The sequence below is a fragment of the Bombyx mandarina genome, chromosome 01 (assembly GCF_030267445.1).
Source record: "Bombyx mandarina strain Sakado chromosome 01, ASM3026744v2".
NCBI lineage: Eukaryota > Metazoa > Arthropoda > Insecta > Lepidoptera > Bombycidae > Bombyx > Bombyx mandarina.
Window position 1 is genome coordinate 2,632,583 of NC_143208.1, and position 144,179 is coordinate 2,776,761.

At 38.3% G+C, this 144,179-nt stretch overlaps 1 protein-coding gene across 3 annotated transcripts; it reads right to left on the minus strand.

The window, feature by feature from the left end:
• Positions 1-211: 211 nt before the first annotated feature.
• acj6 (abnormal chemosensory protein 6) lies at positions 212-97,277 on the minus strand. 3 transcript variants are annotated; one of them, XM_028179309.2, is made up of 4 exons: positions 96,863-97,277; positions 49,036-49,092; positions 22,978-23,160; positions 212-4,744 (listed from the first exon to the last, which is right to left on the minus strand). In XM_028179309.2, the coding sequence occupies exons 1-4, from the start codon at positions 96,983-96,985 to the stop codon at positions 4,019-4,021; spliced, it is 1,089 nt and encodes a 362-aa protein (XP_028035110.1). In that variant the 5' UTR covers positions 96,986-97,277; the 3' UTR covers positions 212-4,018. The 3 variants fall into 3 exon arrangements, with proteins under 3 accessions (XP_028035110.1, XP_028035129.1, XP_028035121.1); XM_028179328.2 differs by having other exon boundaries at positions 212-4,726; positions 96,863-97,272; XM_028179320.2 differs by having other exon boundaries at positions 213-4,741; positions 96,863-97,272.
• Between the last annotated feature and the right edge of the window lie 46,902 nt (positions 97,278-144,179).

A 144,179-nucleotide genomic window follows, 5' to 3' on the forward strand; every position in this document is an offset into this window, starting at 1 on the left:
CTGTTGTATGTTTTTTTATTGCCCTTGTAGGCAGACAAGTATACGGCCCACCTGATGGTGAGTGGTTACCGTCGCCCATGGACTTCAGCAATGCCAGGGGCAGAGCCAAGCCGCCGCCTACCGCTAAAATATATGTACAATAAAATACCGCGAGATCTAACCGTAAAATTAATCCTAATTAAACTCATCGAATAATAAGGGGATGATGGAATAAAACAATTATTCATTTTTACTAATATTTCTATTTTCAATTTCTTGTTTATTCATCTTCGAAATAAGATTCTTTCATTTTCTTTATTACGATAATACAATTAATGAATATAAGTTGCCCGTAACTAAAGGCTACTGTAGAATTATCAACGTCTTAATACATTCGTACCAACGTAATGACTAGATCAGATTTTATTTTTCAATAAACATTGTTCTCGCTAGGAAAATTGCTTTGAATTGAAAATGTGTTCATAACAAATTCTTAAACATTTAAAAATCGTAATCATTTTTTGTAATTATTTTTAATTTAATATAACAAGGTATTAATGAAATTCAAACAAATGATTCAATGATTTCGTGTTGAAGAGCAATCTCCCGCAATGCAGCATCTATTTTAATACTACATTTTGGTACAATACACAAAAGTATAAACGAGATTCCAATTGAAGATGTATCATGATCAATTTATTCATTGTTTACTTCTTTTACAATACATATAAATATCCGATCTTGCTATATTGTATGTATCTTAATGTATATTAAACATATGCGTAATTACGCAATCGGAGAAAAAAGTTATGTAATTAACCTATTTACCTGTGTAAATAAATGCAAAAAATTGGAATGCTTTAAATTCTCTGTGTGCTATCATTTCATGAGATTAGATAAATTAATCAAATTCTTATTCTATTTAAGCTGTATTTAAATAAATAAAATGTTCATTTACTAACAGAACAGAGAAAATATTCTAAATTATTCGAATATTATGAAACAGTTATCGATAGAAAATAATTAAATCTCATAACGTTCTGATGATGATTCTAAACTCTAATTATTGCTTCATTCTTATTCTCTTATTATCATCTCAGAAGTTACGAAACCCGAAAAGATCATAACACATCTTTTAACGTAAAATAAATGTAAAACATTTAAATAATACTAGAGATGACTAGATTTCATTAGTGTTGACCATCCTGCCTAACTTCTATATGCAGTGTCTATTAGATTGCTCTGGTCGTAAAAATAATGCGAAACGTTGCAGACACGCAATGATGCGCTCCCGACATCATCTACATACTTATCACGGATTTGTTGAAATATAGATAAATGACCTTTAGTGTGCATGGTGCTGAAAATGTCAGTCCAATTAATGGATGTCCAGAGTGGAACTTTGGAGGGTGAGGAGCACAATCTTACATGCAGGGCCGGATTTAAACTTAATGCCGCTTCTGGGCACCGGGAAAAAAATCCGCCCCAATACTGGAATTTTACCTAAACTTATATTTTATAAATTTTATTTTTCAAAATTATATTAACTAATTTATTGCGGAAACTTTATCATATGTCATATATTCCAAAAACAATTTTTTTTTATTTATTACAATTAATTAATTAATTTTATTCGCAATCTTGATAAGACTAACAAAAAACATTTTTACTTTCAGAATTTTGCCGCCTTAAAAAATTTGCCGCCCTGGGCATTTGTCCCGACTGCCCCAAGTGTAAATCCACCACTGCTTACATGGGGGATAAAATTGAAAACCTGTTCAGCTGTTAGCATCAAATTACAATTAAAAAACCTATCAAAAGAACGCTAACGTAGCAATGATATGAATATAGCAGTTGTAAGCGGGGTGTGGTGTTACTTACTTGAGACCTTGGAACTTATATCTCAAGGTGGGTGTCGCATTTACGTTGTGGATGTCTATGAACTCCAGTACCACTTAACACCAGGTGGGCTGTGAGCTCGTCCAACCACATAAGAAATAAAAAAAAAATTGAAGAAAAAATATATAATGACTTTTGGAGTTTTTTTTTTGACGCCATTTGCTACGGTCTTGTCACCTAATAGGTCATTTTTCTCTTTCTCTAACCTCTCTAAGCTGGAATTCTTTACAATGTTAATTGTAGACAAAGTGCTTAAAACGGAACATATAACTACACGGACTTTATGTTTCTAAACCACCTAAATTCAGATAGGAATCATTAGTACAAGAACACCGTTTAGAAATCATTTTTAATATTAACAAAAACTAAGCAACAAGTTCTAAGTAGATACAGGCTTTACGCTTACGATAGGCTTTATATTTTTTTTCATACAAGAACAGATACAGTCATATTTTTATCTATTATCACTCTTGGGTTTGTTTGGTAACGCTATTGAGTGTCTGCTGATAGTTTTAAATTGTCAAATCAATATTGTAATCGATTTTACAGTTAGACAAAATGGCCGCCGTTTCAATTTCGTTTGACAGTTACTTAACGTTAGTAAAATATTTAATACTAAAATTATCGATGTCTAGATTGCACTTGTTTTTAAACTAATTTTTTTTCCGTTAAATTTATATTTACAAAATATCTTTTAAAAATATTATTTATAAAATTCGCAAAGTTCTTGTTTTTCGTTTTTTTTTTTTTAATTTTCGTTATCTCTTAAGCTGTGGCGTGCACCACATTCATGGATTCATGCAATAAACAGCCAAGTTAATAAAATACTTATTTATTTCCTTTAAATTTCAAAACAACTTTAAACTTGGCAATGATCTTCTAGAAACTTTTTGGCATCAATGAATCTACGAAATTAAAAGCTACAAGCACTTTATGTCTTAATAAAGAATACGTGCTTGTTATCAATACGGTAAAAAGAGCATGAATCCTTCGGCGTTGTACTAATTCCTTTCGATTTAGTAACTATACGTATTTTTAAACCTAGATCCTAAATTTAAAACGAAATGTGTTATATTTACAAATGAGTTTTAAAATACTATTTTAGCTAAACGTCACTAATGACCTTCTTAGACTAAAGTTGTGCCATTTGTAGGTTATGTTAAAATTTTCAAATAAACAGTGTGTAGATTCAACGGTCTTAAAAAAAAAACATTTAATTTTATATACATACATAACAAACAAAAAAGATACACTTACGATTATTTTGTACAGTTTCAATTGAATAATATCAGAACATAACGTCTAACAATAATGTCATCAAACACAATGTAAACATTGCGCAATCGGGACGAGTGTCATGCGTACAGAAACGTTTTTATTTTTATTAGAATTTAGCGAAACACGAAGAGAAATAAGAGCGTGGCTCTGTTCCGCATGACACTATTGCGGGCACGCACAGTGCAACCAGTGTGCTTAGTGCGAGTTTTTTAACGTTCTCGATAGCGTAAAAGTTAACTCATATTTGTATGGAATGGGATCGTTTGTGTACGTTTGCCGCTAGGGGCGCTGTTCCAACTGCATACATAATTGAGTTAACTATTACACTATCGAGAACGTTAAGAAACTCGCACTAAGCACGCTGTAGTCGGAAATATGTGAGGTGTCGAACAGAACCGGGGGCACACCTAATCCGTCCGGTCCGGCTCTTGCGACTCGCAGCGACCGAGTTTCTAACATTAAACACAGAATATTGATTATTTGCAAGGCACATTCTCTTAAAAATCCTGAATTTCAATTTTCATGTACACATACCTATAGTTTAAATGCTCCGAAACGTGAAACACGGCGAGTACGAACTAAACGATGTATGAGAGAGCGACGTCTATCAATCTGTAATGATATGTATATAATCGATATTACGTACCCTGTGTCTCGAAAAACATATGAGAAGTTATAGAACGAGTACAAACAAACATATGCGTCGTCGTATGGGTCGCGGTGAACAGTTTCTACACTAAGGACTAGTTGCGCTTCGACTCGCAGTCGGGAGGATCGAGCGTCGAGGAGAGCAGTCGCAGCCGGCGTCTCAGTACCCGTACCCGGCGCCGGGGTACAGCAGCGCCGCGCTGCCGCCCGCCGGTCAGTGTTGCGCCGCGAACTTCATCCGCTTCTGTTTCTGTCGTTGGTTACAGAACCAAACCCTCACGACGTTCTTTTTGAGGTCCAGCTTCTCTGCGATTGCGGTTATCTTCTCACCGGAAGGCCTCGGCTGGACTGCGAAGTACGCTTCTAGACTTCGTTTCTCCGGTGCCGCTATGGATGTCCTCTTGCGTTTCTTTTCGCCAGCCGGCAGGACGCTGGGCGCGTCCGGGTCCCGTCTCTTGTTCTTGGCCTGTGCTTCCGCTTCCTCGAGCCACGCCTGCAGTATGGGTTTGAGAGCAATCATATTATTATGACTGAGCGTTAGACTTTCGAAGCGACAGATCGTGCTCTGCGAGAGCGCCCCCACTCCCGGCAGTTTCAAATTCGCAAGTGCTTTGCCGACGTCCGCTTGTGTGACGCCGAGTTTGATCCGTCTCTGTTTGAATCGTTCAGCGAAGGCTTCGAGTTCTCGAGGGTCTGTGTCGGTATCGGGATGTAGAGCAGCAGCGGGGTGTCCTAAATGCGCGGGAGGTGCGTGTCCGAGCCCACCAGGATGATGGTGATGGTTCATAACGTGGTTCATTGCGCCATAGCCGTGGAGCTGGTGATGTGGTGGTGCGCCTTCGCCCATCGGCGCCAGTGTGGTCATAGAGGACGATGTCAGCGGATCCAGCATGTCGATCCCTTCCATTCCGTGGTGACCCATCTGAGGAAAGAAAGGCTTCTTGTAATTCGTTTTAATCTTACTGTCAATACTTCAATCATTGAGGATTACGATAGGGTGTCGCCCCGCTCATTATAACCGTGCGCCGAATTAACTCGTGCATTGATGTTAAATCGCTCGTTTCGCGAATAGGGGCGCGACAATAGCGCCGACGATACGAAAACATAAACAATGATCTTTTTACAGATTTGCAGGCATTCTTTATGAGAGCAAACACTTGTGTGCTTCAATAGCGGGGGGAGAGTTTTTGTTGCGCCGTTGATTGGGAGCGAGTGTTCTACCAATATGCTTAACATGTTGACCGGCTTTGTAACGAAAATGAATATTTGAAGTGGCCGACCCGCGCCCATATGGGTGCATTACAAATATTTTGATATATTCCGTCGAGAATTACTTTTGTTACGATTTAACAATGAAAAAATGACGCTCACGCAAATTTATTTCTGTAATAATATTGATAATTTATATTAATAAGCGCCTTACATTGTTTAGCGCCTTTTATTTCTTTCGAATTTATTCTGTATGTTAATGGACTTTGGATATAATATCAGGTGTCCGTCAGCTGACCTGCTTACATAGCAGCAATAAATATATAATGTAAGTGTAAAATTAAATTGAATAGTCGATCTTCATATTTTATGAATATTGTTTTGAATTCGTCGTGGCCCAAAGGATAAGACGTCCGGTGCATTCGTATCTAGCGATGCACCGGTGTTCGAATCCCGCAGGCGGATACCAATTTTTCTAATGAAATACGTGCTTAGCAAATGTTCACGATTGACTTCCACGGTGAAGGAATAACATCGTGTAATAAAAATCAAACCCGCAAAATTATAATTTGCGTAATTACTGGTGGTAGGACCTCTTGTGAGTCCGCACGGGTAGGTACCACCACCCTGCCTATTTCTACCGTGAAGCAGCAATGCGTTTCGCTTTGAAGGACGGGGCAGCCGTTGTAACTATACTGAGACCTTAGAACTATATCTCAAGGTGAGTGACGCATTTACCTTGTAGATGTCTATGGGCTCCAGTGGCCACTTAACACTTAACACCAGGTGGGCTGTGAGCTCGTCCACACATCTAGGCAATAAAAAAAAAACTTTTTTTTTTTTAAATAGTTAAATAGTTAGATCCGTTATTTTTTAAACTAGACTCTCGCTGATCGATGAACAGAGAATTATTTGCCTGAAGTTTCAACAGCGTTTGTAAATTTAAAGGCAATCGAATGAACAACGTGCGATCGCATAAAATACAAACCAACAAACAAAGCCACAAGCATTCAGTTTCAGATACCTTTGTTTTAACTATTTATTTTGTCCGACGATAAAACGGATAAGCTCGTGTCGTGTGGCGCTCGGAACGCTGCGTGACGTCAGCTAATTGTGATATACAACTCTCAAGGGAAGTCAGGCATATGGCCACCGCGACAGTCCTGTTTTCTTGCAAAACTTAATATGTCTTATAGAATAAATGCAATTTCAAATGAACCAATGAAGAGTATCTCACTACGCTGTGGGTATTTGAAACGTCGAATAGGTACCTTTCATAAATAAAACATAAATGCTTAACCGATATCTTCTCTTCCTAAAAAAACTTTCTTGTCTTTTGGTTTCTTGATTATCTATATACTAATATATAAATCTACGGTGGGTTTTACGGATGTTCCGTTATAACTACTGAACCATGCATCCGATTGACTTGAAACTTGGTATCCACGTAGAAAATACATGTACTTAATGGATAGGCTAATATTTATATGAATGTTGGACTCCCTAATAATAATGATAATAAATAATAATGTTAATTTTAAATGCCCAGCGAAGCGGGCGAGTACGGCTAGTCTCTAATAAGCTTAATCGATCCGCGCAGATTTATTCCGAGAAGAATACCTTATAGAAGAAGCGAAAAATAAGTTACGTATTCTATAATAAAAATTGCTGAAAGTACCTAATATTTATAATGTTGTAAAAATAGCGAATCAATAAAACAAACAAGGGATGGGTTAGTAAATAAACGTTTGAAGCATTTTTATATTATTAAAAATAAATTTAAACAATTTGGAATATAAGTTATTTTTTTTTATGTTTAAAAATATATTTTTTACATTATCAATGTATAATTTTAATCTGTATTATGAATGGTTTCGTTCTTATATAATTAACAATTAATATTAGCGAATAAATAAACTAACAAAGGTTCAAATTACAAATTTAACTACCTACGATTTTAATGTCGCAAATTATGTAAGCGTGGACTTTACCGCTTAAAAAAATCTAGTCTTTTTAATTTTTTTATATATTTTCTTTCAAATGATATTTATTTTTATTACAGACTTGTGATCAGAATTCATAATCGCTGAATATTTAATTACGGTTTTCTTCGTGACTTCAAAATTTACAAACAATAAAAGAAATATTGATTTTTAATGATAAAAATAATACATGATTTCAATCTATTATATAGCCTTACATGTGTTAATGAGCTCTTAATATTTATAAACAGATATCAATTAATTATATTGTCTGGCGATTGGATGACGATTTCCAAAATAATTCACTATAATTTTGTGGCACACGCACTAGATCTGCTCTGTTAGCAAATCGCACCCCTCCTGTCCGAGCCTTTGCTCGCCCACCTGTGCTGGTGAAACTGGAATGGCCACTAAGACACCAGCAATACCTCATTCATAAAAAAAACTAGATCTACCCTGAATCGGGACTGGAAGCTCTTTTATTTTATTGTTTAGATGGGTGGACGATTTCACAGCCCACCTGGTGTTAAGTGGTTACTGGAGCCCATAGACATCTACAACGTAAATGCGCCACCCACCTTGAGATATAAATTCTAAGGTCTCAAGTATATCTTATATCTACAACGGCTGCCCTACCTTTTAAACCGAAATGCATTACTGCTTCACGGCATAAATAGGCAGGGTGGCGGTACCTACCCGCGCGGCCCCCAAGAGGTCCTACAACCAGTAATTACGCAAATTATAATTTTGCGTGTTTGATTTTTATTACACGATGTTATTCTTTCACCATGGAGGTCAATCGTGAGCATTTGTTGAGTACTTCATTAGAAAAATTGGTACCCCTCTGAGATTCGAACATCGGTGTATCGCTCAACACGAATGCACCGGACGTCTTATCCTTTAGGCCACGACAACTTAAAAGCTCGTTCAGAAATCTCCAGCTGTCCGAACTGAATATTACCTAAACTCGTCGGAACTAACAATTCTATAAATACATAATTACAGGTACGGAACTGCCGACCGCAGTGGCCCCGCAGGTGCGCCAACAATTTGTTCAGCCGCGTTGCTCCCGCCTGTGGGGTGCGTGCGATGTAGGGCCACTACTACCCTTCGCCGCGTTGTTCTAAGAATAGTTACGTAAGAATATCGATGTCGATTATGCATCTTTTAATAAATTATGACATATATGCAGTTTAAAAAAAAACACGCACACGTACACTCGCCCAAACAGCCAATCGAAATAACAATAATTAATTTCATCGTTTGTTTTTTTTTGTGTCACGTTGATACTGGTTAGGATATTGGCACGAATTTATAAAACTACTAGCTGTACCCGTCCGCTTTGCTGGGCATTTAAAATCAACATTATTATTTATTGTCATTATTATTAGGGAGTCCAACACTCATATTTAGCCTATCCATTAAGTACATGTATTTTCTACATGGATACCAAGTTTCAAGTCAATCGGAATCGGATCGCATAGTTCAGTAGTTATAACGGAAAATCCGTGAAAACTACTATAGTTTTATACATTAGTATAGATTGAATAGTCAAAAGTGTACAAGTTTCCAGTCAATCGGACGTCTCAAAGTTGGTAATAATGACCAAGAAATATCATAAATTTGGTGACACACAAAAAAATAATACATACACATCAAGCTAATGAAGCCATGTTAAAAATATTTGTATATACATATCGACGCTTGTAAGGCAAACGTGACTAAGCGACAATAACTGATTTGTACATAAATGATAGGCAGTAACCATATTCGATGCGCAAAAATATATATATTTCTAGGTCTATTAAAATCATTTCAATCCTACAGCTAGATTCGTTAAAATATAATTTTTTTCAGGTATTTCTCATGTATATTTTAAATTAATTTCAACCTTAAATTAGTCTACTGTAAAGTTCACGCACTGTCGCTTAGTCACTTTTGCCTTTCAAGCGTCGATATGTACATGTGGATGCGGTGATAACTCTACCTAGTGTAATGCTATCATAACAGAGGACTATGTCTGCTGTTTTATCATTAAAACTTGAGACCTTAAATATAGAAATCGACACGAATTACATATCTTGTGTGTTGACAATTAATTAAGAACGGTTAGCTATAACTTTTCGCAATTATTGTATTGTATAAACTGTGTGTACAATAAAAGATAAAGAAGAAGAATAAGTAAATTTCATCACCAGTTTAATTCATTGACGCAATTTGAATTCCGTAACTTGAAAGAAGTTGAACTTGGTTCTTCTTAAGTGACTGCGAATAAATCGTGTTATGTCTATATCCGGTGTGATAGGATTAAATTCGTTAACGATCTACATATAAAAGAGAATGCATATGTGTGTGTGTGTGTATAATGTTTACGAAAAATCATTAGCTTTCTGAATCGTCTTGTGGATTTTATGTTTTAATATAGAATTGCATTTTGTTGCGGGCGAACCTGCAGATGCAGCCAGTATAGCAAGTTCACTCGTTAATCATGGAGCTAAGTACAATTTTCTTTATGTTGGACATCTGATTTTCTTTTTTTGTTTGGTACCCATTCGCTTGTCTTGATTGATTTCAGGGTATAAAATGCTCTCCGAGTAGCTGATGACAGGTTGGGATGGTCCAACAATCGTGAGGAAGAAATTAATGGATGGATTTGATCCCGACCCTCAGAAATTCTTTCTGAGTTCAGTTCTTTTTTTAAATATTTTTTTTTATTCTTTTTCAATACCAAAATTTTTTAAAAGAAAATTTATCACACAAAGCTCTCTCCAGACAATATTTCCGTTTTAGAAACGTCACCTAACGCCAGTAGCTACAAGAAATCAACGTTTCTCATACAATTAATTAGCTTTAGTAACAGCGGAACGAATAGATCTTACTCGTAGTTAATAAAAATCAATTTATTGATCCACCACAGTCCAGTTAGATTGCAAATGTAAAAATATGAATATTACATTTTATTTAATACGATTGTTTAGTAAGTAATATTACTTACTAAATATAACTTACTAAATAATGTATATACATTAGAATTTATTTAGTAAAAACATTATAGTTCTAAATAGTTAGGTTTTTTTTTATCGATAATTTTAATTGCATCACATCACTGCGTGCACCGACAATGCGATTGCAAGTGAATGTTAAACAAATTATATTCTTTTAATAGTGATTTGTATCACAACGTTATGATTTGGACAAGTGGCTGAATTTATTCGGGGCTCGAGTACAATGAAACGTGGGCCATAGGAAGTGCGAGATACTTGCGTAATTGCGGTCGACGACAGCCATTAATTAGATATATTTTGTTTTGTTATTTATATATATTATATTATAATTTATATATTACGTAATGTAGAAAAGTATTAATGAAACAAATTTCCGAAGTTTAGGCATTTGCTTTCTGTATTCGACACATTTGCGACGAATCGAATTGTTAATAAATTAAAGCCAATGGAAGTTTAAAGCTTAATTATTAAAAAATAAAGCGCAGATATATTGATGAATTGTCAAACATTCGCAACTGAAAGATATAATATATAATTATAAATATATACATTAATTTTATGCCGGTACGAGTAACGCCATCTGTCATTAAATAGAAGAAACAGATATCAAAACAACTAGTACTATCGGGAACGTTTATTAATCTATTATTGAATAGCGAATACGAACAATACAATAATTTTGTAACTTCACTCTAATATTCCAACCCGTATCAACAGGATAAAAAAATTTTACTTAATTGTTAATTTAAGGTACCCATTATTTTAAAAACGTTCTCCGAGTGAGGTCTTTAATTAGATTTAGTAATAATGTAGGCATGTAGTACTAACATAGGCATCAGTATACACCGAGACAACGGTTTAATGACACACCCAGTCAATAAACAATTTGAAAGTCTATACCTCTTATCTCGTAGCCACACACCTATTTCGCCCTCGAATGTGTATATGACATATGAATATCGGGTTATACTATACGCTTGTGAGTGCAATTTGATGGGTCGGCTGCTAGCTCCATCAACAAACGATTTTGCCCTCTAAGCACAAAAGCTAAAGCGTATATTCGTATGGCATTTGGCGTGGAATGAATTACGAGTACTGTATTGCAGTATGATCGGTCCACCGTGAGCTTTCGAGCTATTTCGTGTAAGGCTTTGTTGCCGAATCTATTTTAGGTATAGTAGCAATGCTTGTTTTTACGTCGGCGGCGCCAATTAACCTTAACAATTACAATTAAGTTATCACCTCACTATGTATGTTGGTACAATTGTACTGTAATAAACATCTCTTACATTACAAAATTACAGAGCGAGAAAAAAGCAAAAGTTACGGAATGTAACGTCATAGCGTGTGTCGCTTTAAGGGAATCAAATAAATGATAAGCTTACATAGATATCAATCAATGGAGATTAACCACATATGACATCATACGCGGTGATTGATGTTTGGCTTGACGTTAATAGTGTTGTAATTATTAGATTTTTCTTTATTAAATTCTTATCTTAATGTTTCTCGTGTACAGTGTATGAACGGTTGGATCATTTGTGATTTCTTAGAACCACTTTTTATGTTTAATTTCCTGTTAAATCCATATCACGTACATTTGACATCTGAGTGCGCGTATAGGAAATTCACTATTACAAAATAGGTGATGTTTAAATTAGCTTGAGTGTTAATAGCACTTGTTATTAATTACAATTATTGTATCTCATATTCTATTTTAGGACCAGACTGGTGTTTATACTCGCAAACTTATAATTAATAGAACTTTTTTGGCAATGATGAGATGTAGCTTACATTGCTAAATCACATTGCCAAAGATGTAGCTTTTGTAGGACGTCTTGTGAGTCCGCACGGGTAGGTACAACCAAACTACCTATTTCTGCCTTGAAGCAGTAATGCGTTTCGATTTGAAGGGCGAGGCACCTGTTAGTGAAAAATACTTGACTTAGAACTCAGGTCTCAAGATCGGTGACGCCATTTACGTTGTAGATGTCCACGGGCTTCTGTAACCAATTAACACCGTGTGAGCCTCGAGCCACCTACTAGATGGACCGACGACCTAGTAAAAAGCGCTGGGTCTCGTTGGATGCAGGTGGCAATGGACCGGTCGCACTGGAAATCTATTGGAGAGGCCTATGTTCAGCAGTGGACGGCGATAGGCTGAAATGATGATGATGATGATGAGCCTCGAGCTCGTCCACCCATTTTAGCAGTAAAAATAAGAACAAATGTTGTAGCTTATAGAAAATTCAAAGTCGCCATGGCCTATTTGAATACCGCCGACTGTGCCGATATTCAAAGCCTGCAGACCGGTACGTTTTACTAACGAAATGCGTATTTGGGTAACATTGGCGAGTCATGATGAAATAATAACGTCGGGTAGTAAAAATCTAATCCGCAAACTTGCGTAATTACAATACAGCTGAAACGTAGCTCTCAAGCAAGATCTCATAAGCATCCAACACTGGATGGGTCATCGGCCCGTTTGCCGGTATAAGCATTAAAAAAATCGTAGGTTGTGGCGTGTATGTGTGTTTGTTTGTGAATAGTTTGCGAATGTTTAAGTCGTCGTGGCCTAAAGGATAAGACGTCCGGTGCATTCGGATCTAGCGATGCACCGATGTTCGAATCCCGCAGGCGGGTACCAATTTTTCTAATGAAATACGTACTTAGCAATTGTTCACGATTGACTTCCACGGTGAAAGAATAAAATCGTGTAATAAAAATCAAACCCGCAAAATTATAATTTGCGTAATTATTGGTGGTAGAACCTCTTGTGAGTCCGCACGGGTAGGCACCACCGCCCCGCCTTTTTCTGCCGTGAAGCAGTAATGCGTTTCGGTTTGAAGGGTGGGGCAGCCGTTGTAACTATACTGAGACCTTAGAACTTATATCTCGAGGTGGGTGGCGCATTTACGTTGTAGATGTCTATGGGCTCCAATAACCACTTAATATCAGGTGGGCTGTGAGCTCGTCCAACCAACTAAGCAATAAAAAAAAACCACACGCACAGATTTTTTACGGTTCTGTAAAACGATCAAAATCAACATCAACATCCAGGTCTTTAAGCAGCGTTATAAGTTGAACTACATTATCAATAACGGCTCATAGAGATGATGCTACAAATTTAAGAAAATATATATCCGAAAACCTCGACACTAAAAAACACTTTAAAGAAGATGATGCTACAAATTGAAAAAAAAAAATATCCGAAAAACCTAAAACACTTTAAAGAGTACTTGTGTTGCGAGCTACAACAGCGATTGCCATGTTCGAATTTAGCTTTTATTTTTCCGAAAGCTTCACGCACTTATAGTTACGAATACACAAACTGTAAACTAGGAAAAGGGGCAAACAAAAACTCCTACCCCTGGGAATGGAAACGTTTCTGCCCCTGCAATTGTCGCCGTGGTCGCAGGGGATGGTCATACGATTTTATGGCACGAGCCTTTTGTATAATTCAATTTTCTTTTTTTTTTTTTTTTCTTTTTTGTAACTTCGTCATTTGTTTTTACTCGAACTCTTTTTATGTAAGTTCGAAGACATCGGAACAAATGTAATTGTATAAGTAAGAGTTTAATGTACCTGCGGGAGCGTTCCTTAATTGATATGTCAGAAATAACTTTAAATATCTTTATATACTAGTGGTCCCCCGGCAGTCGAAATTCGACTATAATTTATTGAAATTATATGTTTGAACATTAATATGGTTTTATTGTCAGATACTATTGTACTTCTATAATCACAGATTTCGCCAAGACTACACTTTAGACAAATATTAATAGAGACAAATAATAAATAAATAGTATGCATGTGTGTGTGTGTGTGTGTCAAACACATGGTAGTGTGTGTAATGTTTTTATTTATTGATTTAATGAACTTCTAAACAATAATTTAAAAAAAAAATTGCATTGTGCACTGCTTCTCTATATTCTCTATAAGTTTGGAAAATTTCATACTCCTTCGTCCGCGCAATTTTCGTAAAAAGGGGTACAAAGTTTTTGCTTCACGTATTAATATATAGATATAAGTATATTTTTTCTGTGCGTGTGTTTGTCACTGAACACCTCCTAAACGGCTGGACCGATTTTAATGAAATTTTCTGTGTACTTTCAGGTAGATTCGAGAATCGTTCAGATTTACAAATCAGCCCGCAGATGGCGCTGCAGTTGGTATCAAGGCTATTTATCTTTTCTAGAAATATAATAATATGGCAAAACAACGTTTTCCGGGCCTGCTAGTATAATAGTATACTAATATAAATAAAATAAATAAATAAATTGTATAAAATAAACCAGTGTAAAAGTTGACATGAAATTTCTTCCCGCTGTGAGCTCACATTACTACTAATTTATAGCTTTATAAGTTTGAGTGGCAAAATTTAATAATATTAAAATAAGCTAAGTTATTAGGGTAGATCGAATTTCAGTTGTTTTATTTTTTCTTTGTCTACATGCAAAAATGTTTAAGTTAGAACTTAGAGAGCTTCCTAGCTATTATCCTTTTTAAATTTTGAGCACAAATCTATTGAATTATTATAAAGTTTAACATTGTAATGAATCTTCAAACCTACATTACACAAGAATTGAATTCAATGAAAAATTACACGATTTATATTAAAGGTTTTTAAGTGTTGCCACCCCCGATATGCTGACCGTAAGGGTGCACAACTATATTTACAGATTAGAGAACAGGCAACCCCAAATGAGGTATCCCGGTTCGTGGGCCATAAAGTAGGCATTAAGGAACCTAGCCGAACCCTCTGTGTTAGGGGACTAACATTTTTTGAAGAAAAAATAAATAATCCAAGTAAATTAGATTTGACGTATCTCTCGTCTATGATAGTCTTATACTCTATAGTGATATAATGAAATACTTTTTATAGGATTTTATATCGACGCTTGAAAGGCAAACGTGACTAAGCGACAATGCGTGAACTTTACAGTAGACTAGTTTAAAGTTGAAATACCTGAAAAAAATAAAATAATGAATCTAGCTGTAGTAGAATGTATCTAGTAGCTGTAGGATTGAAATGATTTGAATAGACCTAGAAATATATTTTTTTTTGCGCATCGAATATGGTTATTGCCTATCATTTATGTACAAAGCAGTTATTGTCGCTTAGTCACGTTTGCCTTTCAAGCGTCGATATATTGAACATACAGAGCTATAATGTCACTTATGCGATTCTTGTTAAAACTGAACTGAGTTTGAGAAAATCCATTTTTTAATAGTTATTAGTGAGATGTTTTGCTTTTACTGATTCTCTTCCCCCTAAAGCTCTTCCCTCAACCTATACAATAAAAATAAAAATTCTTTAGTCGAGAAAAACGATATACATAGTTGTATTAAGATGTTGATTTTTCAAATTCTTCACCTGATAAATTAAATAATTTGCATAGTGACGTTATAACACTGCAGGTGCGATATTTTGAAACGATAACGACTTCAGTTTGCATTTTGTTGATATTGCTGGTAGCGTATTTGAAAAAAAAAATTGAACCATCATCTGAAAATTACCGAATTGTTGTTTTAAATAAAAGCTGATTTATCGTGACAATTTCATAATTCAATTTCAGAATACAGACATTTCCAAACGAAAGCAACATTAAAATGTATTGACATAAATAGAAAAAAAAAAAAAAATCTATGATATTAAACATGCAAATGCGACATTTTCAAATCGATTCTAATACGAACGAAATTATAGTGTTGTCCACTTAAATAAATAAATACTTTAACATTCGATGTAAAAGACTAAGATGTGAATTGAATATGCGGGCAACGTTTAACCGTACGCAAAGCCCATTTATATTTAAAAACTATTTTTGAACGAGCCGACTGTGTTATAAATTATTTATGAATTAAGATCTCACTGTTACATTTTTTTTTTTCGTTTGCCCGTCCTTGTGTAAATACGACAAGGAAACTTTAAAAGGTGTGGGTTGCCAGCTACGAAGGTTCCCTTTGCTATTTTGTTTTAAAGATATTTTTTTTTATCTGTTTGAAAAATGTCCGCGTTCTATTTTCGATTTTTTGTGTAAAAAACTTTTGATTTCGTTGTCAATATTGAAGGATTACGTACGTAGGCAACGTGATTTTCAATTGAATGTCTTATGTATAAAGAGTTCTGATTTTTTTCCAAACGAGACACTAAGGGTAGTGATAGTTCTATAAAATACATATATTTTTATTTTTATTTAACTTCGTCTTTTTTCGTCTAAATTAGAGAACAATTAAAACCAGTTAACACCACTTCAGGAGTAAGAGAAAACGTACACCAGCTATTGTGAGTTTATATTGAGGATTCATTGCTTAGATTTAGTTTTTAGTTATTTTAGTTAAATACTTTACTTAGATTTAGTACTTTTATTGCTTAGATTACAAGCCACGTTTCATATACTGTAATGTAATTACTGGGGCCCAAAAACATCTCAGCCTGAACGCCGTCACTGATGCCAGAGCTTTGAAATCGAATCTGCTATTGTGCAAAGGCTGACCCACCCTTCAACCCGAAACGGATTACTGTTTCGCGGCAGAAATAGGCAGGGTGGTGGTACTTCTCTCCGAACAGGCCTACCGTCGAGTTCGGGCATTTCCTGGGCGAGATCGGGGCGATTGCTCGCCGCCTCGCTCCTCGTCCAGTGATTCTCGCGGGGGACCTCAATGCGAAGTCTATCGCATGGGGCTCCCCCCGCTCGGACGCTCGTGGTAGGCTACTGGAGAGGTGGGCGAACGCGGCCGGCCTCTGTTTGTTGAATAGAGGGTCGGTTGCGACGTGCGTGCGGTGGCAGGGCGAGTCTATTGTGGACGTTACGTTCGCGAGCCCGGCCATCGCGCGCCGTATCCGCGACTGGAGGGTTTTGGAGGGGGCGGAGACGTTGTCAGATCACCGATATATTCGGTTTGATCTCTCCGCCCGCTCCGCAGTCGCGGACGCCCTCGGGGACCACCCCCGTGGTGCGTCCCGGTCATTCCCCAAGTGGGCACTGAAGCGCCTGAATAAGGAGCTCCTGATGGAAGCCTCTACAGTGGCGGCGTGGGCGCCCATGCGTCCACACCCGGTCGAGGTCGAGGGCGAGGCAGGGTGGTTTCGGGACACGATGCGTCGCATCTGTGATGTGTCGATGCCCCGGATCGGCCCTCGACTTCCTAATCGCCAGGCGTACTGGTGGTCGCCCGAAATTGCGCAACTCCGCGTGGAGTGCATTCGGGCGAGGCGCGAGTGCGCCAGGCATCGCCGCCGCCGCCTGCCGCGGCGCAACGATCCAGTTGCGTTCGCGGCGGCAGAGGCCCGGCTGCACGCCGCATTTCGCGTCGCACAGAGGGCACTGCAGCTGGCCATCAGAAGAGCCAAGGATCAACACATGGAGGGTCTCCTGGAGACGCTGGATGAGGATCCGTGGGGGCGGCCCTATCATATGGTGCGCAATAAAATGCGCCCATGGGCCCCCCCGATCACGGAGCGTCTCCAGCCTCAGCAGCTGCGGGACATCGTCTCGGCGCTGTTCCCGCAGGAGCGGGAGGGATTTGTCGCGCCCGCTATGGACTCGCCGCCGGAATACGACGGCGAAGTCCCTGCCGAGGTGCCCCATATAACGGGGGCGGAGCTCCGTGTGGCCGTGCGCAAAATGTGCGCGAAGGACACTGCACCCGGCCCGGACGGTGTCCATGGCCGGGTTTGGGCCTTGGCTCTTGGTGCCCTGGGGGACCGACTCTTGAGGCTTTACAACTCCTGCCTCGAGTCGGGACGGTTTCCTTCATCGTGGAGGACGGGCAGACTCGTGCTGTTGAGAAAGGAGGGGCGCCCGGCGGATACTGCTGCCGGGTACCGTCCCATCGTGTTGCTGGATGAGGTGGGCAAGCTGCTGGAACGCATTCTGGCAGCCCGCATCATCCAGCATCTGGTCAGGGTGGGACCCGATCTGTCGGCGGAGCAATATGGCTTCCGAGAGGGCCGCTCAACGGTAGACGCGATCCTTCGCGTGCGGGCCCTCTCGGATGAAGCCGTTTCCGGGGGTGGGGTGGCTTTGGCGGTGTCACTCGATATCGCCAATGCGTTCAACACCCTGCCCTGGTCCGTGATAGGGGGGGCGCTGGAACGACACGGAGTGCCCCCCTACCTTCGCCGGCTGGTGGGTTCCTACTTGGAAGACAGATCGGTCACGTGTACCGGACACGGTGGGATCGTGCACCGGTTCCCGGTCGTGCGCGGTGTTCCACAGGGGTCGGTGCTCGGCCCTCTTTTGTGGAATATCGGGTATGACTGGGTGCTGAGGGGTGCCCTCCTCCCGGGCCTGAGCGTAATCTGTTACGCAGACGACACGTTGGTCGTGGCCCGGGGGGGGAGTTTTGCTGAGTCTGCCCGTCTTGCTACGGCTGGGGTGGCGCATGTCGTCGGCAAAATCAGGAGATTGGGCCTCGACGTGGCGCTCAGTAAATCCGAGGCCATGTGGTTCCACAGGCCCCGGAGAGTGCCACCTGTCGATGCCCATATCGTGGTTGGAGGCGTCCGTATCGGGGTCGGGGTGCAGTTGAAGTACCTCGGCCTCATTCTAGACAGTCGTTGGACCTTCCGTGCTCACTTTCAGAATCTGGTCCCTCGTTTATTGGGGGTGGCCGGCGCGTTAAGCCGGCTCCTTCCCAATGTTGGGGGGCCTGACCAGGTGACGCGCCGTCTCTATACAGGGGTGGTGCGATCAATGGCCCTATACGGGGCGCCCGTGTGGGGCCAGTCCCTGGCCGTGGGGGTAGCGAAGCTGCTGCAACGGCCGCAACGCACCATCGCGGTCAGGGTCATCCGTGGTTATCGCACCATCTCTTTCGAGGCGGCGTGTGTACTGGCTGGGACGCCGCCTTGGGTCCTGGAGGCGGAGGCGCTCGCTGCTGACTATCAGTGGCGGGCTGACCTTCGTGTACGGGGCGTGGCGCGTCCCAGCCCCAGTGTGGTCAGAGCGCGGAGGGCCCAATCTCGGCGGTCCGTACTGGAGTCATGGTCTAGACGGCTGGCCGATCCTTCGGCTGGTCGTAGGACCGTCGAGGCGATTCGCCCGGTTCTTGTGAACTGGGTGAATCGTGACAGAGGACGCCTCACTTTCCGGCTCACGCAGGTGCTCACTGGGCATGGTTGCTTCGGTGAGTTCCTGCACCGGATCGGAGCCGAGCCGACGGCAGAGTGCCACCATTGTGGTTGCGACTTGGACACGGCGGAGCACACGCTCGTCGCCTGCCCCGCATGGGAGGGGTGGCGCCGTGTCCTCGTCGCAAAAATAGGAAACGACTTGTCGTTGCCGAGTGTTGTGGCATCGATGCTCGGTGACGACGAGTCGTGGAAGGCGATGCTCGACTTCTGCGAGTGCACCATCTCGCAGAAGGAGGCGGCGGGGCGCGTGAGAGATGCACAGGCCCGCCGCCGTCGAGCGGGGGCCAGGGAGGCGGATATCGCCCAAGCCCTGGCCCTCTAAGTGTTTCGGGTCCCCTCACATGTCGGCCTGGGGACCGGCGAAGGGGGCCTAAGAAGACGACGTGCAAGCAGCTCTGCACGCGTTTTATGCATGAGCATCCGGGTGATGGAAGGCCGGCTATCCTCAACCCACGCTGGTTCTGACCCAGCGGGGTATTCCGTAGGATAGACCATTCTAACCGGCGCCATCTAGGCGGGCTTCGGATAGCCTGCCGACCGAGAGGGCTGGTGGTCGTGGCGCCGACGACCGCCAGTCCGGCGTCCCGAGGGGGAGGGTGATGGGAGAGATGTGCTCCGCACTAAACGCTTCACTTTCCCCCCTTTGCCTTTTCATGAGTTTTGTCTCATGCGAGGTTTGGACGTTGGTTGTTGAGAGACAGGAGGTTTTAGTCGGTTCGACTCCGACATGCCCCGCCCTTCATCCCCAGTGAAGGGCGGAAGTCCGGCGATTTCCTCCTGACAAAAAAAAAAAAAAAAAAAAAAAAAAAAAAAGGGTGGTGGTACATTACCCGCGCGGGCTCACAATCCAACTAAGCTAAATTAAGTTTTGCGTGTTTGATTTTCGATGTTATTCCGTCATCGTATGAGTCAATGCTGCGAACGTGTGAAGTACGCATGTTCTTAAAAAAAAAAAAACATTGTTTTATCTCCACGCCGTGAACACTTCAAATTGGTTCACAGTTCAAGACATATGAGGCTACTAAAATAAGTATTTATGATTAATGTACAATTACCTCAAAAAAATGAATAGTCTTTTTGTTAGAGTTTTGGCTTCTCGAACTAATTCTTTGTACGCTGCACTCGTCTGAAGATTTTTAGTTTATTAAGTAACATAGATATCGTACCTCGCGACTGTCTAGAATTTGGGTGTAAAGTACCATCGATTTCTCGAGAGATTTGCAGAGGAGACACGAAAATATTCGCAACCCAGGTCTAACGCCACCAGTATTGGCAAAAATAGCTCCAAAACAAAATGAAAAAATGTACCTACGCGTTTGTAATTGTGTCCAAAACGGTTCGACAGAGTACTTTACCGTGTTAAATCGCTTCTTTGCTCCGAATAATCAAGGAAACTCTGCGAAATTATTGGTCGGTCGAAGATTCTCCTTGATTTTTTAAATATTTGTTGTAATTTTTACTGTGAAATGATTTGTTTTCAAAGCCAACTAATTTATAATTACCATATTTCGATTCGTTTTCAAATAACATATTATTTCGTAAACATGCCTATTTGACTTAACTAAGTCGGTACAGAGCACTTGGACTGATTGAGTAATAATGAATATGTAATTTTAAAACCATTAACAGCACACAACTACACACAATCTATTCACAAATGAAACAGTTTTAATACGACAAAAAAAAATACAACAGCAAACAAAACACGAGTCGTACAATCGTTCACATTACGTCGGATAGTGCATAAAATTACCCAATTTTTATAGCACAAAGAACATATTTCCCATATGTAAGAGGTCGGGCCCCTCCGGGCGTGTCCCCTGAGACTCAGCCCTCCTCGCTACCGATACTACACCTAAAGATTTCCTCTACAACGATATGGGGAATATAGATGCATTTATTATTATTATTTATGCGCGCACAGAGGCGCGGACCGGTTGAATTTCTCAACATTTTACGACTCCGCCTTATTTTTATCGATGTTAAATTCGATACAAATGATTGGTATGGATTCCGTATGATGTAAAGGGTCCGCCGGATAGAGCCTCGCGAAATCGTAACTCGAATCTCGAATCTTGTTAAGTTAATGTATGATCTGTTGATTTGCATGCTTTCATGTTTCATTTTATTATGATTATATCTTTAAGGAAATATTTTCTCGCAGGTTTTTGGGGAGTTTTGTAGCTTACAGCTTACGTTTTGCATAGATTAGTCACAAATTTACATAGTTAAGGTTAGTTAGTATCTTTATCTTATAGGTGATTTCAATAATTAGTTAAGGCGGTATTTTTAAACGTCACCATAAAATATATCCATAAAGTAGCTAAAGCCTAACCATATTTTATCTAGTTTTGATGAGTGGAACACATAATTAAAACTAGTTTTGCAGTTAATATCAAGATTTAGAAAATGTGATAAATAAATTGAATGCTAATCATAGCTTGTGAGTTCATTTTACAACTCTAATGATTTGTTAATGTTGCATAATAAAAATAGCTATTATCTGTTTATTGAAAACTCAGTTCTAAGCGAATTTGCGAAGTAGCTCCCCCTTAATGACGCAGTTAGGTTTTGACTTCTAAAACGAACAAGTTTTGTCTTAGCGGATCGTTTAGTAGGTACTAGACTCTCACTAATTAACTATTATCTAAACATCTATTACTAAACTCTCAACTCAACGGACTAAGCTCTGGATTTTTTTATTGCCCTTGTAGACAGACGAGCATACGGCCCCCCTGATGGTGAGTGGTTACCGTCGCTCATGGACTTCAGCAATGCCAGGGGCAGAGCCAAGCCGCTGCCTACCGCTTAATACTCTCCACAAGCCTCGTTTGAAGAAGGACATGTCATAGCGCTCGGGAAACACCGTGGAGCGGAGCTCATTCTATAGCCGGATGGTACATGGCAAAAAATACCTCTGGAAACGCACTGTGGATGACCACAGTGGCTCCACGTCAATTAAACTTTAGTCAACCTCTTCCGACAAGGCAATCGTCTTTTACTTCTATAAAACCTTCATGATGCAGATCTATTGATTATCTATGAATTATGGACTCTAGAGAAATAAGTTAAAAACTAAAATAGATAGTTATTAAAAAAATTAAGAAAAATAACGCATCATTTTTCTAATTAAGCTCTTTGTTAGTACTTAACATTGAGACGAGATAATAAATGACAAATAGGTAATAAAATAATGATTTAATACAGATACATGATACAGAACAGATATTGATTTTTTCATGTGACATTAATAGAGCACTCTAAAATATGACGGCTAATTTCAACATTCACCTTATTTTTGAGATAATTTGGACAGTCCGAGATTCCTGATTAACCTATTTTCAGGGAACTCTGAAATAAAAGTGGGAATAAAGGCGGATGAGGATAATCATAAAATGGTTTATTTATTTATTTATTGCATAGATGGGTGGACGAGCTCACAGCTCACCTGCTGTTAAGTGTTAAGGGTTACCGGAGCCTGTAGACATCTACAACGTGAATGGCGCCACCCACCTTGAGATATGAGTTCTAAGGTCTCAGTATAATTACAATGGCTGCCCCACCCTTCAAACCGAAACGCATTACTGATTCACGGCAGATATGGGCAGGGTTGTGGTACCTACCCGTGCGGACTCACAAGAGGTCCTACCGCCAGTAAAAAGGTTAGAGGGACGTGCGAAAAAAAAAAGGTCCGTCAACTCTTCGACCTCTCATATGATGCGGACGTTCTGGCCGCAGTAATTCTCTAATTCTTGGCCTTCTGTAGCAATTTATAAAATCTAGGTTTGTGAAGTATCGCACGTCACGCGGATGTCTTAACCAAAAGCCACACTACCTGATGCGGCCTCGCGTTGTGAGGGGGCGGTCCCCCGACCCCATGATGGTAGACCATGTCGTGCTTCAGCTGCGGTAATGGTGGGCCTGGCTGTGGTCCCGATTGGTGCTTCCCGATGTCCACTGCAGCTAAAGCCTCCGCTCTGCTAAGAAGACCGTCGTTTAGGCCACCGAAGATATCACCCTGTTTGTCAAACAAAAGAAAACTGTTAGGCTATTGAAATACGGTCTTCTCATTCATTTAAATACCCTGTGGCGCGACAAGCCATAAACTATTCTATTTGATATTAACATAGTCGTTACCTTTAGTATAACTTCTGAAAAAGTGATATATTTCCTATTTACACTTCACTTGATGAGTATTTTAATCTTATAGAGTTATATACTCGATTTTAAAAAACAAAATCTTACTTCAACATAAAATGTCTGTTGTCTGTCTGCCCGAATGTCATAGCTATTTTCCTTGTAAACATTAGATTCTACAAAAAACACACTTTGGAATGTATGCGTATTCTATTAATTGCTAAATATAATACGTTGATGTTAAGAATAATACCTTTATTACTGGTATTATATGAGTGTAGTATTACAGAAATGTAAATTCATCATATCCACCCACATAAGAGGATTAAGATATTTTTGAAAATAATGTTTCTAAAGTTCTGAGAACGTAGTCAATTATAACTAACTATAAATTAAGTGATTTTAAGATTTTAAATTCGTAAAACAGAAGTTCGATTTTAAAGCTTAACTAAATAATTTTTACAAAAGTTTTAAGCACGCAAAAATTCTAAATGAATAAAAAAGTTGAACACTTTTTTTTTTGATTAATTGTAAATTTCAGACAAAACGCAGCTTTTAAATAAATTTATTTTTTTAATCATTATGAGTTTGTCAATTTTGATCGTGAGAGTTTATCCCAACTTCAGAACCTGTAGGTACGTACGATACGATATGAATACGATACTATAATGTACGATATGAATATATTCAAAGACAGTGTCAGAACGCTTCTTTCAAAAAGCGGCGTGTCACGATAGCCCTCTTATCGTGGTCGTCTGACGGGACAAGACATAACCACCGTCGCCCTAATCATGTATTCTCGGATCCAACGAATCCACTATCGGCTTTTAAGCTCTCCAAGCACCTGTTATCGTTCGACGTGCAGCCTAGCCCATAGACTGAGTAGAAACTTAACAGTGAGAGCGCTGAGGATCCTCTCAATAGGTCACGATTCTGATCCGTCAGTAGATTCAGCGGAACACTGGTCTTGCTAGTGTTAGAAAAATTGCCTCAGGTTGACCCCGTGAGTTCATGTACCCGTCCGAACGTACCTGAAATAACCCCTTAGGCTACCGTTGAGGAGGAAAAAAGTTGATATAATAACATCAACTGATCTGTTTTCACTAATCCGTAGACACAGCCCACTGATATCTCGTCGGATCTTCTCAGTGGGTCGAGTTTCCGATCCGGTGGTAGATTCTGTGAAGCACGGCTCTTGCTAGGGCTAGTGTTAGCAACGACCACTGGTTAGAGCCCCGTGAGCTTACCTACTCGCCCGTTGAATCTAGTATGACCCCTTGAGGTCACTAGAATAGGTAGGTTTAAACAAAAAAAATATAAAATTTTCAATATTAAAAAAAAATGGCATTCTATTTTGAAAATTCATTTATTTGTTTATTTATTCGTGTTTTGTTTTCACTGCATTTATATTATTTTCATTAAAATTTATGTAGTTCTGTTGTGGTAGCAATTTTCATAACTAGACAAAGAGTGTCAAAGACGCGAGTCTGTTCAATAAATTAATAAGTGTTTGTTTGTACCGACTTTGAATATTGATAGACATAAAAATTAATAGCTAATGCTTACACATCTTTTATTGGGCCTTCTTTTTGTACATCTTCGGTGGTTTCTTAACCGTTTATCTGATTGCTGTGATCTGTGATCTACGACAGAGTTTGTGTAGTTTTGACATCATAATCCCTTGCCGTAATTTTGGGTAACTGTTCCAATACATCCTTTAAGTGTATAAATACATACAGGGTGTATTTTTCACGATGCCTATAGATTTTATTAAGCACGACATCAGTCAACTATCAATCGCATCACAATGACGACTACGAGTATTATACATATCAAACGTGTATGCGAAATTGTTCCATTGCAGTAATCGGTGGGGGGAACTTACCCCCGCGGGGCCACAGATGCGTCTAGACTCGAACCTGTACGAACTCGTCTAAGTGGTAGTCATTAAGCCGGTGCATAAAAACTAAACGTGAGCTAAGAAAATGCGGATAAACTTAGAATTTATTGCAATATCGATGACAATAGTTTGCGGGATTCGAAGGTAATTGAAAGGGAATCAATGATCATAGAGTATACTTTGATTTCGAATACGTAATACGATCCATACTCTTTTAATGTGAACGTTGGTATAGTTGGTTGTTTGTTATTTAATCGCACGAAATAAGATTAACGAATTTGGATGAATATCCGCACTAATATATTGTATAGTCTGGATCAGTATGTACTTTTTAATCATTTTATCATGGCAAGTAAAAAGATCTTGGCAACGCAAAGTAGGTACATGCTGTAATAACCCGGTCACCGTCCTCGTCGAACCTGTCGCTTGCGACGAAGGGCTCGACGAGCGAATTAACCCATAGACACAGCCCACTGAGTTTCTCGCTGGATCTTCCCAGTGGGTCGCGTTTCCGATCCGGTGGTAGATTCTGCGAAGCACTGCTCTTGCTACGGTAAGTGTTAGCAACCGGAGTGTTAGCCCCGTGAGCTCACCTACAACATTAGGGCGAAGCTGAAATAGCCTCTCAAGGCTATCAGCATAGGTAGGAAAAAAGAAAAAAAGAAAAAAAAAGCTGTAATAAATACAGTGGTGGATTCGCGAGTTTGGCTGTTAATTGATCTAAGATTGACTGGTAGTAGTTATGGATGAGAGAGTGATACAAACAATTCAGGGAATATATAAAGTGTCTAATTGTTTTTGAAATTTAAATTTGACGCGGACGAATCCGCGGGGCACTATTTGTATTAAACTAAGGATAATATAATCGTCTCGTTCATTTCGTGGTGCTTACTTCTGTATAATTACATATGTATATCGCAGATCTTCGGAATTAGAGATCTGGCTATACATGTTCATGTTTGTGTCTATCTGTCACTTATCACACCTGGATAAAGCAACATGGCCGCCGCTGATTTTGGAACATTCGGTTTTAGTTTAGTTTAGTTTAATTCAAGGATTTACAATTTGAAACCAATATGGCCACGTTCACGTAAGATTACGTATGCCAAAAAAAAACCCATTTAATGAAATAAATAAGATCAATGTGGAAATTCATAATTCCAAAGCCGGAAAATTATAATCTGATTTCCTCTTAGCGACACATTAACACGAAATGTCTAATACCATTTCTTGTAATTCATCGTAATGTTGCTAGATGTAGAATTTTCTAGATTTTTTTTAAATACATTGCGAATAAAAATTTACGTAAATTGTTTTTTTTAAATTATGTTTCTGTTCTAAAGTTCTTCTTTTAAGATGAATTTTAGTTGTATTCATTCATTCATTAATTCATTCATAAACAGTCCACAGTCGTCCACTGCTGGACATAGGCCTCTCCCAATCTACACCACTGAGCCCGGTCTGCGGCTCTCCTCATCCACTTCTTGCCGGCCACTGTGCGGAGGTCATCGCACCACTTACCCAAGGGCGTCCCACGTTACGTCTTCCGCTGCGCGGTCTCCACTCGAGAACCCGTCTGCTCCAGCGATCGTCAGTCCTACGGCATATATGGCCAGCCCACTGCCACTGCACTGACTTTAGTTGTATATCACAAAATAATATATTTGCCCAAAAGTTTTAAAAAAAGACTTGAACCAAAATAATTATTTTATTTAAATTTATTTATTTAGACTTTCAAGAATGGAATTTAAATAATCTTAAGGGTTGAATAATAACATGACATGTTAATTTAAAAATATTTTAACATTACATTTCATATGTTCTTTTGTACGTTTCACAAGACACAATATTTTGAGTTATTTTCGGTAACACAAAAATATGAAGTCTACAATAAATGAACATGGGAAGTAATCGATGACATTTGTAAATTAGCACTTGGTCAAGTTCGTGCCTTTTAATTTTTTCGATGTAAGACCAGAAATTTCAGTGCAATATAGAAATACCATAAAACTATAGGCTAAGCTTTGAGATTTGTCAAACAAGCGAGATAGCACCTCAACATCTCAAGATTGTCTCTACATATACTTCAAGATGTCGATTATTTTTGTATATTTATTTAAATTCTAGAATTTCGATAAAAATCCAGTAATAATTCTGTAGTCGAATGATGCATCTAATAAAATTTCTGCGTGTCCAAAATAAAAGGTTTTTTTTTCTTTAACACATTTAACACACGGCAACACCGTTTCAAAGACGCAATTCGTCGGCAACATCAAAAAGTCATGACTCGGAACCCACGGTCGAGGACAGTTTTTCCTGTATTAGTTTAAATTATTTATGAGCTGGTTTGACCCTGGTTACTGGGAGGAGAAGATCTACGGATCTAAAGAATTAAAAAAAACCGTATAAGTGAATATCTATTTTTGATAATTCAAATATTTTGTTGCCCTATGTAAATCAATCGCTCGAAAAGTAAACGATTAGGGTGATTTTTTTTCGTTGCATTCATAATTGTCAGGACAAGGTGTGAATGAAGATTTTTTTGGAAAATTATCATTCTGTCAGCAATAGGTAGTCAAAATTAGAAAATTATTATTAGACAAAATTAGCTCGACGTTACTTCCCGTAACCACTTTACACCAAGTTGGCTTTAGACTCGTTCATCCACCTACGTAATAAATAAAAACACGGAATCAGAATTTTGAATTCAACTATGAAGTGGTATGGGAGTGGCCATTGCTATTTTGCGGGTTTAATTTTATGGATTCGTGTTGTTCCATTTTGGAAGCCTAAAAACGGTGCTCGATTATATAATTTCTTAATTTAAAAAAATAAAACTTACTCGAACTTTTACAATAACACCGAAAGTCTTACCGATTGGCATTTGAAAATATTTTCTATTAAAAAAAAGCAGTAACGGGCAAATGAATTTATCCAATGTTTTAAAGGATTCGTCTGTCCCAAGTTGAATTAGTTCGACTGTGACGCGTCACGTCGGTCAAACTTTACATTTTTAAAGTGAAATAAAAGCTTTTTGATTAATTGCCCCTGTCCGTTTTCATTCAATTGTTTTCTCTTTTCGAGATTCCCATTCGAAAGTTTTTATTGAACCGAAACTTTTGAGCTTTCGTAATAATATACCATTATGACTCAATGATCCACCTAGTATTTGATATAAACATACACAGCTCAAGAAGTAAAATCATGGGTAGTTACGAGCTCGCAATACCTCCGCATATAAATATGAAGTTAATTAACTCATTTATTGGAATAAAGTTTTAAGAGTCAAACATGGAGACAACTGCTATGAATTAAATCAGTAGGCTTTATAAAATGGTATTGAAACGAACCGTAAATTCAGAAGAAAATTAATTTAAATTTAAATTTGTATAACTATTTAACTTTTACTACAAACCGTTTTTATGAAAAATTATTTTGTTTTGAAAACACAATATCGCTACGGTTTTTTAAGTTAACTTTAAGGCAACCGTAATCGTATCAAATGTTCAGTACAAGCCATTGGCAAGACGCCCCTAGCCTGCCGTGTGGGTAGACTAACAAGCAGGCCGTAGGGATGCTACCTTATACCGAATTTTTCGACTCATTTTCTTTAAATACGAAATACGTTAATGCGTGATTGCAAACACATCCCCAAAATTAATTTCCTTTAAATATTTCCGAGCGAAATTACAATTCTCAGATACAGGGGCAAATTGGTATATAAGTAGCTTGATATATGTGAATTAAAAAGCAACACCGAACGAATGTAATAGGAATATCTGTATCAAAACCAAAGCTCAGTTAATTACTAAATACTAAGTAAATACTAAGCAAAGTGAATGCTTAATCAGAGCTGAGTCTGCTTACTATATATTCCATTAGTCTGCCTGACAGTAGCTATGCGAATCATGTATGATATTTGACAGATCTATCTTCAATTTTCTGCTTAAAATCCCAAAGTGACCGATGGGAAAGGTTTTTAATGGAACGTGCGCTTGTACCGTTGGTATAACAGGCGAACGTTCCACGTTACCAAATAGGTACATAATATGAACAAAAAATGGTCTTACTAAAAACAGTATGTATACCAACATTGATAGTGGTGTAACAGCCCTAGTAGGCGGTTTTATGGCGGCGGTCGGTTTAAAGCGATAGTTTCTCTTTTCGATTTGCCACCGGCTCGTTTCATTCGACCGCCCCTTTCTCGGAGCCCGAGCTGAATTCAGATACAGGATTTTATATCCAGAGCCTATTGAATGATTGGTTTTTTTTTCTTCTTTTTATTAACTTGACAAAAAAATCTTGGCATTTTTCGATTTCAGTTATTCAGTTTAAAGGATATGATACGTTTTAATGGTTTGCTTTTATATTTGTTTTACACTGAAGACAACCCAGTGATTGAAATATGAATCGTCATAGAGAATGTTAAGGGACGTGAATGATAATGTTTGTCAAAACAGGAATATTATTATACTGATTGCCCGAATTCAATTGAATTTGTTCAACTGTACAACTATGACTTTTAAAGTTCTTTGGTGACATCTCCATAATCTTAAGAGGACTCTGGAGAGACAGGTAGTCCAAGGCCGGGTGTGGAAAGCAAGAGGTCATTCCACCGATCACTGTCCGCTAACATGGACTGATCAAATAAAGAAGGCAACTGAGTCCATCACGGTCCGATGTACTCAAAACGCTTCAAACCGTCAGTTCTGGAAGCGAATCGCCAGGAGGTCAATCCTCAGGAACATGGGCGACTTAACAAATACTCCTGCGTTTACATTGTCAGCGCAACGACAACAACTCTGATAAAAGTGTCTGACTAAGAAGAAGAAATTCGTTAACTAAAGTAGGCACGAACAGTGACTCTCATTAGTTCGTATGTCGTGGGCCAGCAATGAAACGCGAACACATATAATAGCCCATTCGTTTTTTCAACACCCAGGTATCCGATCATCAGTTGATTTTTAATGTATCATACATTACGTGCTATGCAAAAATGTTTGGTAGGTACGTATTGTTGTATTCTTGAGTGGAGACCGCCCGACGCGTTGACAAAACTGTTGAACATAGGCATCTATAAAATCAAAACTAATCGAAGTGTTTTTATTCAAGTAGGTCTTTATAGGTACTCCCAAACTGCAATGATAATAGCCATCGATTCGGAATACTTCACCGAGACTTGTTTATTTCCAATATAGACGTCCATCGCTACAAAAATTTACTATATGCATTTATCTATGTAAAATAAGTACGGCCAGAACTAGAACAGATCTACTTTACTAGCCCTTGACTAAATATCTATTTAGCACTGTTCTGTGTGGAATTAAACTCAACACCCACACGATATTCACTAGTAGGTAGGTACATTAGTAGAAGGTACTGTGAGTATATCTTATTTAGTCACGGAGCGTCCCATTTTTCCGGACAGCCATTATACTGTTCAGCTCAGACATTGATTTTGTGTCAAGCATTCTGCGTTGACGTTGTGACATCTACGGACTCCAATAACCACTTATTACCAAGGGAACGTGACCTTAATAATTCGTCAAAAAATAATTCTGTACAAACTGTGTTTTGAGTTTGCATTCACTCTAAATTAATCAAAAAAAAACTGCAAAAAGACACCCTCAACTTTACGACAATTAAATTCATTACGCATAAAAGAAGACACATTCAAAAATTAGACCCTTTTTAAATATAATGTAGTCAATCCCTAGTAACTCGAAACGTAATGCGCTAAGTGTGAATTACTGTTAAACTTGTGCTACCCTAATGCGAAGTCGGTTAAGGGCGGGTGCAGCTGCGCTCTGAGGGACCCGTACTAATTAAAATTACTCGAGACACTTTGTGAATTTATTTTTCTGGACTTAGTTTCCCCTCGTGTTCAAGGTAAGTAAGTTGTTTAAATGAGGCCATCGTGTTTTTGGCAAAGATGCAAAGTTAACCATAGAAACAAGTGAAGCGTGTATTTTTTTTAAGATTTTGGGTACCCACTTTGGAATCACTTCGAAAATATCGTCACTAACCAGGAGATAAAGTGGAAGTTTTATTTATATAACAGCTATTTTTTATATATACTATTATTTTTAATAGTGTAAAAACATCACACAATATGTGGTTAATCGTTTTTATAAGTTACGTAATTTGACCCCAAGTGACGTCACAAATAATACTACTCACGTACAATAGAGGTAGATCATGCTTGGAAAATTAAAGTTACCAGATTTCATATTGCCATTTTTCCGTAGCAATATCACTTTCATCCATTGTACTAATAGATACGTTTGACTATGTTCACCTAAATCTACGATTATTTTACAAACCTGAAAGTCTATTACTGAATCACGTAAAAACTGCTAAAAGAATTTTGATTTAAGCCGCACACAACTATAGTTCATAGCCTGGATTAATACATATAACCATTAGATATATTTTTTAAAAACAAATACCACGATTTGGGCAACGCCGTGTATTACTGCAAAAATAAAAATACAACAGTTCGTTAGCCGGACTGTGATTTTACGTATCAACGTATCTCTAAATCGACTGGCAGTTTATGGACCAAATAGTGACGAGTAATCCTTTATTCCGCGAAAATGCAACGTGTTTCATTCTCTGTGAATAATAATATGTATGTAATATGTATTTCAATATTGCAATAATTGTTAGTTTTTTTTTGTTATTGCCTATGTGTGTGGACGAGCTCACAGCCCACCTGGTGTTAAGTGGTTACTGGAACCCATAGACATCTACAACGTAAATGCGCCACACACCTTGAAATATAAGTTCTAAGGTCTCAGTATAGTTAAAACGGCTGCCCCACCCTTCAAACCGAAACGCATTACTGCTTCACGTTATAATCCATCTTGTAAAAATTAATATTAAAAAAAAAATACATGCCCGCTGAGTTTCTTGCCAGTTCCTCTCAGGACGAAGGCTAATTTTTGTGCATTGGTAGTAGTTCTTTTTGACGTTCAACAAAGGTGTACTTTCATTTATGTTGAATATATATATTTTTTTTATTTGATTTGATTTAATTACAAACGAAATCACGCGTCTCGTCTATTAAACATAAAACTTTGACGGACGCAGTAATAAAACATTATAAAGACGAGTTATACGTACACGTATAACAAGTTAAAAAGTTTCGTAGTATCGAATCTAATAGAAATAATCTTAAATGTAACTTATTACCTACGCGTTAGAATTTATTATTGAATTCTAAATGAATGCCAGTAATGTGTTAGATCTCACTATTTTAGTCAATAGTACCTTTTATAAGTAATTCTAGAGGTTCTCTTTCATAACACATATTTTTAAAAGTATTGTTTTAAAAAAAACTTTTCATATAAATGTAGACAGACATACTAAATATTACGCATAGGTATTTACAATCCAGATTTATAATTTTTATTCAATTTACGTGATATTTGTCAAGGGTTGATGCAACTCTCCACTCTCTACTGTTACTAACACGACTAGACTTTTTGTCACACAATTAGATTTTCAACCTGGTATCTTGACACATTTCACATTTCAAAGCACATTTTCCATCTTATTGACGTCATTGCAAAATAAACAGCATGCAATGCGCTATTTATAGATAACGTTAGAATAACTTCACAATTCAGAAATACTGATATTTTTGATACCGTATCTAATGGCCTAGAGCTTAACCCGATAGTTTTACTATTGGATACGATAATTGAATCTGAATTTTACTCTTGTCTCGGGGAAAAAGTAGCTTCACTCCGCTTTCGGTCAAAGAAACTGTAGGTTTGCTTTTGGAAACATAATATATTTTTCGTCAATTGCGAAAATAACGTGAAATACTACCGACTTGTTTTATAAGAAAGGGCTAAACCTAATTTTCTATTACAAATACTACCTAATCTTATTTGAAGAATATGATGAGACTGGTCCCTAAAAAAGGGGACAAATTGAACGTGGGAACGAACCGCTGCCCTACGACTCATTACCACCCGGCTATTAGCTATTGTAATCGTTAAACTTATACAATTGTCGAACTTGTAACGATTACTGAACTTTTGAAGGTCGGTTAATAAAATTGTCTATTATTTTACATCCAGTTGTTGTATATAGTAAGTATCTGTTAGTCTTCCGTCGAAGACAAATCGGCAGAGTTTCAAGTCGTTCAAGAGCATACTGCTACATTTTGGACACAGTCCTTCGGGGTCATCGGTAGAGGTCTTTTGATTCAACTGCGGTTGAGAACTTTTTTTTTATGATTGAGAGATTACTGGTGGCCCGAAGGCCTTTCCAGTTTCACCAGGATAGGTGGGCAAGCAAAGGCTCAGCCAGGAGGGGTGGGATTTGCTAACAACTGCCCGAGCGACTCCGAAGGAGACCTAACAACTCAAGAGCAATTGCTTCGCGAATGAATCTACTACCGGATCGGAACCGCGACTCGCTGAGATCCGGCGAGAAACTCAGCGGGCTGGTGCATGGGTTAGGTTGCACATCGACCTCTTTTCGACGAGTACGGTTACCTGTTCTGTTTTTTCTCTGGACTTATGACAACTTATGATGACAGGTATTTTTAAATTGTATAGAATCTTCTATATAAAACCTGATACTTTAACTTCCTGATAATGTATAAGCCGCTGTAGGAACATCGCAAATGCACTATTTGCTAAAGGCGAGCATTGAATACCCCTTCACGTTTCGTAAATAATACGATGAAATCCGAAAACCAGTGGAACGAATCGAATTACGAATTTGCAGCTTCCTATATGAGATACAGACAGCACATAGCTTTTATAGCTTTTATGTTTAAGTCTGTACAGTACAGTACTGAAGTACCAGAAAAAAACTTTATAGTTCCAAAATTAAATCATTCGAGATATCATCTTTTCGCATTAAATGTGTACAATTTCCTAAAATATTCGAAATTGAGTTAATATGCGGAATCATTTGATATCACTAGTATTTTTCTCATAAATATTGTCAAAAGAGCGTAGTTTCTTTTTAGTTTACCTATGTTTTGACTACTATTAACAAAATTAATACATAATTTTATCTTACTTTAATAGACAGATAATGTAATTGTAAAAAATAAAAAAGTTAATGTTGCAAAGATGGTTAATATTAAAAATATCACGTATGTTAGCTTTAAAAACACTATTTTGTAAAATTAGTAAGTTTTGAGTAGTTTTTTTAGTAAGTTATACAGTTTTAATGCGAGAAGACGATAATTATATTGTATTCATACAAAAATACTTTTAAAAAAAATCCGGTAGTATTTGTTCTTAAGTAGCTACTCATCAGTTTGTTTCATGTTATATTAAAATTCTGATTTAAAACTCTTATTAAAATAGTATTCATTTTGTTTAAATTGCCTTTGGAATGTACTCTTTTAATGATTATTACTGGTGGTAGGTGTCTTGTGAGCCTGCACAAGTTGGTACCACCATCCTGCTTATTCCTGTCGTGAAACCGTGGTACTGTAAAAACTGAGACTCAGAACTCATATCGCAAGGTGTGTGGCAGCATTTACGTTATTAATGTTAAAGGGCCCCGACGAACAGTTAACATCAGGTGGGCCGAGAGTCTGCGTCCAAAAAAAAAGTACAAAAAAAAGAAAGTTAAACTAGATTTTGAACATTCCCTCCTCCTCATTATTTTGCAGAAAGTTAGTTTATACCAGAGTATAAACTTATGGCTTATCTAAAATAATACATTCGTAAAAACAGTTTCTACTCCACTGATGGCTGTCTTCGAGATAGTCAAAAAACCTCATCGACCTTACACTTCAAGTTGAGAAGTGCTTATGATCTCCTACTCAACACTAGATGAGTCGTTATTTCGATTATCCATCCGACGTAATACAAAAAAAAATACTTCTAAAAACTCAACCCTTTAATTCGCTCCATCAAATACACGAAATCGCCGAGATTAAATTACAAAATTAATCGCATCAAAACCGTAAATGATTGATGACTGTCTCGGAAACTGAAAGCAGTTACGGATGATTTAATTTTTGCCGTGAAGCATCATAAATATTAATATCGTGTCGACTTCTCGGGAGATTCATGATCAAGAGTTTAACACTCGTCTTGAACTTTACTCTCGTATTGTTGATGCGTTGGTGGCTTACCCTTTTTTTATTATTGCCTTTGTAAGCAGACAAGCATACGGCCCACCTGATGGTGAGTGGTTACCGTCGCTCATGGACTTCAGCAATGCCAGGGGCAGAGCCAAGCCGCTGCCTACCGCCAACCCAAAGATTACTGACTTTTAAGGCTGTTCTAGCTTATAAACGCATCACGCGGTTTGCGCCTGAAATAGGCTAATGTTGTGGTATACTTGTATAATAAGAATATTTATTATTATTGTATTTCATATTTACTATAAACAACTGGATCTTTTGTAATAAATTACTGTCTGCTTATTTATGTCCCAAATATTCTCATGAGATTCGAAACGATTTTTTTACAAAACTAAGACCGAATAAAACTTTTTTTTTTTAATCTATTCACACGTTGACTGCTACGTAAGTTATTGTTGCCCTACGTGGCGCACTGAAGTAATTATCTAATACTAGCGACCCGCCCTCGCTTCGCTTCGGAAACATTAAAACACATAAAACAAAAAAAATAAATAAATAAAAATTAAAAAAAGTAGCCTATGTTCATCAGGGACAATGTCGGCTTCTAATGGAAAAATAATTTTTCAAATCGGTCCAGTAGTTTCGGAGCCTATTCGAAACAAACAAACAAACAAATCTTTCCTCTTTATAATATTAGTATAGATATAGATAGATTTCTGTTACTAAGCGTCTGTATTACCAAAATTTGCCTTCTTTGTGTTTGAATGCATTTTTAGTCTTTTAGGTCTCTTAGAAATAGATCAGCCTTCATGTAACTAGTGGCTCGATAATGACTTAACACAACTCTGGCAGTGAGTTCATCTCCCCTTTCAAAGCATTAAAAAAAAAAAACCTAGACGGTCTAATTCAAAAACACACAATCCCTTAACAACTTTAGAAGCAAAAAATCAATTCTAAATCTATTAAATCTCCCCTTTTATTGCTTCAATCTTGTAATCAAATAAACAGACTGATACAAATTATCATTGTGATTCTTATGGAGATACAATTGACTTGAGTGGAGGGCTGGCCCGACGTTACGGAGGCAGCGGACTGCGTAATCGGACCCCCTGCTTCTCTTACAAATAATTTAGTTTTTACATTAAACGTTGTTAATTATTTCATGTGTGAGACTGTTTTTTTTTTAATTGTTTTATTGGCTTGTTAGACAATAGCTTACAGTCCATTTGACGATTAGACGGCCCGGATATTTCTAATTCACAGTCTATATTAATAATAGACTAGCTTTTGCCCGCGACTTCGTCCGCGTGGAATAGTTAACAAATAATGCTTTATTTTAGAACAAATTTGTTTAGCATAAGAAACGTTATAGTGAGCTAACCTTAACATATAGACATATGCTGTGCTGGACTTTTTTTTAGATATTTTAAAGGGAAACAATTCTGTCATACATTATTTTAGCGAAACTTTAACCGTTACTGCAGCGCACGCAGCGGAAGCTCTCAAAAGGTAAAATAACCTCGATTTTGAAACGTTATTTATTGGTGCTCTGCTTGTATTAGTCTCAGCGTGATATTCTATAGCCTATATGTAGCCTTCCTCGATAAATGGGCTATATAACACTGAAATAATTTTTCAAATCGGACCTTACTTCCTGAGATTAGCGCGTTCAAACAAACAAACAGCTTTATAATATTAGTATAGATTAGTTTAATATCGTTTCGCGGTAATAACGCGATAACTTGTTGGAATCAGCCGCCATCTTTTTTGTTTGTTTTTTATTGCCCTTGTAGGCAGACGAGCATACGGCCCACCTGATGGTGAGTGGTTACCGTCGCCCATGGACTTCAGCAATGCCAGGGGCAGAGCCAAGCCGCTGCCTACCGCCATCTGTTTTACGATTATTGAGTCCTGGTGACTGCCACATCAACCTTGCAATCTTTTGGGTTATATCAGTTGTTATGCTTCTCCAGCGGGTCTCCTCAAACTTTACCCGAACTCGCAGGGAAGCTTCAAGCGTAGATAACCATCTCTACTGATCTCTGGATAATGTTGAGCCTTCTCAAGAATATCTGAGCGACCACAACAAACTATCCTATGTGATCGTTGTGGTATTCATTAATTTATTTATTTAAGGATTACCGACAGGGTTTACAGTAAGACATAAAATAACATTGACATGTATAGAGCAATTGATAACTGCAACTCTAATTAGAGGCAATCACAGCATGCATTACATTAATATATTAATAGAGATTTAACAATACTATTAATAATAATAAAAAATTAAAAACAAAAGAAAGACAACAAGGAGAGTAATACCAGAGTACTCAAAGTACAAGGCACAAGTACACAAGGCTGAGGCTGAGGTTCAACAACAACTTTTTATAATTTTGTTCTTAAATATTGGAAGGGAATCGCCAAATATGTCAAGGTTTTCAACTTTTCTAACTAGATTATTATAAAGGTTAGTTAGACGAGGAGTAGGTGAGTGCTTGCCTAGATTGGTTCTGCTAAAGCGGGTGCTGAAAAGAGCAACGGGGCGACGAGGTAACATAGATGGCACCTTCAAAGAAAATTTATTGAGGATGGATTGGGAGTCGACAGTACCGCTCATAACATGATGTAAAAAACATAAGCCTAACATATCGCGGCGATCACTCAATGTTTGCATTTTAAAATATTTAGCCCTATCAACATAAGATTCAACATAATTAGGCGGCCTAAAACGGTACGACATGTGGCGAAGTAACTTTTTCTGAATTCTCTCAATCCTGTTAATATGGGTTTTGTATGTAGGACACCACACAGTGCTGCAGTAATCAAGTTTGCTTCTAACATAACTGTTGTAAAGCATTAGCGTAGTGGAAGCTTTCTTAAACTCCCTACCATTCCTAAGTACAAAACCCAGTGATTTGTTCGCGGCATCTATAATTTTGTCAATGTGCTTAGTGAAATTCAGCTTGGTATCAAGCTCCACCTCTAAATCACGAGTCTGAGAAACTTCACTAAAGCATTCCCCTGAAATATGATATTGTGTCGGTATTATATTTATAAATTAATATTCAATAATATTTAACTGAATTACCGGTTTATCCTGTACTAGAGACCCGCCCTCGCTTCGCTTCGGAAACATTAAAAAACACATGAAATCAAAAAAAAAAAATAAAAAAAAAAAATAAAAAAGTAGCCTATGTTCATCAGGGACAATGTCGGCTTCTAATGGAAAAAGAATTTTTCAAATCGGTCCAGTAGTTTCGGAGCCTATTCGAAACAAACAAACAAACAAATCTTTCCTCTTTATAATATTAGTATAGATTAGATATATCATCTAATACAGGATAAACCGGTGTTCTGAACTACATCTTCTTCTCTATATAATAATATAAAAATGAATTGCTATTCGTTAGTCTCGCTAAAACTCGAGAACAGTTGGACGGATTTGGCTAATTTAGGTCTTGTGAAAGTCCAGAGAAGGTTTAAAAGGTAGATAAATATGAAAATGCTCGGAATTAATAAAAAATAACAATTTTGTTTTTTTTCCTTTGATGTGTCCCCCGTCGGACGGATCTCTTTGGTTTGTTTTAAGTTTATTTTATACAAAGGTTTAGGTATTTTATTTATCTATTGAGACACTACTAAGTTTGCCGGGTCAGCGCAGTATAAGAATAAATACCTGTACAGTTAAAGGCGGTGCATGCTAGAACCATTATTATAAAATACATGTAATGAAAGTATTTTCATTTACAAGTGATCGTTATAAATGAAATAAAAAAAAGGATAATAATTCGTGGGAAAATCGTAAATAATTTAATTTATCAAAAATTAATTTATCAAAAACAATAAACTGTTTACGTATCTTTTAAATAAACAACTATCAATAAGTTTTCCAAAAAAAGTTAATATTAATAATACTTCATTCAATTCCTACTCAACAATTAATCCCGTAGGTGAATATAAAATGTACAACTTCGACCTTTGTAGAATAATTGGCTTGTAATTAAATGTTCTATTAGGAGTTCAAACGGAAATGGCCAGCACATCCCAACGGCTAGTCAGAGCGGAACCACTGCGCTCGGGAGTTATGAATCCAATTTAACATTACTTTCAAGTTTGCCTAAAATTCTCCATGAATACAGTACTGGAGCATTTGCGCCGGGCTTCTCCGAATTGCGGACATAATTAAATCTATATTTACGATTTATGTGGTCACCGACAAAATAAACGATAATAGTAAAGTATTTTCGATACATCAGAAATAATAGAATGACAATGGAAAAAACGCGAGATCAAAACACTAATACCTATTCACAAACGCCATTTTACCAATGCTTATTATACCCAGTTTTGTCACTTCATTTCATATTCGAAGCGGACTCGTTGCAAGCGGCGTCGTGGCAAGTGTAACAATGCATAAATTATAACATTTATTTGTTTGATAAACTATTTTCCAGAACGTCTATGGCAGCGAGAACCCACCTGATGAATGTATCATCCTAGTCGGTATCGATTTTGACAGGGTGGTCGTGGTTATCACTTAAGGCGTTAGTGGGAAGCTTCACAACAGGCCGCCATTCCTCTCTGACGGCCGCCCTCCTCGTGCGTCGTGGTGATGAGCCATTTACTATCACTTGTGTCTGGTCAGTCCACGTCATAGGCGATCTTCCTTATGGCCTAGTACTCATGTTCAAATGATTAGACGAGCGATATCATCCGTCTGTGTTCAGTGTACTTACTACATCTAATTACGTAAAGTGCCTTCACATTTACAACTGATGATGCTGGAAATATTTTAGCAATTAATTTACACTAGATGATGACCGAGCTTTGATTGTTTTTTTTTTGATAACGCCATCTTGTTGTGTCTTTAAAGCGGTTAGTTGCCCTCAATTAAGAAAAATAGTATTATTATTCGCCAATAGATGTCGGGAGGGGATGATTATTGAAAACACAAATATATAACATTTTCTGAAAATAAATCGAAGCTAGATCGATTTATCGCCCCCGAAATCCCCAGTACACTAAATTTTATGAAAATCGTTGGAGTCGTTTCCGAGATTCAGATTATATATATATTAATATACAAGAATTGCTCGTTTTAAGGTATAAGATTTAATTATATTAGCGACGCTACACGGTTATAAGGCGCATAGTTGGAGATCGTTGAAATAAAAAGACTCGACTTAGGAATTTCAAGATTTGCGCGGCAATATCAGGAATGAAGAAGATGTTATTATCTATCCGTACTAACGCCAGCTTTGTATCAACAATAACGTAATACTTGTGTCTGTTCATATACTGATTATGAAAAAAAGATAGAATTAAGAGAATTTAATTTAAATTCTTTTAGATATTAAAGTATCGTCTTCGCTTTTCGCGTATCATAGATATGCATAATTAATACTCATTTTACGGTTTTAATCTCACGTTTTTATTTATCATTATATTATTACCGACGTTTCATTTTAAAATTCAATATTGCGCTGACTACTGTCCATTTTTATATTTTAATTCAATTATGTTTAAATTTCAGTTCCTAAATTAACTAAAGATATATATTTTTGAATTAAATTTAGAGAACAGTTGCAAAATTAATGCTTCGAAACTCATTTACCGGGTATTATAACAAACACACCGCTTGATGTTAAGTAAAATGTGAATAAACATAAAAAGTTTACAACCCCTGTACTTTGACACGCGACATTACTATTTAGCACGCATACAACTAACCAAACAGATGCTTTCAACATTTTTAATATATTGTGAGTAATTTTTTTCAAATAGAAATTGTTTTTTTTTTATGATTGATAGGTTACTGGTGGCCCGGAGGCCTTTCCAGTTTCACCAGGACAGGTGGGCGAGCAAAGACTCAGCCAGGAGGGGTGGGATTTGCTAACAACTGCCAGAGCGCCTCCGAAGGAGACTTAACAACTCAAGAGCAATTGCTTCGCGAATGAATCTACTACCGAATAAAATAGAAATTGTTTGAAGCTCTCTACACTTCCGTGAGTCTTTTCCCGGGCGAGATTTACCTACATTACAAGGTTAAATTGAAAAAAAAAGCTTTGGCTCAAACAACATACATATTCTATCATAGCTTATCATTCTCGAATATGATTAGAACATGGAAATGAATAGAGTAAAACAATACTACTAATTAATATATTTTACCTTATAGCTCGAATACAGTATTGTCTTTTTCATTGGCGCCTAAATTGAAACGTGATTGAAAGAGACAAAAAATGGTTCGAATGGTACTGGTGGTAGGACCTCTTGTGAGTCCGCACGGGTAGATACCACCACCCTGCCTATTTCTGCCGTGAAGCAGTAATGCGTTTCGGTTTGAAGGGTGGGGCAGCCGTTGTAACTATAATTGAGACCTTAGAACTTATATCTCAAGGTGGGTGGCGCATTTACGTTGTAGATGTCTATGGGCTCCAGTAACCACTTAACACCAGGTGGGCTGTGAGCTCGTCCACTCATCCAAGCAACAAAAAAAAAAAAAAGCTTATAATATGAAACGATCTCTAAATATTCGATATTGTATGTATCTAATGTATTTTATATTTATTAGGATATTCATGACTACCTACCGCTTGTCAAATTTAACATTCTAAATTTTATATGGTTCTAGTATTATAAATACGTGTGGAATCAGTTTTTTGTATTATTTATTAGCAATTGAATAAAAATATATAGTATTTTTATTTTATTAAATATATTTAATATTTTTATTTTTATTGGAAACTAAATCCAATCTTATATTGTTTGTTACTCGTATTGTTTTTTGTTGCTTCGATGGGTGGACGAGCTCACAGCCTACCTGGTGTTAAGTGGTTACTGGAGCCCATAGACATTTACAACGTAAACGCGCCAACCATCTTGAGATATAAGTTCTAAGGTATCAGTATAGTTTCAACGGCTGCCCCACCCTTAAATCCGAAACGCATTAGTGCTTCACGGCAGAAATAAGCAGGGTGGTGGTATCTACTTGCGCGGACTCACAAGAGGTCCTACCACCGGTAATTACGCAAATTATAATTTTGCGGGTTTGATTTTTATTACACGATGTTACTCTTTCACCGTAATATACGATGGATTTGAAACGGTCATTCTGACAATATCCAGCGCAGTGCTCTATCAAAAAGATTGAACACAAAGACGCTGTGCGAATTTTACGTCTCATTAATCCATTACTATTATGGGCCGTGTTTTAGGGTTAACTAGGGCTATCCCCAGCGCGTCGGGCGCATCTCTTCGGTATCAAATGTCACAGTGACTAAAAGCGAGGGCGTGAGGGAGCTTTGCGCGCGATTACACTGTAGTGCCTCTGTACAGGCGAAACTAAAACGCATCTCCGAAGATTTTCGTGATGTGATTATTATTATTTTTTAAATTTGCTGTTCAATTTTCTCTACTCTAATAATACTCTAATAATCTATACTAATATATAAAACTACAGTGGTTTTTACGGATGCTCCGTTATAACTATTGAACCATGCATCCGATTGACTTGGAACTTGGTATCCATGTAGGAAATACATGTACTTAATGGATAGGCTAATATTTATTTGAGTGTTGGACTCCCTAATAATAATGACAATAAATACCTAATAATGTTGATTTTAATTGCCCAGCGAAGAACCAGAACCCAGAACCGTACTCACCCAGAGTACGGTTAGTAGGTACATTATAAAAGTAAGAATAATTCGTGAAAATACCAGATCGATCTGAATATGAATAGCGAATTTATTTTAAGTCGAGATTTGTGTTAATCAGTGAAACATTAATATTTCTGAAAACTTTGAATTTTTACAAGAATTAATTGAGAGACTAGTTACTAGTGTAGGGATTGTTGACGACAAGTCTATCTAATATACAATGAAAGGGTAAACAAAAATGAAGTACCTAATTAGAGTGAAAGTCACAGAAATCAAAATATATTAACAATTCTTGGTTATCCAAGAGCTATTCTAGATCGTACCAAAAATATAAAAGAGTACCAGAAAGCTATTAATTAAATATATATTTTAAATAAATTTTTGATCGAATCTTTTCGTTAGAAGTTATGTTATCGTCTGTACCGCTGATGCCGGGATTATGCGTAGCGCACTTAGCAGTTACGATTATGTGCCGGCGCTGGGGGGAGGCAGAGACCTACGAATAATTAATTACTTTTGTTTTTGATCGTAGGAAATTACCAAATATAAATTTATGTAAGACTTTATTTATTTACATATACATAATATATAAAGGCAACGTGAATGCGTTCAGTAACTCTGACACTAATTGAATATGAAATTTCGAAAAGGGCACATGTCGCATATTTTGTCAAATACGTTTTTTCATATACATGTAGTTTTGAGGCTTATCTACACCCATTTTATGATAATTTCAGTAATTTTCAATCGCTAATTAACACTAAAATATATCTCAAAAGTTAATATTTAAAATTTTACACTGTTTTAGAAAATAATTAGTTTTTTTTCATTTTCTGAACATTTTACATTTTCAGAGATGTGCCCTTTTCAAAATTGCATATTGAATTGTAGCGATGATAAATGGAACAAATTCGTTAATATGAAGTATCCGGTTGTAATTTTATAGTCTGAATTTATTTTATTTCTTAATATTCGATTGCATTGTCTAAGGTGTGGAATTTGAAGCCTGACGTAACGAGAAAACAATGTCAAATAAAAGATTAAGAAAAAAGATTAAGAATGGGTTTCTCAACCTTTTTTCTTTAAATATGCTAATTATAATGAACTATTGTGTATTCCAAACTTTTATATATTCACGAAATTCATACTCATTTAAAAATAATCTAATCACGAACCATATTAATCAAATCAAATCTGAATTAACTATTAAGTGGTGTAAATTCTACGCAGTAACTGAACCATAAACAATAGCGGGTCGCGAATTATAAATACATTAGATATGTAGTTATTTCCGTAGTCATATTATTTTCAATTCGATTTCGTGTACCACAAAAAGTTCATTGGAGTTACGATGTGACATATCACGGAACGAACGGCCCACGTTCATTATATTTTCCATGCATTTTTCGTTCGGAACTGTTCCGACTTTAGAAATGCCATCGGACGCTGTCAAATTGCCACCCCACTCAGTTACGGTTTCATTATTCCTAGTGCACATTGCAAGTCAGGGCTTGCCGAATAAGTTCGCACTCTGTTTAAGAATTTTGCGTAGTATATTTATAATGTATTATTTTATTTACATCAAAATACAGTTTATCTTAGTAAAACTATGACACAAATTGAGTTGCTCTTATAAAGAGAAACAATATTTAAAGCTATTGCTTCACCACTATTTTAATATTTTTTATATTTCAATATTTCAAAATGCTTTTATATTTTTTATGTTCTTTCTAATCTTTCAATATTTTTATTTTTCTTATGTCATCTTTATAAAAAATTCACCTCTTTTAAGATAATTCGTATAGAGGTTATATAAATATGATTGAAATCAATTTTATGGTTCGGCACCGAACTTGACATCACGTCGTCTAAAAAATAATGATTACATGACACACAAAAATTATCTACTGCTTAGCTATATATTTTATTTTATTATATAAAAATGAATTGCTGTTCGTTAGTCTCGCTAAAACTCGAGAACGGCTGGATCGATTTGGCTAATTTTGGTCTTGAATTATTTGTGAAAGTCTAGAGAAGGTTTAAAAGGAAGAGAAATATGAAAATGCTCGGAGTTAAATAAAAATAACAATTTTGTTTTTCCTTTGATGCGGCCCCCGTCGGACGGATTCCTTTTGTTTGTTTTAAGTTTATTTTATACAAAAGTTTAGGTATTTTATTTATCGACTGAGGCACTACAAAGCCTGCCGAGTCAGCTAGTATTAAATAATAATTAAAACTGAAATTTTTGCAAATAAAAAAAAGTGTGAAAGTTCTTGTTAGTCTTAGACCATCTGCAGAGGTCGTCATTAATGACCTTCTTTTTTCACGCTTCACCTCCCCTTAGCCTAAACGAAGAGATAAGGGGATGACTGAAGGGTTCCGTTTTAGTAGTCGTCGTGGCCTAACGGATAAGACGTCCGGTGCATTCGTGTTGAGCGATGCACCGGTGTTCGAATCCCGCAGGCGGGTACCAATTTTTCAAATGAAATACGTACTCAACAAATGTTCACGATTGACTTCCACGGTGAAGGAATAACATCGTGTAATAAAAATGAAACCCGCAAAATTATAATTTGCGTAATTACTGGTGGTAGGACCTCTTGTGAGTCCGCGCGGGTGGGTACCACCACCCTGCCTATTTCTGCCGTGAAGCAGTAATGCGTTTCGGTTTGAAGGGTGGGGCAGCCGTCGTTACTATACTTGAGACCTTAGAACTTGTATCTCAAGGTGGGTGGCGCATTTACGTTGTGGATGTCTATGGGATCCAGTAACCACTTAACATCAGGTGGGCTGTGAGCTCGTCCACCCATCTAAGCAATAAAAAAAAAAAAAAAAAATATTTATTTATTAATCCGACGTTATGAATACTCCGCAGCTGTCGCAATCACGGAAGAGACAACGTTTCTTCAATTCTAAGAATTAATGCTATTCACTGATGTTTCAGTGCTTAAAATGAATGCAGTGAGCAAGTTGGTGTTGGTGAATGCTGACACCGAATTCGAGGCTAAAATAGGCAGATTGGTAATATTACTGTTACGCGCTGGGGTACGCGCGTAACTTTACCAAACCTTATAGTTCGTACATAGCACCGTTTCCATTTTATCGTTACTGTTTCATTTTTAATACGTAATTTTCAATACTTTTTTACTATTAAAATAGATTTTATTATTATCGTGATTTTTTTGATAAATTGTAAATTTCGATTTACGAAATTTTGACACGTTTTCATGAATTATTATTTAATGCTTATTTCATACAATACAATTAAGATTCTTAGTTATATTAAATTGTATTAATTGTTGTCACTTGAGCACCCCACAATTTTAATTAAGAGTCATTATGTCATATGGTTAAAATTGCATTTTATTAATTGTAAAGTAAGCAACTATTATTATTATATAATAATTATTATTAATACAGTAATTACGGAAACATCCACGTTGAGTATTTGCGTAAAATTAATTAATTGCGCAGGGACTCGATCCCAGTTATGTATATTCACATCGCTAATACATAACCACTAGGCTAGGGTGTTTCGAAACAGGAAGACAATGAAACATTACAAACGTCTTTATTCGGACAGAGCGAAGCCCCTGTTAATTGGTAACAAGGAATGTATATATTAATACGTGAAGCAAAAACTTTGTATCCCTTTTTACGAAAATTGCGCGGACGGAGGAGTAGGAAATTTTTCACGTTTATAGACAATATAGAGAAGAAGTGCACAATGTTAATATTTTTTTAAAATAATGCATAAAAGATACATAAAATCAATAAAGAAAACATAACACACACTACATACCATGTATTTGACGCACACACGTACTATTTATAATCAAACTTTTGTTCTTGACGTTTGTTGTCAAATTGAGAATAGATTAAATATTGTTTGTCTTTGTTAATATTTTTTATAGTCTTGGCGAAATTTGTGATTATACAAGTATAAAATACAATCATAATAGTGTACAAACTTACAATTCCAATTAATTATAGTCGAATTTCGACTTCTGCCGGACCTCTAATACTTATAATTAGGTATTACGTCAAATTGCTATATACGTACCGAAAATCTGTAGTAATCTGTACAATCAAATGGCATATACAGCCCGTGCCATTATTGAGAGCATCGATTGAACAACACATGAATACATCCAGAGCGTATTAGTAACGTTACCCTAAACGAAGACAGATGTTATGGTACTTTTTTATGATTGAAGTTTTACTGGTGCTCCGGACGCCTTTCCAGTTTCACCAGGACAGGTGGGCGAGCAAAGGCTCAGCCAGAAGGGGTGGGATTTGCTAACAGCTGCCCGAGCGCCTCCGAAGGAGACCTAACAACTCAAGAGAAACTGCTTCGCGAATGAATCTACTACCGCATCGGAATCGCGACCCGCTGAGAAAATCCGGCGAGAAACTCAGCGAGCTGATGCATGGCTTAGGGTGCACGTCGACCTCTTTGTCGAGTTCGACGAGTACGGTTACCGGGGTTCCTCAGCCTGCTCCTAGTGTTAGAGCTGAAGGTATCTAATGCAAGGCATGTTATGATACATGATTGTACTTAAAAATGATTGTGCGATATTTATAAGGGTTTAACCAAACAATTTAGTACAAATTAAAGAGAAACTGATGCGCGAATTCCGCTATCTAGGTGGAGCGTGCGGGACGGCTTTGTACGGACTCAAACAATCATAATGAAATTACAAGATAAACAGTGTTTTCCGTTTAGGTGCTTTAGACAATTCTAGAACACAATTCTGGTTCTATTTAAACAATTAAATGCTTTATTTTAATATTATGATTGCAAAAGAAGGAGCACGTTCTGTAGTTAAACATTGAAGCGACACGAAAATTTAATGCCGTAATCGCCAAGCTTGGCAGGCGGGTTGGCGATCGCAGTACTCGGTGCCTTGCACCGGTGCTGCTACCCGTTACCGACCAGGGGATTTCCGCACCGAGAGGTTTTTGTTGATGGTTATTCCGCCATCTATCGGTCGCCAGAGCCCTGACCGTCAATCAGCAGGATGCACCACGTGCAGGTAGGGTTGGCACTTGAGACAGTGTAGTGTTAATTTGCCTTATTACAAGATCGGGTTCAGTGGCGAGCTTTGGGGGAGGCCTACGTCCTGCAGTGGACTGTCGCAGGCTAATGATGATCCTGACTGTGTGAGTTTTTTTAATAATAAAGACTGAAAATCGTTTACTCAGTACTTTTCAACTTACGATTATAAAACCCAGACGGCGTTACGAGTCACGGATCGATCCTGATTTGTCTCATTTCGAACTTCATGTAAATATTTGTTTCTAAATTTCCAATAACGTGTATAAGAGTCCTTTTTTCAACAGATAATTTCGAGATCCCGTATAACTAACAAACAGTACGTACGGACGTAGTCTGAAAAGGTATTTGAAGTTCAACGCTTAAGATATGGCTTAAACGCTGGGAAGAAAGTAAGCTATTTCACCAATTAGCACTTTTTAAGCACTCATAGCATTAATTTTTTAACGAGGCTCTGCCGAATCAGTCTTCGCTACTTCAAATAAAAAAAACTATTTATTCTTTATCGATTCTTTTTAATGAAAAAAAAAGATAGGTCATTATGCTTATCCCAATATACCACTGAAAACGAAATATTCATTATGACGGTTATCACACAACATACAGGCAAACAGACAAAGACTTCTTAATTATATAATTGTTTCAATTATAAGGGAAACACATGAAAATAGCTTTATTAACATCCATAGTTTTTAAAACAGTTTACTTTACCTGCGTCATTAACAACGTCGTTACATGATGAAGAGGTGGACCTACAGAAGTCCTAGAAAGCGTGTTTAGAATTAGCAAATAATAACAGAGATCGCAGAGCAAATTACAAAAAAATAAACTGAATGAAATCTTAGTACCGAAATGTGGTCGTGTATCTTTGGCCAAAGATCGCAAGCAGATATTCGCTGTGCCATTTATGCCTTCATATTTCCATAAAAACCAATCCAATCAGCTCAAAAGGATTTACTCTTCAAAAAAATCCAGAATTGTGTTTGATTAAATATAAAATAATAAAAAAATGATATTTCTGAAAAGACGGTAGTTTACGGAAATATGTCACGCGATGTCATTGAACTTACATTGTGTCTCGGTGACCAGGAGTTGCACATCAGCGACGCATCCTCCAATATCCGACTCTGCAAACAAAAAACTCATATCGTTTATTAAATTACATTGTTTTTGTTTAAATGTTTTGTGAATTGTGTAGGTACGTTAGTTTTGGCAATTCCGATATTAACTTAAAATCGGAATATATAAGTAGTATGTTCTTGTTTAAGTTTTTATCTCTTTACGGTTTTAATGAGCCAATTTATTATATTTTTTGAAGTGAAAGCTTCTTTAGAATCGTTGTGATTTCAAACCGGATGCAACGGAAAAAACGACAGGTAAGAGACACAAAAACAAAAATGTGTAGGATGAAGCCAGCAAAGAATGAGACAGAAATATACATACTATTTAATACAGCGCCATCTGTGAGATTTTTTAATACTAACGTGTGTATGAAAGCTCTTGTAGTGAATTTTAATTTAGGATTATACGTGAAATTAAAATATCAATTCACAGAGGGCGCTACCTTACAATTATTTACTAATGACAAAATTTTACATATACTTAAGACGTTTAGGATAATTGTATTTTAATTTTGGAAGGTTTCACTTCTACTACGTGTGAATAGCACACATTTTGTTTTTTTGTATTTACTTTTGGAACTAGTTTCACGTGCGTGCGAGTTCCACATTCTTGTTTATGAATTAATAAATTTTACAAAGAAGTCTATGTCGATAACAACGTTTTAAGTCATTGTCTTCAATTCGAAAAACTACAATTTTGTAGTTGTTTAGATTTCCGATTACCAAAGGTCGTTTTTCAAGACTGAAATTATATTTTGCATTTTTTTGGCTTAGCTCAAGCTGTCAGATTCTATCTAATATTATCACGCTTTTCCCAAAATCGCATTTCACACATTATTTCGTGAATAATTATTTTTGATTTAGCGGTAATATTATTGATGATGTTTCGATAATTTTAGCTTTCCTCGTGGTAGTTGCGTAACTAACTACACGTCTCAACATCGAATAGAGTAACAGAACGAACAAACACCCGGACGTCTCGTAGTGTAATTATTTAAAATTTCATGAAACAAGGGGGCGTTAGCTTTGCAACGTTGTTTATAACTGTCGACCTTTAGCCGTTCAACACAATAAAGGAAAATGGTGCGAAGTGAAAAGAATTATCGAAGTTAATGTTAAAAAAAAAATGTTACTTTCCTAAGCAAAATGGTCTAGTACAAGTTATTTCACTTAAACAGTAACGAGATAAACTTGTTACCTTTATTCTTCGAAAATAAAAGTTATTAATAAACTAGGACAACAGTATCGACATTTCTTGAAACGATTCCCCCGTCACTAGCCAGACATTAAAGTGACAGTGGGGAAAAGTGGGATAGTTACTTTAAAATAAATTTTATGTATGTCCCGTGGAGCTATAACGTGGACCTGTGCGCCGTAAGTGTTAGAGTTGTAAACGCATCCGTCGAATGTGTTACGTGAAAATTAATTTAAAAAAAAATACGTCACTTAACTGACTTTAAGTACCCGAAGTTGCATAACAATTGAATCGTGAAAAAAACATTTGTTAACTTCTTATTGACAACCCTAACTCATTAGTCTCTCGATTAAGAAGATCGATAGTTTTATTCGTTCGAAGAATTGAAAGTATGGAGTATGATTGATTTCGAAACATTCTGTAAACATTACGGTAACAAACCTATTACATCGCGTTTGACGGCAATTCAAACGATCTAGAACGATCCTTCGGTAGGGGGCGTAACAACACACTTTGTCATACTTCTGCTGTGAAATAGTCAAAGGAACAGTTAATAATCTGTAAATTGATAGTTAGTTCGTACAGTATAGTTACAACAGCTGCCCCACCCTTCAAACCGAAACGCATTACTGCTTCACGGCAGAAATAGGCGGGGTGGTGGTACCTACCCGTGCGGACTCACAAGAGGTCCTACCACCAGTTTAGCTATTTGAGCGGGTTAAATACATATTCACTAGAATTAGGTATCGTGTTCTATAGTCGAGTCATTGTACGTATCAGATATAAATAAACGGCAACTTTACAACGCTTACTTTAAGCTGCACTACTCCGTTTTATTATTCATGAAATGAATTCTATAATTTTGTTTGAAGAATACATTTTTTCATGCGAATATTGATATTCGATGCGTTGTCTCTAATTATGTTGTTTGTCACATGTATATAATGCTTTAAGTCTGACGTTTATTAACCCATAGACACAGCCCACTGAGTTTCTCGCCGGATTTTCTCAGTGGGTCGCGTTTCGGATTCGATGGTAGATTCTGCGAAGCACTGCTCTTGCTAGGGCCAATGTTAGCAACACTCCCGGCTTGAGCCCCGTGAGCTCACCTACACGTCAAGAAGAAGCTTAAATAGCCACTCAAGGCTATCAGCAAAGGTAGGAAAAAAAAATCTGACATTTAAGAAAACCATTCACGAGACAGATCCAATATTTAAAATTTACATCTTTACATGTAAATCATTATTTTTTTGGTATCTTCCGTTTTTGGTCTTGTTTTAAAGAACAATTTGAGTTTTACGGTTGAGAGTCAAAACTTCAAGCCAATTAATACTATGTAAAATAAAGATGCTAAAATCAAATCTTCAACAGAAAGTCGGAAGCTCAACAAAGCACGCAACAATGAGGCGAGCTCGGCTTTTGTGAGGCGAGCTTGCGGCGAACCTCTCGGAGGGCTAACAGAGTTTCCTCTTTGGAACACAGTTAGTTCGTGACGGCATTATATTTCCTGTCAACCGAGCTTATGCTTCGGCTTCAATGGTGTGCTTTAAAATTCATGTACCATTTGTGTAGCGGGTACCGTGAACTACAAGGGCACTTGAGAAATTAAAAACATGGTTTTCTCGTCGGTGTCTGCGAGACGTTAAATATTCACAAACGCCCACACTAGACCCCTATTTTATTTATTATTGTTTCGAATACAAATACATATGTTTTAATATTCGTCTGTGACGGACTATACCTACAATACTTAGCAAATAAATACCAATATTCCCTATCGCCAAAGTTAAAAAAATTTTTAATGTCGCAATCTAAGCTACGAATTGCTTATTAAGTTTCTAATTTCCAAAATAATTCACAGATTAATTTCATTCTCAGTCTTGCTTCAATTTGAAAATACTTCATCACCATCCAGCGTAATCGTAAGTAAGTACTCTGCCTTTGTAGAGTGCATATAGTAGCCATTTATGTTCAATATATTTCATGGCCTAATAAATAAACACAACAATTCTATGGTACTTACACGTTGCTTCAAACGAATCCGTCTCACTGTACACGTAATTAAAGAAACGATTAGAATTGTGAGAAATTCTGACGTATTTAATAAGGCTTACGAAATAGCTCCTCACATTACACTCATGAGTGAGCAGACACCTATAGTGACTGGTGTAAACTCACCTCTGGAGACTTTAAATTAATACTCCAAGTGATGCAATAATGATAGGTGTATTATTACAGCGCCATGTCTACACTAGAATGTGGTACAAAACATTAAATCTTTTTCATTGGACAAGCCTCTATGAGGACTGTGTCTCTGTATTTCACAAAGACTTTCCGAGCCATCAAATAGAAGTGGAATAGAGCTTCTTAGCGAGAAAAATAAGTAAGGCCACATTTATTCTGGATTCTTCAAATATTATTTAGTTTTAATTCATAATTTATATGTGATGGAATTATGATAAGTCTATTAGACAACATACTTTTGGTTGTTTGCGAATATATCAGTAATGGATTTGTGCAGTATTTGTGTCAGTTAGCTTGAAATGTTAAAAGAAGAGAGCTTAGCCAGTTCACAACGTTTACTCACATTTTCGTAATAAATACCCCGGTATATTTACGTAAAACCTTACGATCGAAACTACAGTCGCAACGAAAACTGAAATGTTTACCAAAATAATAAAAACTGTTCTATAGTTCCATGTTACGATTTACGCCTTCGTTATGGGTTCTTAGAACATGAGAACGGCAATAGTCCAAATGCCATACCATGCCGAATATCTTTTCGAGTCTGACCTGGGTGGAGTAGTCAAGGTCAATAATCAATGTACCAACGAAGCCAAGATAAAATTTAAAGTCATCTTCCACATAACGAGACCGGTATATATTTATTAGCTGTTTCTGCCGCCAAGCAATAATGTATTGTAGAGTAAGACAGTCGTTTCCAGTATTAATTATAATAATATCAATTATTGAGGCTTTTCAAAGTTTTGACATTTGTCAAAATAGACATGTGTCAATTTGTCAACGGGAAGACGGCAGTGCAAAACTGCCCTACTTCCGTCCTAGCTATTCGAACAAGCAAGAAGTCCGTATTATTCCTTTTGAGTTGAAAATCGATAAAATTGCCTTCATTCGTATTTAATATTCTAACCGCAAACGGTCTAGTATTCTATGTTTGCAGTTCGATTAGGGTCATTATTGCTTGTAGTACGGTTGTTTGCGTCTTTAATGCAAGCGTTTACCGTGTCATTTTTGAGTTGAATTTCGCGTTATACTTTCTAGAAACATGCCTGTGTAAACGTTACGTAGTTACCCGGACGAATTGTTTATGAACTCTCGTACCTAATGAATCCTGATGTTTTCGTATTACGTATATAAGACTTTTTCTATTTAATTTAATAGGAATTGTAAATAGGAATCGTAAGTTGAAATAAACATGGCGTTGCTCTGAAAACAAAGGTTTTATTGTTTTAATAACTTAAAACGTACACAAGAGTAACAAACAGTACAACCAGATTGCAAACCTATAATAGGTATCTCACCTGAAAACAAAGAAACGACATTCAAAGTCCACCACTCTCAATTCCTTAAAATAATTATCCAATTTAATTTAGTAACAGTTATCCGGAATATGGCAGATGTCATCTTCTTCAATATCAATGCATGTCACCATTATCGACAGCGCCAGCTTTATGATTATATAGGAGCTATAGAGCCCTGTACAAATGTATGCTATAAAGAAATATAGAGTTTCTTTATACGTATATACCTACACGGACCCACCTAAACCCTAGTTTAACTATCCAAAAAAAGTATAAAGTCAAGTAAAAATACATTCTTATATTAGTTGTACTATTGACATTGACTATGATATTGACTATTAATTTCTAGAATCTATCTTATATTATCACTTTTAATGTTTCCACGTTGGCTTACAGCCTGTTTAAAATTAATTTATTATTTACAAAGTATACATTTATGAACATATAAAAAAAAACAACACGAGAGAATTTCTGTAAAGTTTGTCGATTGTCTATTACTTGCTTGTTTCCTGCTTTTTTGGCTACCATTGAAGGAAGATGAAGCTTGTCTAGCTTATCACCGTTATCGCCACTGTTAATAGGAGAAGTACAGGCAAGACGATGCTTTTCTGGCTAGCTAGTATCTACTAGTCTTATCGACTACAGAATTGATTTGCGCAACAAAATTAAAACAACTCTTTTATATTCGAGCCAAGAGATATTTTTCTATTGAATGCAGACTTATCTCCGTGCTATATTAGTATTGGAAAGTTTTTTTGAAATCGTTATCATAAATTATTTTTTGTTCCACAATTTCGTTGCAAGATTCAGTTCCTAAGCAAGTTGAGGTATAAGCTATTTTTTAGAGTTGTCTTGAAGCTGTGGTCGCGGTCGTGCTTAGGACGTCTTCATGTTTACCCCGTGAATGTTTAATATAAAGAGAGAGAGAGAGAGAATTACACTTTATTGCACACCAAAACACAATTTACATTCAAAAAACAATCAAAAAAGCAGATACATTTGTACAATAGGCGGTCTTATCGCTAAAAGCGATCTCTTCCAGACAACCATTTAATTTACAGAAATTCTGGAAAATATAAAAATATTGCAGGTTTGTTGCGGTGTACTATAGATAATAAATACAATATTATAGAAAATATATACATACAGTAAACAAAATATATACTGCTTACTTAATATAATATGAAATATAAGACCTTTGCAGCGCTTGTCAAATGACCTGACTAAATAAAGATGCCGCGATCTACGGTCACGGGGTATTGATGCAGAAAATTATGCATATTAGCTGAATTACAATCAAATTTGTTTTATTGGAAATTTGGTTTATTTATGTGATCGAATCACAAAAAAAAATCGATTACGTTCAAGCTTACTCTATGTTAATACGTTTTTTTATACCTATTTTCTAGATTGTTTTTTTTTATTATTATTTAAAGTTTTTGTACCCGGAATTTATTATACTTTTCTAAAAATCCGAATTCACTAATAATATAGATATGATAGAAATACAATTATATAATATAAAAAAAACCTAATTATGAAAAGAAATATTTACAATATAATAATATAAATAAAATAATAATAGCTATTTTTAAATAAATTAGGACAATCGAGATCAGAAGTAATATGAGATCTTAACGAAACCAAAATTTGTTTCTTGTCAATTATCCACAAATGCGAATAAAACTTATTCAATTGTTCCGCGATATTTATGTGATTCGTTAAAAAAAAACAATATACATATTCCGCGGATTCATATTTTTATCATATAATCACAGTGTCATGTGGCCGTCAGATATGTCAGACTAAAGTGGCCTAGATTTTATTCGAACAAGTATCTAACCAGCCGACTTTGACTATTAACTAACTGTGTACGACAAATTGATTGTCATACAGAAATATCAAAATTACTGAAACGTTTATGTCTATTTCTCTGTTTATATGTAGCACGAGTAGCCATACGAGGGCTGCACTAAAAGTATCGGGAATGGAATATTTCCACTGTTCCTGTCATATTAAAATCTTTTTAATTGAAAACTCCTTGGTTTTAAAAATCGAATACCATTTATTTATTTAAATAAAGATTCTCGGTCTTGTCACGAGGTTTTGTCAAACTTGTTTAGTCGTTGAGAAAATGGAATTGACTCGAGAAAATTCAAGAGCGATGATTTATTATGACTTTCGAAGTGGTTTAACACAAAAACAGTGTGTTGACCGGATGATTTCTGCATTTGGTGATGAAGCCCCATCCAAAACCCAATTTATCGCTGGTTTGCTGAGTTTCAACGTGGACGTGTCAAGCTCAGTGATGATCCCCGTCAAGGTCGTCCAAAAACTGCAGTCACCCAAGAAAACGTTGATGCTGTGAGTAAGCTGATTGAGGAAGATCGACATGTGACATACCGCGAAATTCAGGCAACTTTAGACATTGGCATGAGTCAAATACAAATAATCTTGCATGAACAATTAGGTGTAAAAAAGTTGTTTTCCCGATGGATACCGCATTCGCTCTGTGAAGAGCAAAAAGCGGCTCGAGTTACTTGGTGCGTCAGAACTCTCGAAAGATTCCACGCAGGATCCTCAAATACTGTATACAACATTGTATCAGGTGACGAATCCTGGATATACGCGTACGAACCCGAAACAAAAAACCAGTCACGAGTTTGGGTGTTCGAAAATGAGTTAAAGCCAACAAAAATTGTTCGTTCACGGAGTGTTGCAAAAAAAAATGGTGGCCACGTTTGTCTCCAAAACCGGCCATGTTAGGACTATTCCTCTTGAGGGACAAAGAACGGTTAATGCAGAATGGTACGCTAGCATTTGTATGCCACAGATCGTTTCTGAACTCCGTAAAGAGAACTGCAACCGCCGCATCATCCTCCATCACGACAATGCGAGTTCTCACACCGCGCACAGAACAAAAGAGTTTTTAGAGCAAGAAAACATAGAATTATTAGACCATCCGCCGTACAGCCCCGACCTAAGCCCTAATGATTTCTATACTTTCCCTAAAATAAAGAATAAATTGCGTGGACAGAGATTTTCATCACCTAAAGAAGCTGTGGACGCCTACAAAACGGCCATTCTGGAGACCCCAACTTCCGAATGGAATGGTTGCTTTAATGATTGGTTCCATCTTATGGAAAAATGTGTCAAATTTCGCGGAGAATACTTCGAAAAGCAATAAATACATTTTTAAATAGTAATGCTGTGTCACTTCGTTAATTCCCGAAATTTTCAGTGCCGCCTAGGTACTGGCCCACTTCGCTGGGCATTTAAAATTAAATAATGTTAATTTATTGTCATTATTAGGGAGTCCAACACTCATATAAATATTAGCCTATCCATTAAGTACATGTATTTTCTACATAGATATCAAGTTTCAAGTCAATCGGATACATGGTTCAGTAGTTATGACGGAACATCCGTAAAAACCACTGTAGATTTATATATTAGTACATATTAATTTTGGTAGCTTATCAACATATCGACGGTTCCTACGTATAAGGAGTCATGTCCAAAATTACATTTTATTATTATTTCATAATCATTTTTATTTTATACGCAATATTTCAAAAGAAAAATAAACGTATAAGACGTCATCTTTTATAACAAAAATACTTTATTTATGTAGATACAGTCATCTTTACATGAACTTTTATACGGTCTTAAAAATTATTATTATTATAATGATTTCATAGTTGTGGTAGACACAGTCATCTAACTACTTTTCCTGGAAAATCGAGGATATAAATAATTATTATACCATTAGAACCAGCCTAAATGGAATACTTGAAATCAATACTAAAAGATAGAAGTTACTTTTATGATTTAATTACACATGAGATTGAAACTTTAAAACGCTCTCCTGTAAACTACCATTTTTGACTTGACGCTTTGTACGTAGAGGCCGTCCATATATTATGTAAGATAAGATATTTTAAATTGCGTATAGTGTTTGCACGAATTAATAAAATTTTGGTCCCGTACTGTGAATCCTTTCTTCCTTCAATCGATCCACTACAAAACCACTCGGTCACCGAACCGCTAATTAAAACCACAATGATTAAATCGATCATTATGGTTCATTATGAATTGATTCGCTGCCAACTAAAAAAGTATTCCGACCCTTATTATTTTACCAACAAAATTATAATATACGCGTTTCCTTAACACCATCTGTATGGATTCCCACGATGGATATTAAAAGTAAAAAAAAAGAAATACACAACTCTTGTATTCGCGTAATTCCATTGCCTTAATTCTCGATCTCGGAACGCGAGACGATCATCATGGAATGGGCTTTAAATTCACCGACATGCCTAATGCTCAGCGAAAGAGACGGCAGACGTTACAATCCGAAATAATTACAACGCGCACGAGCGGGACAAACATATTGAGATTATGGTAATAAAGGCGAATGAGGGAGACGATGTTTAAGAACAATTTAAAGATATTGTATTTAATGTTTTACGGAGCATTTTCGTTGGGGATGCAGTGGGTGGCTGTGGAATGGCGCGGGATTTTGTGAATTGATAATTGGGGTGCACTTTGTGGGCGGTGAGGGGGCGCTGACAGCCCGCCTGTCACTGGTTAATAACCTTTTCTCCTTTTTTCTGTCACTTTCGAGAAACAATTAATGAGAGCGTGCAACTTTCGGTGGTAGGACCTCTTGTGAGTCCGCACGGATAGGTACCACCGCCCTACCTATTTCTGCCGTGAAACTGTAATGCGTTTCGGTTTGAAGGGTCGGGGCAGCCGTTGGAACTATACTGAGACCTTAGAATGTATATCTCAAGATGGGTGGCGCATTTACGTTGTAGATGTCTATGGGCTCCAATAACCACACAACACCAGGTGGGCTGTGAGTTCGTCCACCCATTTAAGCAATAAAAAAAGAGCGTGTAACTCTTGCGATACTCGAAGAAAAAAAAATCGATCGATTTGGAAACATTCTAATTCATCAAACATTATTTTGTTTGTTTTTAAAGTATAGATAGATAACAGGATTTCTTAGTTTCATTATTCTCGACTCTTACCAAAATCATAAAATAGCCACTATTTATTGCGTTCTCATAGAAATTATAGTTTCGTTTCAAATATAAAAATGGAACTTAAGGTGTATAAGGCTTAAGGTTCAAATTTCGGTATTAATCAAATTTATTTGACAGTTCTATTGCTGCCCGACCCCGTATTTTCCCCAAGATAAAACCTCCCCCGTTCGCTATATAGAAACACATTCACATAAAGCCAATCCATTCTAACATAACCGAAACAATCCCGTTACATTCCACATCCGGCTCACCCGGCACATATCCGTATTGCCCGGTTGTACAGACCCGGATAATTAGCGGGGAAACCATAATAATAACCGTTAATGAGTTTCCGTTGTAGTTCCCGTTCACGATATCCGGTTTTACTGTTATTTCGTTTTATTAGTCAACATTGGCAGGCTTTGTTCTAAGTGGTTTGCCATAATTGTTATAGTACACTGTAGGTAGGTACATGGAAAATTATTGTCGCAGATTAATGTCACAGCCTCCCCTTTTGTTCTCGTTGCCTGCTAATTGATTAATTATTAATAAAGTTATTTTAAGTACATAGGTAGTTATTTAATAAAAACGACCATAATGTTATCTATAGTTTTAACGGTAGGCAGCATTTCTGAAGTCTATGGGCGACGGTAACCACTTACCATCAGGTGAGCCATATGCTCGTCCGCCTACAACGGCAATAAAAACATTCTTATATCCTATTATCATCATCATATATATAATTTCAAAGTCTTAGTCTTCAAAAAATAAAAAAAAACGGATTGCATTTATTTCGATTTGGAGTTTGCAACATACACAATGGCTATACTGAAAGTTATACTTGACAGTCATAAATACTTTTTATATTTTTACGAAGTATGTTATTGTCTGCCTTGATAGCAAAAACCTTCGCCAAAATCAATCACAATCTGTTCTGATAGCCCTTGCTGCGACAATCAGAGCCTACGCAGATAGCGCTATGACTTATTGAATTGCTGTCATTATATTATATCGTTTATATTAAAAATAGATTCCCAAGCGAGTGTTGCTAATAGAAGATGAAAGCAATATCACAGTTGTAGTCTTGAATGAGTCCTAAATAAATATATATTAGGGTAAACTTGTTCACCGAATCTCGTTCCGTGAACTAAACTCGGTCCTCAGAATCGTTCACTAGTTCGGTTCGAAGTGGATTTCATTGAAATTAAAATTTTCCCCCATACTTCTTTCTGGTTTAAAATCGATAAAAATAAATTTAAGAGAATCACATATATAATTGAGTACATATCACTTTAAGTGTTAAAAAGAATATACAATAGTTATTTTTCCTCTTTAGATATTTTTAAGGATCAGTATTTTTTTTTACTTTTCCGATTTTTTATTTTATATGGGTGACGGAGGAGCTGGTGCTATCCGAAATCAGAGTCCATAAAAATCACAACGTGATAGTCGGCATATTTTTTGTTAGTTTGTGATTGTTTCAGAAAAAATCATATTTTAAGGTTCTACATGCGAAATGTTTACATCTGTAAAGATACTGATTAAGATAAACCGCTTTTATGTTACAGATAAAAATCTCCAGACCGTGAACCGTCACTGTCGCAAAAAGAAAATCAACATCTGCATTATTGTGTAAAAAACAAAACGAATGTATTGCTTAACATAAACAGTCACATCTCTGAGTCACACATTACTTATTTAGTTAAATTCTTAATTTCATGAAATAACAAATAGTTCAATAAAAGACGCCGCGAACTTTACTAAAATGAAGCTGCGTTAATTTAAAAAAAAAGCTTATATATATTTTACTTCTCTAATCAAGGTGTTATATTTGAATTTAATGATGTCTCGTTGTGTGTGAGCACTCAAGTCCGTACCCAACTTTATTTTACGTCCACGACCCGCTATATAACGTTGTAACGTCAGTGAAAATAACGCTTTGCATTAGCGTTGGGAAATAGCAGTAACCGTAAACGTTAATTGTTATCGGTTCGGTTCGTTGCGGGCATTTTAGTGGTCGAACTTTGCGGTACTTAAAGTACGTCTTAAGAAGGCGGTACTTAAAGTACGTCTTAACTACCGATTGTATGGTTATTCGGTTAGATGAAGGTGAATTTAATGATTGTGTGTTTCACGAAACTTACTTAACGTTTCTTTAAAATCGCGTTCTGATGTGCTTAGTGCGTTTTTAACGTTTTCGATAGCGTAAAAGTTAACCTAACTTTGTATGCAGTTGGAACAGCGCCCCTAGCGGCAAACGTAGACAAACGATAACATTCCATACAAATATATATTTTTTTTTTTTTTTTTTTTTTCTCGGGCCGGGGGCCGAACCTCCTACGAGGTCCCCGCGCCTAGGGGGCGCGCGGGGTATGTGAGACTCAACGATCTGCAGGTGTTGAGAGCAGATCGCGGGCCCAAGGATTTTAGGGCCCACCCACTAAACGACTCCCCTGCACTCTTACACCCGACGTCCGATCTCCGTCCGGGGTCAGAACCCGTTCAGAGTAGGGGGGTTCCCGCGGTCAACACTACAACCAGACACGCGGCGCCACCCCGAGGACGCCCGACCGACGGGTCGTCGAGGCGATAGTCGACGACCAACGACGTCGGTCTCCGCGGTACGGCGGCCCTACCAGGCCGCCCGGGCGGTGCCGCTGGTGTTCCGGGATACCCCGCTGGGCCAGAACCAGCCTGCCGGGTCGGAACGCGATACACCGCCGACCGGGTTGCTCTTCAACAGTATGTTCGGCGACGACAGCGACGACGAAAATGCGGACCGCATCGCAGTCCGCAGCCGCCGACGCGCCGTCCCGTCCTCCTGGTGCCAGCGCGCTAGAGTGACGGTAGCGTGCGGCGCAGCCTCAACCCCCTTAGGTCGCCCCGTGACCATCACCGGGAGGAGACTGCCTCCTCATAGGGGCTGGAGCTGGACAAACGCCCTCCTCCGAACCCCGGCTCGACGGCGGCGGCACGGCGCCGAGAGGGAAGAAGAGCTCTCCCTCTCCCGTTCCGCCGCCTCCTTCTGCGAGATGGTGGACTCGCAGAAGTCGAGCATCGCCTGCCAGGACTCGTCGCTGCCGAGCATCGTAGCCACGACGGTCGGAAGCGACAAGTCCGGTCCTATTTTTGCAACGAGGACGCGGCGCTGCTCCGCGAAAGCGGTGCAGTACCCGAGCGTGTGCTCCACCGTGTCCTCGTTGCAGCCACTGCAGTGGTGGCACTTCGGCGTCGGCTCCCTCCGGGCGACGAGGTGCAGGTAGCGACCGAAACAGCCGTGTCCCGTGAGCACCTGCGTCGCTCGGAAGGTGAGACGTCCTCGGTCGCGATTCACCCAGTCCGAGAGGACCGGGCGGATCGCCTCGACGGTCCGTCGCCCGTAGGCGGGGTCCGCCAGGCGGCGAGACCACGCCTCGAGCACGGCACGCCGAGATTGAAGCTTCCGCGCTCGAACTTCCGCCGCGCCGGGACGCGGCTCCCCCCTGGAGCGGAGATCGCATCGCCACGCGTAATCCGCAGCGAGCGCCTCCGCTTCCAGGTCCCAGGGAGGCGTCCCAGCTAGCACGCACGCCGCCTCAAACGAGACGGTGCGGTATCCACGAACCGCCCTGACCGCAATCGCGCGCTGCGGACGTCGCAACGCCGCAACGTTGTCGCGGGTCAGGGCGTGGCACCACACGGGAGCCCCGTACAGTGCCATCGACCGCACCACCCCCGTGTAGAGGCGGCGCACCACCACGTCAGGCCCCCCGACGTTCGGCAACAGCCGACTCAGCGAGCCGGCAGCCGCCATCAGTCGGGGACCTAATCTTTCAAAGTGAGCGCGGAAGCTCCAACGACCGTCCAGTACGAGACCGAGGTACCGCAACCCGGTTGCCTCGATCTCGACGCGAACGCCTCCGATCACGAGGTGGGCCCCCTGAGGCGGCGCTCTCCGGGCCCCGTGAAACAACAGGGCCTGGGATTTATCGAGCGCCACCTCCAAACCCAACCTTCGGATCCTGCCGATGACGAAGGCCACCCCCGCGCAGGAAAGACGGGCAGACTCTCGCAAGTCCCTCCCCCGGGCCACGACCAAAGTGTCGTCCGCGTAACAAACTACGCTCAGACCCGGAAGAGGAGCACTAAGGGCGCTACGCAGGACCCAGTCGTAGCCGATGTTCCACAAGAGAGGGCCAAGGACCGACCCCTGTGGAACACCGCGCTGTACGGGGAAGCGGAGCACCGCCCCACCGTGCCCGGTGCACACGACCGACCTGTCCTCGAGGTAGGACCCGATCAGCCGACGGAGGTACGCAGGGACGCCGTGATACTCCAGCGCCCCTGCGATCACCGACCAGGGCAAGGTGTTGAACGCGTTGGCGATGTCAAGGGACACCGCCAGTGCAACCCCGCCCCGGCCGACAGCCTCATCAGAGAGGGCACGCACGCGCATCACCGCGTCGATGGTCGAGCGGCCCTCCCTGAATCCGAACTGCTCCGCTGACAGATCGGGACCCACCCCCGTCAGATGCTGGACGATGCGGGCGGCCACCACCCGCTCGAGCAATTTTCCAGCCTCGTCCAGCAGCACGATGGGACGATATCCCGCAGGTGAGTCCGCGGGGCGTCCCTCCTTCCTTAGCAGAACAAGTCTGCCCGTCTTCCACTGCTTCGGAAACCGTCCCGACTCGAGGCAGGCTTCATAGAGCCGCACGAGTCGGTCCCCAAGGGCACCGAAGGCCAAATCCCAGACCCGGCCGTGAACACCGTCAGGGCCGGGGGCCGCGTCCTTCCTCCGCATCCTCGACACGGCCGCACGAATCTCCTCCTCCGAGATGCTCGGAGGGACCACCTCAGCAGGGGCATCACCGCTCACGCTACTGCGTGGTGGCGCGCCCATGGAAGGGGGCTCGAAGCTCCTCTCCATCCGCGGGAACAGCCCGGAGACAATCTCCCGCAGCTGCTGAGGCTGGAGACGTTCCGTCACCGGGAGCGCCCACGGCCGCAATTTCTTGCGGACCGTTTGGTACGGGCGCCCCCAAGGATCTTGGTCAAGCGTCTCCAGGAGCGTCTTCATGCTCTGAGACTTGGCCTCGCCGATGGCCCGCCGCAGTGCCTCCTGCTTCTGACGGCAGTCGGCATGCAGGCGGGTCGCCACCTCCGCGAAGTCCGCATCGCGAAGGCGGCGACGGCGGTGGCGGGCGCTTCGGCGGCGCGCCCGCACGCACTCCTCTCGGAGGAGCGCGATCTCGGGCGTCCACCAATACGCACCGCCACGCGGAGCGCGACCGCTGACCCGGGGCATCGCAGCATCGCAGACGCGACGCATCGTACCCCGGAACCATTCGGCCTCCAACTCCACGTCCACTAGACGCGCGGGCATCGGCGCCCACGCGGCCACTGTGGCCGCCTCCACCGCAAGCACCTTGTTCAGGCGCTTCAGTGCCCATCGCGGGAATGATCGGGGCGCACTACGCGGGAGCTCCTCCTCACCACGGGCGTCTTCGTCCGGCGCGTTCAACAAGGTGGAAACGGAGAGCTCAAATCGGACGAACCGATGGTCCGAGAGCGTCTCCGCCCCCTCGAGAACACGCCAGCCACGGACACGGCGTGCGGCAGACGGAGACGCGAACGACACGTCCACGTGTGATTCCCCGTTCCACCGCACGCAGGTCGCGACCGAACCTCTGTTCAGAAGACAGAGGCCGGTCGCGAAAGCCCACTCCGACAGGAACTCGCCGCGCGAGTCCGTGCGGGGAGAACCCCACGCCGTACATTTAGCGTTGAGGTCTCCCGCCAGTATCACCGGGCGAGACTCGAAGCGATGAACCAACGCCTCGAGCCCGCCCAGGAACCGCTCGAACTCAGCGAGACTCCTGTTCGGAGAGAAGTACACCCCGATCACGACGGTTTCGTTGACCCTAACGACGACGTACCCGGATCCCCTGGCCACCATTCCAAGGGGGGGTAACGCCGCAGACTGTCTCATCACGATCGCCACGGAGCCATCAACATCTCCAGCCCAGGAATCCTCCCGGTCGGGTGGTACGAAGTATGGCTCCGCAACGATCGCGATGTCGATGAACCACTCCGCCATGGTGTGGACGAGGAGATCCTGCGCCCTGGCGGAGTGGTTCACGTTCGCTTGAAGGAAGCGATGAACGTGATCCATTATTGAGGTGTCACGTCCATCGCTCCCTCGTCTTCTGTCCCGCCTTGCGGCCTGACGGCCGCGGCGGGAACTGACCGGCCGGCTGTATCACAGGCAGCCGGCCCTTCCTCTATATTTTTCTTCTTTTTTCCGCCACGCCTCCTCTTTGTGGAGGAGGGTGCGGAAAGACAGGACGGGCCCCCGGCCCGATGATCGGCCCGCCGCTTCGCCGCGTCGCATAGCACGCAGTGAGGTGCGGCGGCTGTGCAGGAGCCCGCCTTGTGACCGGGCTGGCCGCAGCGGAAACAAAGACCGCTGCGGTCCACAGCCGACGAGCACCTGGCGAGGCCGTGCCCGGTGCCGAAACACCGGAGGCATCGCCAGGGGCGGGCCTTCTGTAGCTGCACGTGGGCTATCACCCAGCCTACGCGTAGCCTCCCTGGTGAGTCGGCGGGCCGACCTCGTGGAGGCGTAGCCAGAAGTGTGGCTGCCTGCATAGGGCAACGCGCCCACACAGTGAAGGCTCCAGAGTAAGAGCTTCGCAACTCTCCTACCTTCACCTGCGTAAGGGCGCAATTGCCCTGCGATGCAATGGCGGCGGCCACTTCCTCCTTAGTGGCGCATTCATCCAGGCCCGTCACTTTGATTTCCGCCATCTTGACGGGCCTGTCTATACGCACCAGTTCTGGGTCCGGCAGGATTTCGCGGAGCCGGGCTGCTACCCTGTCCGCGACCGTGCTGGTGTTGGCACCAGGACACTCCAGCAACCGGGCCCCATTGGCGGTGTGCCGGACTCGGAGGCCACCCTCCACGCCCATGGCATCCACGTCGACGCTAACGCGCGCCCGGGCCATCACCTCCCCATAGGTGAGGCCCTTTTCCTTGGCAGCCGGCAGCAGCTCCAATACGACAGCCGCCGACCGCGGGGCGCGCGGTTTTCTTGCCTTGCGCCCTCCCTTTCTCTTTCCCTCAGTCACTGCTCGACCCATTACCTGGGGAGCGTTGACCGTCGGGACGGGACGGGGGCTAGGAACGTCTAGCGCCCTCCTTCGACCGCGTTTCACTACCGTCGTCCAGACTGCTTCCATGTTGGACGGGGCTGGAGGTAGTGGACGGGGCTGTGGGCGTTGCGCCGGCTGGGCGGCATTCACACACCCCTTTGTGTTCTTGCGGCTTCTGCCAGGCCCCGCCTTCGCAGGCTGGAGCGGGGCAGAAGCATCAGCCTGAGGCCTCACGGGCTGGACCGCCATTCGCCGTCCAACGAGCTTGTTTGACGCGGCCACTTTGGTGGACGCGCGTGCCGAAGGTGCCGCACCCACCCTGGTACCTGCAGCCCTTGTGCGTGACAGTGCAGCTAAGGCGTCACACGGTGACAGCGCAGGCGCCTGGCGCTCGTGCGCCAGCGGAGGCCTTGCGCGTTCAACCTTGGAGGCGCGGGCCTCGAGGATTGCTATTCGTTTTTTCAGTTCCTCTATTTCCTTGTCCTTCTCATTTTCCGCTCTTTCATTTGATGGGGACGGGGGCGACGGAGAGGCTAATTTACCCTGCTGTCCCAAGAAACCGTCAAGGGATGCACGCATTTCGGCCATCTCTTCCCGCACCCGCACGCCCTCCGCTCGAAGCTCTGAGTTTTCTGCCAACAGTCGCTCCAGTTGCGACCGCAGACAGGTTACTTCCTCCGTGCTAGTGCGTCGTAGAAACTCGTCCAATAGCTTCTCCACGGCGGCAGCCACGCACTTCAGGGCCCGCACGTACGTGCCCTTCAGGGAGCCTGATTTGGCCGCCACCATGGAAACAATTTCCAGCGAAATTTCAACCGCCTTCCGCGGGTCCATTGTGTCCACTTCTGTGAGGGAGCGGGTTAGTCGCTCGACCTCGCCTTCTCTCACCAGACCAGCTTCTTTACGGCGGAAGGCTCCGGTCCGCACCGAGGTGGTGACAGCCGGTTCTCCGTAGGTCACCGTAAGATCTTGTCGACCGCGTTCTTTGGCAGATGATCCTGTAGCATCCGCCAGCCCATCCTCGACTGCCAAAAATTTGGCAGGCGCGAGCTCAATCTCCGAGGAGTCGGAGAGAGCGGGAGTCACTGGTCGTTTGACCGTCTTCCGCTTCCTCCGAGTCCTCGGATCAGCCTTGTTCCGGCTCACAAATCGTCCGGTACTATCCCGGGCAAACAGTGGCGACTCTCGACCGCTCGAAGCGCAGCCCCTTGCAGAGCTTCGCGCCGAGCGCAGTGAGAGCGCACTGTCGCAGCGTTCGGGGTGCACGAATAGGACTCTCTCCCTTTCGCGGCTCGTGCTACCGCCCTCTTCTTCGTGGCAGTTGTTGCCCCCCCAGAATACGAGGGGCAGCGTGCCTCCGATTGCTCAGAGGCACGGAGGGATTCTCCTCCCGCCAAGCGGGAGGTACCCTCCTGGGGTACTATCTCTTGACAACTGTCCATTTCATATTTTTCCTTTATTATTTAACCAGGGGTGAGGTCCCCTGGGATCGGGTGATGCCCTTGGGACTGGACTCCCTCCAGCCATTCATCCCCTCACCGGGCATCAGAGCTTGGGATTGGGGTATTTTTTATAGAGGTTTGCGTCCTCGCGGCCCCGTGCCTTGCGGCAGCGGCCACCGTCCCCCACATAGTGGGGATTACGGGTTGCCGGCAGTCTACCGAGTGCACAGGGCAACTCAGTAGACAACCGCCCGACGCTCGATACGAGCAACCACGGAGCCACGCCGGTGAACCGGTACCCCTCATATCTGAGGGGCGCTCCCCTGTAGCCGAAGCCGGGGACATGGCAACCAGCGGCCAGCAGTCGCAGAAATGCAACTCCGGCTCACTCCTCGACAACGGGGCACAGGGTGCCACCGCTCACGGCACGCCGGCGAACCAGTGCCATCGGAAAATGCGCTCTCCAGAAGGAGCACTCTTCACTTGGTGAAGAGTGTGGAGGGCGCAGGCCTTCCGCTCCTCCTAGTGCTGATTTGGTCCGCGTCATCCGATCTCTTTCGTTGCAAAGCCTAACTAAACTATCCTAATCCTAAACCTAAACCTAAACCTAAACCTTAACCTAATCCTAAACCTAGGACCTTAACCTACATCTAAACCTAATCCTAAGCCTAGGACCTAAACCTAAGAATCCTTGCAACGAAAAAGATCGGACGATACCTCTGGGAATGTCGCCCAGAGGATCCCGTTATCCGCCACCTACGGACGCGCCCGGTAGGAGTCCAGCATCTCCTCCGCAGACGGGACCCACAGCACGCAGATTGGGTGCTGTGGGTCCCGTCTGCGACCGGGTCCATACAAATATGAGCTAACTTTTACGCTATTGAAAACGTTAAAAAACTCCCACTAAGGACACTTATATGAGAGAGTCAATCGGAAGAAGTCTCAACAGGTCTGTGAATAGCAGTAGGATGCTATAAAAATAGCAGTTAATTGTCAATTGTTATCAGTAGGAATGTCTTGTGTGCGTTGTATTTTAGCGCTCCTTCTGTTTACTTAGGGGCTGCCATGAAGGTATCGATTAAGGCTTTGCTTTACTTCAGTATGTATGTATTTTCGTGTAGATACATAAGCATATGTAGGTAAAGCTTTTTTATCTATAACGATTGTTATAACGTTGCTTGTTTCCAAGAGTTTGACGTTTTTACAAGCTTTTTAACTAACGTTCTTAGAATGTTTTTAATTCACTTATATAACGTTACGGTTATATATGTAGATGATCTGAAAACGTGCCAATTTTTTTTATATTAATAATGAAAATATTACTTATCAACATGAACAATGAACTTTATCAAGTTTTTTTACTAAATGTGATTTCTAATAAAACATATAATTTATATACATTTGTATTTTATGTAAATATATTTGGGGCATATTTGGGGCTTACCCCATTTAGTTTAGTTTTATTTAGGGTACATATAAATTACTCAGCAATTATTTGCTAAAATATTCTTTGCTTTTTTTTTTTTTTTTATTGCTTATATGAGTGGACGAGCTCACAGCCCACCTGGTGTTAAGTGGTTACTGGAGCCCATAGACATCTACAACGTAAATGCGCCACCCACCTTGAGATATAAGTTCTAAGGTCTCAATTATAGTTACAACGGCTGCCCCACCCTTCAAACCGAAACGCATTACTGCTTCACGGCAGAAATAGGCAGGGTGGTGTTACCTACCCGTGCGGACTAACAAGAGGTCCTACCACCAGTAATTACGCAAATTATAATTTTGCGGGTTTCATTTTTATTACACGATGTTATTCCTTCACCGTGGAAATCAATCGTGAACATTTGTTGAGTACGTATTTCATTAGAAAAATTGGTACCCACCTGCGGGATTCGAACACCGGTGCATCGCTCAACACGAATGCACCGGACGTCTTATCCGTTAGGCCACGACGACTTACTACTTAATTATTTTATTAGATTAGCTTTATATGCACAATTATGATAGTTTCACCCGTGACGTTTATTTTCATAATATCCAAGCAATTGTAATTCAAATAAAATATAAACTAAAATTACCGAAAATTACAAACATTCAATAAAGTGTTAGGTACTCGACCTTCAAACGTTTCATTACCAAATTGACCTCCGCCTCAATTATTCAAGAACTAAAGGCCAATAACCTGTTTACATTTGATACAACAAAAAATAACAATTAGACAATAAAAAAATGTGATACTTTAAAAAAGATTTATCCGCGTACATCTACATCGTAATAAACGCTAAATTGAATTAGAGTTGCAATAAATTTAAATTAAAAATAGTGTAAGAAAAATAATTTTATTGTAAAAAAGCGTGGGGTGCTCAGGATATTATCAAAATAACCCTTCTACTCATACCTGTTCATCAAATATTTATAACTACTGATACCATGCACCCCACGCTTTTTTTACAATAAAATATTTTTTTCTTACACTATTTTAAATTCCAATGTATTAATTTTTTTTTCTATTTTTTAGTTGGATTTTCTATAAAAGCGTATTTTGTTAATTTTTTTAAACTACTATTTATTTATTTCTTCTTTTTTTTTAAATATTGATTTGTCATCGGTCCTTAATAAGTATACCAAATTTCGAATTAATCCGACGTTTTGAAGGGCATCAAAATCATGTTCAAAGATTCCGTTACAAACATACATACGTCTGAAGCTAATAAAAGCGTATTAATTTATTTATTTTGTATACGCATAAGCATCGACAGCGGAGAGGGCCTGAACTGAGTTCGAACGCCGGCGGTTCAGTGAAGTTCCACGTTCGCCACGCGGCGCATTGGGGCGGCGCCAATCGATAGTAGGCGTGACCGGGCGCTGCGTGCCATTTCTGCGCTACACTATGCGACCGGCCTAATTGATTGACACGACAGACTGACGTGCAGGGGCACAGCGTACACCGCGCCTAACATTACGCTCGAGGGCATGATGTCTTCAACCGTTTCTCTATGTGTGTGTTTATTAATTTTTATCATATTTACTTTAATTGAATACTGAATAACAATTAATGTAATATGGACACTGAATGTGTGGTATCACTACGCTCTTCACTGCAATTGGGTTTTTGTCTTCGTTTTTTAGGTAGACGATCAGATTTGATAGATAACATTATAAAAATATACATATACAATATGATTGGGTTTAATGGCCTCTAATAATGAGATGCGATTCGGTTTAATAATTCAGTTTAAGATATTAAGTTGAATGGTACTTATTGAAGGACATTATTTTATTATTATTTACATCTAAATTAAGAGGCAAAAACGTAGCATTATTATATAAAACGAATTAAATATGGCTCATTCGTAGCATTTCTGCCATTAAATAATATTTCATATGCGATTTAAGAGTTTTATAGTTTTTTAAATTATTTTTATTCCAAACTTTTTTAAAAATGCCTAATTGTGTAACATTCTAGTGCTTATGTATCCTCATCAATCTGCACTATACCAAAAACAATCCCTAATTAGATAACACGGTATAAACCGGCTCACCTAATGTTACGTGGTTACTGGAGTGAATACTGTCACATACCTGGAGACCTGAGGTCGAAATCTCATGGCATGACAAAGCTGCGCTACCTTGGCTTTGCTTGTTCAGACTGGTGGTAAGAACTCTTGTGAGACCGCGCGGGTAGGTACCACCACCCTGCCTATTTCTGCCGTGAAGCAGTAATGCGTTTCGGTTTGAAGGGCGGGGCAGCCGTTGTAACTATACTGAGATCTTAGAACTTATATCTCAAGGTGGGTGGTGCATTTACGTTGTAGATGTCTATTTGCCCCAGTAACCACTTAACACCAGATGGGCTGTAAGCTCGTCCACCCATCTAAGCAATAAAAAAGAAAAACAGGTAACTAGTTAAGAATCAATCTTCTTTGTCTGTGTTCGTTGCTATTTAAAAAATCATTACTCTAGCTAATGTGCCCCGCGGATCCACCCGCGCTTAATATTGAATTTGCAATTAAACACGCTACTTTATCGTTGGATAAGGCTTGCTCTGTAGTCTATAATATAACAATCGATTTGTACGTAAAATCACGAACCAGCATACTTTATGCAGTAGATATTGGTTACAGAGACTTATGGCGAGCGAGTCATGTCATTTGCCATTCTTAAAAGGAATCTATGTGTTAATTCTATACACTAAATAAATTAGTTATAAATTATTTTTGTGGGAAATTTCGTCCAAGCCTGTTCTGCCATTATTGCGTGATTGATTAGCGAACACAAAAACTTTCACATTTATAATATTAACAAAGATGCTATTTCTTTTGGTTAAGTGTGAATTATTTTTATCAATCCTAATTCAGATGTTTACAAAAGCAACAATTTTAGATGCTAATTAAAAAAAAAATATTCTCAAATTGGAAATTAGCGTAAATATAAATTTGTCTTCGATTTTTTATTTATTGCTTAGATGGATGGACGAGCTCACAGCCCACCTGGTGTTAAGTGGTTACTGGAACCCATAGACATCTACAACGTAAATGCGCCACCCACCTCGAGATATAAGTTCTAAGATCTCAGTATAGTTACAACGGCTACCCCACCCTTCGAACCGAAACGCATTACTGCTTCACGGCGGAAATAGGCGGGGTGGTGGTACATACCCGTGCGGACTCCCAAGAGGTCCTACCACCAGTGGGACTTTAATTGTAAAAACGTTTAAAAAAAAAATACATTCTCTTCTCGATTACATACGTTATTATTTTGTATTTATGAATTTGGGTCGATTTTTAGCCGGTTCTTTAACTTAACTGCCGATTAAAACTGACTCATTCTGCTCGAATAAATGCATTGTCATTTATTATTTAAAGACACACTAATTAGGTCGAATAGTATTTAGAATCTATATAAGTTCGACCACGGTTCGTCATTATCGGGAGCATTCTGTCGGTCGAAAATGAATCGTGATACGTGATCAGGAATAAGCATTATTAGGCTAATTGAAACAGAGTGAACGAGCGCACTAATCCTAATATGCGCCTATTTTTGATCGCTTTTCAGAAGCTCAGAGTTTTTTTTAGCAAGGGAAGAAAGAAGAATTTTTTTCAATAACTTTTATCACGTGCGTTTGAGATTTGCGTTTTTTTAAACTATCTTATGTTAAAGACGAAAACGATTTGCTCTGGTTGAGCCTTTGCTCGCCCGTCTGTCATGGTGAATCTGGAAAGGCCTTCGGGGTACCAGTGATCCCTCATTCATAAAAAAAAAAATGCGTCATATTTCTAGACATATTCCTAATTTGCTTCAAATTTATTTTTGTAAACATGACAAGTACAGTGCAATTGAAATTGACAATTGCTAAATGTCTGTCATAATACGTAATAAAATAGCATTATTATTACGTATTAGCTTAGAGTAGGTACCAAACCTATACACTCAATACAAATGCTTAAGAATACGTTGAAGAATAAAAAAAGAGTGATTCCGAATCGCGTTTCAACGACCCTTAATGTCTATGTCCCTAAATTCGTCACAGTCAATACGCGCTAGTAACGTAAACACATGATTACGGCTTCAATAATATACATTTATTTATTAAAGCGATCTCTTTTTTTTTATCTATGCTGATAGCCTTGAGAGGCTATTTCAGCGTAACCTTAACTATTAGGTGAGCTCACGGGGCTCAAACCGGGAGTGTTGCTAACATTGGGCCTAGCAAGAGCAGTGCTTCGTAGAATCTACCAGTGGATCAGAAACGATACCGACTAAGAAGATCCGGCGAGAAATTCAGTGGACTGTGTCTGTGGGCTAATTTAACCGTTGTGACTTTAGCCGCAAGCGACGGGTTCGGCTAGCACGGTGACCGGTGCTTGAGGTACCTAAAGGATCCGTAATGAGCTGCACTTTTCATACTACATAGTGGAGACTATATAAAAAAATAAAAAAAATATAAGTGTTTGACACCAACATGATCTTTTTGAAATACATAGATATTGAAAAGGATAATGTTAAATCTTTACGTATCGAAACTAAGCTACCATTGTGTTTCTGTTTTTTTTGTATGTTAGTTTTAAAATCTATGGTAACTTGATAATCTTGATTTATATTAATCTGTAATGTACCAGTCATGGTTATTTTTCCTTTCCTGTTAATATAATAATTGTCTAATATTACTACTGGTCTCCTTTTATTGAAATCTCACCACGTCAACAGTTATAAATATCTAAAACAAAAGGTTTTGTGTTTTTTTCATTATGCCGAATATAATATCGGAGTAATTTATTGAAGACGACTCAACGAATTTGGTTGGTTCTTGTTGTCAGGACAATTAGAAGATGCAATTAATAAGAGTCAGACGCAGAACATGATCGGACTTCAATAATAGAACAATGTTAATATATAATTTTTAGTTGTGTACAGACGTGTTCACGGCCTTTTAGGGTAATGAATGACTCCTGGAGTTAATAGATCTCACATGTGTGCACACATTGTTCTTGCTGTCATGGTGAAACTGGAAAGGCCCTAGAAAGCCACGAGTAATCGTATCGCCATAAAAATACATTTTCACCATCATCATATTAACCAGCCTGTAGCAGTCCACTGCTGGACACAGGTCTGTCCAATTAAATGCCACCAAGTACGACCTTCGGTACCTCTCATCCAACTATTGCCAGCAGCCCTGCGTAGATCTTCACTCCACTTAGGCTGAGAGCGTCTTGTGTGCTTAGTGGAGTTGGAAAGCATGCCTACGTTTGCCGCTAAGGACGCTGTTCCAATATCACACAAATTTGAGTTAACTTTTACGCTATCGACAACGTTAAAAACTCGCACTAAGCATACTGCACTACATCCAAATCGAGGTCTCTACTCAAGAACGTGTTTACCCCAACGGTTAGTAGACCTCCGGCCATAATATGGCCAGCCCATTCCCACTTCAGCTGACTAATCCGCTGTGTTAAGTCGATAGCTGTGGTTCTTGTACCATACCATTTTGTACCATGAAATCGAGGTCTTAATGCCATAGTAATACGGCTGTTTTCAGGTAGAAGGTACCAACAAAAAAAAAACAACCGTTGTTGTGGATTTGATGGTTTTAACGATTTAATTCCTTCATTGGCAATCGCGATCTCAAGCTCGTTTGTTTTAACTTTAAACGAATTGAACTAATAAGCCAGATAGACAGTAATACCAACTTCTAATACGCAGATTTCTATTAGCGAATCAATCATGACGAAATTTTTCGAGTCAATAAATTATTAAGCCGATTTCGCAACGACAAGTTGAGTACGATACGATAACAGAACACATTTTCGTTAACTCCACAGGAGCTCGCCTAAACACAACAAATATCAATGAGCAATCATAACAGATGCGCGGCCGTAACGCGACACTCGTAAAAACATTAGGGGCTGCGGTTATTTCTGATAATTATCTAACTGCCTGAAATGCACTTGACAGTGTTTGTCGAGCGGCGCCGGAAGTCGGGGTGAATCCGCGGTCACGTGAACGCGTGCGACGGCCATCTTGTTTAACTACGCACTTCCGGTTAGGGAAACAGGGTTCGTCAATCATTTGCGAATTAGATTGTTTTATTTAATTCCGTGTGATATTGTCATTTTAATGTATTTGTTTATTTTTATGATCGAATTTCGTAAATGTTCACTAATATGAGTTTCTAGATAATTAAACAAAACTATTTTTCTAATTCATACTGTATATGCCATAGTTACAAGTGCACGATACCTAATAATAGGTTTTTATCTAAGAAATTACCTTTTAATAATACTGGCCATTTCAAACGTAATTTATATATGGCTAACAGTAAATTTTAAATTTAAAAACAACAATTAAAAATATGGAATTCTATTTTCAATTTCAGGATCTAGGCAATGCCCCAAACGAAAACTTACCCCTACAAAAGTCACGGTTACTATTCGGTTGTCAAGTGCCGGTATAATTCACCATAGCTTCTTACCAAATAGCACCAGCATTACTTTGGATATGTACTATGAGGAAATGCACATAACAATGAAGAAGCTCGCGAATCTCCAACTAGACTTGCTTAATTGCTCGTCTCGGCTGCTCCTATACGACAACTCTTGACCTCATAAGCAGATAGATGGTTTCAAAGCTACAAAGGCTATAGTTGAAAGTTTTAGGTCATCCAATGTAATCACCAGACCTTGCGGCGACAGACTTTTACTTTTGCAGTTTGGACAACTCCTTGGCAGGAAGAAAATTCAGTACCCAAGAAACAGCAAAAAATGCCTTTGAAAGTTTTATTGGCTCCTATACACCTTACTAACGTCTGGAAGGGCATAGAACTATTACCTCCGCACTGGCAAAGATCGATTTGATGGATAGAAATGAAAAAAGTGTTTATAAAAAATATGACTCTCAACTTTTTGTATACTAAACAGCAAATAAGTATCAGTTGAATGGAATATTTGAGGTATATTGAACTGATAATTATTTTCAGTAAATATATCTTTTTTATTTGACTGGTTTTGTTAATTTTAAATAGGATGTTTCAATGATAATATACCTATACACATATGGACTTGTTGTTGTTGTTTGAAATAAAATAAATCATTCATGCATCAAACGCCTTCGTAAAGACCTAATATAAGCAAATGTAAACAAAACAAAAACTAAAGTCAATATTCGCGTAACGAATGATCTGAAATCTCCGTAACACCTCGCACTCACTTTGGCCCGCATCGAGCCGCACATAACCGGATGAAGTCGGATTTATAAGCCAAATCTCTTGACCGGATCGATCCTCGACAGTTATGAAAAGGTCGCATCCGTGAGGCAGGAAAAAAAAACTAAATCCAGATAAGCCGCGACCGGGGAGCCTCGGCGTTTTTCAAAGGAAAACATTTCTCCTGTCACAAGACTTACTCGCCGAACAAACTTAGTAGCTGCGAGTACGTTGCGCTGCGGGAAACCGTATTTTAAGATTTCAAGTTTGTGTTTGCTTCGAGTTTTGTTGGCTGCGTCGCCCCCGCCGCGTTGTAATGTACGCCAAGTCACTTCTGTCAGCGACTATCAATATTGTCTGTAGACTGATTTATGGGGTGGCAGAGGTCCCCTTAAATCGATATGTTGTGTTCAATACGTACAATACTTAAGAAAGTTGCGAGCAGTTTATTGGCTTTATTGACATCCTGTCGATAGCAGTTAGCGCCGGTGCGGCCAACCAGGAATCCTGTTACACGGATTGCGTAAATCTCACGCAAACATTTATTATTGGGCTAATGTTCTCATTTCAATTCAATTGTAGCCTGTTTTTCGGTCGTAGGTACCTTACTAGCGTCGCGTGTTCTCATTTATAACTTTAGTAAAATAGATATATATGTTATTTTACAATGTATTCCGATTTTTAATGTTTAATTATATAGTTAATCGTAATTCAACAAACATTATTATTAGTGTATCGAAGATTTATTGTAATGGATTTGACTTGATTTATTTGTTACCGTTGCTCTCAATTTTATTAAATTTTTATTATGGAATTGAGCAAAGAATGTGGACAAAGATGAAAATAATCGAATCTACTATTTAAATTATTAGATAGTCTATTACTAATATACTTATTAATATTTAGGTGAAATGAGTGAATTAAAATAATTCAAATTTATTCTTGGACATATTCGTTTTTGTTCCGTCTTTCCTGTCCCTGTAGCATAAAGTTAAACAGAAGGCTTAAATACAGCCACCGGGTATATTATTAATTAATTAATCGCTATTAACAAATTGTACAAAAATTAAGACTTATGAAGTGCCGTGTCTAACTTGCAAACTTTGAACGCGCTAGGTCGCGTGTGGATATTGTATCCGATCTGAATCTAAGAGTATTTTTTTAAAATACAATACTTTGAGGAAGAAATTTCATTAATCAGAAATATTTGTATCTTAATAGATCTTTACAAACATTGCCTTTATAAAATTCCAATAAAATTTTCACTTATGCAACAATGTTTTTTTTTAATGTTGACAGACTTACAACATAGATTACAGAATTAAAGAAGAAAAAAACGGTTAACTACGTACTCGTTAACCTATATTAGCTAAGACAAAAATAACAGCAAGAAGCACCTAACCATAAACTATATAAAAAGGTTTTCTTTTTACTATTTTTTTATTGCTTAGATGGGTGGACGAGCTCACACCCCACCTGGTGCTAAGTGGTTACTGGAGCCCATAGACATCTACAACGTAAATGCCCCACCCACCTTGAGATATAAGTTCTAAGATCTCAGTATAGTTACAACGGCTGCCCCACCCTTCAAACCGAAACGCATTACTGCTTCACGGCAGAAATAGGCAGGGTGGTGGTACCTACTCGCGCGGACACACAAGAGGTCCTACCACCAGTCAAAAGGTGTGTTTTATAAAGCATCAAACAGTATTAACAAGACATTTCGGATCCTCCCATCCACTAACAGTGCTTTTAGGTACCTCAAGCAGCAGTCATCGTTCTCGTCGAACCCGTCGCTTGCAACGAAGGGCTCGACGAACAAATTAACCCACAGACACAGCCCAGTGAGTGTCTCGCCGGATCTTCTCAGTGGGTAGCGTTTCCGATCCGGTGGTAGATTCTGCGAAGCACTGCTCTTGCTAGGGTTAGTGTTAGCAACGTCGTCAGGTTTGAGCCCCGTGTGTTCACGCTGACACGTTCCTCTCAAGGCTATCAGCTTAGGCAAGAAAAAAAAACAAAAAACAATTTAGCGTCCTAAAAATCACCTGACATCAGATGGAACGCGAGATCGTTCGACAAAAAGCAAACGTTCTTCGCTCTTTCATATTTTAGTGGACATAAACTATTCCGATTACTCATATTATAAAGGAAACAAAATACACAGACAAATGTTGTAAACCCCAATCGGCGAGGTAGCTCTGCTTGCGTGTTCCGGAAGCGTCATTAACGACCACGATTCATTCACGAGTGGACACTACCACAGGACACGTGCTGTTAATTACCGAGCCTTATTTTCCAATTGCGCTCCTGCTTTTTACTGCTACATTGATTTGCATTATATCGAATGTTCGAGATTTAAGAGCGCTCCATAACCACATATATAACGTCGATGTCAAACCAAAATCTGCTATGTGCACTTTTTGAGATTTTTACTTTTTGACCTTTTCGTATAGTTCACAGCCCTATCTACTGTATAAAAAAAACTGTTGTGTGTCTATAGCTTTCATATTTATCTATAGTTCTTAAAAATTCACTTTCATACAAAATTTTATACGAAGATGTTTTTACTCATTAATTCAAAATAGAGTTTTTGCACATAGCAGATTTTAGTTTGACAGCGACGATAATATATATAATCCATATAGGTGAGCTCAGCGATTTCTTGTTTATTGTATGCGAATAAAACTATGTTTGAATATTGTTTTTTTATATCTATTTAACAGCAATGACAATTAGTTACGTATAAAAATAGTATCTCCATAAATAACAAATTTTTAAATGAACCGAAATCCAAAAAATGAAACCGTGTTAACTTGAAATTTTGTTCTAACTATACCCGAAGTCTTCGTGAATACTGTTCAGTTATAACAATAGAAGACTGATATTTCATTTTACTACAGAAGTTGCTGCGATCTTTATATGTGTGTTTCCACAACTTGCAATGCGGTCGAATTTTTGGAGTTTACTCCTTTAGAATCGATTTACATATATAGGCCCGGGGTATGAAAATTATGGGGACCAAAATCGTTCTAGCATGTCACACGAAATGCGTTATGCGCCTGATTGGCTCCTGATTGCGTGATGCGTGCGCGCGCCAATCAAAATCGTACTAGCATGTCACACGAAATGCGTTATGCGCCTGATTGGCTCCTGATTGCGTGATGCGTGCGCGCGCCAATCAAAATCGTACTAGCATGTCACACGAAATGCGTTATGCGCCTGATTGGCTCCTGATTGCGTGATGCGTGCGCGCGCCAATCAGGAGCCAACGCGCGGCCGCGTTATCGCAGGTGACGCCGGGCTGCTGCGCCGGCAGTCCGCCACAAAGCCTCGTACTGATCGCGCGTTTCTCTCATTATTGTATTTTCATATATTTGTTAGTCGTTTGTTTTGTGTCTCGTTAATTTGTTAATAATCTGTAGTGTATCGTGTTGTCGTAATATAGAACTATTTCTCGTATTGTTTCGTTTAATTTTTTATATCCAGTAAACTCCAGTCGTGCGTCGGAGCGGACACACACACTTTTTTTTTTCTCTTATAATATTATAATATCTTCTTACTTAACACAATATGACCGTTTATCTGCAAACGTAAGTTTGTAAATCAAACAAAAGTCTTCTTTTGTGTCACATAAAAATATACTATTTTCTGCCTTTCTCTTTACTTATGCCTTAAGATAAGGTTTGTGCCTCTTGCTAAGCGTCACGTCACTGTATCAAGAGAACTTTTTCAAAACTGGATCCCTAAATAAGGTGACTCTAAGCTTGACCTACATTTTGATTGGTGTTAATTAATTTTGAATTAGCGGGATTATTAAACCTAATTTTAAAAGTAGAAATAGTTCACATCTAGATGTTTCTAGTCTAGTATTAAACTAGACGATCTGTCCACAAGTATACGAAATAATGTAGACCAAACGTCATTAATTGGATCTGAATCTGTTTTTTAATTGACTGAACCTGAACCAATACATAATGGTCTGGTAAGGATCGCAAACAACAATTTCTAATCGTTGACTCTCCATTTATAGTGTGAACATTATTGTTCACGTTATAAATTCAACGGGCAGCACTAAATTTAAATTTCCTTAAACGGTATTAACCGGCAGTGTCCAACTTAGATTGATCGAGTCGTCAGCTCTCCAATTACTTTGTTGTCGAAATAAAACTCCTCGATTACAAACGATGGTGTCACAATTATTATTTTTCACATAACACCTTTTTCCTATTCGTAAATTTTTTTTTTTTTTCTGTTTCTCTCAGTCTATGCGCTTATGTTTTTTCTAAATCGATCAATAATTAATTAACTGATACAGTCGTTTCTTTAAAACAATTTAATTTACAACGGTTTTTTTATTATTGCTTAGATGTGTGGACGAGCTCACAGCCCACCTGGTGTTAAGTGGTTACTGGAGCCCATAGACATCTACAACGTAAATGCGCCACACACCTTGAGATATAAGTTCTAAGGTCTCAGTATAGTTACAACGGCTGCCCCACCCTTCAAACCGAAACGCATTACTGCTTCACGGCAGAAATAGGCGGGGCGGTGGTACCTACCCGTGCGGACTCACAAGTGGTCCTTACCACGTGGTTTTATTTAGAGAATGCCTGAAACTTGTCGTAACGCCTTGACTAGTCGTCTAAGTTTAAGACGACGCCTGGTTACATTGTTGAACTAATGTTAACAATGCACTTTGTGCAGTTAGCCCACTGAGTTTCTCACCGGATCTTCTCAGTGGGTCGCTTTTCCGATCCGGTGGTAGATTCTGCGAAGCACTGCTCTTGCTAGGGTCAGTGTTAGCAACTCTCCGGTTGAGCCCCGTGAACTCACCTACAAACGTTAGGGTGAAGCTGAAATAGCCTCTGAAGGCAATCAGAATAAGTAGGAAAAAAAAAATATATTTATGCAATTCCGGCATCAACTTTAGGAGTATGCGCTCGAAATGAAAACAAAGGGTTCACGTTTGTATCGCAGTCGTGACCGCTCGTGGGACACACCGGGTGTTGAAACGTAAAGCAATAATTACAAGTACGTAGCCAACAATTTACCGCGGAACGGCGATTGTAATCGATAGCGTTAATACAAATCCCGTCTGACGTGGCGAATGGACATTCGACGAACACAATCCACATGTTTTTATTTACATCTGTAAAAGAATAGAAAATGCGTCGTATGTAAGTATGATTTGAGACAGGTATCAAATTATCTTTAATTAATATTATTTTCTTCGTTCATTCAAAGTTTTTTATTATTTTTATTGCTTAGATGGATGAACGAGCTCACAGCCCACTTGGTGTTAAGTGGTTACTGGAGCCCATAGACATCTACAACGTAAATGCGCCACCCACCTCGAGATATAAGCTCTAAGGTCTCACTACAGTTACAACGGCTACCCCACCCTTCGAACCGAAACGCATTACTGTTTCACGGCGGAAATAGGCGGGGTGGTGGTACCTATGCGTGCGGACTCCCAAGAGGTCCTACCACCAGTGAAATTAATACGTAAGATTAATAATTTAATTGCTCACATGTTACTATTACTTAAAGCAGTATCATTAGTCTCATTTCGGATGTTTCCGAACAACTCTCGGTGTTTTTAAGCCATCTAGACACAGACACAGCTTATTGAGTTTCTCGCCGGATCATTCTCATTGGGTCGCGATTTAATTTTCAAATCTACCGCCACAAGCCGCAAAAGCTTCGCGGCAGATATGAACTGGACTGTGGTACCTTTATTATTGAGCGCAGCGGGCCGAGCCTTCGATAAAGCTCTCACGACTAGAAGGCACGCCGTCTATATTGGACTCGGTGATCGAAGATCTCAAAGGCCGGCAAACAACTTCTTGGACTCTCGTTGGGCGCTCTATCTCCACCCAAAACAGAATCCGGGAAAGGTAGGGGGTATTCACACCCCAGACCAAAGTCACAGCTCTGCCCAAAAATACCCGGCTAGCGGAGTCGTCGAGGCAACGGCTGACTTTATATTGGCCGCACGGCAGCCAGTCAGGCCTCCCCGGGCGTTGCGGCTGGTGTCTCCGAATACCATACTGGCGATTGTGGGATTTAGCTGTACAGATTCGCAGTCCACCCCACAACCAGTACAACATTATTATACCTTTCGGGGTTCGATTTTTAATAAATTATGTTACTTTTTCATCTGTATCGAATAGCTTAACGTTTTTTTCGCAAGAAATTATATTATACAATATATTGTTAGTAGTACATCGCAACATACCTACTATATCTTTATCTTTTCAGAATTTATGTAACTAAAACTGTTGCTTGGAAGAGATCGCTTTTAGTAATAAAACCGTCTATTGTACGACTATGTCTGCTCTTTGACTGTTGTTTTTTTAAATGTTAATTGTGTTTTGTTGTGCAATAATGTATATTCTCTCTCTCTCTCTCCCTCTCTCTCTCTCTGTCTCGCTCTCTCTCTCCCTCCCTCATTCTCTCTCCCTCTTTCTCGCTCTCCCGCTCCCTCTCTCTCTTTCTCTCTCTGCACACTATACATAAATCCATGCACAACTTAAATAAGTGTGATAATAATGAATTATTATTAAAAAAACAACACATATCACGTAAAATACACATTTATTATTCACGTTTACTTTAAACTAATTTACTCTAAAACTAATTCATGATGAAATTTCTAGATAAACCGAACTTATAAATTCATTCAACGAAAATAACTCTAATCCTCCCTATTCGGAGACCAATCAACACTTACGCAGCTCCCTTGAATAGTTAATATGACAATTAACAAGTAATTAAGTTGAAATTGAAAACAAAAAGATACGTAACATTAGCCCGTTTGAAGAATAAGCCGATATAAATCGAAGCTTATTACTACTAAATTAATAAAATTCAACTTTAATTCGCTACTGGGAAAGAATATTTTTCTTTACATGTCTAAAGAAGAAGCTGACGTAAACGAAAATAAAGATTGTGTTCAACGTTTTTCACAAAATTGTAAGTGACTTTTCAGTTTATGAAGTTGTTTGTTGCATTCGAAGCTTGCAGTATTGGAATTAGTCAAGTAGTTTTTTATTGGAGATGCAATGAAATAAAAACAGTTGACGTGCGGTGTGAGCGACCTCCAATAACGCGGTGGCTCGGAATCAATTAACTAGCTTCGCGTTTAACACACATTAGAGGCTAAAGGTCGGTTCTAGTCTTCACTAAAATCACTCCGATAAGGATTCGTCTTGTTTTTATTTTTGACCAAGAGAACAGCTTTTTTTCCTACCTATGCTGATAGCCTTGAGAGGCTATATCAGCTTCGCCCTAACGTGTAGGTGAGCTCATAGGGCGCAAACCGGAGTGTTGCTAACACTGGCCCTAGTAAGAGCAGTGCTTCCCAGAATCTACCACCGGATCAGAAACGCGACCCACTGAGAAGATCCGCCAAGAAACTCAGTGGGCTGTGTCTGTGGGTTAATTCGCTCGTCGAGCCCTTCGTCGCAAGCGACGAGTTCGACGACGACGGTGACCGGTGCTTGTGATAAATAGAGAATACCATATCCGAACGTACCGCAACGCTCAAAGAACTTTGTGGGTACCTACTATATTCGAGTGCCGGAGGGTAGGTGGAAAAAATATAACCGGAAAGTACTGTGGATGAACATAGCTTTCAAGATATAGAACTGATATCTACATTGGGAAGTGCGTTGGTAAAAAAGTAGACGACGGTATCATCGCAAATGATTTCTCGCAGGACTCCTCATGGAACAGTATAGAATTATTCTGACTGAGTCTTTGCTCGCCCACCTGTCCTTGTGAAACTGAAAAGGCCTCCGGGCCTCCAGTAAACACTCTACCATAAAAAAAGTATAGAGTTTCCCGAGTTTTCTCTGTATTAAAGCCACAGATTTTAGTTCTTACAAAAATGTCAACAATCACAGCGTAGCGTGGTAGGCATTCAGGACTGTATTACAAATACAAATATCCTTGATTTTGTAATCCAAGATCAAGTTGATCAAGAAAATTTTACAATTAATCATCAAATATGTATACAGAATTGCAAAGCGAGAAACTTCATAATGCAGCAAGCCACTGTCATCCAGGTTAATGTAGCCAGAGTCATTAACTTGCGGAATGGGCGCCAAGTCGGTGCCTTAGAACAATGGCGTGTTCACAGTCGACCCCCGAGGGTTTCAACTCAATCTTAAGTTTACAAAGTGTGGAATACGTAAGCGAAGTTGAATCTCAAAGCGTTAGTGATTCAAGCTTCATCGAAGACTATGCTACACCACCGCGTCATGTGGCGTATAGATTCCATTTAATTGCATAATGGCAAAACTGTATATATAAGTATTTGCAACGTAGATGCAATGAATAAAAATACAATGCAATTAAAATTGAAAATATCTAGTCAATTAGAAAAACCATTTTTTATTGCTTAGGTGGATGGGCGAGCTCACGGCCCACCTGATGTTAAGTGGTTACCGGTGCCCATAGACATTTACAATCGTAGTAGTAGTAGTAAGTACGTAAATGCCGCCACCTACCTTGAGATATAAGTTCTAAGGTCTCAGTATAGTTACAACGGCTTCCCCGCCCTTCAAACCGAAACGCATTACTGTTACACAGCAGAAATAGGCAGGGTGGTGGTACCTACCCGTGCGGACTCAATAGAGGACCTACCACCTGTGATTACGCAAATAATAATTATGCAGGTTTGATTTTTATTACACGATGCTATTCCTTCATTGTGGAAGTCAATCGTGAACATTAGTTAAGTACATATTTCATTAGAAAAATTGGTATCCGCCTGCGGGATTCGAACAGCGTTACATCGTTAGATACGATTGCACCGGACGTCTTATCCTTTAGGTCACAGCGAATTCGATATTATAAGGAGCAGACAAATCTTTCCGCCCTCTTTCAAATCCTTCTTCTGTGCTACCGCTGAAACTCGATAACTTGTCCCATCACTATTATTAAAAAACACTTTAAAACACACATATTTACTAATCTAAATATAGACGACCCACTGAGTATTAAGTAGGTAACGGAGGTCATAGATATCAATCACAAAGTACATAGATGCCGCCACTCTGAAGTCTGAATTCTAATGCATCTTACTCGTCATAGGAAGTGGAATAGTGGTACGTCAGGCTTATAAGACGACCTAACACCAATAAGATTAACTACTTATTCGACTTACTAAAACGACAAAGCATTTAGGAAATATGTACGTACATAGATTTTGTGTCAGCATTGGAAAGTTTACGTTTTGTTGGTGATATATAGGAATTAAAAAAAAAAAAACAATTAAATTAACACCGCAGTCTGCTCTAGAATTTAGTTATGGGCTGCTTTTTAAGCAATTTATATATTTTTTTTGTCGTATCACTCTTGTCAGAGCGGTCATGGTCGTCATTTAGTCAGTCATCATTGCTGTGGGCAGATGTTATCCGCCTCACGGACAATCGTGTCGTTCAGGGCAAAGTAGAAGGCACCAGACCGCGTGGAAGGTTGCTCATGCGATGGACCGACTAAGCCAAGTCGACAGTTTTAAGTAATAAAAGTATTATAGGTGATAATTTAATTGCTAGCATTAAATATATTCAATGTATAGTTCCGTTACCGCAGCTTTGTATAGTTGACGTGTGGCTCCTATACAAGCATTTCCTAATATTAATTATTCAGAAAATTCTCAGGTAATTGAACCGAAGTTTCAAACAGTAGTATGTGTTTAAATTTCTACGATATAGTAGTTCATAGTAAATTTGCAAATCAACGGCGGCTCGCCTAGATAAAAACAGTTGTCAAAGTCCGTAGATAAAACATTCTTAATGTTTCAATATGCAACTGTGAATATTATCTGCATTGATTGGACATATTGGGACATATTGGGAAATATCTCGTGAGCTCACTCACTCATCAGTCAAATTATCCCCGTAACCGTACTCGTGGAACTCGACAAAGAGTAACCTAACCTAAACATCAGCTCACTGAGTTTATCGCCAGATCCTCTCAGCGGGTCGCGATTCCGATCCGGTAATAGATTCATTCGCGAACCAGCTCGGGTAGCTGTTAGCAAATCCCACCCCTCCTGGCTGAGCCCTTGCTCGCCCACCTGTCCTGGTAAAACTGGAAAGGCCTCGGGGCTACCAGTAATCTCTCAAACATAAACAAAGTTGAATTATGTTATATGGCTTCGATTCATTTGTGTTCCTAACGAATAATAAAATCGTAATGTAAGTTAATTAATTATTTAAAAATGTATAAAATATCTTAACCTCTTGGACCTCTTGTAAGTCCACACAGGTAGGTACCACCACCCTGCCTATTTCTGCCGTGATGCAGTAATGCCTTTCGGCTTTAAGGGTGGGGCAGCCGTTGTAACTATTGTGAGACCTTATAACTCATATCTCATGGTGGGTGGCGGTATCTACATTGTAGATGTCTATGGGCTCCAGTAACCACTTAACATCAGGTAGGCTGTGAGCTCGTCCATCAATCTAAGAAATAAAAAAGTTAAAGTACCTTCAAACGTGATTCGAACCTTTTTGCTATGGTTCGCATCGACACAATTATCGTAGCAGTGATGGTTGAATGAACAGTTGTCTCGTTGGGCAGGTCTAAATATTTTAATAATATGTACTATTTTACATTCCTTATACATATCCTCCTTCACGAAATAAGGAACGAAAACTCACAGATTACATTATTTCGATCCTCCATTCACGCTCAGACATAAATAAATACATAGTATACATAGGATTGAACTTAAATAAATGTAAAAAGTTTAAGATGTTTGCCGAACTCTTCGACGAGTTCATTGACCTGAGTTATTTGTGCTGCTGGCGCTAGTACTAGAAGGGACTGATGGCACTGAGAGTGGATCAGATGTATCAGTGATGACGTGTCTGGGACGATGACGGTGACTGGCTTTCAGCTCAGTGTTCTGATACTGTCTCTATACACTTTACAGAGACCTAGATCGTTGTGAATATTCATTTTCTGTCTCGCTCACTCCCTCTCTCGTTCTTTGTCACCTTCTCTCTCTCACAGGTAGCCATGATGGAATAATTGAGATTGTCAGCGCAAAAATGGCCTTACCCACAACTTTTTACTATCATGCTTATATTGCAATTTATTCAAGCTTGCTTATATTATTATAACTATTCGTGTAATTTATTTCAAAACAATAAATTTTGATGCAAAGCCTATATCTACTTTCACCCATAGATAACAGATGGCTTTGTAAATATTATTTTCGCGCGTATTGTTTTTGCCTACGAAGCAATGTAAAATTAAAATGAAACCTCATGATCTCCATAAAAACTATGGTAAGCTTAGGCCACTTTTGGGCTGACGGCCTCAATTATGTGAAACATAATATGTGTAAAATCAAAACAACAGTTTATATTGAATATAAGACTAGATGTGTTCTATATACATACACAATAATGTGACGTCTTCAAAGAAATGTTTTTCAGAAAAGCAGTGTCGTTATCTTTCTGAAAATCACGGTTTCATTCGTAAGGTTCAATGTCGCACTCACCGAGTTGCCGTTCGAAATGGAAGTTCAGAAGATCCGGAAGGCAAGTCGCGAGCAAACTTAAACCTTATATACACAACGACAATTGCCCTAGCAGACAAAGGTCCTTTTGTTTGTCAAAACCGTTTGATATGACACACGAATTTCAGCTCTAACGAACTTAAGTTAAAGATCGTTATCGTGTTCTATCACCGTGTAATTCACTGGTAATGCACCGGTGGTGGGTTATTGAATTTTCAACTTTACACCGAGTCACTCAAAGTATAATTTTCCTCGAGCCAACGTCGAGGCGATGTAATATTTTTGCAAGCGCAGCTTCGAATGTATTATTCGAATTCTTATTTTAAGTTGAGCTTTACGTTTGCTCTTTGCACAATACGTTACGTAAGGCGAGTAATGCAATATATACTAGCGCCATATAAAATCATAACAATGTAGTTTTATTTTGTTTGTCTTTTTTTTAACGTTGGTAATTGATTCTTGCCGTTTATAATGTGGCTCTCTCTCTCTTTAACGTGGGCATTAGAAAGGGAAAAGCGATATTCAAGTTTTGCAATAGACCGTGGTACAAAATAAATAAATTACTAAATTAGCCCACTAAGTTTCTCAGTGGGTCGCGTTTTCGATCCGGTGATAGATTCTGCGAAGTACTGCTCTTGTTAGGGCCAGTGTTAGCAACACTCCCGGCTCCAGCCCCGTGAGCTCACCTACACGTCAAGGAGAAGCTGAAATAGCCTCTCAAAGCTATCAGAATAGGTAGGACAAAAAAAAAACTATGCTATATGTAAGTAAAATATAATGCGATTGGTTGTTCGTGGATGATGTACTCTTATGGAATGAAGTGACAATGACTCCCGAGCTAGTATCATTATACGGAATTAACACGTGTTTAAACTTCGTTCACGAAGTTTAAGCACGTTGATAATAAGATTACACGTGTAATAAATGTGAAAAATTTATTAGCACTGGTAAAACTTTTTTGGATTGGTAGTAGGGCGTAATGTCAGTCCGCACGGGTAGGTACTACGATTCTGCCTAATCCTGCCGCGACACAGTCAAGGCTTCCAGTTGAAAGGGTGAAGCATCCATTGTTCTATTAAACTGGGACTAAGAAGTCATATCTCAAGGTGTCGATATCTACGGGCTCTAGTAATCATGTACCTCTAACCAGCTCTAACTAACATAAGCAAAACTAAACTACCAGAAATCACTTTTGTAACACCCCCATAATTTTTCATCCTTCCAAAGTCCTCGGATGTCTGTGCCTTAACATCAATAAAAAAAAAACAAAATCATAAATATATGCATGCCTAATGCAGAAATTAACAAAAATCGTGTGACGTAGTTGTGCAAATGAAAAACCGAATTTTAAATAAGGAATCCTTTGAATAGTTTCGAAGAGAACCTTGTTTACGTTCAAAACGTATTCAATACGTTCGTTTTTATTGTCATTCTTTCTACACTGCTGACACTACATAAGCCGGACGACAATGGTCGACCAGTCGGCCCGACTGCTAAATCGAAGACGGTCCAGAGTAACGTTCTGTAACCCTCTCGCACTCGCAGTTTCGGCAATACACCTATCGCTGCAACGTTTCGCGGGCTCATGAATAAAATAAGATAACGCCGAGTTAAGCTAGCCGTCTCTGTTTGCCTAACGACATTCGGCACCGGAATAAGCGGGACGACGTTTTCTGTCAGTTGATCGCAATACAAAAACTGGACCCATAATTTCGGAGGTTGTTTGTTTAGGTTTTGAAATTCTATACGATTGTTAAATGCATTTTTTTTTTGTAACTGACTGATCGAGTTATATGAGAAATATGAAACACGAAAATATAATTCGTGTGATTTACTTAAATATACATTTTATTTGTTCGTTTATTATTTACTAGTTTTCCAGTAGCGATTTCGTCCGCATTGTTAGAATTTTATAACGCGTAGTCGGAGATCCGTGTTCAACCGTGGGATGAAAGGCTAAATCATTCCCAACGATCCAAACTATTTCTATAATTAATTTCATAATATCGGTTGCGAGGCTTAGGCGCGAAAACAGACAATTCGATTCCTTTCCATATTATTGTATCGCTTTTGTTCTAATTCAGCTCCACGGGACTAGAGACTTCACTTTGCTTAAGATATCTGGTATTCGGGATCATGGACTTGGTATGCATGCTTTCATTATATTAACACGAAAGGAAATCCTTCATATTATAACCTATCTGCGTAACTATTCTTAGGTTACATGATTATTGAGGAATCATAGCCGCTAATCATAGACGCAAGGCAGCGTCTTTTCTTATTCTCAGCAAGTTTCAAGCACGAACGAAAGAGATTAAAAGAAGCATAGTCTATCCTTTGTTTGTTTTGCGTCTCCGAACCGTGTTTAAAGCTGATTGACAGTGAAAAAGATAAAATAAACTCAGCTCCTGATTTATTAATAATAGGGTAAACGTTCCATTACGATCCAGAGTACGAATTTTTATTAAACATAAACTGGTCGTTCACCTAATATTTGCAAACGAAGTGGTAATGGATGTGTTAGTGCCTTATATTTTCAAGTACACCAATAAAATGTATTTACTAATATTTAAGATAAAAACCATTAACAAACGATGTCAGAAGATAGCAGATCTATCTACCTAGTTGCGAAACAGTAATGCGATTTGAAGCTTAGAGTATGATTTGTTCACCTGATTTATTCAATAGAGGTTGCGACCTCTGGTCTAAAGGTGGCGGTGATATTCTAGTTATGTTGTCTATGGCCACCAATGAGCACTTGACTCAAGATGTTCTCAAGTAAGTACTTTGAAACGTTTATGGGATTAATATAAAAAAGCAACCCTATGCTCTAATTAATTCGCCGACGTCCACTCTTAGCCGATTAACCTCAATAATAAATTATAGAAATGTCCTGCACCGCCTATAGATGAATGCCTTGATGATAAAAGTCTTCTGTCTTGATGGCCCAGAGAGGAGATAGCCTGTGGAAGATCTCTTAGCAGTGGCAATCATATTTTTTTATTTTATTGCTTAGGTCGGTGGACGAGCTCAAAGCCCACCTGGCGTTAAGTGGTTACTGGAGGACATAGACATCTACAGCGTAAATGCCGCCACCCATCTTGAGATATGAGTTAAAATATCTCAGAATAGTTACAACGGCTGCCCAACCCTTCAAACCCAAATTATATTACTGCTTCACGGCAGAAATAGGCGGGATGGTGGTACCTACCCGAGTAGACTCACAAGAAGTCCTATCACCAGTAAAAAAACCGTTAGTCAGACCACGTATTTGATTAAGCGTCATGTGATCTCTGAAGGATTAGGAAGGTTATTCTATAGCCTTGGTTTTTTATTATAGGATAACGAGGATACGGTCTACCTGATCTTGAATGGTTACGCCGGCTCATGAATGTTAAGTATGCTAGAGAAACAATCAAGCGACAACCACTGAGCTATTCTCAAGGTTTATTAAAGAACACGTTTTTATTGTTTTAACATTATCATGAAGATACAGAAAACGAATAACACGTGATGTTTTTATATTTTTTGTTACTTAAAAATTAAAGCTTCAATGTACTAAATGTTCATGTTAATAAAACGAAAATTATAGAAACTAAAACGGTTAAAGTAAAAGAAACACCGAAAGGAGAAACAGAAGAAGTTGACGTCAGGCAAGGGAGCCGTTTTGAAACTCGTGCCAAATCCTGATGCGGCATGTTAAGAGGAGATGCTGCTTCAACCCCACTTAATCTGGGATAAGGACAAAAAAAAATCTTTTATCACTAACTGTGTTCATTTACAATATTAAATAATATTTACTATCAATCACGCCACGTTAACTGATCCCGTGATAAGTTCGTAAAGAACTTGTGTTACAGGTACCAGATAACGGATATAAATGTAAGATTTTTATTATACACATACATATATTTAATATACATCCATAACCCTGGAAAAGACATTTATATTTATCATACAAATATCTTCCCTTGGCGGGATTCGAACCCGCGACCCCCTTGTGTAGTGACCATGTCACTTACCACTACACCAGACGGCCGTTAAACAAGAAGACGAACGGGAACGTGTCGTAACGCTCTACAAGAATCAGAAAGGATAGCTCACTTACAAAGTCGTCCAGCTTATACTAAAAACTACTGGAAGCAGACCGTAAATGAGTCTTCAAACAACAGATGAACTCTAATTCAGTGGCTTCGTTGAGATTTTAAATAGAAAATTACGGAATCTCATAGTATCTCACAGCAATCCTTAATTCTAATTCTGTTGTCGCTTTGAGGTTACGTTTCTAAATCTACCATATAAATAATAGTTTCAGCCAATTCATAAACTGCACACTGCCAACTCGGCTACACTTGCGTCCTGTTATAAAATGTATGAAGCCCCAACTACATGTTTTGTATCGTAAACCAGTTCATAGAATCACCTTATGATTTATTCCGGAAACAAATGAATTGATACGTCCACTAGAGGCGAGCGGATACAATCTAAAATTAAAAACGATCCTTCAACCAATATTTTCGTGAAACATTAATGATTTCGATTTTAAATCTATATCAATTTTTATATTTTTTCGCGGTAACCGAAGCGCGTGACGTCACTTGTGGCTGTTATCGGCGTGGATTAATCTGTGATCGATGGTATCGATTCGTCGTATTTTTTGACCCCAAATGACGTCACAGACCATGACGAGTTGTCATGATGTTTAACCAAGTTAGCGCGTCCATTTTTAAAATGAAGTACTACCCTGTTCCTTAATACTACGTATGCATCATTAGGTTTTATGTTTAAATGCCCTACTACGATTATAATACATTTCAGTATAAACGTATTGTGAAGTTCAGTTTGTTTCATATTCATCATATCAAATTTTCATATTTAATAATATGAAATTTTGTGCTTGCGAAACAAAGTTATCGTTCAATTAAGCATAGCTTCGAATTTGTTCATGAACAATGACGTTACACGTTATGACGTCATATACTTTATATCGCGCATAATTCACGCGGCACGACCATTTAATACGGCTCAACGTTTTAAAGTAAATTATTTTTGCAACACACAACGACAGTTGTAGATTTTTTATATGTTTTCGGGTGTTCGTCGTTTGAATCTATTTCCACTATACGACACGACACGGCACGACTATTTATTTTGTTCTAATCAAGTCTTAGTTTAAGAGCAATTTCGATCACCATTATATTTATTTTTGGAATCAATTTATAGACGAACTGAAGACCATGTAAGCTTGGACGATCATTTCACCACGACGGACATTAATTGGCACTAAAATCAATTATTAATTCTGTCAATAAAAGAGCTGAAATGAAGGCAGGATTGTTTTTTCTTTTTCATGTCCTTGAGTATCTCCTGTAAATAAAAAAGCATTAATACTGTAGTGAATCCGAAACAAAGATTCGTTCGTAGTACGTACAAAAACAATGTGACAGTGAAATTGTATTTTTTATTTAAATTAAGTCCTTTTTCGCTAAAACAAAACTGGCTACTTAACATTGTGTTTTTTTTTTTAACTAGCTGACTCGGCAGACTTCATCGTGCCTCAATCGATAAATAAAAGACCTAAGCTTTTGTATAAAATAAACTTAAAACAAACAAAAGGAATCCGTCCAACGGGGGACACATCAAAGGAAAAACAAAATTGTTATTTTTATTTAATTCCGAGCATTTTCATATTTATCTACAAATTAAACCTTCTCTGGTCTTCCACAAATAATTTAAGACCAAAATTAGCCAAATCGGTCCACACATTCTCGAGTTTTAGCGAGACTAACGAACAGCAATTCATTTAAAGTCACGATCCAATCGTGCTGGACAATGGCTGTTCGATACTTTAGACTGGAACGTGTGACTGTTTCGAGGAAGTGTACCATAAGCCAGGGTGGTGGAACCTATCCGTGTGCCCTTGGCTTATTCCCTAACACAAGTAACAACTCATATTTACAGTTAATTTCGACAACGATTCACTTCGGCTTTATCACACCGGTTTTCAAATTATTAACATTAATCTCCTATTTAAAACAACAAAATCCGTCTAGTTATTTAAGTTTTAAAGAACTAATAAACTCTAAATAAGTCTGTTAATTTCCCATCTTCTTATGTATTTTCTTATGTATGTATTTAGTATTTCAATTATTGTTACTTTATCGAACAGACAGTGTGTTTCTAATGTAACGCAAAAATCGGAATTTAACAGTCACCAATTTTTTTTAAATCAATTACTATATGCATTTAGACAAGTCGTTTCTCTATTTTTAGAGGCCCCTTTTAATGTTTTGTATTATTTAACAGATCATTATTTTCGTGGTCTAATAAAAAAAAATACGTATATAAACATACATATCAAGATTTTAATATAAATCAACCTAAACTAAATTTACTATAATCTTATTCACCACTAATTAGTACACGCTTGAAATTTAATATCCGATTTAACCTCCATATATTTTTAATTAGGACGCCGCTATCTAATTTGAAGAAAAACTAATTACTATTGTTTGAAGATTAAAATTATAAGGCAAAGTAAAGTAAAACGCTACGTGAAATTCAAAATTTACTTTTCTAACAAGTGTATATAATGGTTTTATTTTTATATCGTACCACAATGGCCTTTCAGAATGATCTAAAAGCAAAAGGAAAGTTCAAAAAACACTATGTTTATTTTTCTGAAATTACTGAGCAAAGTCGTAGCGGTTAATTTAGAATTACCGGTTGCAGTCGTAGCGGGTCTCGCAGTTTCCGCTACGCCGTCGGTCTCAGTGCGAAAAACGATAATTCCGATGTGAAAATTGACCCTTGTAGAAATTATACGTTCGTTTGAATTCGTTTACGATCGATATTTGATTACTGTATTCGTTTATTGCGTATATCCAAAGTGCTGTTATACATTTATGCACTATCGCTGGACCCTCATTACTGTTATTTCAAACACACGGCAATGAATATCGAAATGAAAATTAACTTACGCGAAAAAAACAAAGATTGTTTGTATTTAATATTTTTTAAGGAGACAAACAAGTTTATTTAAATGCTGCCGTCGCTCACGTCACTAACAACACAAAATGATCAATGAAATGTTGAACGTGAGCTCTCGTGAACATACTTCACGTTAGACCTCATCGCGATGGGTTAAGAGCGTAAAATATGTTTTAAGTAAGCCTATGCTTTAGATACCAGCTGACAAAACTTACAAACGAAAATTGAATTTAATTGAAATTCACTTTGAAACCCTTTACAATATTTTTACTATTAGAAAAATTACTTCATTCTTGATGATCATTTTATTAATTGTGTAGTGTAGTGAATAGCATGCGTGTATGGCAGGACTCATGGTAGTCCTGAAATCGCCGACGGCCGTCGGCATTTTATCGGCTTCTCCGCTTTCAACCTCATATTTTAATATACTACGCGTACCTCGTTATTTTGAACAAATATAAATACAATTTGAATTAGAACCTGTTTTTTTTTCCTTAAAGTTTATTCGGTAATCACAAATTAATTCTATAATCTCATTTAAACTCACAATTAGTGTACCTAAACAAGTATATAAGCAACGATTAATGTAAAGTAATTTATCGTTTTAATTGTAAATTTTATCTGAGAAGGATTTTCTAATTTATTGGTTATATTATAAAATCGTAGGTTAAGTGAGTAAGTTAGTAGTAAATTAAAAGTAAATGGATTCTAAATAATATTATATTTTAGCAATCCCTTGACATATATCTTTTTGAAACCAATTTTGAAGTGATATTCAAATATTAGGCGCCATTCATAATTTAAAAAAAAAAAGTATATTGCTGTGTACAACTTCGAGCACTATATTTTCTTCTAAAAAATTAACAAACAATATTGTGAATTGTTATTCAGTGGAAGTTTTTACGTTTTTCTATTTCACATAAATAAATGCAAATGAAGTTAGGTTGATTCTACAATTGATTATGCAAACTAAAATAGCATGATATATATATATATATTTTGTGAAATAATTATTCAAACATTATATTTAATTGATATTCCATTTTGTGTCTTTAAAGTATAAAGATATTATTATATTGGTGACATGTATTTACTACTTACTAGAGGTCCCGCAGTAGTCGAAATTCGACTATAATTAATTGGAATTGTAAGTTTGTACACTATTATGATTGTATTTTCAACGCCAAGATTACACTATAAAAAAATATTAATAACGACAAACAATATTTAATCTATTCTCAATTTGACAACAGACGTCAAGAACAAAAGTTTGACAATAAATAGTACCTATGCATGCGTGTGTGCGTCAAATACATGGTATGTAGTGTGTGTAATGTTTTCTTTATTGATTTAATGTATCCTTTATGCATTATTTAAAAAAAATATTAGCATTGTGCATGCTTCTTCTCTATATTCTCTATAAGTGTGGAAAATTTCATACTCCTCCGTCCGCGCAATTTTCGTAAAAAGGTATACAAAGTTTTTGCTTCACGTATTAATATATAGATTTTAATTGACACGAACGAGATGTGGAAATATCATTTTTTTTTTAAATTATTCATTCATATTGCTCATATTGACATTGACAAATATTGAGTTATCCTCGATAGGATTAAACCGAACCAAAATTGTTACTATTTTACAGAATAATTTGTTTACTTGTATAGGGTACCTAAATAATTCTTATGAAGAAATGCACTAAAACCATAGTGCGTCGCAGCCATAAGGCCCAGTTCAAAATCGAATAAAACCGAGGTTTTTTTTTAAGTTTTTTTTTTATTGCCCTTTTAGACAGACGAGCATACAGCCCACCTAGTTACGTTAATCAGTTGATTTAAAAATATATAAAATGATATATTGACATTGAGTTTGTACGTATTACGAACTATACGACCTCGACGCACGGGAAACCGAGCTGAAAAGAAAACAAAACATCCCCCCATGGAGCTCCATGTAAATAAACTCGCGATAGCATTGGCTAGCTGTCAAATAATATATATAAGTTTATATCAATATATAATATTATAGTATATAAGTCGCGTAGCAAACACAAACACGAAGATGGCTCCAGTTAAGACTTGAAGTTCTCCTGAAAATGTTTGTTTCTGTTGTCGGTGTGTTGTTTGTTTGTTGTTGTTTTGCACGCGGGAACGTACCGTGGGTGATGACAGTGTGTCGGAAGGCAACAGTGGTCGGTACTCACCGATGGATTAGGCACGCACCGGCGCGGGTCGGAGCTCCGGTACGTGGGGCTGTACCGTCCCGGAAAACAGCCGGGCGGAGCCATCAGACCCCCGCCGGACTTCATCTTATCCGGCGAGTACATGGCACATGACCCCCAAGGGTCGTCCTCCAACTTCAACACCTTGGAGGGGGAGTGGTACTGGCGGTCGAAAATCTTGGCGACTTGTCTCGTACTTTCGGGTATGAAAACGCGACGCGCCTCGGCGGCCGCAGTGTTCGCCGGGTGATGACCGACTGAAGGCAGCGCGGCGTGACGTCACGGGCCACGCCCTCGCCCCTCCAATGCCCTCGAGTGCTCGTCCTCCTCGAGCACCCCTGCCGCCTGCCCCTCCCTTCTCGTCTCACGCATGTTTACGTCGTCGCCGGCGGCTCTGCGAATTACTGAATTATTTAATTAGTCCATTCAGTTTCGCTGCTCTTACCTTTTCACGCTCTCTACTTGGAAAAGGTTGACGGATGGCCCGCGCTACAATTGCCACTCGCTAATTAAGACTGAATCGATAATTTTACAACTGTATACTCGTATATATATATATATATATAAATACTCACGAGATACGGCGGCACGTCTTGTCGTCTTCGCGAGGGGGATCAGATGTAACTTGTTACTTATCACAAGGGTTAGCCTATGATTGACGTTAATCAGAGAGCTTGATGATTATTCAAATTACCATTATTTTCCGTGTATTATACTGCCTTTGTTTACATCGTGCAATATGTATTATGTGTTTATATGAAAAATTGTCAACGCTCTTACATTTACATGAGAAATTACTTAGGCGCTTTTAAGGGTTGCCAATTTCAAAAAAAAATACCTTTAGTTTAGCTTATTATTTTACCATATATGTATTAAAGGCCTAAGTATCTTGTAATATCTAAATGATAACGATAATATCTTAATGATGGTACATTTAATGAATTGTCTATTTATTTTAGTAACAAATTATAAAACACATGTAACAACATATCTTCCATGTTATTAGTAGGTTGAGGCAGTGTAATTATTTAATTTTTATTGCATTATTTATAGCATTGTGTACAAACTCAGCACATTTGTTTTGTTTAGTCGTGCGAACATACATGGCTAATGTTGCAAGCAAGATTTTGAGTGTTATGTTTTTGTATCTTTCTAGCATGTAGTGTATATTGTGTGCCTAATAAATTAATATAAAATACTTATCACATTTACAAGTAAGAAAATATGAGGCGGATATAAGAAAGCGGGACTGATTAAATATTCAAATATAATTAGTGTATTTATTTAAAATCCGATTCATTTGAAACATGAAACAGTTATTTTTGGCGTTTCATGAAATATTTTTTTGTTGTTTATTATTAATGCTAAGAACGAGAAGTTAAACGTGTTCGGTCATCGTTCTCGTCGAACCCGTCGCTCGTGACCAGGGGTTCGACGAGTAAATTAACCCACAGACACAGCCTACTGAGTTTCTCGCCGGATCTTCTCAGTGGGTCGCGTTTCCGATCCGGTGGTAGATTCTGCGAAGCGCGGCTCTTGTTAGAGTTCATGTCAGCAACGTCGTCAGGTTCGAGCCCCATGAGCTCACTAGTTAAAATTACGCCGAAATAGCCTCTCAAGGCTTATCAGCTTAGGTAGGGGAAAAAAAAGACACGTGTAACTTACTCCTACATATAGCGTGGGTAACTAATCATTATAGTATACAAATATATTTTACTGTGTAACTTTAAATAATTTCAAAAAAGAAAATCAAGGCCACCACTGTTTTTGCCTTTGACATTACCAATTGAAACACACGGCGAGGCTCGATAAAATTACAGATGCCCATTGCAAACACGCGACTTAACGCGATCAATGTTCTATTTGAATCCAATTTTATTCAAAACAAAAACACTGATTATATGTTGTTGATACAGATTGATTTCTAAATTGAATATAGTAATTATTCACTGCTAAGCATTTTAATGTTACATGCACTACGCAGCTGAATCATCCACCGGAAGAAGGATTTGTGTGGGATCCCACTTTCATCTTTACATTAGTGCTTCCCATTGTTTTATCCTTTAGACCATAACGACTTTAACTGAGCATTCTGAGGAATAATTTCGGTTTTATATACCTACTTTTTATTTCTTTTTATATACTTTTTACAACTACTTTCTTATATATAAATAGCTGCAAGCTATGATTTTAGTTAATGTAACGCGCGAGGTTTTTTTTTTGTTTTACTTCTTTGAAGATTTACGTTCAATATCAGATAACAGATAAATAGCAGATTTATTAAGTGTCAAAGCTTAATTTAAAATAAAACGCCTTCACAAGTAACATTTAACTGAGTTAATGCAATAATAACCTCTTTTCTGTATGTACTTTACACATAATAAAAACACTCAAACAGTTAGTAGGTATACGCGTGTAACGGTATTTACAATAAATAATTAATTAAATTCCGAAATCCGAAAATTGAGTAAAAATATTTCGTCATGCGATCTTTTTGTTTAGTCTAGTGACTAAAATCTTATACTTCATGTACGAAATTCTCACGAGACTATAGTTAAATTAATTTAAAGATACATTGTCTGCTATGTAATCGATGCTCCGGCATTTTATTTTTGAAGTCGTCGTGGCCTAAAGTATAAGACGTCCGGTGCATTCGTATGTAGCGACACACCGGTGTTCGAATCCCGCAGGCGGATACCATTTTTTCTAATGAAATACGTACTTAACAAATGTTCACGTTTGACTTCCACGGTGAAGGAATAACATCGTGTAATAAAAATCAAACCCGCAAAATTATAATTTGCATAATCACTGGTGGTATGACCTCTTGTGAGTCCGCACGGGTGGGTGCCGCCACCCCGCCTATTTCTGCCGTGAAGCGGTAATGCGTTTCGGTTTGAAGGGTGGGGTAACCGTTGTAACTATACTGAGACCTTAGAACTTATATCTCAAGGTGGGTGGCGCATTTACATTGTAAATGTCTATGGGCTCCAGTAACCACTTAAAACCAGGTGGGCTGTGAGCTCGTCCACCCATCTAAGCAATAAAAAAAAATCCGTCATTTTATTATTCACATTTTTTTATTGCTTACGTGTGAACGAGTTTGCGACCCACCTGGTGTTAGGTAGTTACCGGATCCCATCAACAGCGTAAATGCCGCCACCCACCTTGAGACATGGTTTCTAAGTCTCAGTTCTATAGTACAAGGGCTGATTCGCCCGTCAAACAGAAACGCGTTACTGGTTCACTTCAGAAATAGTCAGGGTAGTGGAACTTACCCGTGCAGGCTCACAAGACGATCTGCCACTACTAATTACACTTTTTTTTATACTGGCCTTGATTCATTCACCGCGAAAATAATTCGTGAATTATTATTAAGTATGTATTTCATTAATCCGCCGGATGCAAGCAGCGCAGGACCTATCTTTGTAGCGAAGCTTGGGGGACGCCTACGATCAACAGTGGGCATCTGTGGGTTAGTAGAATAGGAAAAAGGAATTTCATTTTAAAAAAATTGTACCTGTCTGCGGGATTCGAACTCCGGCAGAGTCGCATCGCTCGATAAGAATGCACCGGACGTCTTATCTCGTAAGCCATGACGACTTTACATTCGACGAATAATAGAATCACTTTTTAATATGTCTGATAGTTTAAGTGGATATTGAGAACCGCTTATTCGAAATACATTTGTCTGACACCCGTCTCAGATTGCGACTCAATCAGCTAATGTGTTTCTGAACATAGAAGCTAGTAGTACCTATACAAACTGGAACTCAACGCATCACACGTCAGAGAAATACGTTCCTAGCCTAAGCCATTATAGCCATGCTGCTTCAGTTCACAGTAAATACTTTTCGACGATTTGCTACCAGAAGTTTCTTGGTTACTTTGGTCATATTGCTCGATGGCCACCAGACAACCTTGAAAGATTGATTGTGGTGGGCAAGGTAGAAAGGAAAAGATCCGCCGGCCGGCCACCATACCGTTGGTCGGATCTGATAACTGCGCTCACTGGACTCTCTGTTGCGAACGCCCTGAGAGAAGCCGAAAACCGAAGCAAATGGAAGCTGAGGGTACAAAGAGCCACGAAGGGCTTTCAAGGACACGACCTTCAGCAATGAATTATTCGACTAAGAAGAAGAAGAAGAAGACTTTTCAGACGAGTCTTTCGCGCAAAAGACCTCATTTAATAAAACTAAACAAAAAATACGTTACATTATTCTAATAAAACAATATTAATACTATTGTTGTTGTTTTTTAGTCCTAGTTGATGTCAACGAGCAAGCGTAAATTATAATCAAATAATACTATTATTACAAAATAATCTATAAAGTGAATGTTTGTGTACGTCCGTTATTTCCACTGTCTAATGTCAAACTGACTTTTTGACTGTCAAATTGACGTGTGTGATAGATGGCGCGCCAGTAATTTGAGCTACTATATCTATTTAAAAACAATTAAAAAAATATATTATTAATTTTATAATTGACTAGCTGTACTCACCCGCTTCGCTGGGCATTTAAAATTAACATTATTATTTATTGTCATTACTATTAGGGAGTCCAACACTCATATAAATATTATCCTATCCATTAAGTACATGTATTTTCTACATGGATATAAAGTTTCAAGTCAATCGGGTGCAAGATTCAGTAGTTATAACGAAACATCCGTAAAAACCACTGTAGACTTATAATTTATATTGGTATAGATAACGAGATATGTTTCAATATTCTGAAAGTCATACCTCAGATGTACGTCAGTGAAGTTTCCTTACAAGGGCTTATTGCAGACACAACCGACTGATTTTCTTGCCTGATCTTCTCTGTGGATTGCGATTCTGTGGCGGGGATAGATTCAGCGAAACATTACTCTTACTCCCAGACTGAGCTTGGAGAATGGAACAACCTTAAAAATATAAATTCACATTGAGACAATTAAAACACATTGAAATCGATATAAGAATATTTAAAATCACCTAAAGTCGTATTTTCTAAAAAATTTTCTTATAAATTCACCGATCGTTGAAATAAAGGTTTTTTCAAATATCCCGTATTGTAATAACTGTTAATTGCTGTAAGGAAAACACCACTTAACCTACTTTACCCTGAAGTACGACAATAAACAAAACGACCATAATTTGGTATTTCATTTACTAGTAATAAAAGCGCTTTTTTTTCTTTTCATTACGTAAACTGTCACGCTCAGAGCTTTTGACAGTCTACGGCGAAAGTCACCTAGACGACAACAAACAACTACCCTAAAATAAACGAAAAAGAGGAGTTAGCGGTATTAACACATTCACTGGGTCAAGTGCTATGAACGAACTAGCCGCTTGTGCGTATGGTGGTAGGACCTCTTGTGAGTCCGCGCGGCTGGGTACACCGCCCTGCCTATTTCTGCCGTGAAGCAGTAATGCGTTTCGGTTTGAAGGGTGGGGCAGCCGTTGTAACTATACTTGAGAGATTAGAACTTATATCTCAAGGTGGGTGGCGCATTTACGTTGTGGATGTCTATGGGCTCCAGTAACCACTTAACATAATATATATTGGTGAAAACGCCTTACTTATTATGCTTTTATCAACTTATGGAATGGCATTGCTGTTGGTTTGACAAAACGTCTCCGGGAAAATATTCAGCTGTATACTTTTACGTTAGAATTTAGATAATACGCGAATTTAACGTGACCAGATATTATCTGTTAAAGCTTAATATCTTCAATATAAAGTAAACTATCACATATCGAATGATTATTTATTACACGTAAAAGAGATGTTTAATAAAAATTTGGTGAAGAGCGAATAACACGCAAAATGTCTATTTAAAAAATATTTATTTAACTTGGAACATGATACAAGATATTTTGGAGGCAATGTTGAAGTTACGTATATTAATTTCAATTTTTTTATGTCTATCAATGATGATAGACAGTAAGATGTAACTATATTTATTTCATTTTACTTGCATGATTTCAAGCCGAAATTCGGTTTTCTATTTTGAAAAGCACTTGATTTTTATTTGATGAAATCCGGCTCGCTCACTATCGCCAAGTAATGTCTGGAAAACACTAATACGATAAAAAAGAGTGGTGTAACATTCTTGATGCTAGTATAAACCACAAACCACTCTCAAAGTGCGAACAACAACTGTAACTTAATCGGGAAACGCGGATAAAAACAAATAAAGCAATGTATGACTAAAAGATGATTTATTCAGAGTCCATATTAGCATTCTTATTCCTAATATCCCACGAGATGCTCGGACCAAATACGATCTTCTCTGAACATCAACTTCCACAATGCCCATCATGAAGCTAAGGATCGCAGCTGATGGAGGGAAATCGTACGGGAGAAACTGATGCAGAGGGGGAGTCACGACCCTCAGTAATGAGGAAAACGACCCGAGGTTGCGGAGGATTCCTAATATGGCAACTTAATCAAGAAGCTGTTTCTTTCTTTACTCACTCCACAGATCTTTGTTGCACCGTATTTTCGGATTGAATGTTTTTTTATCGTAACGGCTCAAGAATGCATTCGTATTTCCAGGTTGACCAGTGTGCTTAATGCGAGTTTCTTAACGTTCTCGATAGCGTAAAAGTTAACCCAATTTTGTATGCAGTTGGAACAGCGCCCCTAGCGGCAAACGTACACAAACGATTCCATTCCATACAAATATGGGCTAACTTTTACGCTATCGAGAACGTTAAAAAACTCGCACTAAGCACACAGTAGTCTATTTCTACCACACACGTCGTCAGCGTTTCTGCCCGTTGCAGCAACGACAACGCCGAGTTTTCTTCTCGTCAGGTCGAAAATTCAAATGAGATGAAGTTAAAATCGGTGTGAAAGATAAATTGACGGTCCAAAGGCATCGGTATACGATACGGCGCGAGTAATTAGCAGCGATCATGGTCGGGAACGCGCCCCGTAATTACGCGCTCGGCTGGCAGATGGCGCGAGTTTTAATTTTTCGATTTCGGACCCGCGTACATTATGCATGACGCTTTTATCGCTCGCTGTGGTTCCTTCGGGACCTGCACGGAGACGGACTAGGTTAGAAGCGTGAGCGAGTAACGTTTTGTTAAATGATAAACGGATAAGGATTGATGTTGTTTTTCTTCGGTTTTCGCGTGTCGTAAAAAATAATTAAAACTGCTTTTTCGATTTAACCTCGTTTTTATTATTGTCATTATAATGATTTTTACCGACATTTCGAAATTTTTACAGTTTCGTACTCACGGACTATTTTTGTAAGAAAAAAAGACTATTCTATAAGTCTAGAAATAATTTTCGAAACTTCGGTAATACATAATAATATAACGACAAGAAGAATGCGAGATTAAATCGTAAAAGTGGTTTTTCTCGTGATGCTTCTGTTTTGATTCCGCTTATTGTCAATATACGATGAGCATACAGTCCAACTGATGGTAAGTGGTCACCGCCGTTCTTCGGCGTTAGAGCTGCTAAAGTTATGATTATCGAAAAAAAATCAGCATAATTCGATTATTTTTGAACAGAACCTAACCCTAAGAATATCGTGATACCAACTGTTCCGTTTCATGGAACTGACCCTAGTGCTAGCTCAAACAAAACACGAATGTTGGTATAATTGAAAGCATATTTAGAAAAAAAAAACTTTTCATTAGGTCATTTATCTATAATTGATTTTGAATACCTGCCAGATTTGATGATACAATTTTAATATACAATGTAGCACAAAAAATCAGTCGCTCCCATAAACTTCATCGCGTGCATGAGCATCTAAAATTTGCATTGCTTTTTTATTATATCGATTTAATGACAAGGGCTGCCACGGAAACAGCCTCAAAATAAATTACTTAATTTTACATAGAAATATCTAGATAGAATTTTGAGCAACGAAGATAAAATTACTTTAAACTTTACCCTTTAAAAAAACGGTCAAACAGTATTAAGCTCATGAATAAAATTAGGTTTTTATCTGCCGTTTGCATCAGAGCGCCACGAGTATTTAATTGCTCATAAAAAGTCTCGCAGAAACTTGTTTAGTGAACCGAAAGTTGACCTCTACTTAGACTACGGCTTTAATTTTTTTGGTAAGCGAACTAACTAAAGTTTAATCTGGCAAAACACTCAGAACGTACCGTTTGTTTCGTTGTTAAAAACCTAATGTATTGTTTAATGTATAAATTGCACTGATGGCTATTTCGCCATAATGCGCAAAAAGTTGGTATCCATTATGCGTAGAGTAGGGGGATGAACCTTCTTGAGGGTAATAGCAGAAAGGCCGGATGGACCGACCTTGGGCAACATGTAGAACATGCAACTTGATGAAGTTGCTAGGGACGGATTTGATTTATTTGATTTAAGAATTTTTTTATATCATATTAATAAGTTATTTGTTATATCAACACACTATGAGTCTATGATGTTTCGAAAATAAAAGATTCTATTTATTTACTTTTTTATATAAAAATATTCTCTTCTAACTTAGACCGCACAACAGTCGCGTACCCTTTTTAGGGCCCGCGTATAGCTACGGAACCACGGTCGGTCGACAATGCGCTCATCTTTGCCAGAGAATGCATTAAACTCCGAATCACAGGCGCAATCATTCGGACAACTCTCCATAGAGATACCCGCTGAACCCATTAAGGGATAAACGCAGTTGCTTTTGTGATGCGTATTCATTACATTTTTTTTTTATTCATACACGTAAAATTATCATTTTAATAATAATGGATGATAGGGGACGTATCGAGCGCTGTGTTGATTTAATAAATGTGTACTCTAATGGTAGGTGGTAGGACCTCTTGTGAGTCCGCACGGGTAGGTACCACCACGCCGTCTATTTCTGCCGTGAAGCTGTAATGCGTTTCGATTTGAAGGGTGGAGCAGCCGTTGTAACTATACTGAGACCTTAAAATTCTTATCTCAAGGTGGGTTGCTCAACATTTACGTTGTAGACGTCTATGGGCTCCAGTAACCACTTAACACCAGGTGGGCTATGAGCTCGTCCACCTAACTAAGCAATAAAAACCAAACAAACAACTCACATCTAAAAGGCAAAACAGTCAGAAAAAAATCAAATAAGTCTTCGTCGTTTGCTCATTAAAAACGTGGGAATCGAAGCCACGATCCTAGGTCAAGTAGTCAGTGGCGTTAACATCTCTGCCGAGATAGTCTGACGTATAACATAATATTGAGACTTCAAATTCATGTCTTGAGGCACGTGGTAGAGATAACGCTGTGTAATGATGAACTGTCAGCTCATTTCCACTTTACGAAATAATCAAGTAATCTTTGACACAATTTGGAAACAACCAAATTTATAAAGATTATTTGTATATTTTTATTTTTATTTTTTATTGCTTAGTTGTGTGGACGAGCTCACAGCCCACCTGGTGTTAAGTGGTTACTGGAGTCCATAGACATCTACAACGTAAATGCGCCACCCACCTTGAGAATAAGTTCTAAGGTCTCAAGTAAAGTTACAACGGCTGTAAAGTAAAGTTACTATTATATAGCTGTATGTTAGGATCTAGTGTTGATATACAATCGATACTTCAACTTTATATCTCGATACGGGTGATGTCACACATTTTAAGGTTCTTTTTTTAGGATTAAAGGATTATTGGTGGCTCGGAAGTTGTCCGGAGGCCTTTCCAGTTTCAGAACAGATGGGCGAGCAAAGGCTCAGCCAGAAGGGGTGGAATTTGCTAACAACAGCCCGAGCGCCTCCGAAGGAGACCTAACTACTCAAGAGCAGCTGCTTCGCGAAAATTCTAAGGTTCTCGGAGTACGTTAAGCGCTATTTAAATAAAAATGTGATAAATGGCTTATGGACACCCAGTTTGAACGAAGCTCCTTTTTCCGTATCCTTTTTTTGTGTTTGTCTTAAGTAATCATTAAATAAAAGATAAAGAGTAAATATAAACTAATTAAACGAATCATAAAATATGAATGAATACGTATATAACAAATATATGTAATTTTTCAATGTCTTATAGATATACTAGCCGTACTCGCCCGCTTTGCTGGGCATTTAAAATTAACATTATTATTTATTGTCATGATTATTAGGGTAGTCCAACACTCATATAAATATTAGCCTATCCATTAAGTACATGTATTTTCTACATGAATACCAAGTTTCAAGTCAATCGGATGCATGGTTAAGTAGTTATAACGGAACATCCGTAAACACCACTGTAGATTTATGTATTAGTATAAATAAAATGATGCAATTATTGCATACTAGAGGTCCCGCAGTAGTCCAAATTCGACTATAATTAATTGGAATTGTAAGCTTGAGCACTATTATGATTGTATTTTATGAAATTTGTGATTATAGAAGTCTATAATCACAAATTTCGCCAAGACTACACTATAAAAATATTAACAAAGACAAACAATATTTAATCTCAATTTTGACAACAGACGTCAAGAACAAAAGTTTGACAATAAATAGTATGCATGCGTGTGTGCGTCAAATACATGGTATGTAGTGTGTGTAATGTTTTCTTTATTGATTTAATGTATCTTTTATGCATTATTTAAAAAAAATATTAGCATTGTGCACTTCTTCTCTATATTCTCTATAAGTGTGGAAAATTTCATACTCCTCCGTCCGCGCAATTTTCGTTCAAAGTTTTTGCTCACGTATTAATATATAGATAAAATGATGCAATTATTGCATATTCTCAAATTTGACGACAAGCTGGATCTATAGTAAAAAGTTTCAGTTTGGTTTCGGAAATGTCTGAAAAATCATTTCAATAATACTCATATGTCGATTTATGGTGTCGTTTTTCATTGTTACACTTCTTTGTTCAGTCTTGGCTTCTTTACCCGCAAACAAAACTTGCGATAAGGAACATCGTTACGAAAATAAGTGAGTCTGTTAGTCTTCCGTGGAACACAGATTGTCTACGCGAGACACTGTGGCTTTATTGCTTCTATAATAAAACCAATTGAATTCTTGCTACTTGATTGAATTACAATTTACAATGCTTTTGTTTTGATTGCACGTCGATGAATGTAATGAATGTGACCTTTCTCGAAAAGGAAGGATCTTGTGCCAATAATGATTATTGTGAGGTATCTTAAGAATGTTGTTGAATGCTGTCAGCGCGCGGTGCCGGTAGTAGTAAATGTTCTGGTATGACGTTTTGGCTAGCTTGCTGTGCTAAACGAGTCAGGCGCCGCGACACAGATATTGACTTGAATTCGCGCCCCAAATTACTTCACTCCTCTGAAACGAAAAGATGAAACAATGGTTTGTTTTACAAAAATGTAGTGTATTTAAATCATGAAATACGGCGCTCGCGTCCTCGAACATCAAATTACTCACAATTAATCTTATTAACAACAACAGACCGTGTTGGTTTTTAGACAAATACCAAATAAGTTTGACATCTTTTCAACTGGATAAGTTCACAGCTAATCTCGCTTATAAACGAGAGACAGACCTTCGTAAAATTCGTCAAACGTGGAATTCAAATGAAAAGTGCTAAAAGAATTTAACAAAAACATTTTACAGAAATAAAATACGGAACAGTATAGTAAATGTTCCGAGCGCCAGGAAGACAATAGGCGGGCGTGGAGGCGGATTGCTGCTTCCGCCGGATGTGGTTCGGCCCCCGCCGCCCGCCGCCGGAAGGTACCGACTATACCTATACAACATCAACAAAAAAGAAAAACTTGAATAAATACTAATAAAAGTTAAAAAAAATATTTACTCAATTCCTTGCTTTAAATTGCTTTAAATTTGGCAACAATAACAATTTCATAATCCAACAACTACAAGCTTTTCTGAATATTTAATATTAGATTCATTGGTCTCTAGATGAAAAATGATGTAGACTATTATAATAGGTACAAAAAAAACGTTCATACATCATGATGTTCTAGCCCTACAGACCAGCCTTATATGCTGTAACCACACCTCTTATTAGATGCGAACACGATTATACACGTTCCGGACAATCAGGACTCACTTGTTATACTCGTACCTATTGCAATAATTAATTATGCACTTTCAATTAAGATTGATCACTCATACGATTAATTAATAATATTTGTTATAATAACTGCTTTAAATATTATGTAACTGATGTATTATTATGTAACTGATATACGCGTGCATCGCTACAATGCAGTATTGGTGTTGTATCAATATCACTTCATAACATAATGCATTTTTACGATTTTTAACCTTTTTTTCTGTTACCTTTGAACCTTTGTTACCTTTTTTGTTGCCTATTCTGAATATTATTTTGGATTTAAACAATTTAAATTAATTACAAAAAGATTCATTTTTTAATAAAAACAGAAAAACATTTCGAATTATTCTGCGGACCGTACTTCGCGTATAGAAGCACGGGGCGGCTCCCAGAACCACGCCAACGTGAAAACTCGTTATCCGCGCAGCCCCAATTAAAATCATAATTAACGCGATATTAAAACCAAGCGCTAATCTCAATTACATAGACGCTCTTATTTGTGTTTACGTCATGTACTACATAAATTCTCAGAGATTTCGTTTTAAAAAAACTACATAAGGCGCGGTGCGTTTTCAGTGATCTTTTTTGCTCTGTACCAACCGACTTTGGGATGACGGTATTTCCCGAGCGCTATGACATGTCCTACTTCAAACAAGGCTTGTGGAGAGTATTAAACGGTAGGTAGCGGCTTGGCTCTGCCCCTGGCATTGCTGACGTCCAGGGGCGACGGTAACCACTCACCATTAAGTGGGCCGTATGCTCGACGGCCTACAAAACAAAAACAGTCTGCCGCTAGCTACCTTTCAATAAGTTTTCAATAGTACTCACTATGAACATACTAATTAATCTCCTTTGAAGGCGCTAGGGCAGCTGCTACCAAATCTCACCCCTCCTGGCTGAGCCTGTATTCTCCCACCTGTCCTGGTGAAACTGGAAAAGCCTCTGGGCCACCAGTAATCCATCATACATAAAAAAAACTAATTAATATATTTACTACAATCTTTAGAGATACTACGCATTATATATAAAGACATGGGACATTGGGCAAGTGATTCGGAACGTCTTATTCATCTGATTATCATTTTGAAGTCCATGGATTGATTGCAGATTCTATACTGATTTATTTTGTATTTCTCATCTGATCTTGAAGTCAAAACAGAACTTTTTAGGATTTATTTAAATAGAGCTTAAGAAGTAACCTCAGCTAATATTTTTATATTAAACGTAATGAGTTACATTCACATAACCCATTAAACTAAATGTGATTACATAATTTAAATTTACCATGCAATACAACCTTTGGTTATTAGAAGTGGCCTTAACAGACAATTTACTACTAATTTTAAAATCACTAGGTTTCTATGGCCTATCTATATTTAAAAAATATGAATCAGAAGACCCTATTTACAAATAGTATTCACTTTTTATTTTTAGTTATTTTCTTGGTAGACGAGCATACGGCCCATCTGAGGGTAACTAGTCCCCCCTGTTCCCTGCCTACTGTCAAGGATTCTCCGCAAGCCTCGTTTGAAGAAGAACGTGTCATAACGCTTGAGAAAGTCGGACGAGACGTGGCAGAAAAAATCTCTGGAAACATCTTTCACAGGATGGCTATAAGATCGCGGTAGGCAGCGGCTTGGCTCTGCCCTTGGCATTGCTGAAGTCCATGGGCGACGGTAACCACTCACCATCAGGTGGGCCGTATGCTCGTCTGCCTACAAAGGCAATAAAAGTAAAAAAAAAAAAAAAAAAAGTAAAATAGGATGTATCTAGAACACTATGATATTTGCTTCTTCACAGAGGATTGAACGTCTATCCTTCTCGGTAGAATGTGTCTCTTACGGTCTAGCCGCTGCCTACTGTCAAGGATTCTCCGCAAGCCTCGTTTGTAGAAGAACGTATCATAACGCTTGGAAAAAGCGGACGAAGTGCGGCAAAAAAGAAAAATCTCTGGAAACATCTTTCACAGGATGGCTATAAGATAGTAAAATACGATGTTTCTAGAACACTATGACATTTGCTTCTTCACACAGAATCGAACGTCTATCCTTGTCGGTAGAATGTGTCTCTTACACTGCCGTTGGACCGTGGGCGATCGGAATTCCCGAATGTGCGTGTCAGGTGTCATTAGATGTCAGTCGACAAGATTTGCGTGCCGATTTAAAGTTTAACTTAAAAATAATATCTTCATAATAAAACATAATTAGTATCACCTAGTCCCTAGCTTCTTTTTCTCTGATTACTATTAATATTATAATATTGTACACATCCAAAACATTATAAGTGTTCATAAAATGGTGTGTTCGACTTCTTTATTTTGAGTACAAATTTCCTGATAATAATAGAGAGTAGATAACAAACCACAACCTCATGTTTCAATGCGCATGGTAATATTTGTATTATGATATCTATGAACTCGGATAACGACAGAAGAGTTTCAAGTTTATCAAAATAAAATTTTAAAAAAACTAACAAAAATAATGAAAGAATATATACAGTGCTCTGTAATAAATACCCACGATTTGAGTTGAGAGTTTTGGCGTTTTCCCGTACCTACATCCGGTCCGGCACGTGCTGGGTACGCATGCCGACACCGCAGAAGGACGGAAGTATTCTATTTTAATGCGCATTCCATTAAATATAAATAATATTATGACAGTAAATTTTCCGGTGTTTTTGTATTGTTCACCGAGTTAGAAATTTCTTTTCAAAAAACGTTGCTGTATTTTTTTTCTAACTCTAAATACTAGTACTATTTCTAGATCATTCGTCTGCGGTAAGAGAATTTTTTTAGATATTTTTATTAATTAAAACAACTAACTAACCGGTATAATGGAGAATTTTTATTCTAGAATTAGGTAAGTAATGCACTTCCTAACTTGATTTTCAACCGCCTCCTAGTAGAAAGAAAGAAGCAAATTAAAAATAATAATAATTTCTTAGCAAAAAGTAAAACTGAAGCATCAATTACGCGGTAAAGAATTATTATTGTTACCTAGTTAAAAGTGAAAACAAGTCTATATTATATTTAGCTACATTCGAAGCTGGCCTTTAATAAATTACTTCATGTTTAATTACTTAGGTAGAAGATAAAAATGGTCCAAATTTTCATTCATCTTGAAATTCGCGAGCGCCATTTTCTTTTTAGCACCCATTTCGCGCGTAATTTGAATTAGCATAACCTCAAAAATATAGAATAGGTAGCTATAAAAAGTATCACAACAATTCTTTAGTGCTACTTTTAATCAGGCACAATCCATTGCTTAAGCAATTCAAAATTTCACCCTCACCGCGCTAAAACAACATCGAATAACGATTGAAAATCGATTTCGACGGCATCGGTATCCTACAATCCGTATCGATGCGTGTCGCTGTCAAATTAAAACGGTCGCCATTACTGCAATTATATTTTTATCTTGCGGGTGTAGCATGTCTCAATTTGTATGATTGCCGGGCGCGTGCCGGACACGGGACGGGCACGGTTCGGCGCACCGCACCAACTTTTATTGAATTACGTCGTGTAATTTATGTTTGAGTGTCGGTATTGATGTTTATATAGAACTTCGATTATAGATTTGTTTTTGAGCAATAAGATTTTTGTGAAATTGTCTATATATTGATTAAAAATTGTTGTCTACAAATCGCAGCGCTGCAGTCACGACGGGTTAGGTACATCGTAAATATTTTATTGTTTGTTGGTTTTTTCAGTAATTTCTTCAAAATTCTATAACAAATTTCAAAATCAAAATCAAAGGCAAAATAGCTTCAGCAGGTTGAGCTTGAATATGTAACAAACAGAGTTACTTTCGTATATTATTGTTATTTTCTTCTTATTGGATCCTCCTGATCCACTCTCAGTGCTTTTAGGCACTCCAAGAACCGGTTCTTGAACTCTTCGATGAGAGCTGTTACCACAACCCTGCTTATTTCTGCCTTGAAGCAGTAATGGTTTCGGTTTGAAGGGTGGGGCAGCCGCTGTAACTATACTGAGACCTTAGAACTCTCATCTCAAGATGGGTGGCGGTATTTACGTTGTAGATGTCTATGGGCTTCGGTAACCGCTTAGCACCAGGTGGGCCGTGAGTTCGTCCAACAATCTAAGCAATAAAAATAAAACGCGAGTCGACGTGCGAACTAACTCATAGACAAAAGCCACTGCGTTTCTCGTCGGATCTTCTCAGTGTGTCGCGATTCCGATCCGGTGGTAGATTCATCAGAACGCTGCTCTTGCTATACCTAGTATTAGCCAGTAACAGTTTAAAAGTGAATTTCAAAAAATGAAACGAATCCATCTAGGCTGTACCAGTTTTCCAAATTGAGCACTGTCTACCTGTAAGAGCTACGTGAAAGCCATTTAGTTGTTCCAGAGATGTGTGTACGAATTAACAAACAAACAGAAAGTTGTATTGAAATTGATATTACAACTTCATAGTGAAAATCATTCGTGATTACAGTGAAGTACTACGCATTACCTTCTAAAATCGTGCAGTAAAAATCAAACCCGCAAAATTATAATTTGCGTAATTACTGGTGGTAGGACCTCTTGTGAGTCCGCACGGGTAGGTACCACCGCCCCGCCTATTTCTGCCGTGAAGCAGTAATGCGTTTCGGTTTGAAGGGTGGGGCAGCCGTTGTGACTATACTGAGACCTTAGAACTATATCTCAAAGTGTGTGGCGCATTTACGTTGTAGATGTATATGGGCTCCAGTAACCACTTAACACCAGGTGGGCTGTGAGCTCGTCCACACATCTAAGCAATAAAAAAAAAATAAAAAAAAATTGTTATCTGTCTGCGGGATGTAACATTTGCATAGTTGCATCTTTATACTTCAAAATTTAAGTAGTTACTTCTAATACATAGTTCAAAATTACAACAAACGTAAAATTTGTACATATAAAATTAATTATTGTCCATTGATGTTTTTAAAACGATAGGAAATACTTTTTTTTAACTTTGAGGGTTTATTTTATATATTATACGAGTACTTTATATTTATTTATTTATTCCTATGTAGGTTTATTTTTTAAATGTATTTTTAAAGGCTGTTACTTATGATATACTTTTTTGTAATACTGGTCTTTACTCTACCTAAATTACCTATTCTAATTACGGATCGTTGCCAAGCCTCTTTAGAGTTTCCTGAACATTTACAACGCTATCCATTCTTTAACCGCTTAAACTGCGATGCGTTAAAAAAGTCAAGATTAAATCGTAGAATTGTTTTAAATCAAACATGTAAACGGCTCGCACGCGCTCCCGTCTCGCGCACATGGATTGTTACTTAAATTCCGCGCTTTGCTTGCTGTATACACTAACGGGTGTATATGATAAAGAAGGTTAGAGCACATGCATACTGTGGAAAAACACACCGCGCTTATCCTTCGACCCGACTCCCGAAGGAGGGTGATGCATTACGAACGTAATATGTCCAGTTTTTTTGCACGTGCCTTTTCGTAGATTTGAACATACTAGTGGTCCCGCAGTAGTCGAAATTCGACTATAATTTCAATTGAAATTGTATGTTTAAATATTATTATGGTTCTATTGTTAAATACTTACATTTCTATAATACAATCACAGATTTCGCTAAAACTTACAATATAGATAACATTAAAGACAGACAATATTAATCTATTCTGAATATGATAACAGACTTTAAACATTAACAAAAGTCTGACAATTGACAATAAACAAAGAGTGTATATAAATGTATGTGTGTGTGTCAAATACATAGTAGGGTGTGTAATGTTTCTTTTTTAATTGATTTAATGTATTTTTTATGCATAATTTAAAAAGAAATTAGCATTCTGCACTCCTTCTCTATATTCTCTCTAAGTGTGGGAAATTTCATACTTTTCCGTCCGCGCAATTTTCGTAAAAAGGGGTACAAAGGTTTTGCTTCACGTATTAATATATAGAATATTTCATTAAATTCCGTCGTAGTTGCGACATAGACTGTGTTATTTAGATGTGGTATCAGGGAATAAAAAAAATGAATAATTATTTCTCATAGTATTCTAGAAACCTATTTAGTAAAAAGAACAATAAACACGAAAATAAAAAGAAAGAAAATGCTTGCCTATAAAACGGCCGCGTGTAAAGTCCCAGCATACGATCGCAGTAGCTAGTCACGGACTTATTTATACTTTGCATTCTTTCCAGTTCTCATTGGCGGGGCGCGGAGAACGAAGGCGGGTTTCTTCGCTTTTAAATTAAATAAATTATTCAAACAATTTGAGCGCAATAAACTGCCGAGGTATAGGTGTGTTGTGTAGTCTTTGCGCTGGAATTCTCGCGCGCGCCCGCTGGGAACAATAACCGCGGACGGAAGCTTTAAAATGACGCTTTTCTTACAAATACTTAGTCTCGGTTTTCGTTATCTATATGAAAATCTAAAAATGAATTTCTGTTCGTTGTTAGTCTCGCTAAAACTCGAGAACGGCTGGACCGATTTGGCGAATTTTGGTCTACAATTATTTGTGGAGGTCCAGAGAAGGTTTAAAAGGTAAATATGAAAATACTCGGAATTAAATAAAAATAACATTAAATAAAATTGTTAAAAAGCGTCGGACGGATTCCTTTTGTTTGTTTTAAGTTTATTGTCTATATAAATTATCTATTAAAAAAAAAACCGCATCAAAATCCGTTGCGTAGTTTTAAAGATTTAAGCATACATAAGGATATAGGGACAGAGAAAGCGACTTTGTTTTAGACTATGTAGTGAAACACATTAAAACAATGCTTAAACTTCAAGTTGGGGATGAGAGGCACAGACTAAAGCGTCATTTTAATACCTCGCCGGCCTCGCCGAAAGGTGTAGTTCACATCGGCGCGCACATTGTCATATTTCCCAAGTTTGAACAGCCTCCAGTGTGGCCACTGCCTTTGTAAGTTGTTTACAAGACGTAAATACTGGATACGGGGTCCGGTAAACAGGCTTAAAGGAAACTTTACTACGTCACGAATTACAAATACAGTTTTATCTGAAGATTTTTCCGTTTTCACTTTGTTAGTATTGTGCCTTGACGTTCGTCTTCTTGAATGGTCCCCCTTCAGGGACTTCGAGTAATTCCTTAACCGAGATACGGTTAGCAAAGTAAACATTTACGATATTCGTGACTTATAAATGATATACCACAATAATTGTGTGCGACCGAAATAAATTCATCAATCGCGGTTTATAAATATGTATTTATATCTCATTTATTTGTTTTACAGTTTACCTTTATTACAATGTTCTTAATTTCGAAATCATAGTAGATCATAGTGGTAATAAATCTTTATAGCAATTTTCTATGCGAAAAGATTTTTTCCTTAGAATAAAACGGTACTTGTTTTTCTTCTTGAGCAACGACGAATATAATATTATTTTGTATGATCTTGTATGAATGTAGTTCGCTCGGATTTCCTTTACTTGTGAAGAGTAAGTAACTTGAAAATTTCATTTGACATGATCAAATATGTTGTAGTTAGGCTTTTATTATTGATAGTAGAACAAGTCATTGTACCAATATGTTCAGAGTCATCCACGTTAAGGCGTCAATCTCTTCTTACCACTATTATAAAGATAGATTTTTTACTGGTGGTAAGACCTCTTGTGAGTCCGCGCGGGTAGGTACCACCACCCTGCCTATTTCTGCCGTGAAGCAGTAATGCGTTTCGATTTGAAGGGTCTTTTTTTATTTTGGTCAGGAGGAAATCGCCGGACTTCCGCCCTCCCCTGGGGATGGAGGGCGGGGCATGTCGGAGTCGAACTGACTAAAACCTCCTGTCGCTCAACAACCCGCGTCCGAACCTCGCATGAGATCGATTTGAAGGGTAGGGCAGCCGTTGTAACTATACTTGAGACCTTAGAACTTATATCTCAAGGTGGGTGGTGCATTTGCGTTGTAAATGTCTATGGGCTCCAGTAACCACTTAACACCAGGTGGGCTGTGGGCTCGTCCACCCATCTAAGCAATAAAAAAAAATATAAAAAAAAATCCGATTGCGTCAAATCTATTCCAAACAGATCACATTTGGTGTGACCAGATGACTCATAAATACATTAAAATAACATAAACTAGGATCGAGTTTTCGATTCATAACGCGACATCTGTACGTACGTGTCCAGAGAAATATTTCACAGTTTACACTCGTCATTGCGTGTTCGTTTCTATGAACGTTATGGTATAGCAAAAATTACAATACATTGCTGCTTGCTAATTTTAATGTAACCGAATCTACCTATATATATTAATCTCTATCTCTATATTAATTTATATCTCTATATTAATACGTGAAGCAAAAACTTTGTATCCCTTTTTACGAAAATTGCGCGGACGGAGTAGTATGAAATTTTATATACTTATAGAGAATATAGAGAAGAAATGCACAAAGCTATTTTTTTTAATAATGCATAAAAAATACATTAAACCAATAAAGAAAAGATTACACACACTAACATGTATTTGACACACACACGCATTCATACTATCTTATACCTTTAAACGAGCAATTCTTGTATGTTAATATATATATATATATATATATATATATGTATATATATATATATATATACTCTGAATCTCGGAAACCGCTCCAACGATTTTCATAAAATTTAGAATAAAGAGGATTTCGGGGGCGATAAATCGATCTAGCTACGATTTATTTTCAGAAAATGTTGTTTTATTCGTGTTTTCAGTAATCAACTCTTCCCGACATCTATTGGCGAATAATAATACTATTTTTCTTAATTGAGGGCAACTAACCGCTTTAAAGACACAACAAGATGGCGTTGTCAAAACAAAAACCGAGCAAAGCTCGGTCATCATCTAGTTTTGTTTACTGTTAAAGTCTGTGGTCAAGTTAGATTAATATTGATTTCTTTAAAATTATTTGTCTATAGTGGAGCCTTAGCAAAATCTGTGATTATAGAAGTATAATATAGTCATTCGATAATAGAATAATAATCATGTTCAGCTTATAATTTAAATTAATAATTATAGTCGAATCTCGACTACCGGGTGACCATTAGTGGTAATAAAACCTCATTCCGTGGACTGCACGCCGGAACAAGTTATCCATTCTGAAGGAGCTCGGTATTACCACAATTACAAGGCTGTCCACTTTCGGCTTCCAGCATATAACTCACGTACTTCGCTTCGTAGAGTCACATCGTCACATCGCTCGTACAGACCGAGAAGAGAAGCAGATGGTAGTTGGTCAGGTTGACGGGAGAAGATCACACGGACGCTCAGCTACCCGCTGGTCTGATCTGGTAAAGCCGCTGATTATTTTCATGAAGGAAATATGCATTATAGAGGTTTTTAATGCATCCATTTTCTTTTAGTCATATGTGAGGTGTGAACTTCTAAGGATATTAAGAATTACTTATACCTATATTAGTATGTAAATGTAAGTTTGAAACGAATAATTATTCTAACAACAAATATTGAGTTGTATAAAATTGTTACCATTTTCTTTTTATACTGCCAGTTAAAATGTTTTTTATCACTCATCAGACTTACATTAAAGTTGTACTCAAATACGGTAAATAAAAATTAGATGCAGCAGTTGGGTGCCTATTGTTCAGCAGTTATTGCAACGTGTTTGTTGACTGTGGTAGGAGCGGAACATGAGGATCACCGATAGAATATAACCCAAAGACACAGCCCACTGAGTTTTTCGCCGGATCTTCTCAGTGGATCGCGTTTCCGATCCAGTGGTAGATTCTGCTAAAAAATTCTAATATTAAAAAAAAAAAAAAGACAATATGCCCCCTGAGTTTCTTGCCAGTTCTTCTCAGGAAGGAGGCTAGTTTTTGTGAATTGGCGGTAGTTCTTTTTGACGTTCAACAAGTATGTACTTTCGTTTATGTTGAATAATTTTTTTTTGATTTGATTTGATTTGATTTTGCGAAGCACTGCCATTGCTAGGGCCAGTGTTAGCAACGCTTCCGGCTTGAGCTTCGAGAGCTCACCTACACCCTAAGGTGAAGCTAAAATAGCCTCTCAAGGCTATCAACATAAGTAGAAAAAGAAAAGATAGAATATGTAGGAAACCAGTATTGCAGTCCATATTTTCTGAGGCGATAATGGGAGAATATTGAAGCAAAACAATCGCATTTGTCGTCAAAATGTTATGTGAATAGTAATAAGCTCTGTTAAATCCCGCAATGTATCATAAACAGATTGTAAGCATGTTTGGAATCTAAAATCGCGAATTCCGACCACGTGCCGCCCGAAACTCTTCTCTAGATGACAAAATGTCGCATGAAATACTCCCGAAACGGTACTCTTGCATTTTTTATCCCTGTATCATTACTATTTGCTTAAATTTCACCTTAAAATTTATTTTCGGCTAGCGACCCGCCCTCGCTTCGCTTCGAAAACATTAAAACACACATGAAACCAAAAAAAAAAATTTAAAAAAAGTAGCCTATGTTCATCAGGGACAATGTCGGCTTCTAATGGAAAAAGAATTTTTCAAATCGGTCCAGTAGTTTCGGAGCCTATTCGAAACAAACAAACAAACAAATCTTTCCTCTTTATAATATTAGTATAGATAGCTGAGTCCCGCGATGTTACCAGCGGTTATTGTCACATCGCGGGTGAAGCCGCGGGGCGAAGCTAGTCTAAAAAAAGTAGCCTAAGTTACTCCTTATATCATCAGTTATCTTACTCTTTATATCATACCTATCTGTGAAAGTCCCGTCAAAATCGGTCCAGCCGTTCCAGAGATTAGCCGGAACAAACAGACAGACAGACAGACAAAAATTGTAAAAAATGTTATTTCGGTGTATGTACCGTATATATATTCATATGCATGTAGTAAAAAGAGGCTATTTCAATATTACAAACCGACACTCCAATTTTATTTATATGTATAGATTGTAAGTCTTTTTACCATTTAATTAGTAGTCTTAATTGGGATATATTAGATTACTAATAATATACTAGATCTTATTTTCTGCAAGGGACCAAGTCTAACCACACCGACCACAAATAAAAAGTTTTTAAGCAATTGCTTTGCTTTACGAATTCTTTCACGTGAAATACCTTTGCATAATGTGACAGTTTATCTGCCACATGTTTAATTGGAACGGAATAAGAAGTCCTTTGCCGGGCACTAGACTCAATTTACTGCGACAACATCAAAATTGCTTGACAAATTTAGACTACAAACAGATAAAGTGAACTTCTATATATATGAAAATGAAACCCGTTTTCCGTTGTCCGAAAACGACTTGACCGATTTGGCTAATTTTGGTCTTGAATTATTTGTGGAAGTCCAGAGAAGGTTTAAAAGGTATAAAAATATGAAAATTCTCGGAATTAAATAACAATTTTGTTTTCCCTTTGACGTGTCCCCCGTCGGACGGATTCCTTTTGATTGTTTTAAGTTTATTGTATATAAAAGTTTAGGTATTTTATTTATCGATTGAGGCACTACGAAGTCTGCCGGGTCAGCTAGTTTTATATAAATAGATTAGCTAGACCCAGCACAGTTCTCCTGGGTTTTGTTTGATATTTATTTACTGATACTATAACTATTTGTTATTTATTACACAACTATAATAATATTTGAATCGGATTTGTTCAAAATTTAAACGATTTTATTTTTGTGCGGAAAATTATTTATTTTTCTAAAATAAAAGTATAGGAATTGATCCTAATAGTTCTTTAATTCAATGTTATGTTATGCCCCTCACACTAGTACCTAAGTCATATATGAATTCTTATAAGCACATAATCTACTGAAACTCTTAATTCTTAATTTCTAAAACAAACAAATACTTTAATTGTATTTATTTTTACTTAATTGTTGATAACGGCCTGTTTTGGTCCTCATCGTGCAATAAATACAGTGTAAATACTAATAATGTATTATTAAAAATTATTATTAATAGTGACACTCTCGACATTCAAAAGAATAAATAATAAATTAAAAATAATAAAGAATAAAAGAATGAATTTACATTAACAATGATTGAAAACAATGCAAGTTCATTAAAATACCTATACACCTATAACTTACGGGGTTACTTTTTTTGGCATTAACTAAACCGACGTATGATGAATTAACCCTCCTGTTACTACCAAAATCAAACCCGCAAAATTATAATTTGCGTAATCACTGGTGGTAGGACCTCTTGGGAGTCCGCACGGGTAAGGTACCACCACCCCGCCTATTTCCGCCGTGAAGTAGTAATGCGTTTCGGTTCGAAGGTTGGGGTAGCCGTTGTAACTATACTGAGATCTTAGAACTTATATCTCGAGGTGGGGGGCACATTTACGTTGTAGATGTCTATGGGCTCCAGTAACCACTTAACACCAGGTGGGCTGTGAGCTCGTCCATCCATCTAAGCAATAAAAAATATATATATCTGAATGAAAAATGAAAACATAAACTATTCCGACAAAACTGTCTCCACTCTGCATAGTGCGAGCTTTTTAACTTCTCAATCACGTAAAAGTTAACTTAAATTTGTGTGGAGTAGTAACAGCGCCCCTAGCGGCAAACGTAGGCAAACGTTCCAAGTCCATACAAAATCGAGTTAAGTTTTTCGCCATCGAGAAGTTAAAATAACGCGCACTAAGCACACAGGTACCTATCGACAATACGAAGGTTACCTTTTAGGGAAACTTCACAAAACGTCGACAGTAGAAGTGCCGGGCTATCGTTTGTCAAGGCACTTATATATACATAATTTATAATCATCATTACCAGCACACAAACGTCCACTCCGGGACACAGGTCTCCCCGAAGGTACGCCGCAATGGTTGGTCCCGCGCTATTCGCATTCTGCGGGATCCCATAACCCTCAGCAGGTCGTCAATCCACCTCACGGGAGACCTACTCATGCTGCTATTTCTGGTGCGCGGCCACCACTCGAGGTTGTTTCGACCCCAGCGACAATTTTCGCAATCAACCTCCTACACTATTCTTTGAGCCTTTGGGATGTGTCGGTTATCTTACTTTTTCTGCAAATCTGATCATTCCTGATTTGATCTCGCAGGTCAACTCCGAGCATAGTTCTCTTCATTAGCTCCTTGAGCGATTTTAAGCCTTCTAATATTGTATATTAAATACACACTATACACACCAGCACCTTTTCTCATATTTGGTATTCGATTTTTTTTGTTTTTTTTTTATAAAGTAGCTTTCGAACGAGCTTTTATGTTATCAATCAACAATTATCTTTTTACACTAACAATATCAGATATAAATCCAAAATATAACATTTACTAAATAAAATGAATCTAAATCTTGTGTCTTGTCAATCTTGATGCGGCAGTTCATTGATTCCGTACATTATATATATGTAAATACATAAGATTAGTGAAAAAACATTAGCAACGTTTTTCGATGGAATTTTTTTTATAAATATCATTATATCCGCCCCAAACTCAGGCATCGAACTTTATTTATAAGCTCAGTATTTAATTAATAATAAAACAATAGTACAAATTTCTTCCTTTACAGCTAACTGTGTAATTTATTAAGTCAAGAAAAATCCGTTAAAACTCATTTAAATAACATTGTGAACTGAAAACCTCAAATCGAATCTGTAATACTTAATTACACAAAATACATAATTAATAACACACGATTCATCCCAATAAAGACAGGCTTGCGACAGAAAATCTATTATTCATTGAAACGCTGACCAAAAACAAAATTACACATGTTACGTAACTCGCTAAATTAACAGCCAAAATAATATACTGTATTAATTCCCTCGGCACACCATTAACGGGGGTTCGGTTCGTATTAAAATGATAAATAGCGCCAATCATTGTTCCTTCGTCGCAAACGTAAATTGAACTCCGTGTCTCTTGAAATTGCTCCCAAATTTTTCCTTGACGTGTGTCTGGTTTTTTGGTCACGGCAACCCCGTCTTCTGTCAGACGGTCTATGAGTTAACTTAAACAAATTGCTGGATGTACGGTTAGAGAAGCGCAACTCACTTGGTGCTTGTGGAAAGATGAATCGAGGTCTGACCCCCTGTTTTTTTTTGATGAGACTCATTTAAAGTTGCGGAGTTGTGACGATTGTTTTTGTTGAATTAAATTTACCATGAAATTAGTCAAAACGTTCCCTGGCTGAGGGTGTTGAGTGTTGCCAAAGACAAATAAATACCATTAAAAAGTTTAAAATTTTGGTCCATTTCTTAATATAGTGCCAATGATAAAAAAAATCAAGCAAACTGACAAATTGTTTTCGCCTTGTCTGGTATGTGACATTTGTACGTTATATAACTTTCGTATGCAAATTTCTCAATCCTGTTGATTGAGTAAGGCAATTTGAAGCTATGCTTTTGATTACTATAGTGAATTTTGTAGTGAAAAACCTCTAACTATTCGGCCGCCATTTAAATCGGCCAGGCTTAACCACAGTGCCACGAAAGCTGACGAAGAGTTAAGGTTTGATGGTATATAACCTTAGTTGTCACAACTAAGCCTAAATCAAATCCCGATAACGTCGCCACAGCCTAAGGATAGCTTCAAACCTATGCTATATTATTCCAACAAACAAACTTTGACGATTCTAGGTATATATATATATATATATATATATATATATATATATATATATATATATATATATATATATATATATATCTATACCTATCGACAATACAATATACATATGACGTACCTATTTTATCTGCGTTCCATATTTCAGAAACCACCAAACAAATAAGCCGACAGACCCCTCCCAAAGGGTTCTTATTATTAAAATTAAAATTAGATTACGCTTTTTAGCGTTTCTGGTGGTAATTAAGGGAAGGGGGCGTGGTGATTAACTGCGAATTCTAATTCGATACTTGTTCTAATATTCATAAGTGATCTCTCGTCTCGACGTAACAGTTTTTGGGTACGTTTTTGATTGCTCTTCGGTCCCGATGATAATTACTTTTGGGAAAGGGTTGCGAGGGCTCTACAGGATGTTGTTCTAGTTGACGTTGAACTCGTAAAGGTAGGTTACTTGTGTGCTATGCGTTTCAATTTGTTATTAACTCGCATCGTTAATCCGGATGTTTTAATGGTAAATTTAAATAGGCAAAATTTAAACGCGTGGCTTTACTGCAGCACTGCTTCGAGGTGGGTGGTGATATTCACTTCTAAGGGCTTCAACCACTTAGCGTAACGTAGGTCATTAGATAGCGCTCTCGAAGGCCCCGATAATTCTATAAAATTCAAGTACCACATCCTTATTAATTTGGCCGCAAAACCATCCAGCGATGCGTGGTCAGCGGCTTAAATGGTGGGACATTCACTTGATTGTTCAATTCGGCTTCGTATTTAAAAGTACTCACGATGTCATTTCCAAAAAAAACCACTCATTCCAAAGCGAACTTAAGTCTAGCGTAGCATAGTATTAGCGTAGCGTAGTACCTATCACTTAGGATGTGCGTCCGTTGCAAAGACCCAAGATTTTAAATTTGTTGTGTTGTGTGTATTAAGGCTAAACTCTATGCTAATACAGCAGGTTTCATCTACCTTACCACCTTTATTCTGGGGTTCAGTTCATACCCGTTGATACCGAGTCCAAAATCCATAAGATACATTTTATAGAACGAAGACCACCCTGTAGACATACCGAGGCTGTTATTGTTATTGTGATTAAAACAGCACGGGTTAAACACGAGGCGTGACACTCGCAAGTGCTGCATTAATTATACACGGGACTTCATGTACACTGCGACTTCCCGCTCTATCTGCTTTGTTTTGTGACAATAGTATAACTTGTCGTGGTTTTACTGTTACTAAAATGAAAGAAAATCGCTACCTATTACGTAAGAAGCTCGGTGTGCTTATACACGTGACTTCATATACACTGCGACTTCCCGCTCCATCTGCTTTGTTTTGTGACAATTGTTAAACCTGTCGTGGTTTTACCATTACTAATATGAAAGAAAATCGCTACCTAATACGTAAGAAGCTCGTTGTGCTCGCGTCAAGCGATCCGTGTTTGGTTATTGCAGTAGGTACAATTTATTCTTTATACTCGTATATATGTCGCAATCAACACGTGATTGCTGGAGCCAATACGTGATATGGGACACAAGCGCCATTCGATGGGTTAACTATTCACCGGCCGAGCGGAGCACACGACCAACACTTATCGTGGGGCAGTCGGCTAGAGCGGTCGATATTGGACCATCGCGTGTTCCTATATACATACCTACCTGTTATACCTAAAAGTTGTGAACCATTAAACCTTATAATCTGACCGAGTAAAGTACTACTGTGTTTCGTTTCTCCGACATTACACAACAACGCCAAGCCAAGCCCTGCCGACGTTATATACTAAGAAATCTACCACTACTCCCGCAATCATGGAATAACATCTTGTAATAAAAATTACTTCGGACGGATGTACCTGACTTTTTTTCAGATCGGGGACTGAACCTCCTACTAGGTCACCGCGCCTAGGGGAACCGCGGTGTATGCGGGACTAGCGGTCCGCAAATGTTGACCTACCGTCACCTAGCTTAGCCTAGCAGATACTCTCTCTCTCTTCAATCGGTCCCTCATTGCTGAGGATCGTGACTCCGTCGGATTCCGTCAACCAGATGTCTTCATCGATCCTGTTCTGTAGCTTGGTGTTGTTGTACGTCGCTGACAGGTATTTTCAGGACCTCCGCTATTTGTTCCGACCATCATTTGGGACCTCTATCTCTAGGCCTTTTTCCCTCGATTAAATATTAAAAATTCAAATGTGTAACAAATAAAAAATAATAACATTAAACTTAAATAACATTTAAAAATTGCGTAATCGCTTGTGATAGGACAAATAGTTAGCCGCGGTATGTACCAGCATCCTGCGGATTTGTAGCGACGAACATTATGCGATCCGTAACGAAGGAGTGAATGTTTAAATTACAATACGGTGAATGAGACTACAACTCACAACATATGGCCGGATTTAAGTCATTTTATCAATGGACTAACTACACCATATTATTACGACTATATATTGAAAAAAATGACGAAAATATCTTTGAAAATCTCTTAAGAAATTAGGACGTTAAGCCAACGTTATAAAATTGGATCAGTGCACTATCTGTTCCCCGCGGACTAGCTCGTCGCGGCCTCAGTGAAATCACATTACACTGTACGCGCCCGGGGCGTTCGAGGGCTTATATCGACATAGAACTAACTAGAAACGCCAGTTACAACTGTATCTGTATCTACTGAACTGAACTAGAACTGGAACTACTATACAAGTATTTGTAAACTAATGAAACATATCAAGAAGGGGAGGGAACGTCAGGAAATTATCAATGATCTCATTGATGTCTAGATAAAACGCCGCTTGGATTCGAATTAGCGGCTGTTCTGAAAAAACCCTTTGTCCCAAAGGCCTTTCCTCTGAGTTTTACTGTACTTTCTTTTTCTTTAGTTATCGAGAGTCGTTGACATAATTGAAACTTAATTTCATGTTTAGTTTCGCTTTTTTCATTATCTGTTTCGACTGCTCTGGGGTAGACCGGTGTTTCAAATAAAAGAGTGGACTGTATTAATATTTAGTAAATTTATAAAAAGAGTAAAACAATTAAGTGTCGCGGGTGGCGTTGATGCACGAAGTGTCGAAGCCGGTGTAAATCCGCGACCCCGCGCCGCTGTCCTCCTCCCGGCGCCCGCGACGTGCGATCGTCCACGTCCGTGCATCGACATTGTCATTATACTAATATGTATTATTACTGACGTTTCGAATACGGTTTTCGTAGGCACGGTCTGAACGTAACACTAGTTTAAATTATGGCTTTGAGTTTATTCGAAAATATTAACCAAAGCAAAGGGCTGCGTGGGACCGAGGACTGGGAGGACGGGGTGGGCCGCGACCGTAGTGGTGGGGACGAAATGTTCTGCACCTCACAAGGTAAAGCAAGCATCTTTAAGTATTGCGCAACTACATCTTCATTAGTACCATCACATCATTTGTAACACCATTTCATCAATCCATCACAACATTCTTACCAGTAAAATCATCACCTGTACCAAGAAGGTAGGGAGATCCAGTCCTTGCAGAGGGGATCTTCTTGAGGCCCGAACCCTGCCCCCGGGAGGGGACACGAGAACCCAGAAGAATTCTAATATATCACGTAAACACAACGTATAGGTAGTCGTAACGACAATAAAAGATGTTTTTTCCTTTTTATGACTTTTTAACGTGCTCTTATTAGCACCGTGTAGCTCATTCAAAGGCAAAAATAAATCCTTTTAGAGTTCATAAATGATATAAAAAAGTTATAAAATATATATTTTTTTTAAACAAATAATATGTCTCCTCCAGAGTCTGTAGTTCGAGTACATTTACCTTCTGCGGCGCGTTCCTGCAGATTAAAAATGTAATTAATTTTTTATTGCGTATTATATTGGCTCGTGCAAATGATGTTTTTGGACAAACATCCCAAGGGATCGAGCACGGGATTAAAAAGTTTATTTTGTCTTACGGCTGTTTGCTCTATGCACTTGTCTCTCGATTGAGAAATTTGAAATCGGACTATTTTATCCTTACCAACACAACTTCTCGTCTTATTGATATATTAAAATCTTTAATTATTTTTAATTTACATTATAACTATATATTATCTAATTTAATAAAATTTATAATACTCAAAAATATGTTTGGTACATTAAATACAAGATCTCAACTTGTGCTAAATGAAGTATATAATAGTACACAGTAACATCGATAAATAAAGTCGCGAGAATCCGCTGGATGTAATTTTTTTCCCTACCTAAGCTGATAGATAGCCTTGAGAGGCTATTTCAGCGTAACCTTAACTAGTGGGTGAGCTCACGGGGCTCAAACCGGAGTGATGCTAACACTGACCCTAGCAAGAGCAGTGCTCCGCAGAATCTACCACCGGATCGGGAGCGCTGGATGTAGACTGCGTAAAACCAGTTATACATAGTAGCGAACCTTGGGGAAGGCCTATTGTCAGCAGTGGATGAGCGTGAACTGAAAAATAATAATTATAAATCATTGAAAGTTGAGCGTCTTATGAGCTCCACTGTTGATTACCATTTTTTTTTATCCAATGCGATCGCCAAGTAATTTAATACAGGGGTTCTGTTGTTCGTGAAGTCATCGTAAGCGTTCAACCTTCGAGGCTAGTCGTTGATCGAGACACGCAAAAAAATTACGTCTTCAACACCCAATGCTTTAATCAATAATGCTTTGGGAAACTCCTGACTCTTAAGATTTAGCGCAAGCATTCTTATCCAAATGTATTTTATACGCCATGGACGATAAGCCACTTTTGCGTACTCACCGCCAGAAGTCGTGGCGTTAAATCTTATTGGAATATTCCGTGTTCACTCTCGAATTATGTGGAAGGCATTGGGGAAGGCCTATGTCCAGCAGTGGGCAGATAAAGGCTGATGATGATGATGATGATGACTCTCGAACGTTGTTGCAGAAAAACCTTTGCAAAGCTTAAAGCCAATTTACAACATCTTTGTGAGCCGACAAGTTTGATATTTAATAACTAGAATAACTAATAACTCAATTTAAACGAGTAATCTATATATTAATACGTGAAGCAAAAACTTTGTATCCCTTTTTACGAAAATTGCACGGACGTAGGAGTGTTAAATTTTCCACGCTTATAGAGAATATAGAGAAGTAGTGCACAATGCTATTTTTTTTTAAAAGAATGCATAAAAGATACATTAAATCAATAAAGAAAACATAACACACACTACATACCATGTATTTGACGCACACACGCATGCATACTATTTCTTGTCAAACTTTTGTTTTTGACGTCTGTTGTCAAATTGAGAATAGATTAAATATTGTTTGTCATTGTTAATATTTTTTATAGTGTAGTCTTGGCAAAATTTGTGATTATAGAAGTATAAAATACAATCATAATAGTGTACAAACTTACAATTCCAAGTTCATTAATTATAGTCGAATTTCGACTACTGCGGGATCTCTAGTCGATACTAATATGTAAATCTACGGTGGTTTTTACGGATGTTCCGTTATAAATACTGAACCATGCTTCCGATTGACTTGAAACGTGGTATCCATGTAGAAAATACATGTACTTAATGGATAGGCTAATATTTATATGAGTTTTGGACCCCCCAATAATAATGACAATAAATAATAATGTTAATTTTAAATGTCCAGCGAAGCGGGCGAGTACGGCTAGTCTTAATAAAAAGTGTTTCTTTCTTGTTCTACTAACATATAGTAATATTAAAATCCTTCCAAAGTTGATAAACGTTGGCAAAACGAAGTATCATTACCAATAATGTACTCGAACGCACCATGACACATGCAAATAGGTTTCATTCGAACTAACGTAAGCCTTCAGCTGTTTTTTCATAAACAGGCACGCGATGACCTTAACAAATAAATTGCGATAAATATGAAAATTGACATTATTTTACCGTCTCAAACTACATTTAAATTTTACAGTATATTTTACAGCTATATTTAGGTTAACACAACATACTCGTAAACTCAGTGTCACATTAAAATACACACTTGTCACATACCTATATCTTCAAAAAATATGATTGTGCACTTATTGTTTAAAAAAAATGTAATTTTTTTTTTATTGCGTAGATTGGTGGACGCGCTCACAGCCACCTGGTGTTAAATGCTTACTGGAGCCCATAGACATCTACGACGTAAATGCGCCACCCACCATGAGATATAAGTTCTAAGGTCTCAAATATAGTTACAACGGCTGCACCACCCTTCAAACCGAAATGCTAGCTACTTATTGCTAGCCCAAGAAGTTATTTCAGCTACGCCTGGTTGGATGAGCTCACCGGCTCAACCTAAGGGAATTTACTACCAATATCCCCAGCAAAACAGTACTGTTCAGAATCTACCATCGGATCGAAATCGCGACCCACTGGGAAGATCCTCCGAGAAATTCAGTGGGCTGTGTCTATGGGATAGTTGTAATACTTAACTTGCTTAACATATTGAAATTTATAAGTAGTATGGCCATTTTCTAAGTTGCAATTAATTCCCGCTGAATACGGCGTTTAGAAATATTAGTAACTAGCTTTTGCCCACGACTTCGTCCGCGTGGAATAGTTCACAAATAAATATGCAAAATTAAATGTATATTTTTCAATATTTCTGAGAGATTTTCTTAATATTTGTTTCCGTAAGAACCTTGTACAGAGTATTAGAAAACTACAAAAAAAAAATAAGCCAAATCGGTCAAGCCGTTTTCATGTTATGTCGTGACAACGGAAAACGGGTTTCATTTTTATATATATAGATTTAATAAGATTATTGTTGTCTACGGCCTATTTTCTTGCACATTAGTCGCGCAATATGTTCTTATTATGCTTATCAAACAACTTTGTGGTTATTAGAATCAAAGAAACTCGTCAAATCTTAAGTATGTTCTGCGTATTTTTACATTATGAACGGTGAGACTTTGAATTCATCAAATTATGGATGTAAATATTAACAAGGGTGTTTGGCGAATTGGTAATAGCTCGCATTGTCCTGTCAAAAAGGTTATGGGTTTTCAGATATGACTCGATAATTACATAAGACCTCAACGTATACGAGGCGTTATTTTCTTTTCAGAACTATTTATGTGCTCTAATTACCGAGTCACCGGACTCACCCGCGCCCCGTAACATTATCCGGCACAAAATGTAAATTTTCAGCTAATTAATCCCTTCCATTTTTTCCGCCGTTTTCACTCCTCGCATCCGTTTCCGGTTCTGCTTAATTTATTCCACGTAAGCGGACCACGTGTGCGGGACCCGACAATGTAACGCTCGAAGGTTTTAGTCTACTTTAAATTCTATCTTTAAAGTGATATGTACATGGATATTTATTATTTCTTTTGTAAATTCTTAATTGACAAGATTTAAAAACACAAAATTAAATCTGATTACTAGTATGTGTTATTATCTATTATCTATCTATATATTAATACGTGAAGCAAAAACTTTGTGTCCCTTTTTACGAAAATTGCGCGGACGGAGGATTATGAAATTTTATACACTTATAGAGAATATAGAGAAGAAGTGCACAATGCTAATATTTTTTTTAAATAATGCATAAAACATACATTAAATCAATAAAGAAAACATTACACACACTACATACCATGTATTTGACGCACACACGCATGCATACTTTTTATTGTCAAACTTTTATTCTTGACATCTGTTGTCAAATTGAGATTAAATATTTTTTGTCTTTGTTAATATTTTTCATAGTGTAGTCTTGGCGAAATTTGTGATTATAGAAGTTATACAATACAATCATAATAGTGTACAAATTTACAATTCCAATTAATTATAGTCGAATTTCGACTACTGCGGGACCTCTAGTATATATAAAAATGAATTGCTGTTCGTTAGTCTCGCTAAAGCTCGAGAACGGCTGGACCGATTTGGCTAATTTTGGTCTTGAATTATTTGTGGATATCCAGAGAAGCTTTAAAAGGCAGATAAATATGAAAATACTCGGAATTAAATAAAAATAACAAATTTGTTTTCCCTTTGATGTGTCCCCCGTCGGACGGATTCCTTTTGTTTGTTTTAAGCTTATTTTATACAAAAGTTTAGAGGTCTTTTATATATTGATTCAGGCACTAAGAAGTCAGCCGGGTCAGCTAGTTTCAAATAAAAATACCCTCTCACCACGCTCGCATAGGTCATTATAGGTGTATCGTATAATAAAAAGTCACCTTATTACGTTACTTCACTCGAAGATCATGGCCTAAAGTATGTCATGAATGAACGCTGCATGGTCGCGGAAAGGCTTTACTTGAGGAAGAAATATTGTGGATGCGCCCAGGGTGACTCCCGGACCTTTCTGGATCAGAGTGTTGATTGGCCAAAGATATTTTTTTTAATGCCAAGGATGTGTGGACGAGCTTACAGCCCACCCGGTGTTAAGTGGTTACTGGAGCCCATAGACATCTACAACGTAAATGCGCCACACACCTTGAGATATAAGTTCTAAGGTATCAGTATAGTTACAACGGCTACCCCACCCTTCAAACCGAAACGCATTACTGCTTCACGGCAGAAATAGGCAGGGCGGTGGTACCTACCCGTGCGGACTCACAAGAGGTCCTACCACCAGTGATTATGATCAGATAATGTTGTGTTCAGGGCAATGAGATGTTTACGCCTGGTGCGGGAGCAGAAATATTTTTGTAGTTTTGACCAATGCCATAAACACTTATGTGAACTCAAGTGAACGATCTGACGTGATCTAGTGTGAAGTGTTTACCGAATCAACGAAATAAAATGCTAATATTATCAATGTAGCCGAAGCCAGTTTAATATGCACAACGTAAAATCAGTTAACCTAGAAAAATTTTTTTTTTACCCTTGTAGACAGACGAGCATACGTCCCACCTGATGGTGAGTGGTTACCGTCGCCCATGGACTTCAGCAATACCAGGGGCAGAGCCAAGCCGCTGCCTACAGCTTAATACTCTCCACAAGCCTCGTTTGAAGAAGGACATGTCATAGCGCTCGGGAAACACCGGGGAGGGAAGCTCATTCCATAGCCGGATGGTACGTGGCAAAAAAGACCCTCGGAAACGCACTGTCGATGAACGCAACGGTTCCAGATAATATGGATGAACTCTGCCCCGATGGCGAGAGGTGCGATCATAAAAAGGAGATGAGGGGATCATCTCAAACAATTCCTTAGAGCACTGATGTAACTCACGAAAAAAATAGTCGAATTGAGACTCCTCCTCTTTTTATGAAGTCGACTAAAACTCGTACCGCATCGCGCTTACTATCATAGTAAGTACCCTAGCTAGGCGACATAAAAAGGCAATACGCCGTGAGCGAACGTCATCCCGGTGCACCGAACGTAATCAGATCCAATACAAGTGGAAATTGAATTAGGGCCGATTTGACCCACAGGCTTCCCTACAGAATTCCCTTACGCGCAAATAGCTACTCTAACTATGACAGAACAGATCTTAAATTCGACTACTCACTTTTGAATGAAACACTTGAAGCCAAATTTATCTGTAACTGCAAGAAAATTAAGGTTGAGACTTGCTTGGCGGTTCGAATTGTTCGTCAAATTGGGGTGACCAGCGGATCAATTCTTATTTGTATCTAATAGCGAAAAAACAACAGATGTAGACATTTCACGGGTATAATAATATACTTAGCTGGATTTTTATGGGATCCCTTTGATCTGACGATGTAGGCGCTGATTGAAAATTTTAGGGACCCTTTGAAGAGTTTGTAAAATTTAGAGTATAAAAGAAATTGTCCAAAATCTGGAATATAAAACACAATGATACTATGTGAACCACACTGAACCTTGATCTGTGAACCTTAAGCCTTAAGCCAGAGCAATCGCGATATGGGGCGAACATTACGGCTTTAATATATCTGGACGTCTTGACAATATTACAGCCTATCTGGTGTTAAATAGTTACCATAGGCTATAGACATCACGGCCTGGACGGTACTAGCTGCCTTGAAACATGGGGCTCTCCCACCCTCCATATTGGTACGGACGACCATAACAGTAGTAACAGAATAACTAACATAATTTAATTTATTATACCAATTTTAACTCAGTCGAAACTCATACAATCATATTAACAAATTAAATACCTATATGTGTGTTACTTTACACATAATTAAAGTACAATACCGGTATTTTGGGAATGCTTAAAGACACAGTAGTTTAAATAAATATAGTCACAGCGGCTGCGCTAGATAGATTTTACTAATTGCCTATAAAGATAATCGGAACCAACATTTCCAAGTACCGAAATCAAACAGAACCCTAAACAAAACAAATTAATCAACCCTCAACTATTCGTTCGCCACCTTTCAAACGGGATCAGACCTGGACAAAGTATCTGTAATGAACTGTGACGTAACAGTTCTTATGCAAATCACTTTATCTGCGGTATAGGGGTCTACACTAGAGTTACGCTTGTCACTTTTCGTTTGTGTAACACGCATTGCAATAGATCAAATCAAGCAACGACAGGTGAATTATTAAGACAGATACGCTGAGTTTATTTCGTCGGTTCTTCTCGGTAATTTTTTTGGCAGGTCGATATTGTTAAAATTTGGCAGAATTACTGGGGCGGTTGAACGCTGTAAAAATGAGAAAGTGCAGTTAAAACGCCTACTAGTTAAAGATCGGTGTCCGAATCACGCTTCAGATAAAACTCGTTAGGTGAGAGAGTTCAATCAATTAAAAACTCCTTCTAGTCAAATACCGGTGTCCGAATCGCCCCGACGTAGGTGAGACAAAACCTTTATAGCGATGCCCATCCCTTTCCATCACTTCACATCACTGGACTTCGTATCGCCATCCGCCATCCTTCACGGTCTTGGGATAAAACTAATTGATTTTCAGTTTGTTTTTATGACATCGACAATGAAATATAGATTTGTTCGACATTACAATATTCATATGTATTTCGAACCTAGCACTCTGAAAATTTAGAGAGAAAGGGACTTTAGAGGTGATGTAGGGTATTTAGCAAAAATGTATTTCATTTATTGGTGAAATTGATATAGGATGAACAAAAGCCCATTTGATATTAAATTACTTTTGATATTATAGCCCAACTAAATCCCTTATCTTTCAAACTGAAACGTCCGACTATTTCACGCCGTAACGCCGGTTCTTGATAGAAGCTAGAGATTAGAGAAAGAGTTAAGCGGAGAAATGACATGAAGGAATCACTAGTGAAAAGATAAAGGGTAATGGTAGATAGCAGTAGCTGGATGAATTGGCTTAGCATTGGAGTAGAGGTAGCCGTATTGAGCTAATAAAATATAGAGACAATTGTGATTAAACTAACCATAATGACGGTTCCATTGACATTAACTTTGTAATAATTTTGTGAAATATTACAGAAATGTATTTACGAGGCTTAAAGTGCCCCATGTGTTCCGAGATCAAACAAATTACATCAAACACAAACAATCATGCTGCTAATCCACTGATCCCTCCCGCTTATAACGGGATATAATATAATGTATTCGATTATACGCCCCAAAGTTTATTTGTATGAGTCCAGTCGCTCTAACATAGTGGGTCTCGATGATTATCAGACGACTAGTAGTGCTTTGGGGCCTCGTTTTCGTGATCGTGCCGTTTGCAAACGAATTTAGACTTTAAATAAGACAGTTTAAGTCAGTATTCGCGTTGTAAGGTATTCGCAAAGGGTGGTAGTTCGGTTTGCTGGCCCATTTGTTATAACTTCGACTGTTATAACTGTGGTAGTTTTAGATGCGCGTAATTCTTTTTACATTCTCGTGCACGTCCCAAAGCCCTTACCAACTGAAAAGGAAATTTAATAAAAACACATTTCGTGCACAATTGCGTGAGTATATGAAGATCAAAATCTATTAAACAGTTTTAGGTATCAAGAAAAGTTATAACGGCAACTACATATCTTACAAAACAAATTGCACACATTTTATAACATACCTCATTGTCTATTAAACAAGTATTCAATGGTGGTAGGACCTCTTGTGAGTCCGCGCGGGTAGGTACCACCACCCTGCCTATTTCTGCCGTGAAGCAGTAATGCGTTTCGGTTTAAAGGGTGGGGCAGCCGTTGTAACTATATTGAGATCTTAGAACTTATATCTCAAGGTGGGTGGCGCATTTACGTTGTAGATGTCCATGGGCTCCAGTAACCACTTAACACCAGGTGGGCTGTGAGCTCGTCCACCCATCTAAGCAATAAAAAAAAAAAAAAAGTACGTCCATCTCGAAATGCCACATCTAAATCCATTACATACTGCACGTCAATACAGTTAACGCACAAGCGTACTATTGTCGGTGTATTCTGTCTAATTTTATTGCGATCACAACCCTATTGCACCACCCCACCGGCTACATATTTCGGCTAATCATTATTTCGCTTGTTGACATCCCTTGTTTGACGCCTGACGGTTGTAATGGGTTTTGTTATGTTTATTTTATAGAGGACTAACGTTCATTTAATGACAAGTCGATCTGCGTCTATTGATTATAATAATAAAATGTTTGACTTGAAACTTACTAGCTAGTACTATTCAGAGGTAAGAGACTTCGTCGGACAAAGGTCTGTGGGTACCTACCTCAAAGTAATATGAAACAACTAAAGCAAAACTTATCCTCTTGTACGTATAATGACGAAGGGAAGATCTTCCACCGAGCGGTTCATATTGCTCGGTAGACCGACGGTCCGCGTGTTGTTGTTCGGAACTTATTTAGATGCAGACTTATCTTGAAAATGTCGTAAGCGAGATTCAGGCATTTGTCAAATATTTTGTGTTGTATGATGGCTACCGCCACACTCTTATGTTTAGCTTAAGCTAAATTTCAAACTTGTATATTTTACACATTAGTTTGTCACTGGCCTAAAAATTATCTTGGCCTTTAACATGAATAATCTCATTTCGACCCTCATCCTCACTACTTATCATTATTATTGCCTAGATAGAAACCAATGGAATGCCTCAGCTGTACAATACTACGTTTGTCTCAAAATTTGTTGTTGGCGCACGGTTTGTAACCAAATCCGTAATATGATTATGTCCATGTCAATCATACAAACATTTGTGACCAATTTTCATTGCATAAGTAGTGTCTTCACTGGCGTTTGGTAAAAAGTCGGCTTATAAGCGTATACGTAATAATTCCTCAATGAATAAAAGCTTCAAGGTAGATTAATAAAACTACATAGAATACACACGTAGCTAAATGAAATTAGTACCTTAGAATTAAAATTGAATCAAATATAAACAAGCTGCAACATGCTCAAACTTTGTGCTAAGAGATTTACTCGCTAAACAGAAGGGCGCATCAAAACACCATGTCGCGCTCTCCCACGGGAGCCGCTTACAACCGATCGGCTGTATGTTGCGTATTTCCTGCAGAATATAAGCTTAGTGCTCCCAAAATAATAAACTATAACATCAAAGTCGTTAAGTGAGTTTTACAGCAAAATATTGCATTAGCGGCGGCCACATTAGCGGTCCACGACAAAAATTACACTTAAATATAAGATTATTCAAATAATTCTTATTTTACAGCTCAAATGAGCAGACAAGCTTTAATCTACTTGATAACAAACTATAATAGGTATTCATAACATTCATTCCATAAACTTATAGGCCAGGTTTTTTCACTTCAAAAATATCAACTCAAATTAAAAAAAAAAAGGCAAAAGTCAATGTCTCCAGTTGTCGTATTCACTTCAAGAACTCTTTGACACTGGCTAAAAATATTCACGCGCTAATTTCTGTGTCTCTACAAGTTTTGAGTAAACTAAGCGTGTTTTGACAACGAACTAACCAGTTCCTTCCTTCTATCAGTAAATATTCGTTGACTATATGGTATAATACCCAGGGAACAGTGCTTTCCATTCTCCGGTGTATTCCTTAGTCGCCTTACATGACCTCAATACGAAGATATAGATAATCGTTAAGACATCGATCTCAAAGACAACGGTGACGGAACTTGCGAATAGTCTTCTTTTTCTTGCCCTTATCCCCATTAGGGGTTGACACAGCATGTTATGATAAGGTCATACTACATTGGGATTTGGCATGGGCTTTACGACAGACCACCGTGACCTCAACCTTCCTTCGGTTATTCTTCAATAGCATAACCAGTTCAACGTGCCATACCCCCATCCCCATACTCCCATACCCATTCTGTTTTTTGTTCTTTTGGTGTTTCTTTTACAGCACCCGATCTAGCGAATACTAACAATCTTTTAAAACTAAAGCATCACAATCAATCATTGAGAACAACCCTATTGCAGGATTGTAATCGAATCCTAAGCTTCGTTTAAATGATTCGTTAACCGAGCTGTCAGTCCCTGATCAGGAATTACCAGTGACGTTAATTGTTACAGAAACTCAAAAGGGCGGGAAGTGAAGGCGCGTGGGCGACACGTGTCTTTACAAAAACTACATTTTGACATTACTTGACTGGTATACCTACGTACGTTGACTTTCCGATCTTTTGTGTTTCTAAAATACTTTACTCACTTACGTAAAATACTTATAAATTATTTCATATTGTATGTAAACTGTATATATCTATTTATTGTATGCATATTTATTTTCTTAATTTATTGCGAATAGTACACCGCAACGTACCTGCTATGTCTTTGTCTTTTCAAGAATTTATGTAGATTAAATGTTTTTGAAATAATCGAGAGATAAGACCGCCTATTGTACAAATGTATTTGCTTGTTAACTGTTTTCTACAATTCCTTTTTTTTATTGTCCTTGTAGGCAGATGAAGATATGGCCCACCTGATGGTGAGTGGTTGCCGTCGCCCATGGACGTCAGCAACGCCAGGGACAGAGCGAAGCCGGTGCATACCGTAAATTTCCTGCTGAAATCTTACTAACTACTATTACTCGCAAGGACTACTCGCTAGCAGGACTCACTCAATGATTATATAACGAGCTTTCGCCACGATTTTCACTTTTAATACATACTTAGTCAATCAAAAATTACAAGAAAAAGAAAAGAAAAAAGCCGACACGCAAAGTCTATTGGCTTATAAAATTTAACGTCTTTAAACTAATCGCAATTCCGAAAGTTTAAAACTCCCCTAAATGAAACAATTTTGTCACAATCCGTATATTCGTAAGGCTCAAGATAAACTGGCAATTTTCATCTTAGAGCTGTTATCTCACATTTCTTTATTGTTCTCATATGCAAGGGTGTTTTGTGTTTATGGGAATTAATTTTCTGGTATTTTTTTTGTTCATTCAGTTCAATATTAGTTATAACATAACATTTTAAGCCGTTGAAAAAAAATCGGTATACAATTATCAAAATACCTTCTTATATTATGTATAAGTTAGTAGTAGTAGTTTTATTTTTCCAATTGGAAACACAAAGGTATCATACCATACAGCCTAATCTTTTATACCTATATTTTTTTTATACGAATAATGATATTATGAAATGAAATGAAGTCATATGAAATGAGATGAGATGAAATATAATCTCAGTAAAATGGTGGTCATTTACTGAGACTTTTTCAGTGGAGTTTTTGGAGGATCCAGAGAAGTTACGTTCAGCGGGTTTGTTTCGTTTTCCCACATTTGAGCGCTTTCATAGATATTAAATAGTTAATAAACCACCATTATTACACAGAGTCGAGAGTACATTAGAAGTCGTCGTGGCCTAAAGGATAAAACGTCCGATGCATTCGTTTTTTTTTTTTTTTTTTTTTATTGCCTTTGTAGGCAGACGGCATACGGCCCACCTGATGGTGAGTGGTTACCGTCGCCCATGGACTTCAGCAATGCCGGGGGCAGAGCCAAGCCGCTGCCTACCGCTTAATACTCTCCACAAGCCTCGTTCGAAGAAGGACATGTCATAGCGCTCGGGAAACACCGTGGAGGGGAGCTCATTCCATAGCCGGATGGTACGTGGCAAAAAAGATCTCTGGAAACGCACTGTGGATGACCGCAGTGGCTCCAGGTAGTATGGATGAACTCTACTCCGGTGGCGGGCGGTGCGATGGTAAAAACGAGATGCTGGTATCATCTCGAACAATTCCTCAGAGCACTCCCCATAGAACATACGGTATAAAATACAGAGGGAACCGAAGTCCCTCCTCAGACCCAGAGGCTCCAAACGATTCGTATGTAGCGATGCACCGGTGTTCGAATCCCGCAGGCGGGTACCAAATTTTCTGGTTTGACTTCCACGGTGAAGGAATAACATCGAGTAATAAAAATCAAACCCACAAAATTATAATTTGCGCAATCACTGGTGGTAGGACCTCTTGGGAGTCCGCACGGGTAGGTACCACCACCCCACCTATTTCCGCCGTGAAGCAGTAATGCGTTTCGGTTCGAAGGGTGGGGTAGCCGTTGTAACTATATTAAGACCTTAGAACTTATATCTCGAGGTGGTTGGCCCATTTACGTTGCAGATGTTTATGGGCTCCAGTAACCACTTAACATCAGGTGGGTTGTGAGCTCGTCCACCCATAAAAGCAATAAAAAAAAAATAAAGACAAAATAAAACAAATCACACAACTTCACTCCTCGCGTACCCGCCAAAAAGTCATGTAAGTAGGTATTAAGTTAGATTGCATGCAGGTCAACGCTCTAGGGCGACGCTAGAAAGACTTTTGACAGATACCTTCACTATAGACCACTATTTTATACATCGAAAACTAATCGATTCAATGAAATGATTGCGGCAGTCTCTAATTGATATTTAACCTCGGGCATCGAAATTCCTAACAATGAAATAACCCTACATATTCTCCTTGATAAATTAAAAAATTATGATATAAATGCACAAGGGCACGGCTTGGGGCTGTAATCGACTACTTAATAAAAGAATGTGTGATATTCAACGGTCGTTAGGCAAGAAAACCTGCACAACTCGTGCGCATTAAAATTCAGGAACAATTCAAAGCAAAGAGAATATTGTACGATGAACCGACCAGAGCCCGATCCTTGGGGCTTAATTATGTCTTTGTCGTAGAAAAAACGCTTTTAATGATTCAAGTCGAGGTCCTAAAAGGACTACAAATGAATTGTGAGTATTGTCACTGTTACAAGAGCGCGGTGTGGCTGCTCTACACAGATGAATACCTACTTCATGATGTCGAGAAGCAAACACTAGTACCGAATCACGATCGAATAGCTTTATAATAACGAATGAAGATATTATCATGTTAAATCATTGCGCCAACTGCTTTTTAAGTGATAAAGGAAGATCTCTCTCGGCTATATTTAATGATAACTCAGAGGAATTCCCATTATGGAATTAGTAACTGTACATTATATACTGTACGTTGTTAATGCAAATAGAGTTATTAATACAAAAAAGATAACCAAAAGAACAAAATAAGTAATGATCCCAAAGAAATAAAATAGCAAACAACATTAATTAAACATTTCAAAACCAGACTTCAAAACGAATCAAAAACGATTTTCCGACGGGTCCATAAAGCAGACTCGATTACGACTCAAGTGTAAAAATCATTTTCAAATCCTCTTTACAGACGTCGAGGTGTAGCGCTACGAAACATCCACATTTCAAACCTGGCACCGTAAATACACAGACCTATCTCCGTGCTATAAAGTTAGCTGGGCCCCTCGTGCCAGACCCTGTGATTTCTTGATATTTTATTTAAGGCATTAAGCCGGCCCGCTGCTTCTGAGTCGTTAGAGTACGCCGTCTCTATTACGCTATTTTATGATGCAATTCCGAGCGAAAGGACTTTGTGCGAGATGCTGTAAAACTGTTCGCAAGCCGGTGGTGCCTCTCGCGAATTGTTTTTATATTTCGAGGGAACTGAAACTTTGTAAATACTGGACGTGCGACAAATGGGACCATGGGAATAAAACTGTAAAGATCGAAATTTTATAATGTTAATTTAAACAAAAGAGAAAATGTTGAATAATAATTGTTTTATTTAATGTCTGCTCTTTTTCTTTTGAGATATTTTTATTTGATACCTATTATTTGATTCACGTATAAGTCTTCTTTTTTGTTAGTATATAAAGTATTTATCTAGATCGATAATTTAATCTTCATATACATTATATTATGTTCAATTAAATAAGTGGCTGCTACACAAATATATAGCCAAAATCATCGTCAAACTTTGGAGCTTGAGGCTGTATTGTTCAACTTACTACTCGAAAAATTAACAGTCGGATTTAACTTGAAGAACATAAGTTCGATTTACAAAATTAGAACAATTTATATGTTACTTTTATTGATAAATCATTTATCGAATGGCGGCCAGTTTGAAGTTTTATATTTGTAAACAAAAGGATACATATTAGGATACATTTAAAAGCATTTAGAATTCTTCTCCTCATCCGAATTATTTCACAAATTCACTCCAAAATCGGGTGAGACCGCCGTACATATCATGAGTTTCTCTTCTCCCGAGGTTATTGGCAGATAGATATCTATCTATCTTATCTAAGCAAGCCGTATTTTTTCAGTCTGGTCTAGAGGGCATACCCTCGTTTATCTTAACACTATAATCACCTATCAGATTTTATCGTGCCTGGTTAAGTCGCATGTCCTCCTCAGCATTGATATTAATAAGCTACAGTTAATTAACTAAAACTTTGAAACATTGATACACAACAGAACATAAGTATACATAAGTACCTATAGGCCAATTACTATAGTCACGTAACTCAAATTTCCCAACAAGTACTTTGATAAAACCCTATCATCCTTGAATAAATATGTCTACATAGAAACCTCCTATAGGTACGTATATTCTATTAGAAAAATATAAAGTAGCGAATCTTGTAGGAGCTTTCTCCTACAATACTCCAACAGCGGACTTTTCCGCTGTTTGTATTAAGCGAAATAGCCTCATTACCCACGTAATGAGTTAGTTAACCACGCGATTGTTTTAATACAAACTGATGCGCACTTAACGAACGCCATTTGTCGAATGTCAGCCATCTTGCCACACAATCCTGGAGGGAAAGTTTTTGATCTTGTAAATTATTTTTTTTCGGAGATCGGAGTTTGACATCACAATCATCATAATAGCATAAGATGTCAAAATAAATATTCAGAACAACAAATAAGCAGAGAAGAATTTGAAATAGCAAGTTCAATCAAAATTTGACTTATTTCTGGTTTTTTCTCTGCCTACCTACCTAATCTTTGGTAGGAGCTCGACCGGGTTGGAAACGTCGCGGCACTATCCTGTTTATCAGTTACGAAGCAATCATTCGATCCGATTTGTTGAGATTTCGTCATATGTCTCAAGATGGATGGCAGCATTCACGTCGCGGAGCCGATGGTAACCGCTAGTAAAGTAAGAGGTTCATAAACCCATTTAATCCACATCTATCTCAATTCTTAACTACAGAATGAAACACCAACTATCAAACCTTTAGGCATGGTATCATTATGCCCATAGATTATACACTTATGCCTCTCACTGCAGGTGAATGAAGTTAGCCCCTCAAAAAATTTTTTTTTTCCTGTTTTATACTTATTTTCTATTAATACGTTTGTTCATCATTTGTTCATGATTGTTCACTGTTAATAATTGTTTGTTCTGCATTTATTTATTTAAAAAAAATATTTAAAAATATACCTACAAGTTAGCCCCTCTAATGCAATTTTTTATATTTTTTCATCCTTAATGACCCGTAAATATTCATTTTCGATTGTTCTTATATAAAACACGTTTGTTCTCTTTCGAAATTACTCGTTTTTTGTTTAATTTACTATTTTTATTAGTTGAATAAATGTATGGAAAATATGTGTACTGCGCATGCGCCAACTATAATGCCTAAACTTTCTGCGCGGTTTTAATCGTGAAAAAAAAAACAAATATAAATCCTGAAGGAGCAATTAATTGGCATACAGTTTAATTAAAAAAAAAAAAAAAAAAATGAAATAATGTGCATTGGCGTTAAGTTAGATCAAATACATTTTTTCCATCCTCCTACTTATCGTTATGAAGGTATAAAAAAGATAGGGAGTTCACATAGGTAATATAAACAAATAAATAAATATGTTCATTATTTATCTTTCAAGAGATAATGTAGGTATACATTATAATAACTTTTTTACACAGTCGAAATTATATTCCTAACATTAGTAAAATAACATTTTAATACGATAGGTAAGAGGATGGAAAAAATGTATTTGGTCTAACTTTACGCGGAAATTATATTCCTAACATTAGTAAAATAACATTTTAATACGATAGGTAAGAGGATGGAAAAAATGTATTTGGTCTAACTTTACGCGAATGCACATTATGTCATTTATTTATTTTTTAATTTTGAAGTGAAAACTTCTTTAGAATCGTTGTGATTTCAAACCGGATGCAACGGAAAAAATGACAGGTAAGAGACACAAATACAAAAATGTGTAGGATGAAGCCAGCAAAGAATGAGACAGAAATATACATACTATTTAATACAGCGCCATCTGTGAAATTTTTTAATACTAACGTGTGTATGAAAGCTCTTGTAGTGAATTTTAATTTAGGATTATACGTGAAATTAAAATATCAATTCACAGAGGGCGCTACCTTACAATTATTTACTAATGACAACATTTTACATATACTTAAGACGTTTAGGATAATTGTATTTTAATTTTGGAAGGTTTCACTTCTACCACGTGTGAATTACACACATTTTGTATTTTTTTAATTAAATTGTATACCAATTAATTGATCCTTCAGGATTTTTAATTGTTTTTTTTTCACGATTAAAACCACGTAGAAAGTTGAGGCATTATAGTTGACGCATGCGCAGTACACATATTTTGCAGACATTTATTCAATTAATACAAATAGTTAATTAAACAAAAA

Excerpts from the sequence above, each read along its gene's own strand:
- acj6 (XM_028179309.2), bottom strand. The coding sequence starts at position 96,985 with ATGTACTCGCCGGATAAGATGAAGTCCGGCGGGGGTCTGATGGCTCCG. Across the intron at positions 23,161-49,035 it reads CCTGGTCACCGAGACACAAT|GGTGATATCTTCGGTGGCCT; the intron begins GTAAGTTCAATG and ends TTTGACAAACAG. Across the intron at positions 4,745-22,977 it reads ACAACGCGAGGCCGCATCAG|AAGCCTTTCTTTCCTCAGAT; the intron begins GTAGTGTGGCTT and ends ACGAATTACAAG.